The following is a 139,363-nucleotide window of genomic DNA, read 5'->3' as shown; positions in this document are numbered from 1 at the left end:
CACGGGTGTGGCAGCGATGGCAGGAGGCGTGCTGGTTCCTGGGGAGGACAAAACAGCAGAGACAGGGCAGAGAAGCAGATACACACACACAGAGGCAGAAGAACGGTCAGCAAGCCTGGAGGCAGAGGGGAGGAAGCAGGCTACTGTCTGACCCCTGACCCCTCCCAGACCCCACCCTTCCCCGAGCGATGCCCGGAGCCCCCCTCCCCACCTCCACCATGTAGAAGCTCCCGCGACCTGCCTCCTGCACGCCAGCCCAGCCCAGCCCTGCCTGGACCTTACCTGAGGAGGGAGTGATGGGGGTCCCTGTGGCCCCCTGCCCACCTGCCCCCGTCACCCCCACCCCTGCCGTGCCCTGCCTGGACCTTACCTGAGGAAGGGGTGATGGGGGTGGCAATGAGGCCGTTGGCATTGATGGCAGCCATGTGCTGCATCTGCACGGCAGCCATGGTGGCCATGGGGCTGAGGTAGGCACTATGAGCCGCTACCAGGGCCGCCTGCTGCTGCATCAGCTGGGAACAGAGGAAGAGAGGCGAGTGGGGCCCCTGCACCCTGGCCCGGCTCCCCTCTCCACCCTGGGCCTTGGCACTGGGGGGTGGGGGCAGGACCCCGGAGGGAGATGCTCACGGCCTGGGTGTAGGCGCTGTAGGCGCCGAACTGGAGAGCGATGGGGCTGAACATTCCCAGCTGGGTGGCCACCTGCTGCATTCGGCGGAGACCGCGCTCCTTCTCCGTGTCGGCAAACTTCACCACCAGGCTGGATGAGGCACCCTGAGCACCCGCCCCACACATAGTGAGAGGGATGGAGTCAGCATCTCTCCTCCCCAGAGCCTTTAGGACATAGCCTCAGTTCCACCATTCCTGGCTTAGCCTCGTTGGGAGGGCAGCCATCAGAGCGCTGATGTCAAATGGGGAGGCTTCCATCCTGCCCTCCCCCCATGACAGGTTGTACAAGAGACTCGGAAAAATCGAGGAATATGAAGCCACATGCTGGAAAGGGGAAGATGCTCCCAGAATGAAAAGGGCACTCCTGGCCTCTGCATGCAGATCCTGAGCCGGAAATCATCCCCAGGGTGGATCAGCTACAGCAAATGTTTAATCTCAAGCTCATCTTGCCTTGTAGCTACCCCCCAGTGTCCTTGTAGCTGCTCCCCCATGTCCCAGTCCTCACGGTGTGCTCAGGGGACGCAGCTCGACATTGAATACCAGCCTACGCTATTAGTAAATAAAAACTAGCTTGGAACATTTGCAAGGATCCTTGTAGAATCCTGGGCTCTGGAACACATTTCTCTATCTGATGCTGTATCCTCTAGCCCAGGTGCCTGCTAAGTGCCTGCTTGCCCAGCCTCTGCTGGAGAACCTGATGGAGTTTGGGGAAACCAAACTCCAAACTTCCTCAGGAGCTAGCTAGTTCCTTTTGAGGGGTTTGCTCGCTGGGGAGCCCTCTGTGAGAGCAGTCAGCTAGCTAATCCACTGCTAACGTGAGGGGAGGGGCTGGGGCAGCAGGATGAAGGTGCAGAGGGCATGTGGGGCCGCTAAGCAAGTGTCCTGATGCCCGGCCAGTGAGGGAGGGGGATGGGGGGGGGGAAGAAGAGGTGAAAAGTGAAGAGGGCTGAGGGCTGGAGGAGGCTGGAGAGGAGGGCAAGGGCTTTGGGACCGAAGATGGGGGATGGGCACGGGGACAAGGGGCAGGGAGATGGTCTTTCCAAGGGGAAGCTGTCCCCAAGGGGAAGCTGTCCCTAAGAGGTTTGATTCTTCTGCTAGAAAATTCTTTTTAAAGATATTCAAAGATCCTATCCAGAATGGACTGCCCCCTCTGAGCCAGGGTCTGGTGTGGGCCCAGTGAGGCAGCAAGAGGCCTGAGGGCTAGGGCAGTGGTGGGACTTACCGGCAGGGTCCGGCTGCTGTGAAGGGTGTTGATGGCTGCCTGGGCCTCCGCATGGGTCTGGAACTTCACGAAGGCGCAGCCTGAAGAGTCCAAGAGGGAAGAGAAAGGGGTGAGTGCCCACCCTGGAGGGTGCCCCCATAGTCCCCATCGCCCATGGAACCAGTGGGGCAGGGGTGTCGGTGGCCTACCTTTGCTGGTGCCGTCTGGGCCCCGGAGCACAGTGCACTCGTCTATGGTCCCGAAAGGCTCGAACATCTTCCGGACGTCCTCATCTGTCTGCTGCTTCCCTAGCATCCCCACAAAGAGCTTCCGGTCTTCTGGCGGGGAGAGTATAGGAGGAGGGGCAGACTCAGGGCCTTGGGGGCACTCCCTGCCCTGCTCCAGCCTGGGACAGGCAGAGACCCCTTCCCTTCTCCCCTTCACCTGCGCTCTTCCCCGGGACTCCCCTCACCCTGGGATCAATGGCTCTACAGTGTGAAACGGGGATGGTTGGGGGATAGGCTACAGTTACATGGAGAGGACACCCCGGCTCTGAAGGACTGACTTACACTGCCCTGTGGGCCTCAGTTTTGCCATCTCAGCAGTGGGCTGGATCACACCCTCTCTGGCCACCCTGACTCATGCCCACGTTTCCAAAGGTACAGAACCTACCTCCTCGGCTCTCGCTGTCGGCTGGCTTGACCTGGATTGGCCTGTTCATCTAAAGGAAAGAAGAGAAAGGAACTGCTGGGGACCACTTCTGACTGCCCTAGGCGCCCGCCCCAGGCCAGGACCTGCAGAGAGGCTAGAGGGAGTAAGCCCCAGGCCCAGCCCTCTAAACTGCTGGTGGGAAGGAAGGGATGGGGTTCAGTCTTGTTTGGGATCAGGACCCGAGGGGACTAGAGGTCGAGGAAGGAGAGGATGTGGAAGGAGGATGCTCGTGGGGCAGGACTCCAAGCTCAGGTTGGGCCCCAGATAATTTGGCCAAGGAGAGGTGCTGCTCTCCTTAGGGGGAGAGTCGGGCTGCCCACAGGACCCGGGTCCTGAGATAGAGCCCAACCAAAGGCTATTCAGCAAGGCTGCCTCAGTTCTACAAAGTAGGAGCAGCATAGGCCACCCCATCAAGCAAGCCCCAAGGAAGACTCTAGACTGAAGGAGACCCCACAGATGCTCCGACTTCCGTCTGACCCCTGGAGGTGTGTCTGCCTCTTTTTCTGGCCCCTTACACCCCTTGACCCCAGGGGGAAGGCACTCGGGCAGCACAAAGGGAGCAGATGCCCAGTCTCCGTGGCAACGGGAGAATGCGCGCCATGGCAACCGCCCACTCAGCCTGATTTATCCGTCCCCGTCGCCCTGGCGACCGTGGTGACGTCATCACTTCTGCTGCTCCACACACCCGGAGACAGAGTGGGGAGGGGGGGTGGGAACAGAGTATGTTGGGGGTGGAGGATTTGGTGGGGGCTGAAAGGTGGGGGAGGGGCTCAGGAGAGCTTCCTGATTCTGGAGGGAGGCGCTGAGTAGGCTCTACAGGAGCCATACTGTCCAAGCTCCTATCTTCCTCTTCCAGATCAAATTCTTGGTGTCTCACTGTCAAGACAGCTCTAAGGGAGGAATTGCTGTCCCGTGCTCCTTTGAGATTCTCAGGGTACCCAGAAGTCCTCCTGAACTCTACCCTCTCCCTATTCCTGCAGCATCTCCCTTTGTTCATCTTCCAGTGGAGATGCAGACAGTTCCCTTCTCTGTGTTCCTGTCTGGTGAGAGGACTTGGGAATGACTCCTGCAGGTTGATTTCCTTCACCAGGCTGGGGAGCATCTTAGGAACTGGAGAGGTAGGAGAGGACTCAGTATTTCAGGTCTGAATATATTTTGCTGTTGAGAACTTTGACTGTTGGGGCCACACCTGGTCACCCCACTCACCTGCTGGTGGAACAGCCCTTGTTCTAGTGGCCAAAGAAATAAACAGAAGTAACCATTCATCCACATTCCAAGGGTGGGACCAAAGTCACACTCAGGAAAGGCACTAGATAGACTTTGAGGACTGGCCCTGCCACTCACTAGCTAGGTGAACTTGGACATTTCTCTCCTCTAGGCCTCAGCTTCCTCATCTGTGAAATGGGCTGGATCTGGTGGTCTAGAGTCAGGTTCCCCTCAGCCCTAGTATTCTAACCTTGAGACTTCATGTGTCAGCGCATCACCCAGAGAAGTGCAGGAGTGATAGTTGTCCCTGCCCACTCCTCACATGCACCTTGTTCCCAGGTGGCAGATCATGCCAGTCTGTCCAGCTGGACTCTGCAGGTGAGTTATTCTCAGCTCCAGATCCAATCTAGGCCCCACCTCAACCAATGCTTCCTCCCTGTTCACCCCTCCCCCTAGTCTCTGGATCTGAGAGCAGCTGGCGGGGGTGGGTGGTAACAGACACACAAATCCTCTGGCCAATCTGCCCCAGTTTTATCCTTCAGCAATCTGGGATTATCCCATCGGAGGCTCAATCTCCTCAAGGGCGTGTGTGTGTGTGTGTGTGTGTGTGTGTGTGTGTGCATGCAGCCAGGCATAGTAGTCAGCCACTCAGGCCTCTTGTTCTTTCACTCTCCTCCTCTCCTGTTCTCTGGTCTAAGTGACCAGGAAGTCCCCTCATGGGCATCTCAGCAGTCAACCTCTCAACCCCCACTACAGGAGCAGAAGGACCTGAGTCACAGCACTGGAGTCACAGCTTTGGGGAATTCTTAGGCTTGGCACTAACCCGTTCCCAACAGGCCCCTGGGGATTTGCTGTTCTGGTTGGGAATGGGGAACCTGGGATCCAGAGAGAGAATGGTGTTCCTGCCCTGCAAGGCTCCCAGGCACAAAAATAGCATATCAATAAATATCCACAGCTGATATAGATTCGCACAAAAACACACAAGTGCACAGACCACAGCACAGACCACACTGACGGCAGGCTCTCCCCACTCCCCCACAGACAGCCTTCTCCCTTGGTGGCCCCCAGAGCCCCATTCCCAGCCTCTCCTTCTTGGCCTGGCACTTCCTGTGGGAAGCTCGGCCTTTGTTAGCTCAGCTCGGGCACACCTGCCCCTTCCCCTGAGTCCAGCTGGGCCCTGTTTACCTGGCAACCAGGTGCCGGGTGCCTCTCTTCCCTAGCTACTACCCGCCAGGTGATAAACCCTCCCCAGGGCCTCCCAGAGAGGAAGGGGCTATTTATACTCTGACCAAGTATCTATAAGATCCCCACCAACATGGTCACTTGTAAGTAAGTCCTTCTCACCAAGAGCAAAGACCCCACATCCAAGAAGAGTTCCCCATGCCCACAGATCTAAGTCTTCTGAAGGCAGAGGCCTGGTGCCCTACCACTCCCAGCTCCAGACTCAAGCCCCGTGTCTCAGATCACACACAGGGCCTCTCCGTGGAGCCATAATCCTCCTGCCCAACGGCAAGGTGAAGGGGGGACTCATGTCCCCGCCATGGGATTTTGGCCCAAGTAAAGCAGGAAAGGCAGGCCTTCATGCCACCAGCTCCAGGAGGCCACAGGGAGAATGCTCACAGAGAGAATTCAGGGTCCTGTGACAGAACCTCTCCTGGGAACTCTTAGGAAGGAGAGAAGGAAATGGGGTTCCATGGCCATAGGCCCAGCTCCCATTCTTTGTCCCTGCAACATTAAGCATCACCCAAATATGGTGGCACCTTCCAGATTCTGGGGTGATGAAGATGGGGGAAAGGAGTGAGAGTAAACGCCCCCATTGAAGAAAAAACCTGCAGCAGGAGGCTGCAGTAGGGGTAACTGTCTAAGGGTAACTTCCCAACACAATTGTGCCAGAGCTGGAGACTGAACACACACATACACTTATACACACACACACACACACACACACACACACTTGCACACTCATCTGAAGGAAAACACTGCTGCCAGAAAGGCAAGTGGCTGAGAAAAGACCTGGGGGGACACAGGATCAGGCCGAGCTTGACTCCCCTAGGCTGCCCTGGTCTGCTCCCCTAAGACCCCAACATGGGCCCCCCTACATGGGCCCTCCTTGGAGGATCCCTCATTTCCTACTAAAAGCTCTGTCTGGGGCGTCTGGATTCTGTCACCTGGCGCAGGGGCCAGAGTGAGAACTCAGCATCACCTGGGAGCTTGGGGCAGGGCTGGACAATTATTAACTGGGGTGCCCTCCTCACTCACCTCTGAGTCCAGGCCTTACTTCCTCAGGAAGAGGAGGCAGCACCTTTCCATACCCGGGATGGAGCCATGCCCGAGCCACACAGGTGCCTGGAGGGGGACAGGGCCAGGGAGGAGGCCCCCTGCTGGCCTAGATGGCCCTGGGCTCCATCCCTGCCATCTCTCACCCATGACCCCACAGCCCTGCTTTCTACCTCCTCCCTTGTTCCTCCCCACTCCTCTTTTCACAGCAACGCTGAGATGGGAGACAACAGAAAAAGATAGAGAAACAGCAATGGAAGTGAAAACTGTTGATCTGTGTGGGCCCTCCACAGAAGAAAGAGAAAAAAGAGGGTCGTGAAGTCATGTGATGGAAACCAGGCTTCCTGGAGATGCTTGTGCCCAAAGACAGACAGACACACACACACACATGAGCACACACACACACACATGAGCACACACACACACATGAACACACACACAAGCACACACACACATGAATACACATACAAGTACACATGCGCACACACAGATACACATAAATGAGCACACACACACATGAGCACACACACAGACACACACGCACATGAGCACACAGATACACACGAGCACACACAGATACACACAAGTGAGCGCGCACACACACATGTGATTCTTAGAACCCGAGCCTGCTCACACATGCCCAGACCCTTCACTTCATGGGCTGTGGCCGGGATAAGGTAGTGGGTGCAGGCGGGGACCTGGCAGTGGATCTGCTTCCCTAGTGGTACTGAGGGTCGAGGGCCACAGAGGGTCACTGAGCTACGGAGGGTGTGAAGTTGGGAGTGATGGAGACAGTTCTGTTTTCCTGGATTCCCCCCCCACCCTTTCCATCTGTTTTGTCTATTTCCCTCCCTGGAAGAGCTGGAAAAACAGGCTGCATCTCTATTTCCTACACAAGGGAAGGAGAAGGGGATGTGACAGGTGTGTCTCCAGCACTCAGACTGTTCAGCAAATATTGGCTGGAGGGAAGGATGGAGTTAGCTCTCAAGAGGTACTTTCCAGGGGAGGCCACAGAAGCCAAGATACGGAAAGGAAATGGCACATCCTTTCCCCCCAGGATGCATAACTGGGGGGGCAGTCTGAGAGTCTTTATTCTTGTCCTCACCCTCCCCCCACCCAGGCCTGGGACAAGCTGCAAGGATGGCTGAGAGGAAGACAAAGAACTCTGACCTTGCAGGAGGGAGGCCACATTAGAGGCCACCCTGCCTCCCTAGGCACATTCGGTGGGGTCAGGCCAGGTCCTCCATGCCGTCAGGCTGCCTGCCCTGCCTGTTGCCCCTTGCCCCCTCCTCGGGGCTTACTCCCAGCCCAGGCCCACCGGGCCCTGACCCACCCCGATGCCCTGTGGCTCTGTTCCTCTGGTTTCTCCTGGAGACACGAGGTGAGCTTGTTCGACCTCAGAAGTCAGCTCAGAGATGCCCATCCAGCAGGCACCAGCTGCTCATCTCCGGGTGCAAGCACCCGTCCCCCATCTCACAGATTTCCTCCCTGGAGCCAGAAAGAGTGCCTGAGCGCCTCCTGCCCCCCTCTGCCCTGCACTTGCTGCCCACAGTCTTCTCGCGACACCACCCAGCCAGCCAAGTCCTCCCTCTCCATGTGGCCCCAGGGGTGAGTGGGTGGGTGGGGAAGGGGCCGCCTCTGCTGCTGGCAAAGGTTATATTTACTCCACTCATCGCTGTTTTCCTTCTATCTCGGTGAGAAGAAATGCATGCATCTTCAGCAAGGAGGAGGGGAGCTACCAGGAGGAAGTGACCTCCTAGTGACCAGAGGAGGTGGAAGATATGTTCAGGGTCTTGGGACGGTGGTGCCCCTTCTACAGTCCTTCTCAGCCCTCTGGCCCTGGAGTGGGACTCACCCCTGGAAGCGTCTTCTGTTCGTGCAGGGCGCTCTGGGCCTTCAGGGCTGAATCGCGGGCACAGTATGTCAGGAAGGCACATCCTGAGGAGGGGCAGGGGCAGAGAGGCCGGTGGGGGTGAGTCCCCATCTCCCCTCCCTAGAAGGCTCCCCTCCCCCTTGAGCCTGAGGATTGGGGAGCTGGTCCCTTCTTGCTACCTTCTGCCTGCTGGGGCGGGGAGGTGCCTGAGAGGGGGTGCACGTTCTCCCCAGGAGTCTGGGCTGAGGAGCATGGGGCAGAGACCCCGAGACCGGGAGTCTTCCACGGTGGGGTGATGGAAGAGAGAGAAGCCTGGGCTGTCGGAAGCTGGGGCTTTGTGTGGGGGGAGGAGAAGGGGCATGTGATCTCCACACAAGTACGTGTCTGTGGTTTCCTCTCTTCCTTAGCTGGTCTTCTTTCCCCTTCCTCCTTCGCCTCCACCTCCCTCCATCTTGGTCATCACCCCTCCCCTCTCCCATTTTCCCTGTTTCTTCCTTTCTTTCCACCTCCGAGGGTGGGGAGCAGACTAGAGAAGGAAGGGAAGAGCGGGGCACAGGAGCCCCTGAGCTGGTGGAGGGGGAGGCAGTGTGGCCCCTCTGAGCCCTACCGCCAGGGGCTCTCCAAAGCCTGACCCCGGACCTGATTGACCGTGGGCCTGACCCTGCTTAGCTGCCTGAGGCCCCGCAGCCCTGAGGCCTCTCCTCACCCCCAGCTCCCGTAACTTCCCAGTCACTGCACTTCCCATAGCTTCGCCAGCCCGTCATTCTACAGTCACTCCAGGCCCCTCTAGTTCTGGAGCTGCCCTGCCCAGTCCATGAACATCCATCCACTCTCTCCAGGTTGAGCACGTGACCCCGGGTCCATACCCCCGTCCCAGTGGTATCTGAGGCTACTGAGACGCTCATCTTGTGTGCGACACCTCCCTCCCACACACACCTGCCCACCTTCTGTCTCTCAAGCCAACCCTCTCGTCCCTCCATCCTTCCTTGAGTACACATCCACATCATCTGCCTCAACTCGGGGAGCCACACCTCTGCAGCCCCTTGACAACTCTTCCCCCTCCATGAGGCTCTCCTGAGTCCTCCACCTGGAGTCCCCTGGTCACCCGAGCTGAGTTCTCTTCTAGCTCTTCCATCCACACTCCCCATCCCAGGAACTCTTTTTCTTCCAGATCGGCCTTTTCCAGCCACTCCAGCCCTCCAGCCTGGCCTGGCCCCTCCTCCCAGCCCCCCAGCCCACTCCCTGAAGCCTCTCCAGCCTGGCCTGACCCCTCACCCTTGTGCAGCCCGGTGTACTTGTCCTTGATGACAGTCAGCTCGAAGATCCGACCGAACTGTTCAAAGATGGGTTTCAGGTCCTTTTCCTCCAGGTGCCTCGGGATCTGCCCCACAAACAGCTTGATGGCATCCGGTTCCTTCATCGGGGCGGCCCAGGAGAAGGGGCCGAGGGGAGCAGGGAGAGCTCGAAGGCCAGGGGGAGCTGCCCAGCAAGGAGGCAAGTGGCCGGGGCTGGGGCCCAGCCGGGGCTGGCTTTCCCTGTGGCCCCAACCACAGTGCTAGCAGAGGGGCAGCTCTTCACACAAAGGAGGCCCAGGGAGTTGAAGGCTAGGGGTCAGGGGTCTAGGCAGACACTGTCATGCCACCAGGGGGCATAGCCCAAACAAATGATCTCCCTCCCGGAGAGCTGGCAGAGATCCCAGGATGGGGGGCAGTGTGGCCAAGACCTGGAGGGTCGGGGTGGTAGCAGAGGCACTGGGAACCGGGGACTGAGATGGGAGCTGGAGGTGGAGGGCAGGGGGAGCCTGAGGAGGGTGACGGGAAAGGGGGCTGAGGGCTGAGGGTCCTGGTATGGTGGCCAGCGGCGCTGGGAGGGGGGCACTCCTGATGTGGGGCAGGTGGAGTTCTCCTTGGCTTTCCTGGAGGACACCTCCCCTGTGGCTGGTCCTTCTGCTGGGTCCGAAGATCCCTGATGCCAGATGCTTGGTCTCTGATGGCGGCAGGGCTCCGGGGGTCCCTTTGGCCCTGCCGCCCCCCTTCAGGTCCTCCCCTCAGCCCCCCTCCCACCCCCACCCCTGTCCCCGGGCCTGGGCTGCTGCTGGTTGCTCCCGCCGCTGGGGCTGCCTGCTCTCCCGGTCACCTGGGTCCCGGAGCTCTGCTCTCCGGCCGCGCTCTCCTCAACAAAAACCTCCCCCCTCCACACCCCCCTCCCCACTCCCACCTCCTTTCCCCTGACATCAGTGATGTCAGTCTCAGGGGTGGAATACAAATTCTCTACCCTGGAGAGGGACGCACAATCCAGACAAGAGCCACGCCCTCTTTCTATCTCCTTCCTCCCTGACTCCTTTCCCACCCCCAGAAGAGCAGCTGGTCCTGTTGATAATAACCCTTCCCCCATCTTACTCCCCAATCACGAGTTGGGCAAGGCACTAAGATGGAGAATTTATAGAGGAGCCCTAAGGTGGGGTCCATTGTTCCGGGGGCTGGAGCTGTCCCCGGTGCTGGAAGAGAAGACCCAGGAGAGGGGAGCAAGGGGGAGGAAGAGAGGGGAGCCGGCGTCTGGGGAGACTGAGAGTGGGGAGCCAAGGAAAGAAATCAGGGGAAAGTAGAAGGCATAGAGACAGTTGGGCAGGTTAGGGGCGGGTGAAGAGAAGGGTGTAACTGGGGAGGGAAGCAGGTCACGGAGCCTGGGGGAAAGGGCAGAAGGGACCCAGAGAGAAATATGGAAACAGGGTTGTGGAAGAGAGAGCAGGGTGAGAAGAGTGCAGAGAGGGAATTGTGTGTTTTCCAGAAAAGAAAGCAAGGAAAACTCGATCTTGCTGGCATTTGCTGACGCCCCCTTCTTGCCCTCTGGGGGGTTTGTGTGTAATAAGTGCGTGGGCAGAGAGGCAGCGGTGGTGGTGACAGCCGGTGGTGACAGTGTCACGGGTGGTGACAGCTTTCTCACTGGGAGGCTCCTTGAAGACCAGGACACTGTTTAATTCCCCCATTTTACTGTTCACAGTGTCTAGCACAGTGTCTTACTCACACATAGTAGGAACCTAACAAATATTTCTTGAAGAAACAGTCAACGCAAAGAACCTCTGATGAGAGTAGATTCCTGATTGCTTCAGTGGGCAGAATCACAACCGTCAAGCTCCCCTTTAGTGCAGAGGAGACCCAAACACTCCTTCCTTCTCCTCCCTCTGCCCCAGTTAGGTTCCCTGAGTGGGACTCTGAGAGTCGGGTGGCACAGAAGCAGACTTGGGGGCCAGTACTCCCCTAGACAGCCCTCCTGTAGATGATCAGTTTGCCTGATGATGTCGGAGGAGCTTGACCCCTCCATGCACTGGGCTTGCTCACAGTTCCTCCTCAATGCAGAGAGTTACTGTGACCTCAAACCTCCTGATGGGGCAGCCCTTGCCCGCCATCTGGTGCTCACTTACCAGGGCTCACAGCTTTTGCGGGACACCCTGCCTCCTGTCACCCTTTCGTCACCCCAGAATGAGGCTGATGTCTCCACATCTGAAATCTGTCCCATCTGAATCCCAGCACCCCTTTTCCTAGGCTCTCTGGTCAGGCCAGCTTCTATTCTGGAAAGGGAAGTAATAGTAAAACCACTTAGAGGGCTGCTGGTGTTGGTTTATGTCCTAAGCATTGTTCAAGTGCTTTATATTGACTAACTTGTTTAACCCTCAGCACCACCTTATGATGTAGTCTCTATCATTATCTTCCAGTAAAGATGAGGAAACCAAGGCAGAGAGAGATTAAATGAATTGCCTAAGGTCATGCATTAGAAAGAGATATAGCTAGCTGAGAGCGGAGGCCAGACAGTCTGGTTCCAAATCCACAGGTTTAACTCCCCTATCACATCTCCTAGTGAGAATGTGTGGAGTGGTTGAGCCTGACTTTTCTTCCTCTTGTGTCTTCATCTGAGCCCTGGGTGAGACATATCCTTCCTTCTACTGCTCAATCCTTCATTAGCCCCCTTCCACCCTTCCCTCCTGTGGCCTGAAGTCACATTCTGCCAGGTATGTATGTTTGAGAGAGAGAGAAAGTGTTTGTGTGTGTATAGACATGATTATACTTCATTGTATGAATGTCCAGATCCTCCCTGTAGGGTCCTCTAAAGTGCGTGGGTGGTGGGAGATGGTAGAGGACCACCTGACCACCGTTCTGACCAGAGTGGTCAGAATATGAGATGGCAGTACCAGGGAGTCAAGAGTGCAAACACATCTGGAAAGTAACTTTCCACTTACCTCCCCACCCCCACTGCTCCTTCCCCGGCCTCCTAATCTGATCTTGGTATTTATGGAGATGCTGAACAGATCCGCCCTCTGAGGACAGAGCCTAGGAAGACCCCACGGCCCTGTTGATCTCATTACTCTGGGTCTTGTCAGCAGACCTGCCGCCCTGCTGCTCATTCAGGCTTGGGGCTAATCATATTAATTGAAATATTAAACATTCAGAAAAGCGAATTATAATGAACTCCCCTCACTCCTCCTCTCAGTCAGCAATTGAGGAGACAGCTGCAGGCAGCAAAATGTCTTCAATCCTTCGTTTAGTTTGTGGTCCCCAGATGGAAGGTTTCAATCTGAGAGGAGAGGCAGGGTTTAGGGGAGAAGAGGTGGGAGCTCTCTTTAGGCCCTAGTTGCTAGGTGACTTTGGGCACATCTCTGTTTTCCTTCCAACCTTGGGGGAGGGTATCCCTATGAGGTAAATGCTGGGGTGGGGGGTGTGTGTGTGGGGAAATGACCAGAGGCCCATACTGGGGAATTGCTCTCCTGGGGGAAATGAGGCTTCCAACTCCCAGTTCCTCCAAGGTACTTTCTCTTCCCACCACCCCCAAGCTCATCCTCTTTCTTGTACTTTTGCGCTCAACATTAAGATGTCCTACATTAAAAGATTATTGACTTTATAAAGGGAGAGCACACTCCTGGTTTTAGATTCTTAGGAACTGAGAAGTGCTAAATAATTAGGATGCTTTTCAGAAAGGACAAAATGTAGTGATGGCATGTGTGGGCAGAGTGACTGGTCACCAAATACTTGCTGGCCTCACTAGTTGAAAACAAGAGTGAAGACTTCTGCAGCAGAATCTATAAGAATGTACAGACAGCACCAGCTCAGGTTGGATGCATGAGACAAGTACTCAGGGCTGGTGCACTGGCAAGACCCGGAGGGATGGGATGGGGAGGGGGGTGGAAGGGGGGATCAGGATGGGGAACACGTGTGGATCCATGACTGATTCATATCAATGACAGAAACCACTACAATACTGTACAGTGATAGCTTCCAACTAATGAAAATAAATGGAAAAAAAAAAAAAAAAGAATGTACAGAGAGAATTGATGCTATAACCTTCCTTCCCTCAAGTGGAGAGGTAAGACAGGCCAACACAATTTACAATAGTGAGAACTGACCTTCACTTGAGTGCATGCTCAGTCGTGTCTGACTCTGTGTGACTCCATGGCTTCTCTGTCTGTGGGATTCTCCAGGCAAGAATACTGGAGTAGGTTGCCGTTTCCTACTCCAGGAGATCCTCCTGACCCAGGGATCAAACCCAAGTCTTAAGCATCTCCTGCATTGGCAGGTGGATTCTGTACCACTGTGCCACCTGGGAAGCTGTTTGAAAAAATGAAAGTAGCTTCTCTCATTTCCACATATGTGTATTTGGGGTTTAGGCTATGGGATGTGGTCAGTCAAGAAAGGCTTGATTGATTCTCAAAGCACAAGAAGATCATAGCCTAGCAGAAGAAGGACATTAATCATTTTATTCATGAGGGTGGGGGGGCGTGGAGGGAATTCTGCATGTATATGCCTATTATCTCCGTGTGTGTGTGTAGATTTTCCAGTCCAGGCCAGCACTGTTTACTATAATGCAAGCTATATACATATATATATATGTATATATATATAAATAATTAAAAAATTTCTAGTAGCCACATTAAAGAAAATAAAAATGAAAAGGCTTTTCATAATATATTTTCTTTTTTTTTTTTTTTTAATATATTTTCTTTAACTGATATATTCAAACTATTATTCAATGAGTATATGATATAGCCAAAGTATTCAACATGTAATCAACATAAGGATTAATAATGAGATATTTTACATTTTTAAAATACAAAGTCGGACTTCCCTGGTGGTCCAGTGGTTGAGAGTCTGCCTGCCAATGCAGGGGACACAGGTTCAATGCCTGGTCAAGAAAGATTCCACATGCTGTAGGGCAACTGAGTCCTCAAGCCACAACTATGGAAACTCTCGCATCCTAGACCCCATGCTTTGCAACAAGAGAAACCACTGCAATGAGAAGCCTGAAGACAGCAAATAGTATCCCCCACCCTCAGCAACTAGAGAAAGCCCATGCACAGCAACAAAAATGCAGTGCAGCCAAAAATAAATAAACAAAAGATTAAAAAAAAAATAAAGTCTTCAAATCCAGTAGGTATTTGGCACTTACAGCTCATCTAACACAGCAAATTTCAGCCACAGGTGTCTGGCTATGACCACAGTACAAATCTAGAGGGTTTACTACTAACTTCTCTGGGGAGTGGAGGGGTGGGCAGAGACAGGTCTTGGCCGGGAGAAGTATCACCTCTGATTAACCTCTGCTTCGGCCTAAAAAAATCACTTCCGACAGATGGCAGCTTATCTACCTCTCGCTATAATTCACGCTCCTAAAAAATCAACCCAAATGATTACTAACCCAGATGGGGTTTCTGGGAAGAAGCTTTTAGGCCACTATTTAATCTACCTCTGGAGGTTTTCTCCTGGCTTGAGAACTGCCAACATTTTCACTTCTTTTCCTCAGTCTTTTTTTTTTTTTTTTGTCCACACTGCAGCTTGTGATATCTTACTTCCCTAACTGGGGATTGAACCTGGCCCCAGGAGTAAAAGCACCAAGTCCTGACCACTGGACCGCCAGGGATTCCCTCCTCAGTCTGTTCTGAGAAGCAGATGGCAGGAGACCCCTCCCGGGCCATGGCCTGATATTGGGCAAGCTCTTTCCTTGCTCTTGGGTGTATGTGCCACGTGATGCAGTTGTTCATAAATCTGAAAAGACTGCCTCCTTTTGCGCTCTCTTCCCTGCCTCTCAGGCAGTCTGCTGGGCATGATCTCTGCGGGTGTAGAAACTCAGCACTTGTGTGTATTGTCAGACAGCCTCCTGCCCTTTCTAGGTGCTATTTTCAGCTCTCTGACTTTTTGTCTCACTTTCTCTTCTTAATTAGCTAGTAGAAGAACACATCCTGAAGACCAACTGCCTTTCCCCTCCTGTGTATCATTGGGAGTGGGAGATATGATTTAGAATTTATAAGGAGCACAAGGAAGTCAGTCCAAGATGGGAAACTTCTGGCAGGATGTCCCCAGGTCCCGTCCAGCATTTTTAGCCCGAGAATGTTCCTTCCTTTGTAGAACTCAGCTTATTCCTTGCCATGGGGTGCTTTCATGTTTTGTTAAGAACCCGAGACGTCAGTGTCAAGTGTCTACAGGACAGATGGAGGGGTTTGACTTCTGGGCCAGTGGAAAGCGAAGAAGCCTAGATTCTCCATTACTACTACTAAGGCTTTAAGTGAGAGGGTCAGGAACCAAATTCTGGGAGAATCTGCCTTAAGGAATCCTTTTTCCAATTTCACTCTTTTTTTTTGTTCAGTTACTCACTCGTGTCCAACTCTTTGCGACCCCATAGACGGCAGCACACCAGGCTTCCCGGTCCTTCACCATCTCCCAGAGCTTGCTCAAACTCATGTCCACTGAGTTGGTGATGCCATCCAACCATCTCATCCTCTGTCATGCCCTTCTCCTCTGCCTTCAATCTTTCCCAGCATCAGGGTCTTTCTCAATGAGTCAGTTCTTCCAATCAGGTGGCCAGAATATCAGAGCTTCAGCTTCAGCATCAGTCCTTCCAATGAATATTCGGGACCGATTTCTTTTACGAGTGACTGGTTTGATCTCCTTGCAGTTCAAGGGACTCTGAAGAGTCTTCTCCAACACCACAGTTCAAAAGCATCAATTCTTTGGTGCTCAGCCTTCTTTACGGTCCAACTCTCACATCTATACATGACTACTGGAAAAACCATAGCTTTGACTAGATGGACCTTTGTCAGCAAAGTAGCGTCTCTGCTTTTTAAGGTTTGTCATAGCTTTTCTTCCAAGGAACAAGTGTCTTTTAATTTGATGGCTGCAGTCACCATCTGCAGTGATTTTGGAACTCAAGGAAATAAAGTCTGTCACTGTTTCCATTGTTTCCCCATCTATTTGCCATTAAGTGTTGGGACTGGATGCCATGATTTTAGTTTTTTGAATGTTGAGTTTTAAGCCAGCTTTTTCACTCTTCTCTTTCACCTTCATCAAGAGTCTTTAGTTCTTCTTTGCTTTCTGCCATAAGGGTGGTGTCATCTGCATATCTGAGGTTATTGGTATGTCTCCCGTCAGTCTTGATTCCAGCTTGTGCTTCATCCAGTCCAGCATTTCTCATGATGTACTCTGCATATAAGCACGGTGACAATATACAGCCTTGAGGTACTCCTTTCCCAATTTGGAACCCATCCGTTGTTCCATGTCCGGTTCTAACTGTTGCTTCTTGACCTGCATACAAGTTTCACAGGAGGCAGGTAAGGTCGTCTGGTGTTCCCATCTCTTTAAGAATTTTCCACAGTTGTCTTTCCAGTTTTGCTTTCAAGCTAAAGAAAAAGCGATTTGAGGTTGAGTGGGGTCAAGAAGAAGGCCTCATTTTCACACAGAGCCAAGCTGGAAATCCAGTCTCCAAATCTGGGGAAGGGGGTCCTTTAGAGTCCCTCTGGACCTTACTCCCTGACTTCAGAATGGCCCCCTCATTGCTTCTCTCAGCCCCGCCCCCTGCTGGAGAGGGCCGGGTTTGAGGGCGGGGCCAGGCTGGGGGCGGATCCTCACCGGCTGTGCCGCCCGTCGCCTTGACGACCGCGACAAGATGGCGAACGTGCCGGGCGCGATTAAGGGACTGTACCCCGAAACACTAAGCCCAGAGCAGCTGGAGAAGCTGCGCAGCTTCAAGGTGGGTGCGGCCCCAACTCCCGCCTCCACCGGAGTGCAGCTCCTCCCCGGGTGAGGGCCGGGCCCCGGAGAGAAGGGACTCGGGAGCCTGTGCCCAGATAAAGGGGCGGAAGGCTGGGGGATGGGGACACCTCCGGCGGACCCCTGGCTTCTGGGTCCTTGAACAGATCCCGACAGGCGCTTGAAAGTGCAAAAAGAACTACAATAGGAATGGACCAGAGAAATGGACCGAAGTGACTGCCGGATACTTTAACTTAGATACAAACAAGAACTTCCCAACGGTAGAGACCCGACTTTAGTTAAGGCGCCTAAGCCTGAGCCTGAGACAGCAGCACTGGAGATGTTAATAATCTGTAAGAAGAGAGATGGCTTAACTTTTCAAACATCCTGGGAAGAGACCTGGGTTCAGGGAGCCCCTTGTTTCCCCAAGCCCTCTGCACCTCCACCTGGACCCCTGAAATCTTTCTTTTCATGGAGGGTGACCTTTTACTCTTGCCCCCCAGATTCAAACTCGGATTACTAATGAGAAGTACCTTAGGACCCACAAAGAAGTGGCGTTGCTCATAAGTGGGTTCTTCAGGTAGGTGGTTTTCCAGACTGGCCTTGAGTAAATAGTGGAAATTTTTACCAAATCTCGCTGGGGATAGATGAGTGTGAGTCACCTCCTCTTTGTTTAAACACTGCTTGTTGCTTCCTTTAGGGTCTGAAGATTGGAAAATATCCTAAGATCGAATGTTCCTAATGCTGGGGCCTGTGACACCCAGGATTTTCTTGTTATTTCTAGAGGCTTCCTTCAGTTATCTCAAAAATTTTAATATGCATTCATTTTAGCTGTGAGGATAAATATATACCTTCTGACACTTGGAAGAAGGAACTTGGCATTGAGAAACTCAGCAGACAGCTACTGGGTGTAGAACACTATTCTCCACAATGGTATTTAACAAGATCATTAGAACTTAAAAAAAAAAAAATTACAGATGTCTGGCCTTTCAGATGTACCAGAGAACATTGTTGTAGAAAGACTCCAAGGGTTGGAAGCCACTCCGCTGTAAGTCCTGGGGAAAAGAAAACCATTTTCCACCATATCTTGGAGACCTTTTCCCTTCCCCCACACTGCTTTTCAGCGTGGCATTTGCTTGAATGAAAAAATTTCCTAATGGGATGAAAAGCAAGGAACTGAGGGGGAAAAAGAATCATGGCGCATCAATGGATGGAAACAATAGAGCTATCTCAGAAATACTGTTTGGCTACAGACAAATAGACAAGATTTAAATAATAATGGCTTCCATATCCAGGCACTGTGTTGGTTTCCTGCATTAGCAGTTATCACACTGTATTGTAATTGCATTGTCCATCTTTTGTCTGTCTCCCTGGACCAAAGCTCTAAGCTGGTGGAGCCATGTTTTTGTCCCCAGGGCCCACACAGTGTATGGCAAATTGGTACATTTGTGCTGATTCTCCCAGCAGCTCTACAAAGATAGTTTATTATCAGCTCCATTTTACACATGAAGTACTTTCCCCAGGTGCTGAACCAGGATCCAAACCCCTGGTTTTTCCACTGTGTTTTACTATAAGCACACAGGAGCTGGGAGCCAGAAGTAGTGCTTTCCTTTGTCTTTTAAAGTTTTTTTTTTTTGCTCATACTGGAGTGCATGCAGGATCTTAAGTTCCCTGACTAGAGATCGAACTCAAACTTGAGCCCCCTGCTGCAGAAGTGTGGTAACCATTGGACCACCAGGGAAGTCCCTGTCTTTTTAAAAGTAGGCCTACAGGGGTGTCTTTCTTCATGCTTCATTGTTGTTCATATTTTAGCTGTTTCTCCAAATGGCAGTGCAGTCTCAGAGGGCAGAGAGGGGAAGGGGAACGGGAAGATGGAAACCTACCTGTGAAGTTTGGTTTTATTTGGGTTGGGGTAAGGCTTGGCCAAAAGATCGATTAGGGGTCCTCTGACAGTGTCAGCCCTGGGGATCGGGCCATCACTTTCTGTACCTTTTCTTCTAAAGGGAGATAAAGGAAGACATCTATCCTGTCCTGGGGAGCTCACAATGGAGATTGGGAATAGATGGTAAAACCTGAAATATCTCACTATTTCCAATGTTCACAGACAAAAGGATTAAAAGCAGTGGGGGTGGTGAATGAAGAGGGCATTGTTTTAGTCACATGGCAGGAATGGCCCTGCTTCTCTGCCCAGGAACAGTTTCCAGGAGTAGCCTGGTGTCTGCAAGGACAACCCCAGGCAATTTTTGGCTCTCCTTCCTTATCATCCCCCTCTCGGGCCAGGTAGGCCACGAGGCCTCTCCTTTTGCTGTCCCTCAAGCTCCTCTCATGAAATCCTCCTGGCCCTTTTTAGGCCTTTCTCTTTCTGGGATGGAGGTGGGAGGAACGGAGAAGTGTTTGAAGTTTGAGGGTTTGTTTTCGGGCTTATGTGTGTGTGTGTGATTGTTATTTCCTTTGGATGGTACCAGAATGAACCAGAAACAACCTGTCATCATCTCTGGATGCTTCTGATGGTCCTTCCTATGAGAAAAGAGGAAGGGAGAAGAGGGGACAGAGTCTAGGGCAGCATGCCTGTCCTCACCTGTCTGCATGTCTCTGCTGTAGACTCACTGCAAGCTGTGAGAAGCCCCACAGTGTTTTTGTTGGGAAACTGGCTCCCCACTTGGCTCTTCCAGATCCTAATGATTTATGGCCATTCAGCCACAGCTTTCTGGTCTGTACTTATATATACAGTGTACAGAACTCTTCATACCTTGAATTTGGGAAATGAAAAATGGAAGGAGTAGGGATCTAACCTATTTTTAGGCACCCAGAGATCTCCGGTTTTAGGCTGGAGATAGGAAACAAAGTGTGACATTGTAAGAAGGCTTTAGTAGGGGTTTCTGTAAACAGCCAGGCAGATGAATCTTCCCAAACCATAGCACCAATCATATCATTCCTTGGCTGGAAAAAAATCTGCAGTGGATCCACAATACCGCCTTAAAAAATTCAGTTGAAATGTAAAATACAAAAGAAAGTGGCATGAACTTTCACAAACTGAGAATACACATGGTACTAGTGTCCAGATTAAGAACTAGGATCTGACCAGCACCTCAGACCCTTTGTGGCCCTCTCCAGTCACTTCCTCCAAAAAGTTAGTATCCTGACTTCTTTGTGTGTGTGTGTGTGTCCTGACTTCTAATTGCTCAGATTTGTATTGCCTTTCTGTATCCTTTGAAAGTGAAATGAAAGTTGCTCAGTCAATGTCTGATTCTTTGTGACCCCATGGACTATACAAGGATTCTCCAGGCCAGAATACTGGAGTGGGTAGCCTTTCCCTTCTCCAGGGGATCTTCCTGACCCAGGAATTGAACTGGGGTCTCCTGCATTGCAGGTGGATTTTTTACCAACTGAGATCTGAGGGAAAACCCTCTGTGTCCTTTGTATAAATGGAATTCCACAGTATGTGCTCTTTTGTGCCTGGTTCTTTTGCTCAGCAATATCTTGTAGCCCCTCCATTCTCTTTGCTTTATAATATTCCACGGTGGCACTTTACCACACTTTATTTATTCATTCCCATCATCATTTTTGGGCTTCCCTGGTGACTCAGATGGTAAAGAATCTGCCTGCAATACAGGAGACCCAGGTTCAATCCCTGGATCAGGAAAATCCCCTGGAGAAGGAAATGGCAACCAACTCCAGTATTCTTGCCTGGAGAATCCCCATGGGCAAAGGAGCCTGGCAGGCTATGGTCCACAGGGTCGTAAAGAGTTGGACACGAGTGAGTGACAAACAACATCATCTCTTGAACTGAGTAGGAATGTCTCTCCCTGGTCTTTAAGGCCGTCCACACCAGACCCTCCTTCACTTTCCTCTATTTCCTGCATGTGCCCCCACTCTAGCAAGACTGGACCCGTCTGGTTGTTTCACTGAGTGCTCTTCAAGACACTGGGGAAACAAAAGTGGAGATGACCCGGTTCCTACCCTGGAGGAGTTCACTGTCAATAGACTGTGAGCTGTTCCCTTTACTTTCTGGACCTTTGCTCCTATTGCTTCCTTGTCCTGGAAGGCTCTTGTCCCTCAGCCCTTGTCCTGTGTGTAACTCAAGGGTTCTCAAACACCAGATGCTGTGTGAAGACTTGGGGGGTCTTGTTTGAAGAGGCGGCCCTCTCTTCTCTGATCTCTCAGCACGCTATTCCGAACCCTCCTGTAGCACTACCTGAAGGTTAGTTGGTATTTTGGGAGCTTCCCTGTTTCCTTGTGCTTGACTGTCTTTTCTTTGAGGTGGGCCTGTATTTATCTTTTTAAAATCAATCCCTCTTATCTTATATAGTGACTTACACCTAATTTGTGCTCAGCAGTTCTCAAGTTGAAGGAGGAGAAGGGAAGCAAAATTGTTGAAACTTGGAAGGCAGGGGCCTCCTGGGCAGGCAGGGCAGCTGTGGCCACGAGGCTATGTTGCAGAACCCTGGCCTTGGAGCCACACGACCTGGGGCTCCACTCCTTTATTTACTCGCTTTATGAACTTGGGCAAGTGGTCAACCTTTTGAAAGCTTGGTTTCTTCCTGTGTAAAACGGGGCACATCATTGCTGTTTCACAGGGTTGGAGAGTGAGGTAATATTTGTGGACCTGCTTTATGAGCCATAAAACTCCGTGGGATGTGAGGCAGTTTCAGCTTCCCAGTGGACTGGCATTGCGGGTGTCGTCACAGTATCCACGGGCCTGCCGGGCCAACAACTGTCTCACGTCTGTCTTCTCAGCTTTGTTTCCTGCGCTCTCTCTCCCCACCCGTGGCAATTTCTGGTTGCTCTTCCTGGGAAGGTTGTGGGTGGCACACCTGTCCCCCAACATGTGAGACCCTCAGGGACGAGGCAGCGAGCTCTTCAGCCCTGGCCTGGCCTCGGTTTTGTGAAATGACTGTCGAGTGAATGACAAGCTTCACTTGGCTACAGCACTCGCTGTTTCGCGAGCTGAGCGTTTCCTAGGCTCCTTGCTTCTGGCCCTGGATCCTGACTTGAGGGAGAATCACACCGGAAAGGGTCCTTGGCGGGAGGCCTCTGGCTCTCTGCCCGCGAGGACAGGTGTGTCTCAGGTCGTCAGCCGACAGGCAGCTCTGGACCTCCGCCCCGTACCCCTTGTTGTTTTCCAGAGAAATGTTTTTGAAAAGACCAGACGACATTCCAGAATTTGCCGCAGGTGAGTAAGGCAGCATCTGTTTTGGGTGAGTGATCAACACGCACCAGGAGTGTTCCTGTGAATTGCGACTCGGACAAGGCAGAGCCTGGGTTACCACTTCACCTGATGTCTCCCAAGGGAGCTTTTTTCGAAACTCTCTTTCCTGCATGTCATTTCCTCAGAATGAGGACAGATAAGAAATGAGGCAGAACTTCCTCGTGGTAAAGATGGTTATGAATGTTGAGATTCCCAAAGGGACAGACAGGCAGCTCTTTTCCTAGGAATCTTTTTTTTTTTTTTTCTGTCCCGGGAATCTTAAAGCAGGAGTCTCAGCCCAGGCTGTGCATTAAAGTCACCTGGGGAGATTTTAAAAAATACGGATGCCTGCCCCCCGCCCCCGCCCCCCCCAGGGTTTTATTTAATTAGTCTGGGGTGGGGCATGGCATCCACAGTTTTAAAGGCTCCCCAGGTGATTCTAATGGGCTCCGCTGCCCTGAGAGGGCTTGAGGTCAATGGTATTTAAAGGGAAGGGGCTAGGCCGACTGATTTCTCGGGTCCTTTTAGCCCTGGAAATCGGTTACAGCCTCACAAGATTCCTGATTGAATCTAAGTACGTCTTTGCTGCCACAGCAGATGCTGCCTCTGATTCACATTATGCCTGGTGTATAAAAATCCTGCTCTGTCGTCATCCTGCTAGAGCCTGGCCCTCCTTGGAGAGGATATTCTCAGAGAGGGCGTGATGTCTCAGACAGGAGCCGGCAGGCCGAGTAGAGACAAGAATAACACTTGGTATTTATTTGGGCCCCAAGATGGGCCTGGAGCAGAAAGCCAGAGACGGCTAACGGCTTCCTGTGCGTCAGCAAGCTGACAAGCCAGGGGCAGGGTGGTGTGGTGGGGACCGGGGCCACCCCGTGTCCGCCTTCCCGGGAACTCTGGAGCTGGAGGCTCAGAAGTGCTGGGGGTCGGGGCAGTGCAGATGGTGACCCTGGAATTTGCTGTGACATCTCATATTACATCGTAAAACTGAACCGCAGGAACAATCCTGCCAAGACAGAGCTGTCCTAACTTTTTAGCAGAGTGAGCTGTCTCTCCCCTCATCTCTTCCCCTTGGGTTTAGATGATTTCTTCTTTTTGATTCTCATCCCAGACTATTTCACGGATCCAAGACTTCCCAACAAGATTCACATGCAGCTAATTAAGGAGAAGAAAGCGGCTTAATTAGCAAAATCACGATGCTCAGCTGTTGAGAGAGACCAGAAAGAATCCAGCCTCTGGTGGGTGTTAACCTCACTTACAGACAGAGGCTTCTTCACTCCTGTGAAAATAAGCACTGGCTCCTCGGCCTGGGGTGTGAAAGAAACCAAACAGTCTGCAGAGAAGTTTCTGCAAGTGTTGAGTTTTCCTGACACTACCTTGGGGAATTAGGGGCTGTGAAGAGAGGCCTAGGGTTTGTCTGGCATATCTGTGGCAGAGACATCCGTCTTCTTAATCTAGTGATGTGGTTGAGGAGAGTGGAAGTTGGAGCAGTTCTGGAGAAAGAGGGAGGCAGCGAAGCGGGGGTGGGATCTGTTACCACAGGCTTCCTGTGAGCTCCTGTAGTGGCCTTTTCCTTGTGTCCTTGGTGGTGGGAGTGGAAGGGCTTCCCCACTGCTTCTGGAAGGGGTGGAGGCTGCCTCCCTCGCAGCATTTGGATTGGGCATCCTCCCATCCCCATCGTCAAGCCAGGCTACCCTATGAGAGTCAGCACACATTTTCCAGGCAGGCTTTCTGAAATGATTTGGAAGGTTGGGATTTTTAAATGTGAGGTGGGAAGAAGCCACACTCCTGATTTAGCAGCACCATTTCTTTTTTTGCAGGGTCATCTGAAAGCCAGAGAGCTCTGTTACCCTCACTGTGGGTTTCCAGGCTGCCCTGGGCTGCGCCTGCTGTTGCAAAGGCTTTTAAAGATACTCATTAAAAGCAGACCTTCCTGTGCTCTCTGCTTTATTTCAATCAGGAGGAGGAAGACATCCTTCATGGGAGGCTGCTCTACCCCTCCTCTGACCCGGGAGGTAGCAGGGCCTGTTTCTGTGCCCATGCCCAGCCAGTGGGCTGGTTCCTGTGCCATAGCCCCGTGTACTCCTGCCCCTCCAGGTTCTCCCTCCCAGAGCCAAGACAGGGCGAAAGAACAGCGGTGAGCATCTGGAGAGGACCACAGCTGGCCATGGTGGTACTCAAACAAGCAGAGTCCGCGGTTCGGAGGTGGCTTTTGTTTTTTATCTCACCTCCGGGGTTACTATACAGAGTACAGGTGATGATTAACTTTTATTTCCATAGAAGCAATAATAAGAGGAATTGGGTTGGAAGAACAGCAGGAGTGAATGAGATTAGACATAGAAAACCCACTCAGGCTCATGAATAAGAGTGAGGGGCTCAGAGGTGGTGGACTTTGTTTTGGGGGATTTTTAGGAACAAGCTGCCCAGCCATTTCGTTTTCAGCATTAGAGGCAGGAGAGTGGGTCAGCTGGCCTTGTGGAGTCCTTTCTAGGCCTAGAAGTTTTGCATGGATGTGTCTATGTCTCTGGCCTCCACGACGTACTAACTCCACTGTAGGAAGGACCTCTCACTTGCGTGTCACTTGTCAGCTTCACCATGGTTACAGAAACACCAAATATTAATAATACAGACTGAAGCAGGGGCTGTATTTATATTTGCCTTGTCTGCTGTCTTGTCCCCAGCTACTGTCACCTGAAGTAGTAGAAAAGGCAACCAGATGGGGGCGGTTAGAGAATCGTTGGTCTTCCCTGGTGGCTTAGACGGTAAAGAATCTGCCTGCAAGGCCAGAAACCTGGATTTGATGCCTGGTTGGGAAGATCCCCTGGAGAAGGGATTGGCTACCCACTCCAGTATTCTTGTGGGGAGAATTCCGTGGAGGAGCCTGGCCTACAGACCATGGGGTCACAAAGAGTTGGACATGACTGAGTGACTAACACAGAACTATTAAAACTGCAGATATGCTATGCGATAGGAACCTGAGGAGTTATTTTACGTGCTTTCAGAATCACAGTTCAGCAGCCATGGATCTGATAATGAGCTATCCCTGTTTAGAAAATCCAAACGAAGCTATCAGCCAAACACACATCCACTAAGGACCGCTGACGTGAAGTGTTACATCAGACATTCTCGGCGCCTTCTGTGGGAGAAGAGACCTGCAGCAATGTGAAGAGAGAGCAGAGTGTTTCTCAGGGTGCTCAAATGCGTGATTTAATACTGTGACTACAACGGCCCGTGATTGGGGAGTTTCCTGGTAAAAAGAAGAAATGCATTCCACTGAAAATACATTTGAAAGCCTTTCTGAGTAAAGAATGCACTTAACACAGGTTGTAGTGTGAGAGAGACCGTGTGCTAGGTCCTGGGAATAAGGCGGCGATCGTCCCTCCCTGTAACGGTTCAGGGTCTGGGAGACTGGCCGCTTTACTCCCCAAACCTCAGCTGTCTACCTGTCTCACCTTTTAGATCGAAAACTCCACCAGGGCAGGGACCACACCTAAAAGGCGATCCTGTTTACTGTTGAGTTTCTGACTTCCTATCAGTGTCTGAATACAGCAAGTGCTCAGTGTGTGTTTGTGGAGAGAATGAATGCTTGTTTAATTGAGTGACCAATCCCATCGTGTACCTATGATGGTAGCAGGGGCATGATGCCCGAGGCAGCAGAAGAAAGAACACCTGGTCTGCCTGTGGAGTGAGGGAGGCCTCACAGACGCTGGCATATGATGGGTAAGAAGGGGTTTGCCAGGCAGACATGAGGGAAGAGGCCTGGGGCAGTCAGGGTATCTTGGTGCTTCTGTTCTGCTCAGCAGGGTGCTGGTGGCCTGCTGATGCTCATCACCCCTTTCTTCCTTGCTTCCAAAGCAGAAGAGGGCAAAAGAGGAGGGGAGGGGAGCAGCTTTGACTCAGTCCCAGAGCAATGTCTTCTGGCCCCTTCCTCCCTGACTCACTCTCCACACATGGCAGTTAGAATGATCTTTTAAGAAACTTAAATGTTACTTTCCTGCCTAAAACCCTTTGGTGGTTCTCCATGCACTTAAAATCCAGATGCCTTTCCAAGGACTACAAAGCCTCACAAGTCCCTCCACCTTCTAAGACATCCCCCTCTGCTCTCTTCCTCCCGCCTCACTGGGCTCCAGTCACACCAATCGTTCCTCTCCTCCTCAAACATGCCAAGGTTGTTCCCACTGTAAGGCCTTTGAACTCTGCCTGGATTTCTCTTCCCCAGAACCTCGTAGAGCTAGTGATCCAAGCTGGGGTGCTTTGTGCTGGAGGGAAGAGTCTGCTAAACAGACCAGCCATGCTTTTCTCACGGAGGGCAGCTGCCAGAGCTGGTTCAGGGTCCGCCTCTCTGTGGCTCCCACCTTTCCCCCCACGGTCACAGGAAAAGCAGGAGGACCTGGAAGGGACTTGCCAGTGGTACTTGCCTGTCTTTTCAGAAAAGCAGAAGCTTCCTCAGGACACCCCCTTCACCGCCCACCACCCTCGCCCTGCCCCGCCACCTTTTATCACCATCTTGGCCAGAACCGTGTACGTGGCTCCCTCTTGAGTGGTGGCTGGGAAACTGAGGGCTTGGCTAGTGAACAGTGCCCTCCATAGCTTCTTGTCACGTCCTCAGAGAGTCTTCCTGGAGATCCAACTGAAGTAGCCTCCCCCCGACATTTAAAAATCTTTAAAGTACCGCATCACTGTTTGTTTTCTTTTCAGCACCTACCCCTGTCTGATACGATCTTGCCGGCTCGTTTTCTTGCTGCTGTTTGTGGCCCAGAAACGTGAGCCCCGGGGTGCAGGCCTTGTCTGTCGTGCTCGTCACTCCAAGGCCAGCACCCGCAGCACTTGCTTGGATGGGTGGGTGGTGGTTAGAAGCCTGACTGTAGGTACCATGAAGGCTTGATTAAGGCAGTGGCATGAAAAGAAATGAATCCTAGTTTCTTTAGGGGGAGGGATTGCCTGGGCTTGTGATTTGAATGGGGTGGAGTTATAAGGGGGGGTGGTAGATTCTAGACTGACTGCCAGGTTTCTTGTGTGGACAAGGAGAGGGGTGAGAGGATCATTTACGTATGCAGAAGGGTTGCATAAGGGGCAGAGGAAATGGCGAGATGGATTTACTCTTTGGTTGTGCTGCATGGCTTGTGGGATCTCAGTCCCCTTGGCTAGGGATTGAACCCGGGCCACGGCAGAGAAAGCACTGAATCCTAACCATTAGACCACCAGGGAACTCCCCAGGAGATGAATTAAGACCAAAAGGTTTCCACCGATGTGTAACTGGGTCATGGGTAATACTGATGGTTAGCTTCAGTGGGGTTGACAGGAGTTTGAGTGCAGTGGACGTAGTAGTGATTGTGAACTGAGGATGTGGAAGTGGATGCATGCTCCCTGTGGACATGACCTTCTCAGAACATGCCCGGGAGGAGGATGGAGGAAGGGCAGTAGATGGAGAGCAGCATCAAGGGTGGACTTTTGTAATGGGAGATGCTGAGCATCCAGGGATCTGACGGCTTCCATTGCTGCAGGTCTGTTTTAGGCTAAAAAATGTTTGGAGCATCTCGGAAACATCAGATGGGCCCTGACATCCAGAAGTAATGGGGACTAATGGGCAGGCCTGACTTTGCCATCATGTGACCCAGAGCGACCTCTGTGTGAGTTTTCTCATCCTCATAATTGGAGCAGAAGCTCTCATGGGCTTGCTCTCCTCACCGGGTGGAGGGCAGGGCTGGGCTGTTAAGCTCGGGCTCTCGTCTCACTGAATGGGCCTCTGCTGCCCTCTCCTGGGCAAGACGCCACTCGGAGAATGCCCGCTCCAGGCCCAAATAGTGAGCAAGAGGAAGAGGAACAGGGCTGGGAGTTGGGAGCATGTTCACACATTCCCAGATCCCTATATTAGAAAGTTTATTAGAAGTTGCGAAATCAGGGCCTTATCTCTAGCAGAGCTGCTTCTTTGATGTCTCCTTAGAAGTGTCAGAACGAATGGTTGCAAGGTTGATTATTCATTCATTCATTTGTTCACTTATTCACTATCCAACAAATACTAGGGTACATTATATAATCAGGATGCAAAGTTTTGGAAATAAGATACACTCTTTCCCTCAAAGAATCCATAGTCTAGAGAGTACCCTTGGATTTGTGGATAATTATAATCAGTTTCAAAAGTGAAATGATCAAAGGGCAAGCCGTTGCAAGAGCACGGGAGGGGTACCTTGGCCAGAAAACATTTCCCAGCATGTGGAGCTAAATGCTAACAGATGATCAGGTATCAACAGGCACCAAGTTGCTGCCCAATATCATATCTCCCCATGATTAAATCTGAAGGGCAAGTCTTGTTTCTTCCAAGCAGACTTCTTCCTGAATTCTTTTCTCACTGTTATCTCTGTGCTTAACAGTCTTGCAAGCCCTCGGTTTTCCATATCTGTAAAAAGTGGAACATGCTACTAGATCTGACCTTTGAGCATTGTTGTCATCATGAATCTGAGTTCTAGGGATGGTAACATTTGCTTTGTAAAAACAACTTGGGAGCATGCTAGCACATTCATTATAGACATACAAACCCAGAACATTTTCAGCATCCATGGGAGGATTCTGCTTTACCAGAAAGAACCAAATGTGCTTTGTATACAGTAGCCTTTCACTAAATGCTTGTTGAAAAAGAACCAGGCTGTTGGCACTGATAAAGTATTCCTGTTGTCCCTGTGGGTTGCTGAGTTTCTTCATCTATAAGGGGGATAACGTGTCTCTTGTGGACTTGTTGTGTGGGGTGCCGTTACACTTGCAGGCAGCATGCCCATAGTAGGGCTTGGTAGATAGCAGTGCTTATTTCAGTGAGGTGGTAAATTTAACCTGGGACAGGGCATAGTCACTGAGAAGAGTCTCCAGGGGAAGAGGGAGTAAACTAAAATTAAATGCAAGTTGATATGTTGGAGTTTAGGGCTACTTGTGGGAGACAGAAGACTCACAGCTTTCTGGAGAAAGCTTCTTCAAGGCCCAGCACAACATCAGTAGTCATACTTTGGACCCATCTCTCACAGGCCCCAGGTGGCATGGAATCTAAGACAGGTCCTTCAGGAGCAGGACTTAACAAAGTAGCCTATACTTTGGTCATTGAGCTGGAGAAGTGATAGCATAGAGCACTCAAAGAATTACAGCGATAAGTGCATCTTTGGGAAATGGAAGAACAAAATCCCAATAGTTGTCTGGTAGCTGTAGTCAGTTCAATTGCTTAGTTGTATCCAACTCTTTGCGACCTCATGAACTGCAGCACGACAGGGTTCCCTGTCCATCACCAACTCCTGGAGCTTGCTCAAACTCATGTCCATCGAGTCGGTGGCCATGCAACCATCTCATCCTCTGTCGTCCCCTTCTCCTCCTGCCTTCAATCTTTCCCAGCATCAGGCTCTTTTCCAATGAGTCAGTTCTTCACATCAGTTGGCCAAGTATTGCAGTTTCAACTTCAGCATCATTCCTTCCAAAGAATATTTAGGACTTTCCTTTACGACTGCCTGGTTTGATCTCCTTGCAGTCCAAGGGACTCTCAAGAGTCTTCTCCAACACCACAGTTCAAAAGCATTGATTCTTTGGTGCTCAACTTTCTTTTATAATCCAACTCTTCACATCCTTACATGACTACTGGAAAAACCATAGCTTTGACTAGACAGACCTTTGTTGGTAAAGTAATGTCTCTGCTTTTTAATATGCTGTCTAGGTTGGTCATAGCTTTTCTTCCAAGGAGTAAGCATCTTTTAATTTCATGGCTGCAGTCACCATCTGCGGTGATTTTGGAGCTCAAGGAAATAAAGTCTGTTACCATTTCCATTGTTTCCCCATCGATTTGCCATGAAGTGATGGGACCAGATGCCATGATCTTAGTTTTCTGAATGTTGAGTTTTAAGCCAACTTTTTCACTCTCCTCTTTCACTTTCATCAAGAAGCTCTTCAGTTGCTCTTTGCTTTCTGCCATAAGCGTGGTGTCATCTGCATATCTCAGGTTATTGATATTTCTCCCGTCAATCTTGATTTCAGCTTGTACTTCATCCAGCCTGGCATTTCACATTATATACTCTGCATGTAATTTAAATAAGCTTTATTGACTACGTCAAAGTCTTTGACTGTGTGGATCACAACAATCTGTGGAAAATTCTTCAAGATATGGGAATACCAGACCACCTGACCTGCCTTCTGAAAAATCTGTATGCAGGTCAAGAAGCAACAGTTAGAATTGGACATAGAACAATGGACTGGTTCAAAGTTGGGAATGGAGTACGACAGGGCTGTATATTGTCACCCTGCTAATTCAACTTACATGCAGAGTACAATATGTGAAATGCCAGGCTGGATGAAGCACAAGCTGGAATCAAGATTGATGGGAGAAATATCTAACCTCAGATATGCAGATGACACCACCCTTATGGCAGCAAGTGAAGAGGACCTAAAAAGCCTCTTGATGAAAGTGAAAGAGGAGAGTGAAAAAGTTGGCTTAAAGCTCAACATTCAGAAAACTAAGATCATGGCATCTGGTCCCATCACTTCATGGTAAGTAGATGGGGAAACAGTGGAAACAGTGACAAACTTTATTTTGTTGGGCTCCAAATCACTGCAGATGGTGACTGCAGCCATGACATTAAATAATGCTTGCTCCTTGGATGAAAAGTTATGACCAATCTAGATGGCATATTAAAAAGCAGAGACATCATTTTACCAACAAAGGTCTGTCTAGTCAAAGCTATGGTTTTTCCAGTAGTCACATATGGATTTGAGAGTTGGACTGTAAAGAAAACTGAGTGCCGAAAGAATTGATGCTTTCAACTCTGGTGTTGGAGAAGACTCTTGAGAATTCCTTGGACTGCAAGGAGATCCAACCAGTCCATCCTAAAGGAAAGCAGTCCTGAATATTCATTGGAAGGACTGATGCTAAAGCTGAAACTCCAATACTTTGGCCACCTGATGCGAAGAACTGACTCATTGGAAAAGAGTCTGATGCTAGGAAAGATTGAAGGCAGGGGGAGAAGGGGACAACAGAGGATGAGATGGTTGAATGGCATCACCAATTCAATGGAGATGAGTTTGAGTAAATTCTGGGAGTTGGTGATGAACAGGGAGGCCTGGCGTGCTGTAGTCCATGGTCGCAATGAGTCAGACACGACTGAGTGACTGAACTGAACTGGTGTACTCTTTTCCCAATTTGGAACCAGTCTGTTGTTCCATGTCCAGTTCTAATGGTTGCTTCTTGACCTGCATACGGATTTCTCAGGAGGCAGGTCAGGTGGTCTGGTATTCCCATCTCTTTCAGAATTTTCCACAGTTTGTTGTGATCCACACAGTCAAAGGCTTTGGCATAGTCAATAAAGCAGTAGTAGATGTTTTTCTGGAACTCTCTTGCTTTTTTGATGATCCAGTGGATGTTGGCAATTTGATCTCTGCTTCCTCTGCCTTTTCTAAATCCAGCTTGGACATCTGGAATTTCATGATTCATGTACTGTTCTTGGAGCCTGGCTTGGAGAATTTTGAGCATTACTTTGCTAGCGTGTGAGATGAGTGCAATTGTGTAATAGTTTGAGCATTCTGTGGCACTGCCTTTCTTTGGAATTGAAATGAAATTGGGATTGGAATTGCCTTTCTTTGGGATTGGAATGAAAACTGACCTTTCCCAGTCCTGTGGCCACTGCTGAGTTTTCCAAATTTGCTGGCATATTGAGTGTAGCACTTTCACAGCATCATCTTTCAGGATTTGAAATAGCTCAACTGGAATTCTATCACCTCCACTAGCTTTGTTCGTAGTGATGCTTCCTAAGGCCCACTTGACTTCACATTCCAGGATGTCTGGCTCTAGGTGAGTGATCACACCATCGTGATTATCTGGGTCATGAAGATCTTTTTGGTACAGTTCTGTGTATTGTTGCCACCTCTTTCTTAATATCTTCTGCTTCTGTTAGGTCCATACCATTTCTGTCCTTTATTGTGCCCGTCTTTGCATGAAATGTTCCCTTGGTATCTCTAATTTTCTTGAAGAGATCTCTAGTCTTTCCCATTCTGTTGTTTTTCTCTATTTCTTTGCACTGATCACTGAGGAAGGTTTTCTTATCTCTCGTTGCTCTTCTTTGAAACTCTGCATTCAGATGGGTATGTTTCCTTTCAATAGTGTGAAAAGGTACCTGTAGGGTGTACATCAATTAAGCTGTAGGGTACATCAGTTAAGATGTACCTGAGAACGAAATCTGATGGAAAGAGGCTAAGTGGGTTACTGTGTTTTATTTCCACACTTTAGAGAAATCTAGAAGCCAAAGGGAAGGGCTGAATCATAGAATTTCTTCAAGTAGAAATTGCTTTGGAGATCAGCCAGTCTAGTCTTATTTCACAGATGGAAAAACTTATCCACAGATGACAGTGTGGCACAGGGGGCTGGCACTCTCCTGATGTCAAATCTGATGTGATTCCAGTATTTCACACTGGAAAAAAACTACCTAGACTCATTTAGCTTGAAGAACGATGGCTAGATGACAGTTCGGGAACAAGGACGTACTGTGTGTCCAGGGATAATTAACTTACTCTAACTGTAGGTGAGGTCAAAATTCGTTCATTTATCAGCAAACATTTTGAGTGTGTGTCAGCTCTCTGTCTTTTAAGGTCACTTCCGTCTCCATGCTTTTCATTTTTCAGTTCTGTATATCATCTTGCACTAGATGTTATGGGAGGACATATCAGGTGTAAAGAAGGGAAGCTCACCCCTTAGACAGAAGGTAAGATTCACAGTGTATTCTTTTTTTTTTTTTTTTTGGCTGAGGCATGTGGAATCTTAGTTCTCTAACTAGGGATCAAACCTACTCCCCATGCAGTAGAAGCATGGAGGCTTAACCATTGAATCACCAGGGGAGTCCCCAGCTTATTTTACTGGAGAAGGAAATGGCACCCCACTCCAGTACTCTTGCCTGGAAAATCCCATGGATGGAGGAGCCAGGTAGGCTGCAGCCCATGGGGTGGCTACGAGTCGGACACGACTGAGCGACTTCACTTCACTTTATTTCAGGTAAGCTTATATTTAAATCTATCTGTATTCATTAGCTTGTTCCTTTATCTGCTGGATAGAAGTCCCTTCTTTGTGTACCAGTTGATGGCCATTTGGGAAAATAAAGCTTTGATGAACATTAAATTAATAATATTAGTAACTTTTCATTTCTCCTTAGTAAATATCTAGGAATGGGACTGCTGAGTTAAATGATAAGTGTATATTTAACATAGTAAAGAATTGCCAAGTTCTTTTTTACAGTGGCTGCCCCATTCTGCGTATATATTGTGGCTCAGCAGGTAAAGAATCTTCCTGCAGTGCAAGAGACCTGGATTTGATCCCTGGGTTGGGAAGATCTGCTGGAGAAGGGAAAGGCTACCCACTCCAGTATTCTGGCCTGGAGAATTCCATGGACTGTATAGTCCATGAGGTTACAAAGAGTCGGACACGACTGAGTGACTTCACTCAACCCATTTTACATTCCTACCAGCATTGTATGACCAGTTTCTCTGTATCCTCACCAGCATTTGGTATTGTCACAACTTTTTTTTTCCCATTTATTTTTATTAGTTGGAGGCTAATTACTTTACAATATTGTAGTGGTTTTTGCCATACATTGACATGAATCAGCCATGGATTTACATGTATTCCCCATCCCGACCCCCCCTCCCACCTCCCTCTCCACCCGATCCCTCTGGGTCTTCCCAGTGCACCAGCCCCGAGCACTTGTCTCATGCACTCAACCTGGGCTGGCGATCTGTTTCACCCTAGATAATATGCATGTAACTTTTTACTTTAACCATTCTGATAGGTGCATAGTAATATTTCCTTGTGGTTTTAATTTGCACTTCTGGCTAATTGTGTTGAACATCTTTTCATGTGCTTCCTGTCCCTCATTATTTTCTTTTTAGTTTAGTGAAATATATATTCGTGTCTTTTGCCCATTTTCTGACTGGATTGCCTGTGTCCTTTTTTTTTTTTTTTTTTTTTTTAATTGAGAGTTAGTTTATTTAGATATGTAGATATATGGTTTGCAAACATTGTTTCCCAATAGTCTGTCTTTTCATTCTCTTCACATGAGCTTTCAAAGGAGCACACATTTTTAACATTGATGAGATCCAAATTCTTGATTTTTCCTGTTATAGAGCATGTTTTTGTTGTCAAATTTAAGAACTCTTTATCTAATTCTAGATCTTAAAGATTTTCTCCTTTAAAAGAAGTTCTATAATTTTACCATTTACATTTAAGTCTGTGGCCATTTTGAGTTGATGTTTGAATAAGGTGTTATACTTAGGTTGAATTTCGTTTTGGGCCTATGCCTATCTAATTGCTCCAGCATCATTTGTTGAAAAAGCTATCTTTCCTCCATTGAGTTGCTTTGGTATCTTTGTCAAAAAAAGGAGTAGAACATATTTGTGTGGGTCTGTTTCTGAGATCTCTATATTTTTCCTCTTATTGATGTGTCTGCCCCTCCACCTATAGTACACAACATTGATTATTGTCACTATATATTAATAAAGTTGGGTAGATGGATTTATTACACTTCATTGTTTTTTTTCTAAAATTATTTTAGTTGTTTAGTTCCTTTGCCTTCCATATAAATTTTGGAACAATACTATATTTGTCAACAAAAAATGTTAGGATTTTGATAGTAAATTTCATTAAACCCGCATATCAATTTGGGGGGAAGAATTGACACCTTTATTAAGTTGAGTCTTCTGATCCATGAACATAGAATGTCTCCATTTGTTCAGATCTTTATTTCAGTAACATTGTATAGTTTGTATTTATTTTGTTATTTATACCTAAGCATGTTTTGAGCAATGATAAATAGTATTTTTAATTTTGGTGTCCACGGGGTGGGGGGTGTGTGTATTAATGCACTGTTGACCAGAGACATATTAATACATCTTTTGTTAACCAAATGTTATTGACTAGAGACATCTCCCTATTCATTTACATGATAATTCGCTGGCCACAGGCATTAGTTTCTGCAGAGATCTCCCAGTCAATAATGTGTTAATTTGCCTCTAGGAGGTTTTTTGTAGGTTCACTAAGATTTTCTATGTAGAAAATTTGGCATCTGTGAATGGGGACAGTTTTACTTTTTCTTTTCAAATCTGTATGCCTTTTTATTGCCTTTTCTTGCTTTATTGCACTGTCTAGAACTCCTAGCACTATTTTGAATAAGAACGATGAGAGCAGGTATACTTGCTTTGTTCCTGATTTTAGGAGAAGAGCACTCACTGAGACTTTCAGCATTGAATGTAGTGTTAGCTGTAGGCTTTATAGGTGTTCTTGTCAAGTTTTAGAGATTTCCTTGAATTCCTATTTTCCTGAGAGTCTTTTTTTTTTTTTTAACCACGAGTGGGTGTTGGATTTTGTAAAATGATTCTTTGAATCAATTGATATAATCATGTGATTTTCTTCTTCAGAGTCTTAATATGGTGGATTACATGGGTTGATTTTTTAATATTGAATCATACTTGCCTCCCAGGAATAAACTCCACTTGGGCATGGTATATAAATCTTTCCATACACTGCTAAACTCTATTTGCTGATATTTTGTTAAGGATTTTTCATTTATATTCATGAGAGGTATTTGTCTGTATGTATCTTTTTTTTGTAATGTTGTAGTCTGTCCCCTCTCCCCACCCCTGGGTATTATATAGCTTCATAAAATGAATTGGGAAGTATTCTCTCCTCTTCTACTTTGTGGAAGTGATTATGTAGAATTGGTGTTAATTCTTCTTTAAACATTTGGTAGAATTCTCCAGAGAAACTATATGGGCCTCAGGTTTTTGGTTTTTTGGTGGTAGGGGAGAAAGGGACACTTTAAAACTACTCAGTTTTCTTAATTGTTATCAGTTCAGTTCAGTTCAGTCACAGAGTCATGTCCGACTTTTTGCAACCCCATAGACTGTAGCACGCCAGGCCTCCCTGTCCAACACCAACTCCCGGAGTTTACTCAAACTCATGTCCATTGAGTCAGCGATGCCATCTAACCATCTCATCCTCTGTTGTCCCCTTCTCCTCCTGCCTTCAATCTTTCCCAGGTTCAGGGTTTTTTCAAATGAGTCAGCTCTTCACATCAGGTGGCCAAAATATTGGAGTTTCAGCTTCAACATCAGTCCTTCCAATGAACATTCAGGACTGATTTCCTTTAGGATGGACTGGTTGGATCTCCTAGCAGTCCAAGGGACTCTCAAGAGTCTTCTCCAACACCACAGTTGAAAAGCATCAATTCTTCAGCACTCAGCTTTCTTTATAGTCCAACTCTCATATCCATACATGACTACTGGAAAAACCACAGCCTTGACTAGATGGATCTTTGTTGGCAAAGCAGTGTCTCTGGCTTTTAATATGCTGTCTAGGTTGTTCGTAACTTTTCTTCCAAGGAGTAAGTGTCTTTTTATTTCATGGCTGCAGTCACCATCTGCAGTGATTTGGAGCCCCCCAAAATAAAGTCTGCCACTGTTTCTCCATCTATTTCCCATGAAGTGATGGGACCGGTTGCCATGATCTTTGTTTTCTGAATGTTGAGGTTTAAGCCAACTTTTTCACTCTCCTGTTTCACTTTCTTTTTTTTTTTTTTTTTCATAGCTTTTTCTTTTTTTTTTTTTTTTAATTTTATTAGTTGGAGGCCAATCACTTTACAACATTTCAGTGGGTTTTGTCATACATTGACATGAATCAGCCATATAGTTACACGTATTCCCCATCCCGATCCCCCCTCCCACCTTCCTGTTTCACTTTCATCAAGAGGCTCTTTAGTTCTTCACTTTCTGCCATAAGGGTGGTGTCATCTGCATATCTGAGGTTATTGATATTTCTCCCAGCAATCTTGATTCCAGCTTGTGCTTCCTCCAGCCCAGCATTTCTCATGATGTACTCTGCATATAAGTTAAATAAGTAGGGTGACAATATAGAACCTTGACGTACTCCTTTTCCTATTTGGAACCAGTCTGTTGTTCCATGTCCAGTTCTAACTGTTGCTTCCTGACCTGCAAACAGGTTTCTCAAGAGGCAGGTCAAGTGGTCTGGTATTCCCATCTCTCAGAATTTTCCACAGTTTATTGTGATCCACACAGTCAAAGGCTTTGGCATAGTCAATAAAGCAGAAGTAGATGTTTTTCTGGAACTCTCTTGCCTTTTCGATGATCCAGTGGATGTTGGCAATTTGATCTCTGCTTCCTCTGCCTTTTCTAAAACCAGCTTGGACATCTGGAAGTTCATTATTCACCTATTGTTGAAGCCTGGCTTGGAAAATTTTGAGCATTGCTTTGCTAGCGTGTGAGATGAGTGCAATTGTGCAGTACTTTGAGCATTCTGTGGCATTGTCCTTCTTTGGGATTGGAATGAAAACTGACCTTTTCCAGTCCTGTGACCACTGCTGAGTTTTCCAAATTTTCTGGCATATTCAGTGTAGCACTTTCACAGCATCATCTTTTAGGATTTGAAATAGCTCAACTGGAATTCCGTCACCCCCACTTTGTTCGTAGTGATGCTTTCTAAGGCCCACTTGACTTCACATTCCAGGATGTCTGGCTCTAAGTGAATGATCACACCATCGTGATTATCTGGGTTGTGAAGATGTTTTTTGTACAGTTTTTCTGTGTATTGTTGCCACCTCTTCTTAATATCTTCTGCTTCTGTTAGGTCCATACCATTTCTGTCCTTTATTGAGCCCATCTTTGCATGAAATGTTCCCTTGGTATCTCTAATTTTCTTGAAGAGATCTCTAGTCTTTCCCATTCTGTTGTTTTCCTCTATTTCTTTGCACTGATCACTGAGGAAGGCTTTCTTATCTTTCCTTGCTGTTCTTTGGAACTCTGCATTCAAAGTGTATATCTTTCCTTTTCTCCTTAATTGTTATAGGTTTGTTCAAATGATATATTCCATATTGCGTTGTTTGTAATGTTTCTTTCCCAAGGATTTAATCTGTTTTGTCCAAGTTCTCAATTTTATGTGTGTAGAGTTCATAGTATTCCCTTATCTTTTTAGTATTTGCGGGGTTTTTAGTGATATGCCATGTTTCATTCCTGTGTTTGTAATTTTGTCTTTTTCTTGTCACTCTTCCTAGGGGTTTGTCAATTTTATTGATTTTTTTCCTTTCAAAGAATCAGCTCTTTGTTTCATTAATATTCTCTATTGTCTTTCTTTTATAAGTTTCATTGATTTCTGTTCAGTTTCCTTATCTTTTTTTATTTTCTTGCTCATCCTTGTTATGGGTTTAGTTTGATCTTTTTCTAGGTTCTTGAGGTGAGAGTTTAGATGATTGATTTTAGACCTTTCTTTTCTAATGTATGCACTTAGTGCTATAATTTCCCCTCAGTACTGCTTTAGCTATGTGCCCAAATTTTAATATGTTGCATTTTCATTTTTATTTAGTTCGATGTATTAGAAAATTTTTTTTCCTTGAAACTTCATTGAGCCATAAGTCAGTTTCCAAGTGTTTGGAGATTTTCCTCTTATCCTTCTATTATTGATTTCTAGTTTGATTTCAGTTCTTTTAAACTGGTTGAGACTGGTTTTATAGTCCAGGATATGGCCTATGTTGGGAGAATAAAAAAATATGTATTCTGCTCTTGTTGGGTAGAGTGTTCTATAAATGTTGATAAAGTCCTGTTGGTTGATGGTGGTGTTGAATTTTTCTGTATCTTTGCTCATTTTCTGGTTGTTCTATCAGTTAACTGAGTTACTGAAGTCTCCAAGTATAATTCTGGATTTGTCTGCTTTTTAGTTCAGTTCATTTTTGCTTCAGTTGTTTTTCACCTCTTTGTTTGGGGCATATACATTTAGGATTGTCATGTTTTTCTTAGTGAACTGATCTTTGTATTATTATATAGTGATCTTCTTGATCTCTGGTAATTCTTTGTTCTGAAGTTTACTCTAATATTAATACAATCACTCCCACTTCCCATTGTTTAATATTTGCATGGTGTAACTTTTCCCATCCTTTTAACTTGACTATATCATTATATATATATTATAAAATATATATATAGGGCTTCCCTGGTGGCTCAGACAGTAAAGAATCTGCCTGCAATACAGGAGACCCAGGTTTGATCCCTGGATCGGGAAGATCCCCTGGAGAAGGGAATGACAACCCATTTCAGTATTCTTGCCTAGAGAATCCCATGGACAGAGGAGCCTGGCAGGCTGTAGCCATGGGCATAGAATTGGATACAACTGAGAAATTAACCAATTAACTCTTTTACTTTCATATATATATACACATCCGTATATATATATATCTTCTGGTTTTATTGAGATATAACTGACATACAGCACTGTATAAGTGTAAGGTGTACAGCACAGAGATTTGACTTACATACATCATGAAGTGATTATAACAATAAATTTAGTGACAATCCATTATCTCATATACAAAATTAAAGTAATAGATACATTTTTCCTTGTGATAAGAACTCTTAGAATTTGCCCTTAACTTTTATTTATAACATATAGCAGTGTTAATTATGTTTATCATGTGCATTATATCCCTAGTACTTACTTATAACTGGAAGTTTGTACCTTTTGACTATTTTCATCCAGTTCCTCTTCTGCTCATTGTATCATTATATTTCAAGTGAGTTTTCAGTAGACAGTATCTATTTGGGTCATTTTTTTTTTTCACCAATACTGTTGATTTCTGTCTTTAATTGATGTATTTGGACTATTGCATTTAATATATTTATTGGTATGTTAGAGCTTAAGGCTGCCATTTTATTTTTTGTTTTTATTCTGTTTCTGTATTCTTTTTCCTACCCTCCTGAGGATTACTTGGAAATTTTTTAGAATTCCATTTTGGTTTTGAGTGTATCTCTTTGTATAGCTTTTTAAAAAAGTGACTGCTGTAGGTATTACATAATTTATCATAGCCTACTGATGTTATCCTTTACCAGTTTGAGTGAAGTATGGAAACCCTACATCTATATAATACCCTATTCTCTCTCATTTATAGTTCTTTAAAACATTTCCTCTATGTATCATTAGGAGCTTCCCTGGTGGCTCAGATGGTAAAGAATCTGCCTGCTAATGCAGGAGACCTGGTTCGATCCGTGGTCAGAAAGATTTCCTTGGAGAAGTGCATGGCAACCCACTCCAATATTCTTTCTTGGAAAATTCCATGGACAGAGTAGCCTGGTGGGCTACAGTCCATGGGGTTGCAAAGAGTCAAACACGACTGAGTGACTAACATACACACACACATATTGTTAGAACCGGATCAGACGCTGTTAATATTTTTTCATCAGTTGTCAGACATAATTTATAAAACTCAAGAGGCGATCTATTGACTTTACCCATATTTTCACTAACTCTGCTGTTTCTTTCTTCCTGATATTCCAAGTTGTTTTTTTCTTTATTGTTTCCTTTCTGTTTAGAGAATTTCCTTTAGCCATTCTTTTTTGTTGTTGTTTTGATTCCCCATGAGAACCCCCATGGACAAAGGAACCTGGCAGGCTACAGTCCATAGGGTCGCAAAGAGTTGGACATGACTGAAGTGACTTAGCACACATGCCTGATTTTCTTTTTTAATTCATTTATCTATTTTAATTGGAGGCTAATTACTTTACAGTATTGTAGTGGTTTTTGCCATACATTGACATGAATCATCTATGGGTGTACATGCGTTCCCCATCCTGAACCCCCTCCCACCTCCCTCCCCATCCCATCCCTCAGGGTCACCCCAGTGCACCAGCCCTGAGCACCCTGCCTCATGCATCGAACCTGAACTGGCGATCTGTTTCACATATGATAATATACATGTTTCAATGTTATTCTCTCAAATCATCCCACCCTCGCCTTCTCCAAAAGTCTGTTCTTTACATCTGTGTCTCTTTTGCTGTCTCACATATAGGGTCATCATTACCATCTTTCTAAATTCCATATATATGTGTTAATATACTGTATTGGTGTTTTTCTTTCTGACTTACTTCACTCTGTATAATAGGCTCCAGTTTCATCCACCTCATTCAAACTGATTCAGCATTCTTTTTAATAGCTGAGTAATATTCCATTGTATATAAGTACCACAGCTTTCTTATCCATTCATCTGCCAGTGAACATCTAGGTTGCTTCCATGTCCTAGCTGTTGTAAATAGTGCTGTGATGAACATTGGGGTACACGTGTCTCTTTCACTTCTGATTTCCTTGATGTGTATGCCCAGCAGTGGGATTGCTGGGTCATATGGGAGTTCTATTTCCAGTTTTTTAAGAAATTTCTACATTGTTCTCCACAGTTAGCCATTCTTTTAGAGTCAGTCTACTGGTGACAAACTTTTAGTTTTCCTTTGTCTTAGAGTGTCTTAATTTCCCTGTCATTCCTGAAGGATTTTTTTTTTCTAGGTATAGAATTCTGGGTCAACAGTCCAACATTTGAAAAATATGGTATCAACTCCTTCCTGCTTCCATGGTTTCTGATGAGAAGGCTGCCGTCATTTGAATTGGGTTGTTTTTCCCTTGGCAGCAGTGTCATTTTTCTCTAGCTGTTTTCAAGACTTTTTGTCTTTAGATTTCAGAAGTTTGGTCCTGATGTCTTGGCATGGGTTTCTTTGAGTTTATCTTGTTTGGGGTTTGTTTAGTTTCTTGAATCAATAGGTTTATGTCTCTTAACAAATTTGGGAGGTTTTCAGACATTATTCTGTTGTGTGTGTGTGTATATATATATATATATATATATATATATATATAGCCCTGCCTTCTTTCTCCTCTCCTTCTGGGACTCCAGTGACAGAAATATTAGATCTTTTGTTATAGTCTCACAAGCCTCTGAGGCTCCGTTCTTCTCTCCCCCCCCCCCAGTTCTATTTTCTCTGTGTTGTTCATAGTGGGTAGTTTCTGTTCTCTTTTTCAGCCCTTTCCTCTGTCCTCTGAGCTTTTCATTTCCATTATTACATTTTATAGTTTCAATATTCCCACTTAATTGTTCTTTGTATCGTTTATTTCTCTCTAAGCTGTTTTATCCTGTATGTTTAAAGCATATTCATAATTGTTTGTTGAAGCATTTTTCTCATGGCTGCTTTAAAATATGCCAGGTAATTCTAATATCTCTATCATCTCAGTACTGGCATCGATTTCCTTTTTTCATTGATTGAAATCATCTTGGTTCATGGTAAGAGGACAGATTTTTAAAAATTGGAATCTGGACATTTTTGTATTGTGAGGCTCTGAATCTTAATTTAAAACTTACTTCTGTTTTAACTGACTTTCTCTTACACTGCTTTGGCACAGAAAGGGGAAATAGGTCATTACTGCCAAGTATAATTTCAGATTTTACCCCTTACCTCCATTGACACCAAGGCACGTGGAGCTTCTCTTCCCTGTTAGGTGGGGATGTGAGTCCAGCTTCCTACATGGTCTCCACTGGTACTGTGGTGAATGTGGCCTCATTACTGCTGAGTAGCGGTGAAATTGCAAACTCCCCACTAGGCCTCCTCTGACTCAACCCTGTAGGAAGGCAGAAGCATGCCTCTTTCCTGCCAGCTGGGAGTGAATTCCAGGTTCCCTGCTGACACCAGGGAGGGATAGGACTCATTACTGGCTGGTGGAGGGGAAGGTTGTAGTTTCTTATTTGCCCTTCTGTGGCACCGCCCTGGCAGGAGTGCTGGCCCAGGTGTTAGAACCTTTGTAGAGGATGGAGGTCTAGAGCTCCCTCAGCCTTGGCATGGTGGCGGTAGGGCCAGTGTTGTCTGTGGTGTTTGGCTAGAGCAGAGCAGTTAATTGTCTAAAAGGTTTTTTGCTAAGGTTGCTCCTTTGCTTTGACTCGGAGCAGGCTTTTACTGAGGCTTATTATTTGTACTTTTATTTGTACCCCAATTTGGCCTTTCCAGGTTGCTGGTTCTTTAAATCTGGGATAAATGAGGCAAAAAGAAAATCCAAGGGATTCACTGCAGTGTTGTCCTTGGGTCCCACCATTCCTAAGCAGTATGCTTTCTTCTTTCCACTTCTCAGCTGTCTTTGTTTCATGTGTAATTTCTAGGATTTGTAGTTGTACTAGGAATGGTGAAAGTATATTTACTCCACCTTCCCCTGAAGTAGAAGTTCCATCAGCGTATTTTTCACGTTAGGTATGGGTGTTCTTCATCTCTGAAAGTGAAAGTCACTCAGCTGTGTCCGACTCTTTGCGACCTCATGGACTGGTCCATGGACTTCTCCAGGCCACAATACTGGAGTAGGTAGCCGTTCCCTTCTCCAGGGGACCTTCCCAAACCAGGAATCGAGCCGGGGTCTCCTGCATTGCAGACGGTTTCTTTACGGCTATCAGGGAAGCCCCACTAGAAGGAAGTTCCATCAATGTATTTTCCACGTCAGGTATTGTATTCTTCATCTTTAGAAGTTCCATTTGGGTCTTACATTCTCTCATTATAGTTTTGTTTGCCTTTACAGCTGTAAATGTCTGAAGCATATTTATAGTTGTTTTAATTCCACCATCACTGTCATTTCTAGGAAAATTTCTCTTGGTTAGGATGACATTTTCCTGACTCTCTTTATGTCTTTTTTTATGGTAATATTTGATTGGCTGGCTCTGTGGTAAAGACTCCACCTGCCAGTCCAGGAGGTGCAAGAGATGTGTTTGATCTCTGTGTTGGGAAGATCCCCTGGAGTAGAAAATGGCAACCCACTCCAGTATTCTTGCCTGGAAAATCCATGGACAGAGAAGAGAAGCCTAGTGGGCTACAGTCCATGGGGTCGCAGAGAGTCACATATGACTGAGCATGCATACATACTGATTGGGCATCAGACATTGGGAATCTTGTTTAGAGTCATATATATATATATATTTTTTTTTTTCAGTGGGTTTTGTCATACATTGATGTGAATCAGCCATAGAGTTACACGAATTCCCCATCCCGGTCTCCCATCCCACCTCCCTCTCCACCCGATTCCTCTGGATCTTCCCAGCCCAACAGGTCCGAGCACTTGACTCATGCCTCCCACCTGGGCTGGTGGTCTGTTTCACCACAGATAATATACATGCTGTTCTTTCGAAACATCCCACCCTCCCCTTCTCCCACAGAGTTCAAAAGTCTGTTCTGTACTTCTGCGTCTCTTCTTCTGCCCTGCATATAGGGCCATTGTTACCATCTTTCTAAATTCCGTATATATGTGTTAGTATACTGTAATTTTCTTTATCTTTCTGGCTCACCTCACTCTGTATAATGGGCTCCAGTTTCATCCATCTCATTAGAACTGATTCAAATGAATTCTTTTTAATGGCTCAGTAATATTCCATGGTGTATATGTACCACAGCTTCCTTATCCATTCATCTGCTGATGGGCATCTAGGTTGCTTCCATGTCCTGGCTATTATAAACAGTGCTGCGATGAACATTGGGGTGCACGTGTCTCTTTCAGATCTGGATTCCTCAGTGTGTATGCCCAGAAGTGGTATTGCTGGGTCATATGGTAGTTCTATTTCCAGTTTTTTAAGAAATCTCCACACTGTTTTCCATAGTGGCTGTACTAGTTTGCATTCCCACGAACAATGTAAGAGGGTTCCCTTTTCTCCACACCCTCTCCAGCATTTATTGCTTGTAGACTTTTGGATAGCAGCCATCCTGACTGGCGTGTAATGGTACCTCATTGTGGTTTTGATTTGCATTTCTCTGATAATGAGTGATGTGGAGCATCTTTTCATGTGTTTGTTAGCCATCTGTATGTCTTCTTTGGAGAAATGTCTGTTTAGTTCTTTTGGCCCATTTTTTGATTGGGTCATTTATTTTTCTGGAATTGAGCTTCAGGAGTTGCTTGTATATTTTTGAGATTAATCCTTTGTCTGTTTCCTCATTTGCTATTATTTTCTCCCAATCTGAGGGCTGTCTTTTCACCTTACTTATAGTTTCCTTTGTTGTGCAAAAGCTTTTAAGTTTCATTAGGTCCCATTTGTTTATTTTTGCTTTTATTTCCAATATCCTGGGAGGTGGGTCATAGAAGATCTTGCTGTGATTTATGTCAGAGAGTGTTTTGCCTATGTTCTCCTCTAGGAGTTTTATAGTTTCTGGTCTTACATTTAGATCTTTAATCCATTTTGAGTTTATTTTTGTGTATGGTGTTAGAAAGTGTCCTAGTTTCATTCTTTTACAAGTGGTTGACCAGTTTTCCCAGCACCACTTGTTAAAGAGATTGTCTTTTTTCCATTGTATATCCTTGCCTCCTTTGTCAAAGATAAGGTGTCCATAGGTTCGTGGATTTATCTCTGGGCTTTCTATTCTGTTCCATTGATCTATATTTCTGTCTTTGTGCCAGTACCATACTGTCTTGATGACTGTGGCTTTGTAGTAGAGTCTGAAGTCAGGCAGGTTGATTCCTCCAGTTCCATTCTTCTTTCTCAAGATTACTTTGGCTATTCGAGGTTTTTTGTATTTCCATACAAATTGTGAAATTATTTGTTCTAGTTCTGTGAAAAATACCGTTGGTAGCTTGATAGGGATTGCATTGAATCTATAGATTGCTTTGGGTAGAATAGCCATTTTGACAATATTGATTCTTCCAATCCATGAACACGGTATGTTTCTCCATCTGTTTGTGTCCTCCTTGATTTCTTTCATCACTGTTTTATAGTTTTCTGTGTATAGGTCTTTTGTTTCTTTAGGTAGATATACTCCTAAGTATTTTATTCTTTTTGTTGCAATGGTGAATGGTATTGTTTCCATAATTTCTCTTTCTGTTTTTTCATTGTTAGTATATAGGAATGCAAGGGATTTCTGTGTGTTAATTTTATATCCTGCAACTTTACTATATTCATTGATTAGCTCTAGTAATTTTCTGGAAGAGTCTTTAGGGTTTTCTATGTAGAGGATCATGTCATCTGCAAACAGTGAGAGTTTCACTTCTTCTTTTCCTATCTGGATTCCTTTTATGTCTTTTTCTGCTCTGATTGCTGTGGCCAAAACTTCCAACACTATGTTGAATAGTAGTGGTGAGAGTGGGCATCCTTGTCTTGTTCCTGATTTCAGAGGAAATGCTTTCAATTTATCACCATTGAGGGTAATGCTTGCTGTGGGTTTGTCATATATAGCTTTTATTATGTTGAGATATGTTCCTTCTATTCCTGCTTTCTGGAGAGTTTTAATCATAAATGAGTGTTGAATTTTGTCAAAGGCTTTCTCTGCATCTATTGAGATAATCATATGGTTTTTATCTTCCAATTTGTTAATGTGGTGTATTACGTTGATCGATTTGCGGATATTAAAGAATCCTTGCATTCCTGGGATAAAGCCCACTTGGTCATGGTGTATGATTTTTTTAATATGTTGTTGGATTCTGTTTGCTAGAATTTTGTTAAGGATTTTTGCATCTATGTTCATCAGTGATATTGGCCTGTAGTTTTCTTTTTTTGTGGCATCTTTGTCTGGTTTTGGAATTAGGGTGATGGTGGCCTCATAGAATGAGTTTGGAAGTTTACCTTCTTCTGCAATTTTCTGGAAGAGTTTGAGTAAGATAGGTGTTAGCTCTTCTCTAAATTTTTGGTAGAATTCAGCTGTGAAGCCATCTGGTCCTGGGCTTTTATTTGCTGGAAGATTTTTGATTACAGTTTCGATTTCCTTGCTTGTGATGGTTCTGTTAAGATCTTCTGTTTCTTCCTGGTTCAGTTTTGGAAAGTTATACTTTTCTAAGAATTTGTCCATTTCATCCAAGTTGTCCATTTTATTGGCATAGAGCTGCTGGTAGTAGTCTCTTATGATCCTTTGGATTTCAGTGTTGTCTGTTGTGATCTCACCCTTTTCATTTCTTATTTTGTTAATTTGGTTCTTCTCTCTTTGTTTCTTAATGAGTCTTGCTAATGGTTTGTCAATTTTGTTTATTTTTTCAAAAAACCAACTTTTAGCTTTGTTGATTTTTGCTATGGTCTCTTTAGTTTCTTTTGCATTTATTTCTGCCCTAATTTTTAAGATTTCTTTCCTTCTGCTGACCCTGGGGTTCTTCATTTCTTCCTTCTCTAATTGCTTTAGGTGTAGAGTTAGGTTATTTATTTGGCTTTTTTCTTGTTTCTTGATGTAAGCCTGTAATGTTATGAACCTTCCCCTTAGCACTGCTTTTACAGTGTCCCATAGGTTTTGGGTTGTTGTGTTTTCGTTTTCATTCGTTTCTATACATATTTTGATTTCTTTTTTGATTTCTTCTATGATTTGTTGGTTATTCAGAAGAGTGTTATTTAGCCTCCATATGTTTGAATTTTTAACAATTTTTTTCCTGTAATTGAGATCTAATCTTACTGCACTGTGGTCAGAAAAGATGACTGAAATGATTTCAATTTTTTTGAATTTTCCAAGACCAGATTTATGGCCCAGGATGTGATCTATTCTGGAGAAGGTTCCGTGTGCGCTTGAGAAAAAGGTGAAGTTGATTGTTTTGGGGTGAAATGTCCTATAGATATCAACTAGGTCTAGCTGGTCCATTGTATCATTTAAGGTTTGTGTTTCCTTATTGATTTTCTGTTTAGTTGATCTATCCATAGTTGTGAGTGGGGTATTAAAGTCTCCCACTATTATTGTGTTACTATTAATTTCCTCTTTCATACTTGTTAGCGTTTGCCGTACATATTGCAGTGCTCCTATGTTGGGCGCATATATATTTATAATTGTTATATCTTCTTCTTGGATTGATCCTTTGAACATTATGTAGTGTCCTTCTTTGTCTCTTTTCACATCCTTTATTTGAAAGTCTATTTTATCTGATATGAGTATTGCGACTCCTGCTTTCTTTTGGTCTCCGTTTGCGTGAAATATTTTTTTCCAGCCCTTCACTTTTAGTCTGTATGTGTCTCTGGTTTTGAGGTGGGTCTCTTGTAGACAGCATATATAGGGGTCTTGTTTTTGTATCCATTCAGCCAATCTTTGTCTTTTGGTTGGGGCATTCAACCCATTTACATTTAAGGTAATTATTGATAGGTGTGGACCCGTTGCCATTTACTTTGTTGTTTTGGGTTCACGTTTATTCAGCCTTTCTGCATTTCCTGTCTAGAGAAGATCCTTTAGCATTTGTTGAAGAGCTGGTTTGGTGGTGCTGAATTCTCTCAGCTTTTGCTTGTCTGTAAAGCTTTTGAATTCTCCTTCGTATCTGAATGAGATCCTTGCTGGGTACAGTAATCTAGGTTGTAGGTTATTCTCTTTCATTACTTTCAGTATGTCCTGCCATTCCCTTCTGGCCTGGAGGGTTTCTATTGATAGATCAGCTGTTATCCTTATGGGAATCCCTTTGTGTGTTATTTGTTGCTTCTCCCTTGCTGCTTTTAGTATTTGTTCTTTGTGTTTGATCTTTGTTAATTTGGTTAATATGTGTCTTGGGGTGTTTCGCCTTGGGTTTATCCTGTTTGGGACTCTCTGGGTTTCTTGGACTTGGGTGGCTATTTCCTTCCCCATTTTAGGGAAGTTTTCAGCTATTATCTTCTCGAGTATTTTCTCATGGCCTTTCTTTTTGTCTTCTTCTTCTGGGACTCCTGTGATTCGAATATTGGGGCGTTTCACATTGTCCCAGAGGTCCCTGAGGTTGTCCTCATTTCTTTTGATTCTTTTTTCTTTTTTCCTCTCTGTTTCATTTATTTCCACCATTCTATCTTCTACCTCACTTCCTATCTTCTGTCTCCGTTATTCTACTCTTGGTTCCCTCCAGAGTGTTTTTTATCTCATTCATTGCATTATTCATTTTTAATTGACTCTTTTTTATTTCTTCTAGGTCTTTATTAAACATTTCTTGCATCTTTTCAATCTTTGTCTCCAGGCTATTTATCTGTAACTCCATTTTGCTTTCAAGATTTTGGATCATTTTTATTATCATTATTCTAAATTCTTTTTCAGGTAGATTCCCTATCTCCTCCTCTTTTTTTTGACTTGGTGGACTTTTTTCATGTTCCTTTACCTGTTGGGTATTTCTTTGCCTTTTCATCTTGTTTAGATTGCTGTGTCTGGAGTGGGCTTACTGTATTCTGGAGGTCTGTGGTTCCTTTTTATTGTGGAGGTTTTACCAGGTGGTTGGGGTTAGACGATTGGCTTGTCAAGGTTTCCTGATTAGTGAAGCTTGTGTCAGTGTTCTGGTGCGTGAATCTTGATTTCTTCTCTTTGGAGAGCAATGGAGTGCCCAGTAATGAGTTTTGAGATGGGTCTATGTGTTAGGTGTGACCTTGAGCAGTCTGTATGTTGACGTTCAGGGCTATGTTCCTGCGTTGCTGGAGAATTTGCGTGGTATGTCTTGCTCTAAAATTTATTGGCTCTTGGGTGGTGGTTGGTTTCAGTGTAGGTTTGGAGGCTTTTGGACGGTCACTTATTACTTAAAGATCCATGTAGTCAGGAGTTTTCTGGTGTTCTCAGGTTTTGGGCTTAAGTCTCCTGCCTCTGGATTTCAGTTTTATTCTTCCTGTAGTCTCAGGACTTCTCCAACCATACAGCACTGATAATAAAACTTCTAGGTTAATGGTGAAAAGTTTCTCCTCCGTTAGGGACACCCAGAGAGGTTCACAGAGTTACATGAGGAAGGGGAGAGGGAGGAGGGAGATAGAGATGAGCAGGAGGAGAAAAAGGGGGACTCAAGAAGAGAGAGACAGATCTACGAAGTTGTCTGATCCCAGAGTGTTCTCCGTAGCCCAGACACCCACAAAGATTCACAGAATTGGATTGGGAAGAGAAGGGGGAAGGAGGAAATAGAGGTGTTCTGAGGTAGAAAACAGAGAGTCAAGATTGGGAGAGAATAATCAACACACTCCTGAATAAAAATGGGAGCTGAATATTGGATTCTTAAATATTCACAATTTATATCATATACTGAAAAACAAAAATTAAAAATCTAGAGTAGAGGTTAGACTCTTAAAAATACTATATTAAAAACAAAAACCAAAACATTAAAAAAAAATTTTAGAAATATATATGAAGTTTGGTTTAAAAATAGGGCTTCTCTTCTTCTTTTTTTTTTTTTTCCCCCTGTAAGGTTATAGTGTATTGAAAACAAAAATTAAGGGGTAGTAAGAGGAGTACTAGATGACTTTAAAAGAAATGAGAAAGAGAAAAATAGAAAATAGAAGAAGAAAAAAGAAAAGGAAAAAGAAGAAGAAAAAGAAAAAAAAAGAGAAAAAAAAATTGTTTTACCTAATTAAAAAAATCGGAAAAATCTTATGAAAATGAAAGTTAAGGAGTAATGGGAGAGTAATAGGGAATTTTAAAGGAAAATAAAAGAGAAAAAAAAATTTTTTTTTTTTTCTTACTTAAAAAAAAAGAAAAAAGAAAAAAATATATCTAGGAATTTCTCTGGAGCTGTTTCGGTCAGTGTGGGTTCGGCTCAGTTTCAGATATCTCCTCGTTCCAGCTTATACTTCTCGATATCTATAGGTCCTTCCGGTGAAGTCGGTGTTTTCTTCAGGGATTTTAATCTGTTGCACCGGTCCCTTCTGAAGCGGTTCCCTTTGTTTATTTGGCTTCTGTTGCCGGTTTCTTCTGCGCCTAATTTCCGCCCTGACACAGGTGGGCGGAGGTGGGTTCTTATTCAGGTAGCTAGTTCCGTCGCGCTCCGGGGTGGAGCTGGCGCTCCGGGGTGGAGCTGGCGCTGCAGGGAGGGGCTGGGGCTATTTTCTCCGTCTGGGCTGCTCAGGCTCCAGGCGGTTCCAGCCCTCGGGTGATTCACAAAAGCGCGGAACACAAAGATGCGCCTGCGGTTTGTCCCTACGCTGGCTCAGGCAGCCAGGCGCTTGTCGGGCGCTCTCTCCCCGGGTGCGGCGCGCCTTCTGTCCTCCGCTATCCCAGCCTCAGTTTCCGCCGCGCCAGTCGGGTGCGTGCGCCTTCTGCCCTCTGCGTCCCCAGCCCCAATCCCGCCCGCACTGGCCGGGTGTGTGTACCGTGTCTAGCCACGACCCTCCCGGCGGATGTCGACCATCGAATCTCCGGAGGTCTTTGATTAGAAGGCGGAGGCCCGTTTGCAGTGTGGCAGGGGATGCGGTCCTTGGGGCTGAGCCTGCCCCTTTCCCCTCCCCCCTGCCTCCTGCCTCTGGCGGGGCTGGGCCGGTCCGCAGCCTGCGAGCTCTTCTCAGGACTTTCTCGGTCCCTTTGTTCTGAGAACGGCCGGCAGTGTGTTCGGGCCGGTTAATTTTCTCTCTCTTTTGCTCTCCCACAGTTCAAGTTGGCAACTCACAAAAGCTCCCTCCGATTGTCCTCAGGGCACTCAGGCCCCAGACCCTACCCCAAGCAATGCCGCCCACTCCTCTCCGATCTGCCCCCACTTGCTGGTTGCGGATGCGGGCGTCTGGGGTACTTTTCTGCTGGGAGTTGCTTTTAGGCTCGTAATCTGTGGGTTTTATGTATTCTATCCCTCCCAGCCAAATTCAAACTCCGAGATTCAAACACTTCCCCCAGGCCCGCCAGTGCGAGGGTTTCCCGGTGTCTGGAAACGTCCTCTATTAAGACCCTTCCCGGGACGGATCTCCGTCCTTAGCTCTTTTGTCTCACTATTTATCGTTTATATTTTGTCCTACCTCCTTTTGAAGACCATGGGCTGCTTTTCTGGGCGCCTGGTGACCTCAGCTAGCGATCGGTTGTTTTGTGAAGTTTGCTCTGTGTTCAGTTATTCTTTTGATGAATTTCTAGGAAAGTGGTCTCCCCGTCCTACTCCTCCGCCATCTTGGCTCCTCCCCCTAGAGTCATATTTTATGTTTGCTGCATCTTTCATGAGTGTTGGTCTTGGTTCTGGCATGCATGGTTAACAGTATGATCCTTTCAGGGCTTGCTTTCAAGCTTTGCATGGTGGGTCCAGAGTAGCCTTTATCCTAATGCCCTTTTGAAGACTCCACCTGGTGCTCTTTAAGATCTACCCACAGTCAGGAATACAAACAGAACATTCCCAGTATTGTGTGTGGGAGCTCTGAGAACTGTTTGGCTTACTGTCTTTTGGTTTTCCCCACTCCTCAGCCTCATGGTTTCACCCCACACATCCAGAGATCAGTATTCAGATCAAGGTTTGAGGGGACCCCTCTGCAGATCTTCAAAAGTCTGGTCACTCCCTCATCTAGTGTTCTGTTTCTCAATTTCTAGTCAGTTTATCTTCATCAACCCTAAGAGACCCCTATTATAGCAAGGAGGTACAACACTGGGTACCTGACCATAGGATCCGTGGTCTGATCACATACCATACTATCTAGAAGCAACAATGGAACACCTTGGAGACACCAGCTTGGAGACGACATCCTGTAAAGATGAGATACCATCCTCCAGGATACAGTTTATACCCTGGATCAACAGACAACCTGGAGTGCTGTCCCTAACTAAAACATATGGGTCTGGGAAACGGGGTTGGGTGTAGGAGCAGCCCCCCTTTACCATCACTCTCAGTGACCCACCTGGAGGAAATCGTGGTTCCAACTCGGGGCTCTGAATATTTAGAAGTCCTGCTTCACAGAAGTTTTACTAGTGGACACACTAAAAATATCATTACATTTTAAGTTAGGGCTGTCACCAGATTTACTTCCGATCACTACCAAAAGATAATGAGGTTAAGGGAAGGAATCATTAACCTGGCAGGAGTAACTGACTCTTAACCATCAGGAGGCAGGGCTGCTATTACACAGTGGGGACAAGGGAGTGTATACTTGGCACCTAAGTCATCCACTCTTGCCTAATTTTTATTATAAACGGACAAGTGTAGTCATGGCCTGAGAAGGTAACCCATTTGGGCCAACAGAAGTATAAACTGGGGGGATGTGGGAAAGAATCTAGAATGGGTAGTTGAAGAGGAAATAGGTATCAGTTGTAGACTTAAGCTCCAGCAGCAGGGTCTATTGTCTGTCCCAGATCTTCCTTTTGTTTTCCCAGAACCTGAAGGATCACTTTAGGACTGATGAAGCAAATGGGTCTGAAGAGCACAGTAAGTGGGCTGTAGTGGACACTACGGTGTGCTGCCCTGACGCCTGCCTTCAGCACTGAGGCACTTATTTCCCAGGCTGCTGAGAATGCATACAGCTCTCATCTGTGTTCCCCCTGGGAACTGCCTGTGCCTGAAATCAGTCACCTCACCCAAGACCCTCTCCTGGTCAGTGTCAGGTTCCATAGATCTGGCCACTTGCCTAAGTGGTACATATCTCTGTAGAGCCATTCCTAGCTTCAGCCTCCTGTGGGACTAAGACCTTTGCTGAAACTGCATCAGCTCAACCTCTGTGTCTACCTAATCTTGCTTCCTTCATTCCCCAACAGGTGTTAATCTAGAGGACTCCCCCCAGTAAACCTCACCCACATCATGGTTTTGCCAAGAACTCATCTTATGACAAGTATTTAAACACTTTTTGAGATTAGCTGTGTGGAATGTTGTCTGTTGCTCAATTTCAGAGAGCTTCAACGTGGTGATGATGGTGGTATGGAATGATGCAGTGTTAAATGACCTTTCCATTTCAAGGACAGCAGGGATTGATGCAAATTTGACAGTAGAACAGCAAATTTCAAAGAATACTAGTGCTCGACCTGAGTTATGGAATTCTGGAAAGTATGAGGTTGGATACAGATAAAAGTGCTGCAACCACTAATGAAAGAACTCTTATTAGCAAGGATGGCTACATGCGGATGAAAGTAGTTAATTGGCTTGGCAAAGCGGGTGAGCTCAAACAGGATAAATCAATTTCTCTGAGCTTCTGGTAAGGGTAGCAAAGAGTCAATGGTCTCATCTTTATCCTTCCTAAAAATCTCACATTTGAGTGACTCCAGCACAATCCACTTAACAAGAGTTGGTCTTTCTTCCAGGAATGAACCTTGAACTTATGCAGAACTATCTACTTGCCTCATCTGCCAATCCATAATTACTTATGAACTAGCCCCACATCTTAACCTTTGTCTAGAAACCAAGGTATTTTCTTTTTCAAAATTTTAGGAGTTCCCTTTTTAAACTTCTTTCATTCCAGTTTTATTTTCTCCAACAACTGTTCTTAGGCTTTATTCAGATCTCCTTAGACAAGTAGAATCCATTGTGCTTATTTGCATTGAGGACTTTATTAATATACTTAATAAGTTTTAAGACCATAAGGCATATCAGCTTGTTGGGTAATTTGTCCATAGCAACTGTGGGCTGTAGCCCCCAAAATATTCTTTTTCCCCTTTGACCAGCAAACCCCAGGGGCTTTCTAAGAGGACATTCCACTTGGAAGTCCTGTCCCCAGTCTACTCAAGTCAGTAAACACCACCTAAAAAGAACACAAGCTTTTTATTTTTTCTTAGATACAGTGTTCAGTTTGGATGATGAGAATAAGCTAGCTAGCTCTACCATTTATTGCAATGAATTCCAATGAAGGAAGAGGCTAAGTAGGATCTAGACTCTTTTGGTCTATTAACATTTAGCTTATCAAATCCACAGCCTGTACTTCTGGAGCAGGCATCCCCAATAAGGCCAAACGTGATAACTGTTGAAGATGGCAAATATGGACGATTAAACACATACATACAGTCCGATCTGCTGTTGCTGCCTCCGTACGCTCTCTAAAACCCCGTGTTTGGTCAGAGCTAGGAGCAGCATCACAGTGCTGGTTCATCTTTGCTCCACCGTTCCTCTGTTTCTGCTTCACTGCTTTCGAGGGAGAACAGGTTCAGATCTCCTGGGAGCTGGTGGAGTCCATTCCCTTGGCAGCTTGCTGGGCTAACCAGTACTTATATCTTTTGGTTTTGGGCCTCTCAAAGTTCACCACAGACATAGGTACCCTCACAGTGTCAAGTCCATTTACCTGCACACAGAACAACAGGAATGCTTCAATCAGCTGGGCAAATAGGGCTACCACCACCCAACCCCAGCTTTCTACCCAATCAGAGAAAGGAGACCGTATGTGGAACACTCACCGTCACCTCGCACCAGTACTCACCCCTCTGGGTGATGGGCTCTTCGGGCAACTTTAGTGCATGTGGGGCAACCACAACGCCAAGCTGCAAACAAATCAATAGCCAAAAGGAGCTCTGCTTACGTGGCTGCCACTCCGGGCAGTCTCAAGAGGATTCTAGACTTCCCTGTAGAGGGGTAAGTAAAACTGGGGAGTCTACCCTGGCTGACCCCACGGAAAGGCACAAACCTCCACGAAAAGCGGCAGGGAAACCCAGTCCTGATTTCTCAGGGAGGTGGTTTCACAAAGAGAAACAGGGTTTGAGATCAAAATCTCTTCATCCACATAAGTAAAAATTCTCCAGTGTCACAATTCCCCAGCTTTTCCTATCTAGAGAAAATAAATGTTCCCATCTTCTCCTATCAGTTTTCAATTTCTTTGTGACCATCCTTAGTCATTTCCCTCCCACATTCCTGCAAACCAATCAAGAACACTTTCCCTAAGATGGACAGCCACATGTAAATTAGTGAAGTTAGAAGACATCCTCACACCATACACAAAATTAAACTCAAAATGGCGTACCAATGATTTCCTAGGTTAGTCACCCAAGGCAACAGAAGTAAAAGCAAAAGTAAACAGTGATACCTAACCAAACTTACAAGCTTTTGCACAGCAAAGGAAACCATAAACAAAACAAAAAGACAACCTACAGATTGGGAGAAAATATTTGCAAATGATGCCACTGACAAGGGCTTAATTTCCAAAATATACTAACAACTCATATACAACTCCACAACAAAAAAGCCAACCCAACTGGACTTCCCTGGTGGTCCAGTGGTTAAGAATCTTGTCTGCCAATGCAGGGGCCATGAGTTGAATCCCTGAGGATTTCACATGCTGTGGGGCAACTAAGCCCATGCACACTAGAGGCCGTGCTCTGAAACGAGAGGCCCCCACAGTGAGAAGACTGTGCACTGCAACTAGAGAGTAGCTCCTGTTCACTGTAACTAGAAAAGGCCTGGGCGCAGCAATGAAGATCAAGTCAGCTAAAAATAATAAAAATTGAAAGAAAAAAAAAAAGCCAACCCCATCAAAAAATGGGCAGATGACCTAAACAGACACTTCTCCAGAGAAGACATACAATGGCCAACAAACACATGAAAAGATGCTCATCATTGCTAATGATTAGAGAAATGCAAATCAAAAGTAAATGAGGTACCATCTCACACCGGTCAGGACAGCCATCATTAAAAAGTCTACATGGACCTCCCGGGTAGTCCAGTGGTAAAGAATTCACCTGCCAATGCGGGGGACATGGGTTCAGTGCCCTAGTCTGAGAAGATCTCACATGTCGAGAGGCAACTGGAGCTTGCAACCTGCAACTACAGAGTCCACACGCCACAACCACTGAAGCCCATGATCCTCAATAAAAGTCACTGCAATGAGAAGCCCATGTACTGCAAGTACAGAGTAGCCCCAACTCACCACAACTAGAAAAAGCCCCCATGAAGCAACGAAGGCTAGTGTATCCAAAAGTGAACAAAAGTCTACAGATAACAAGTGCTGGAGAGGGTGTGGAGAAAAGGGAATCCTCTTACACTCCTGCTGAGAATGTAAACTGGTGCAGCCAGTATGGAAAACAATATGGAGCTTCCTCAAAAAAATAAAACTAGAGTTGCCATATGATCCAGCAACACCATTGCTAGGTATGCACTTAGTCACTCAGTTGTGCTGGACTCTTTGTGACACCAGGAACTGCATGCAGCCCACCAGGCTCCTCTGTCCGTGGGGATTCTCCAGTCAAGAATACTGGAGTGGGTTGCCATGCCCTCCTCCAGGGGATCTTTGCAACTCAGGGTTCAAACCTAGGTCTCCTGCATCACAGGCCAATTCTTTACCATCTGAGACACCAGGGAAGCCCATTCCTGGGTTTATATCTGGACAAAACTGTAATTCAAAAAGATATACGTGGGACTTCCCTGGTGGTCCAATGGTTAAGAATCTGCCTGCCAATGCAGCGGGCATGGGTTGGATCCCTGGTCCGGGAAGATCCCCCATGTTGCAGAGCAACTAAGCCCCTGTGCCACAGCTACTGAAGCCCCCACACCTAGAGTCCATGCTCTGCAACAAGAGAAGCCACCACAGTGAGAAGCCTGCACACCACAACAGAGAGTAGCCCATGCTCGCTGCAACCAGAGGAAGCCTGCGTGAAGTGACAAAAGACCCATCGCAGTCAAGACATGCAAACAACCTAAATGTCCATCAACACATGAGTGGATAAAGAAACTGTCGTACATATATACAATGGAATACTACTCACCCATAAAAAAAGAATGAAATCATGTCATCTGCAGTAACAGGGGTGGACCTAGATTACCATACTAAGTGAACTAAGTCAGAAAGATAAATACCATATGCTGTCACTTATATGTGGAATCTAAAATGTGACACAAATGATCTATGAAACAGAAACAGATTCACAAACATAGAGAACAGACTTCTGACTGCCAAGGAGGAGGGTGCATTGATTTACATATAGCTGTCCAACTTAGGGAAAGCATTCCTGACTGGCTTGCACAGCTGTGGGAGGGAAATGACTTGTGGCTGCCAGATTGGGGAGGGATGGATTGAAAGTCTGGGATTAGCAGACTATATATTACGACTATACAGGATGGATAAGCAGCAAGTTCCTACTGTATACAACAGGGAACTATATTCAATATCCCGCGACAAACCATAACAGAATACGAAAAAGGATACATATATATAAAACAATCATTTTGCTGTATAGTAGAAATTAACATGTTTTAAATCAACTATAATTAAAAAAAAAAAAGTTTTCCCTAACTTCAACTGGATGATCACACCCTTTCCTAACAGAGGGATCAATCCTGGAGTAGCTGCTTCTTCCCAGGGGTAGCTTCCATCTTAGGGGTATAGTGGTGTTTGGGAGTACTCACATTTCTGAGAAAGTGGCGGGCAACTATTTCAGGGTTTAGCTCCCATTTGACATTGTTCTTCATTCCTACCTCCAGGTGACAACTCCTCAGAAATTTCACTGTCTGAGAGGAATTATAAACAGAGGATAGGTTAGAGTTGGAATCAAGGAGAGGAAACATGTTAGCAAGAGGCCAAGAGGCATAAAGTCTGAGAGTTCAGGCAAAGCACGATTCCTGCCTCATAGCCAACAGAGGTGAGATGATGAATACGAAAGATAAAAATTCCTATTGTCTCAAGACTGACATTATGGAAAGATGTTTTAACAATGCTCTGGAGGGGAATGCTGCCTATACTTGGCTATTTCTAAGCAAGGAGACACAGGCCATGTCAAAGTTAGGCTCATCGACTGTTCGTCTCAGGATGGAAACTTTTATAGACTGTTTTAACCCAATATTCTGGCCCTTTAATCCTACCACTACACCATTAATGATTCCTCCTTGCTTACAGAATGAAGTATAAATTCATTAGCTGAGGATTAAAGATGTTTTATAAATCATGCCCACCCCACTTTCCGGTCATGTATTTCCTAATATACTATTGTCCTCTGCTTTAACTAGTCTGGTCTACTTTCTATTTTAAAACATGCTTTAACTGAGCTTTCACTTCACACCTGACATAATGGCGATCATCAAAAGAAAACAAATAACAAATGCTGGCAAGGATGTGGAGAAGAGGGAATCCTTGTACACTGTTGGTGGGAATTTAAATTTGTGCACCCACTGTGGAAAACAGTAGAGCAGTTTCTCAAAAAACTAAAAATATTAAAACTACCATATTATCCAGAAATTAAACTCCTGGGTACATTATGTCCAACCCCCCCTCCCAAACACTAATTCAAGAAGATACACGCACCCCAATGTTTATAGCCATGTTATGGACGCAACCTAAGTGTCTATTATGAATGGATAAAGATATGGTATATGCAAACACACACACTCAAACACAGACACAATGGAATACTATGCAGCCATTTAAAAGAACAAAATTTTGCCATTTGCGGCAATAAGGATGGGCTTGGAGGGCATTATGCTAGGTGAAATAAGTCAGAAAAATATGGTATGATATCACTTATATATCTGGAATCTAAAAAATACAAATCAGTGAATATAATGAGGAAAAAACATGCACACAGATATAGAGTGTAGATAGGTTATAAGGATGTACTGTACAGCATGGGGAATATACCCAATATTTTGTAATAAGTATAAATGAAGTGTAACCTTAAAACATGCCTTAATTATCTATTGAGACTTTGTCTCCCTTAATACCTTTCCTACCTTCCTGGTCTATCCAAAGTCTCTTAATCCCACAAGGCCTAATTCAATCCCATCTGAAAAAAATCCCTCCTCAATCACCCTGTTTCAGTCCACGTCACTCATAATTTGTTGTCTTGAGTTTATGTATCACTTTCTCTTGTGTCTGTGTTCTCTCCAGCCTGTGTGTAAACATCCCTGAAGGCAGAGTCCTCATCTCACATTTTTCCATGGGTCCCCTGGTGCCCAGGTTGGGGCCTCCCAATAAGCTCTCAATAAGCTAGAGCACTTAACTCAACGTGTGAGGATCTCCTAGGAGGTCTTAAAATTAATATCAGTTACAGTAGCCACAATACTTCCCCTTGCCCCTACCTTGTGCCCGAAATCAAGAGACCTCAAGGAAATCAACAAGCCTTTTAAGGGAGAGGTTGGTGACTTCTGTAGGTGACCAATAAAGATTTTCTATGTTTCTACTCACCGCCTCACCTGCCTTGGTCTGGATCTTGTCTAGTTTTCCTTCTTGTCTCAGCTAGAAAAGAAAGTTACAGATTGAAAAAGAGAAAAGAGTCCATGGTAACTGACAACAAAGTCTTACTATGCTGGGCATCGTATAGGCTTCTGAATTCCTCTTCTTCTAGTCCCTACCTCATTTTCAAAATAAATATCAAAGGGAAAGAAGTTGTCAGAAGCAATGTTCAGGTTTTAATATCTTTTGAGTCCCTCTGCTTTCTTTTTGGGCTCACCAGTTTCTCCTCTTCAAACAGCTTCTTGTTTTCAGGAGATGCATACACAGCCAGTCCTTCAGGAAGTAGTCGATTACGGCCCACAGATTTTTTCACCGAGACCAGGTCACCTCGGACTCCAAGTTCTGCCAACAGAGAACAGAGGCACAGGATCAGAATTATCTAGCAGTGCCTAAACAGGAGATGATCAAAGAAAAAGAGACCTCTTATTCTCTCTCAGTGCTTATTCCTCCCAGAAGAAATATTAGTACTCACTATGAACACCACGATTTCTAATTCATTTCTTTAGGGCCTGATTGAGAAACTCAATATTCCATGTAGAAAGTGAAGCACTGTCCCATTACGGAGATTTCAGTATGTGGTGCCTACTGTCAGGCCTTTCTCCCCACACACTGTAAAAGATGCTGTGCTAAGCGGCTTCAGTCTTGTCCAACTCTTGGCGACCATGTGGACCGTAGCCCGCCAGGCTCCTCTCTCCATGGGGAGAATAGTAGAGCGGGTTGCCATGTCCTTCACCAGGGGATCTTCCCGATCCAGGGATCAAACCAGTGTCTCTTAAGTCTCCTGCATTGGCAGGCGGGTTCCTTACCACTAGCGCCACCTGGGAAGCCCAGGCATAGGGAAAGTCAAAATGAGGCCTTCCAAGGCTCTGGAACATAAACTTAGATGATGCTGCATTCATATTCTAATTTTCTATGTAGGAAATCAATGTCACAATCACTTTTCACCGCTGATGCTTTTCAGACAGCTGATCATTCCCCCAACGGAGTGAAAGGGCAGAAAAAAGTTGATGCCGAACAGAACCAGGCTGAGTGAAGTACCTCTCCCCGGGCCTTACCGTCCACCGACTGGGTGAGGATGAGCTCCAGGCTATCTTTGGGCCGGTGTTTCGTATCTTCCACGAGCTTGTAGACGCGGTGTCGCCGGTGCAGGCGCGGTTTCCGGCCTTCTCCCGCTAGCGGCACCTTCCACCAGCGCTCTACGATGACCGTGCCCTGGCGGCCGGGGGAGCGAGGGTGAGAGATTATTCGAGAAGCCTCCTCCACTGGCCGCCGGCACCTCAAGGAGAGCCCACCACCCTCAATTTGGGGCCCACCCGGTCTCAGCGCGCTTCTCAAAACAAGCCTCGGCCATAACTAGCTCCACCAGAGGCAAGGAGCCCCAGAACTCAGACCCGGCCCTCACCCGACTGAGAGACAGGCTGAAGTCGCGCTCCGAGCCGGGGGTGCTCCCTGAAGGTGTTGGTCGGAGGAGCTCCCGGACCCCTCCTCGCAGCAGCCGCTCAGCGAACACCCGCAGCCGAATTCCCCGCGGGACCGCGAAAGCGGCTGCCGCCATGTTCTCGGGCGCAGAGGAAGGACCGCAAGGCGCAGGCGGCAGGAAAGGCCCCACGGGCTGCCCGCGGCGCGCCTGAGCCGGCGCGGCTCTGCGCGCTGAGCTTCAAGGAAAGCCTGGCGCGGATTGAGCTGCGATTTGGATGTCTGGACCAGAGATCTGGCTGGGATGAGTGCTCCACGATTCAGCATTTCCGTCACTCCCCTTTCCCAATTTCTTCTCGGGGAAGGATACCCATAGCTATTGACAGATAGTGGAATGACTGTTAGGTGTACTGACACCGGGAAAGACACGCTGTCTCTCCCTTGGCTTCACTCGTCTTTGTTAGTGTCTTTATTATTGAGGGCTTTTTATTTAGCTCCAGTCGCTCTCTGAGATCGCTTCCAGTTCTGACGTTCTGTGATAGCTAGATGCTGAGAGGAGAGGGTACTGCTCTCCCTTTCCTTCCTTCAAATCTATCTAAAAGTGGTGGAAGGATGGAATCCTCTGGAAAACTGCCCACCTCAGGATCTCCTCTTAATCGTTACACTACAGTATTTAGTCCTCCTATCCTGGAATAAGATACTATCTTCCTTCAGGATTACTGCAATAGTCTTTTAACAAGTATTTAAAGAAGTGTAAATCACGATGGAGACAGTTCCCTCTGTGGAGGGTCTCAGTATTGGGGAGTAAACCACATAAGTGGAATGAATAGGGCCTGTTTGGCATAAGAGGTTTATGGAAATATGCCCTAAGCATCATGTTATACGACCTATAAACAGCCTTTGCCCAGTAGTCCCTCGTAATCACACTTTCTTTAGGTAGCTTCCAGGACACCGATTTACTTTTCTCCTTCCGGTCTCAACATGCTCCCAGAAACAAGCGGGGAGCTTCACTCATTTTCTTCAGTCTCCTTTGCTGATTTCTTCTTTATTCTTCATCTCTTAGAGTGCCTCCAGGACTCAGTCTTGGGATCTTTACTCTTCTCATATGCCAATGATTTCAAATTTCTGTCTTTACCCTAGACTTCTAAACTCCACACATGACTATCCAGCTGCTTACTTCATCTTCCCCTTACACATCTGTGGACAATTCAGTTAAGCTCCAAACTAAACCCATCTCTATCCTCTGCCCCATACTGCCTCACCTGCAGCCTTTCTCCTCTCAGTCGATGGTAACTCCATTCTTTCAGTTCTTGGACTCACCTTCTCTCCTACTTCAGGAAATCCTGTGGGTGCTACCTTTATACTATTTCCAGAATCCAACCACATCCCATCACCTCCAGCTCTCCACCATGGTATAAGATACTGTCTTTCTCCAGGATTACAGCGATAGTCTCCTAACAAATATCCTTTAGAGCTCTACAGTTTATTTGCAATATACCCATCAGAATCTTTTGAAAGACATGTTAGATCATGTCTCATCTGTCCAAAACCTGCAAAGACTTCCCCCTTTAGTCAAAGAAAAGGCCATACAATGGTCTACAAGGCCCTGTATGACCCAGTCCCATTAGCTCTCTTCTTCTTCTACCCCCCTATAGTTTACAGGGCTTCCCAGGTAGTAAAATTTCTCAGATTAAAAAAAAATCTTTTTGAGAAACTTACCACAAAAATCTCTTTCCAGTTTCTGTTGAAAATCATATGATCTGGTCTGCATTCCTGCATGGAAACTTGGAGCTGAGCTGTGTCACCACCGCACCCCGCCCCCCCTCTTTTTTTAAAGAGTGTGTGAGCTTTTCCTTTTGCTATAGTCCCACCCAGCAGCTCCACTAATTTCCCCTAGCTGTCCAGGCCCCTGGAGGCATTGAGTTTGCAGTTCCTACCCCATAAGGCACTGAGAAAGTTCAACAACATGTAGAACCATTGGGTTATTAAAGGTAGGGATAATAAAAATATTGAACTGATAGGAACAGGGAACTAACCAATCAAGTCAGATACTGGATCAGGGCCTTAGAAGCCTCCTGCAGTGTCAGACCCCAATCTGTTACTGAAGTGTGTTTTTGCCACATGCACATGCCAGAGGGAAGCCCACGTTTTGTGAGCACAAGTGGTCAGCCAGGGGTGTTTACCAACCATACAGAAACAAACAGTATTTTAATTTCTGGTACAGCCGTGAAGTCCATACTAGTTGAACAAGAGCTATGGGGGCTACCTAAGCGGGTAGGGTGGGGTAGGGAGCAGCAGAGAGGAGTCCTGAAGTGACTGAAGGGCTGAGCCTTTGTCCACGTCACAGTGCTCACCGTGTCACAATGGTCCCAGTGGCCTGAACCCCTGCCGCCAGCCCCTGAACCTCACTTTGCCGCGGGGAGGCACTGAACTAAGAAACTGCCTTGTTACAGGTCACGCCCCTCTTTCTACTCCCTTTCTTATATCAAGAGGGGAAAAACACGGAACTACCTCTACCCGTTCTGGTCACCATACGCCTATTACCTTTACTGTTACAAGTACCGGATCACCCTCCGGGAGAAGATGCTGCCTTGCTGTAGAAGGTACTTGTTTTAATCTCTACCTGTAGTTGTTTATATAAACTGTAAAGAAAAATAAAAGAATTTGAAAGGACTCCCTAAGTGGCAAAAGATAATACCAAAATAGGGTGAAAGGCTGGCATGAAACTTTGTAAACCTTTCTATCTGGCTGGCCTGGGGAAATGGAAATAGATAGGCTGGTTCATGTAAGATACAGAAGACAGTGCCAGAGCTTGGCTCAGTGTACCTGGAAGGTAAGTCTCTCCTCATCTCAGACTCAGAGATCAACTAATGTGGGCCTCTATTTCCTCATCAGCATCACCACTTATAAGGAAGAGGAGGACTTGACACTCCGGCCCCGTTGCTGTCTTCAGTGCTCCTGAGTCCCTGGTAGGTCTTCAGGGGGGCAGACGCACCCAGCAGGGTGATCAGGACCAGCTCAAGGAATTATATTCGGTAAGTGGACTGGGAGCTGCTGCTGGGACATGGCAGCCCACTGCTTGCTGTAATATGATATCTTGCAAAGGGACATGAACTAGTTGGAAAATAAATCATAGAAAGCTGTGAGCTCCTGTGTAAAAGTGACTTGCTTTTATAGACAAGGATTCTGGTCCAGAGAACTTAAGGCAGGGTCCTAGAGCTGGTGTTGAAAAGCAGGGTGGGAAAAGAGGAATTGAAAACAAAGATAAGACTATGTTAAGACATAAAGCTGTAGTCTGGGACATAAAGCTGTTTAGATGCTAAGTGTTGGGTCTAGAATCCAGAACTCCTGCACTTGCCTTTGTGTCATCATGCCTAGGTATGAGCTATGCATTTTTAGATAAGAAGTGGCAGAATTTAGAGAAAACATATATGATGGGAAAAAGTAGAAGAGTATTATTAGTGAGACAGTAAACAGCACAGCTTTGTTTAAAGAATAAGCTGTTTGATGTAAATAAAAGTTTCTGAACCATTAGTGCACCCCTGAGTGAAGTCAGCAGGTAGTATTGACTCCAGATTCCAAATATTTACCAAGGAAAACTCCATGGTAGGGACAGTTAGGTCCTAGGACTAAGAGATATTGAGTAAGGCCTGGCTCCACTTTACTGAGGCTCTCCATCAGCCCCATTCTTGCTTCCACAGACACACCCAAACAGGTCTGAGATCTGATTTGAGGGTTAGGTGAGCACAGAAACAGTAGGCTGTTATTCTCACTTTTACTCCTTTTCTAGGCTGGGAACCTGACGGTGCTGTCTACTGACCCCCTGCTTCACAAGGACCCGGTGCAGTTAGACTTCCACTTCCGCCTCACCCCCCAGACCTCTGCCCACTGGCACGGCCTTCTATGTGACCATAGGCTCTTCCTGGACATCCCGTATCGGGCCTTGGATCAAGGCAGCCGGGAAAGGTGACTGAGCCTGGATGGGGGGAGGGAGAGGTGAGGGAAGAGGTAAGGTTTTCACTCTGATGTCACAATCAGGTTAACGGGCATGCTAGCCAGTGAGGGCTTATTCAGGAGCTGGATACATTCAAAACACTGAACCAGCTGGTGAGCTGAGCCAGGATCTGGATTCAAGGGATAACAGCCCATAGGAGGTTGCTAAACTGATTCAGAATCACAAGGTGGAATCCATAAATAGTTGAAAGGAAGTGATCTCCAGCTGTTTGTGGCCCCTCTTCCCCAAGCCCCTTCCACAGCAGGGGTATCAGGCCATAGTGTATAAACCCTTAGCTTCAGAGAAAAACCCATCAAAACTAGTTTGGAACTTTCACTTCCTTGGGTCAGGAAACTGAGCAATAAAATATCTTCTGCTGCAAATTGGCACCTTTCTCGATTTTGAGTTTGCGAAACATGCCATTAACCATTTTCCTTCTGATCCCTAGTTTGACCGCAGCACTGGAGTATGTAGAGGAGAAGACCAATGTGGATTCCGTGTTTGTAAACTTCCAAAACAACCGGAATGACAGAGGTGGGGAATCTGCTCTATCCCTCTTGGCCCTTCGTGTTGAAGCAACTGACAGTGATTTCCCCTTTATAGGAGAACCTTCCTCACCTCACTCGAAAGGGCATGTTCAGGCAGTTCAGGGATTCAACATCCATCCCCTTCTCCCTACCAAGGAAATTAAGGCATCTAGCATTCTGTTCATTCAAGTCATAACTCTCAGGAAGGCCCTGCACACAGATTTCAGAAGCTAGACTGAAGGAGTACTGGTGAAATTACACAGAAGCCATTCAAGGGGTGTGGCTGGTAGGACAGAAAGTCTCAAATGTATTAAGCACCCATAGTGTGAAAGGGTCAGGCGAAAGGCCAGGAATATATTTAACCAGATGCAAAGTGCACATTACAGAAACCCTTGCTCCCTCAGGGAGCTTATACTCTGTTGGATATGAGAGACAGGCAAGAGTTTATTATACCATCATTTGTGTTAGGCACTTTGTAAACATCTCATTTAAATTCTGTGATCCTCATTTTACAAACATGTAAAACACTGAAGCCAGGTTAGAGTCCAGCTCTGTTTGACTCCAAAGCACATCATCCCTGCGCCTGCACCACACTGCTCCCTGCCCGGTCATTCCCCAGTGGAAGAAGCCAAATCTAGGGGAATGAGAGTATTCTAATTTTGTTCTCTTTTCACAGGTGCTCTGCTACGCGCCTTCAGCTACATGGGCTTTGAGGTGGTCAGACCAGGCCACCCAGCCCTTCCTCCCTGGGACAATGTCATCTTTATGGTGTATCCCCTTGAAAGGGATGTTGGCCACTTGCCCAGTGAACCTCCCTGAACATGCATATTCCTACTCTGTGAGGGGCTGGGAGCCTTGTTAAGTGAGAACCAAGGTTCCAGGATGTGACAAAAACACCTTCCATCTAGGAGTAAAGGGTAGTGCAATCCTCAGGTGTTTACTATTTCTTTGCAGGGGGGCGGGGGGGAGAGGGTTTGGCTGGAGTGAAAAATGAGCCTTACAGAGCTGAATTCACTGTAGGATAGACAGACATTTGATGACTGAAAAGCTCAAAGGGGTCTGAGCAAGACAGGGGAAGGACCTGAGGATTTTAAGCTTTTGCCTTTCCCCTGTCCCCAAACCATTCCCTCATTTGTTTTAACCATCTGAGCACCTGCCAGAAGCAGGAACCAGGGAATTCAGAAAGACTTAAGCTTTACTGGGATATTTTTATCCATATTTTCGGTTCAAACTGGAGACAAGTGAAGGAAATCAGAGAAGGTACATGGTTCCTGTGGCACTAGTTTAAGGGCAGGAACATTCCAGGAGGCTGCAAAAGTAGTGTTGTTAAGAATAGGGAACCCATCAGGATGGGTTAAGAGGTCTTAAAAGCAATATTAAAGGAAAAGGCTTTCATACACAGTAACAAACTGTAGCTAAGAATGAGACACCACTCATTTTTCAGAGAAGTCCTATGAACAATTTATATCAGGAGACCTCTTTTTAGAGTAAAGGCTGATAAACAGTAAGGTCCTACTGTATGGCACAGGGAATTGTACTCAATATCCTGGGATAAACCATAATGAAAAAGAATACAGAAATAAAAGAATGTATGTGTATAACTGAGTTACTCTGCAGTACAGCAGAGATTGTCACAACACTGTAAATCAACTATACTTCGATGAAATAAAATAAAAAAAAAAAGAGTAAAGGCTGAGGAAACTGGGGACTGACTAGCCCCATGATCCTGTCGTACAGTAGCTCCAATTCCAGGGCCGAGCCCGCTTCAGTGAGCAAGTGCAGCCAAGGTCTGAAATATCAAATCAACGGCACGCTTTCATTAATTCCTGTGGGACTACCCAAGCTACCCAGAGATGCTCCTTCACTGAAGTCTTTCTGCTAATTGGTACCGAGGTTTTTCTAAGACAGTAAAATTTGAAAATTGTGTTTCTGGGAAAATATAGTTGCCATGTAGTATATGGGTAGACTTCATTAACTCCTAGATTAAAAAGTCCCACATATCAGTGTCTTATATACTAGTTTTAAGTTTTCTACTTTGCCTAGCTGATCTTAAAAAAAAAAAAGTTAATTTACCGTTATTCTCCCGCCCACTTTCAAACACCTTCACAGTTCTCACTGGATCCTTACAATACTGTCAGAAATGGAGAGATGCTATGTAAGGAAACAGGCTCTGTAAGTTCACAGCAAAGATCTATTCCTAGAACCCAGGTTTCTATAATTCTAATCTACCTTTTAGGTGAGGTGTTAGTGAATGATTAATCCTGAAGTTGCTTTAAGGAAAGAATATGATCTGCACATGAGAGGGACAGCTGTTTCATAGGTGGTGTGAGGTGTTTGGCAATTTTACCAGATCTCAGTACAGAAGATACCCATAGGCTTGTTTCCACCTTGTGATTCAACCAGCATTTAGTTTTAGATAACTTTCTTAAGAACTTTATTTAGCAAAGAACACCCCAAGTGATCTAAACAGCTCTACAAGTTCTCTATGGCTCTGTGTATACATATATTGATATAGATACTATACCAGCAATATAGCAATATTTCCTGAGTTACCTTTCTCCTTGTCTACTTGTATTTTAACCAAAGTTTACTGGGAAATAGCTAGAGCACTGTTACAAAAATCTTGTCTCCAATAACACATCAGCAGTTGAGGCTGGGAAGCAGTATTCTCTTCTTACTTCCTGAGGCTTTTAATATAATTATGCTGACTTTTGCCTTTGCTGTCTGACTTAACTGTAATCTTTGAGTTTACCACTCAAAAGATTTCCCCTTAACCAGAGTCAACCTGATGCGGTGAGTCAGTCTGCAGAATCATCACTTCCAATAACCAAACCCTGGCTGTTTCCCAGCCTCAAGGAGGACATTGCTTAGCATACTGTGCATTATGACTGGCAGAGGGGAACAAGCTGGATACTGAGCAGCCTGAACACCGTGCGGCAGACTCACACTGCACAGGGCACACGGGGTGGTGGTGGAGTTAGGGGCGTGTGTCTGTCTCCCTCCACCCCACATGCCCTCTGGTAGTCCAGTGGAAGAAGAAAATGCATTTGGTTCACAGCAAGCCAGGTCATGTATATAACGAAGGAAGAACTGCATAGATCTCTATTACGGGCTCTTCTCTCCAGGCACCAAGGCTTATGCCAAACCTGCCAAAGACACACACACAGAGACACAAAAAGCTTGAAAGGGCTCAAACAAAGTAAAACTGCAGTAAGGCAGCTGCAGAGAAGTAGTAATATGATGGGCTACAGGGAAGAGGCAAGGCCCCGTGGTCACCCTCATTACTCTCTGCTTGCTACAGATAGAGGACAGTTCTACTCACAGCAAAGCAGATGGCCGAGGCAACTGAAGGTTACTTCAGAGCAAGTAGTCATCTTCAAGATTATCATCACCAGACATAGAAGCAGCTTCTATTCAGACATGAGGATAAAGTTAGATACTGCCCTACTGTGGCAGGCACTGCCATTGAGGATCAGAGAAAAAAATAGGCTTTTTGGTGTTCAATGACCACTCTGGTTAGGAGATAAATCCTGACACAACTTCCCTAGTTCGGAGAGGCTGACTAAGAATTGGTAACTTCCAGAGATGCTCGAGGGAGCAAATGCTGTTGTACCTGATAAACTGAGGCAGGACAGGGTGTTTGCTATCTCTCCAGGGCTCTTCTTGGTCTCAGTGAGCATGCTCAGTGAGACATCTGTTTCTGTGGCCTGAGGGCATAAACAGGAGAGAAAGGAAGAATGTGTTTGGCTGGTGGGAAAGGAGAAGCCACCTCATCATTTTGCTCAGAGTCTGGTGTGGCTGCTGAGGGACACAGTGCTTCCCTTGATTAACTAGTGGAGCAACTCAGAGTCCTTAAGAGTGCTCTACAAATTGCATGCCTGACTAGAAGCCCCCCGTCTTGAGGCACAAGGTTGGTCCCAGAGCAGCACCCCATGCTCACTTACGAGGTCGTCCAACATCACTGGGGCAGCTTGGCTTTTTTCCACATCTTCTGCAAGCTCGATTGCATATCCTTTACGAACTAATTCTAGCCCAATATCAAGTTTCTGAGAAAAGAAATGAAAAGGCTTCTTGGTGTTCAAAGAAGGGCAAATCAAAGGAAGGGCAGAAGAGCTGGGATTGATACTTTAAAAAATTCCTTTGGTGGTTCAGGTAAGCAGGATCTTATGAGGCAGGACTATCATCAAATGAGGATTTCTGGGAAAGGAAAAGAAGATGAGCCTATAAATATACCGAAGAGACAGTGAGCAACGAGTGAACCTCAGTCTTACCTTTCCGTCACTGGTATCATATAAATAGATCTTGGGCCAAGTTGAGATCCCAGACTGGACATAGCTAGAGATCTTGGCCACCAGGGGTTTCCAGTCAGCACAGTGAGTGAGTCTGTCAAACTCATCCAAAGCTTCCTCTTCCCATTGTTCACCTGGTTAAAAAATATTGTAGACAGAGCCTAAGAAGGGGTCAGTGCTGACAGGGGTGGGATTATGTCCTGGAGGGAAGCTGGAACTACCTCTGTCTACTTCAGAAGGTACCTATGTCTGACTGCCAGGCAGGTTTCTGGCTGTTGCTGTCTGGCACTGGTGATGAAAAGGCGCCTGAGCCCCCAGAACTCAAAAAGCCTGGGAATGTGAGAATCCCAACCACATGCCCTATGAAAGTTATTCTATTTGGACGCAGAGTCAATAGTTAATAGGACCAATTTACCTGAGGGGGCAATCCGTGCCAGACTACACTCTATTGCTTGAAACGGAAGGCTTAGAAAGTCACTCCTAAAGTGAAAGAAACTGAAATTAGAATCCTAGTGCTAGGAGGGCCTTCTTATATTCCTTGCTTCTAGACAGCACCAGTTAACCCAGTAGCAGAAGATAATTAACTGATCTCTGTAAAGAGGTATCTTCCAACCCTACCTCCAGCCCCTCCCCAGTGAGAAGTGCCAACAGCTCACCACGCTATGGCCAGGACTGAGTCAATGGATGAAGACTCCAGCCTGACGCCACACTGACCTGAGCACCCTGAGATCCCTCAGTGGGCAATCTCCATTATCTCCAAAGTCAACAAAGTAAAGGTCCAGGTTCCCGTTCTCCAAGGTGCCAAGGACCCGGGCGCGATACCAGGAACCATTTGTCGGTAAAGGCGCAGCGACGATGTCTCCTGTGTGTACAGTCAAGTCTTCAGGCTACACAAGGAAGTGAGGAGTCAGGAGACGGCAGAGTTAGGAAGGGAGGGGCTGAGAGATTGGACACCAGAAGGAAGAACAAGCCACTGCTCCACAGTAACGGGAAGAGAACACCTCAGAGTGAAAAGGACATGTCCCACTTCATCGGACCCCAGCCCTGTCCCCGCAGCGACTCACCAGACTATTTTCGTAGTGCTGGGTCATCTCACTGACAAGCTTATCCAGTTGCAGGCTGCGGGAGCCAATGATTTGGATCCAGAAGTGGTTAGGATGTTCAGAAGCAGAGACATAGACTTCTAGGAATTCATCAGCATGGAAACTGAAGTCCGGACTGGGAACTAACCACAGGCATAAGCAAGTTAAGCTACAGAATCATTGTTATCTAATATGATGACCATTATCAGAATCACCTCCGATTGAAATGGGAAGACTGCATCGGTGGGGTGAGAGGTACAAATACCAAGTGGCTAATACCATTTAAAAATGGCTGGAGGGACAAGTGGATGAATCATACAAGAAAATCCTGAAGGAAAGGTACTATAAGCTATGTTCTCTCCCTTTCTATGTAATTGAGTAGAGTTCATTCACATTCTTTGTCATCTGCCATGTATTCAAATCAGCACCAATTATAATGAAGGGAAATCCTCATATGCTAGCTACAGCAGGACCAGGGAGAAGATATATGGACAGATGTGGGCCTGCTCCAGACTGTATTCCACCACCGACTCATTACAGACCCTGGACACGTCTATGAACCTCTTAAGGACTCTGGTCTTCCCTGCCCATCCCAGTACCTATGCATAGAAGAAAAAGCCTACAGCCTTTTCATTCTTCTTGAATGGTGAAGATTTTTAAGAACAGTAATGAGACAGGAAAAAATATTGGACTCAAAAGTATTTTACTTATTTGTATATGTTTGAAGAAAGAATATCATGTAATTCAATTATTTGATGTATTACTTACAGACCAGTTTCCTGTGAACGAGCATATTTCTATATTGTTCTCTAATTAGCTGGTTTGTATTCAGAAAAAAAATTGGTGTTCAGTATTAACCCAAGGAAAATATTACCAGAAAGTCCCATCTGTAATTAAAGAACTGTAAATGTAGTCAAGAAAACAAATTATTTTTTTATTGTTTCCTTATTCTGGGATATCTAAGCCAATATTTCTGGCTTCCCAGGTAGCAGTGATAAAGAACCCACCTGCTGCCAATGCAGGATTGGCAGAGGGTTTGATCCCTGGGTTGGGAAGATACCCTGGAGAAGGAAATGGCAACCTGTTAAAGTATTCTTCTGGGGAAATCCCATTAACAGACGAGACTGGCAGGCAACAGTCCATGGGGTTGCAAACAGTCGTGGACACAACTGAGCATACACACATAGCCAGTATTTCTATCTTCCATATGGCTAAGGGGATCCCCCTTTGTTACATACTTTCAAACATGGACATCTCTGGACTGGTCTGGACACCAGACCTCTGAAAGCTGTCATCATTAGGTTTCTCCCAGGAACCCTCTTCTGGTCCTACAACAGCCACGTCGCCATCTCCTTTGTGGGGAGGAACTGCCAGAGGTGCAGCCTGTTTTAAGCTAGTGCCAGTGTTTTTCCATAAAGCTGGCTCTCTGGCTCCACCTGGCTCTGTCACTTCCTCTCTTCTTACGCTGATTGGCTGCTTCCGTGGAACTCTGGTTTCTGCAGAATGAGCAATTCTCTTCCTAAGTTCTTCATCTTCTGAAACTTTCTCCAGTATCAAATGCTGTGGAAAATAAGAGAAGGGATGGTATCTACATGGTCAGATACTGACCCAGGATGGAGTGAAGGGTTCTTCTCACTCTCAGATACAATTCAGGTTAGCGACTTGCCTTAGCTGCTGCCACTTCCTTCTGCGTTCCTGAGATTTTTATAAGTCTTGATAGTAGCAATGTTCCTTCTGATTCTTTGTCACAGGTGATTTTGGCTCCTGAGGCCTTACAGATAGCACGAATTGTCTCGCCGCCTCGCCCTGTATTGAATAATACATAAAACATTGTCCTTTCCTCTACTACTACTAGTGATGCCACTATCTTGTATACACTACGAGGGGAGAGTCAGGGCTCGTTTTCAAACTAAACAGAATATAGGATAGTGAATGGAAAACAGAAGCTACTGAAATCCTTACTATAATAAGGGGGGGTACTAGATTATTTGCTCTATCCATTTTATTTAAATTCTACACACTGGCTAAGTTAATGTGGTCATGTCACTTTCATCTTCTGGCCACTGAGCAGACTTCACAGCCTCACTTCATTAGAAGATGTCCTACATGAAACCACTGGACCAAGGACAGGACACTTCTCTGCCTCTCACAGCAGCATGAGGAATGCTCTAGGGGAAGGCATAAAAGGTGCTTTCTAGAGCATGGTCTTGAGAGATTTAGGATAAAATCAGCATCCTTAGCTTCCCTTTAAAAGTCTAATATGAGGTAAATACATTTACCTGAACCCTTGTGGAACCTATTTGTAAGGTTCAGATCATACTTTAAAAAATTTTTATTATTTATTTTTGGCTGTGTTGGGTCTTAGCTGTAGCATGTAGGCATCTCTCCAGTTGTGGCACACAGGCTTAGCTTCCCTGAGGCTTGTGGGATCTTAGTTCCCCGATCAGGGATCGAACCCATGTTCCCTGCATTGGAAGGCAAATTCTCAACCACTGAACCACCAGGCAAGTTCTCTTACAACTTCTTGAGGTACTGAGTTTTGCTTTACCACTAGCTCTATAAAAAAGTAAAGTTCTGGTCTCAATTTCCCTGTCTTTTTTTCCTCAGCAAGGTGAAGGGGAAGTAGGCCAGGAAAAACCCTCCAGAAGGTGTGAAAGAAAGGCAAAGGGAAACAAAAAGGAGACAGCAGAGAAAGCTGTCCAGGGGTACCTATGATCCTGCCCACAGATCTCTGGGGAACTGAGAGCTGCTCAGACACTGGGGTATTCTCTGTCAGGATCTGATGAATCGCTGCTTTGGCCTTGCACACCTGAACAGGAAAACCACTGATAAGCAGCACCCGCTCATCTCCTATATCCTCCGTGTCCACATCGATCCGAGCACCTGTCTTCTTTCTTAGCTGCAGAGAAAAGGATACGTGGCAGTATGTTCTGGAAGAGCTCTCACCTGGGTCAGCTAAGGGTACTCTAAACCCAACCCTGGAGGTGATGAACTGGACACAGCAATCAGTGAAATCGGGTGCCATAAGCAGACTTCAACTATATGTACTTATGGGAGGAGAGACAAAGGTAACCCTAAACAGCAGTTAATCCAAAACAGCTTCTCTGTGTTTAGACTGGTCTTTCCCCAAATTTGGATTAAAGAATAAATTATTTTGCTTCCTTGACATTCCAACTTAATAATGGAAGATGGTAAAAACAACCAGGGAGCAATTAATTTATTACTACCAATTAATGAGTTCATAATTCCATTGCAGAAAGGAATGATTCAAACTATACCAGGATGAGAACCATCCAATTAAAAATCCCCATTTCAAGCTAAGTCACCCATTCTTTTTTTTTTTTTTTTAATTTTATTAGTTGGAGGCCAATTACTTCACAACATTTCAGTGGGTTTTGTCATACATTGACACGAATCAGCCATTGAGTTACTAAGTCACCCATTCTATAAGAAGTCGAAGTACTCATCTCTGGAAGGAAAACAGCAGCTAGAAACTTCCTATTTTTGTTGTTGATGTTGTTTGTTTAAAATATACATAGTGTAAGTGGGTTTTACAGAATGGGGACAGAGTATGGACAGCAGAAATCAGTCCCTGGGAAAGCTGTTGCCTGCTCACACACTCACTTGTTTAATATTGGCTCCTTGCCGGCCAATGATGAGCTTTACAGCCTCCTGGGGGACTCGCATCTCTATCTCGATGTCATCTTCCCCAACAAATGTCAGCCGCTCTTCTGCACAGATCATCAGATCAGACTTAGACAATACCCAAAGCTATTACTTCCCCTCCCCTGAATCAAAGCTGTCAAAGAGACACTGATGTAAAAGATAAATTGAGTATTTCAATCATAAAGAGAAGGAGAAGCAGTATCTGAGTGGGAACTAAAAGGTCCTGAAAGACCAGACGATGGGCATTCTCTCTGGGATACTGTTTTCAAATGCTAAAACGGGAAAAGCCATTGGATTCTGGGCAAACTACTTCTCCCAAGACATGACTCCTGGAGAAGAATGAAGGCCAGAAGTTGCCTGAGGAGTCTACTAGGCTCAGAACTTCCCTTGTTTATACACAAATCATTTTGCAAGTCCTACTCTCTAGGTCCAGCCTGTGGGGAAACTGGACCCAACAGTTAGCAGAATCCCTTACAGTGCTGATGTTGCTGAAGGGAACATATCAACAGAATTATAAAATGATTCTTTATTTCACAGACTAGCTTCACGTTAACATAGAACAGAAAAACTTTGTCTCAAAGGTCCCTCACAGAGAGTTAATTACATCCCAACAAATGATAACTTGAAAGAAGTTTCAAGTTAACAATGCCAGAACATAGTCTAACCATTTCGGTATGTACAGCCATGGATTCACATACCTCTGCTTTCCCTATATCTGCGGTATAGGATATAGGCAATTGTTGCACTGGCAGGGATCCCAAGGCCCAGTGCTATTTTTTGAATAGTGGACAAACTTGTCCAAGAAGTCCGTTCAGTGGACATTTTGGGCCGCCTCCTGAAATAAGCAAATGAAGAGAAAGGAGCTTTCATACAACTTTTATGTCAGAGAGAATGGAACACATTACAATATTACAACGAATACTACAGCCTAGTTTCCCATTTAAAGAGCTTGAACAGTCTCAAGGTGTACTTCATGTGAAAGGCCACAGGGTATTTTTTCAGAAAGCTAGCTGAGGGACACATACACATATGACTAAATAGAGGAGTACTACTCCCTTCTCAACCCCTGCAAAGAGAACGATCTATTGATCAGCTTTAAAAGACAAAGGAACAAGAAATTAACTGAATCAAATATTTTAAAAAATTTACATTTCATATCAAACTATTTAAAATTCCTTACATGTGCACTTCTATGCCTCCTGGCCTTTCCAGATGCTGTTGTCTCTGAAAGGAATGGCATTCCAGGCCCAGGTTTAGGTTTTGCTCCTTCTACTTCTCTTTCTTGGAAGTGTGATCTATTTATTCTCTGTACTCCTTATTTCTATTTACTCCTCAACTAACAGTGAAAGGGGATTCTCTCCTGCTCCTTCATCAAAACTAAAACTTTCCAGGTAATCAACCTAGATGGCATATATAAGCCTTATCTAATCTCACTTCTGTTCCCTCTTTCCCATGGTTTCTATTAATCTAGAGGAGTTTTCTGAGTTTTGAGCTTGTCTTCCAGTGGCCTCTATCCATTGCTATTGTCACTCTGCTCTCTTTGGGCAATTTTATCCATACTTGAAGCATGAACTACTATCTATATGCTAATGACCCTGACACTGTACCTGAACTGATTGCTCATCAAATCTCATTTAGACCACTGTAACGGTCTTCTTGCTATTAGTCTCTCTCTGATTGTATCTTCATTTTCTTACCAAGCATATCTTAATATATCCCTCACTCTATTTCTTTATTTCATGTATCAATACTTTCTTACCCTCCCAATTATTTTATACCATCTCTTCTCCAACCTCTAGTGCTTCCTTCCTCATTCTCCCTCTCAACTGATGTCTGCTTCCTATCTCACTGAGAAAGTAAAGCATTTGGAGAAAATATTCACTAACTTCCAAACTGATCCATCCACTTCCACCTCCTAAATATTTTGTCTTCCTTCCTGTGGTCATGGATGAACTATCTTGGCTCTAGCACTGAGTCTTTCATATAAGTGTTGCTCTCCTTCCTTATCTTGCATCATCAATCTTTTCCTCTCTACCGAATCTTTCCAGGAGCAGACAAACACGCTATTATTTCTTTCTTAAAATTCTTTCTCAATTCCACTTATTCCTCCAAATACTACTCATTTCTTTTATTCCTTTTACAAGAAAACTCAGTGTCAATGCTTCTGTGCTAGATTTCTCTTCTTGAGTTCACTCTTGCTGCTCTAGTGAAGGTCACCAGGGATTTGGATTTGTTAAATCCAGTGATCAAGTCTCAGTCCTCCCTCTACCTCCCCAACCACCAGAGTCTGGCACAGCTGGTGACTCCCTCTTCTCTGACACTTTCTTCACTTGGCTTCACAGTACTGTTTCCTGGTTTTCCTTCTCCCTCTCTGCTGCTCCATCAGCCTCCTTTGTTGGTTCTTGCTCCATTTCTTAACCTCTAAACACTGGAGTGACCCAGGGCTCTGTCCTTTGCCCTCTTTATTCAAGAATCATTCCGTCTTGGCTTTAAGCCCCATCTATTTGCTGATGGTTAACTCCCAAATTCACAGATCAAGTGAGGACTGTTCTCCTGAACTCCAGGTTTGTACATCCAACTCCTTACGAAATATCACCATTTGATGTTTAATAGGTATCTCAAACTCAGCAAATGCAAGTTTGCTAAGCACTCCGGATCTCACTCCTTTCTTCTTTGCCCTATCAGTTAGTGGCAACTCCATTCTTTCCAGTTCCTCAGGCTAAAAATCTTACTCTTCTTCCCCTCAAATAGCACATCTATCCTGGAAGCAAATCCTATTTGTTTTACATTGATTATCCAGAACCTGACTACTTTTTAACGTCTCTATTGCTATGACCAACATCTGCTCAAAACCACCATTATCTCTTGTCTAGATTATTAAAAAGCTTAATTACCTCCCTGCTTTTTATCATCGTACAATTTATTCCCAATACAACAGCTGGAGTAAGTGAAAAGTGTTATTCATCTGCTCAAATCCTTCTACGGTTTTCCATTTCACTATGATTAAAACCCAGTCATTATAATGACCTGCAAGGTGTTCATTTTGATTGTTTCCCCATTGGAAAGTTAACTCCCCAGAGGTAGGAATTTAAAAAATTTTTTTCCTCAGTACTTAGCACATGAAAGTGAAAGTGAAGTTGCTCAGTCATGTCCGACTCTTTGCGACCCTGTGGAAGGTAGCCTGCCAGGCTCCGCTGTCCATGTGATTTTCCAGGCAAGAATACTGGAGTGGGCTGCCATTTCCTTTTCCAGGGGATCTTCCCAACCCAGGGATTGAACCCGGGTCTCCTGCATGGCAGACAGACGCTTTACTGTCTAAGCCACCAGGGAGGCCTCTTAGCACATAGCAGCCACTTAATAAGCATTTGGTCAATAATAATCTTTGAATGAACACACTTCCTCTTATTCTTCAGCAACTCTCTTGCCTACATGTAAGCTCAGTGGTATGAAAGGTTCTTTATAACCTAATCTCCGAGTATCATCTCCACAGCCTTATATTCTAACACTACTTCTACTAGGGGAACAGGATGTGCTTTCTCAAGTATCTTTGCTCTGTCACATGTCACTTCTGTCTTCACAGTCTTACTCCTTAGCCTATCAATACACTTACAACCATTCTGCTTTTAACTTTAACAAATTAGGTGTGATGAAATAAAAATTCATATTCTAAGGCAAGTCGAGGATAATTTAAACATTAAAAAAATTTCCTCTACCCTTTGGCCTTCTCTCTCCTCTCCAGTGTGCACTGTGTCTCTGCACCACACATCGACCAAACCATCCTACTGGCAGAAAATACCTGCCTGAACCATAAAGCATGACATTCTTGGGGAGCTAGACTCAGAAGCAGCACATATTCGATTGACTATACTGCCCTTATAATGTTCCTCAGACTGTATCTCATATCTGAATTAGGCTGCCAAGTTAATAATGGGAAATTGTGCCTCGAAGGCCAAACTCCCGTGCAGACAGCCAGCCACCTACAGGAATGCCAGCTGGGTTTATGTATGCTCGCAAATATTTAACTAAAAATTAGAGGAAACCCCACCCTGGAATGGCCAAGACTGGGTTCTCTTTTTGGCATTCCAAAACTGATTTTCTGAATGCAGTTAAAAGCTGGCAGTCTCCTGAAACTCTGCCTGCAGGGTATACTAGAAATAGTGGAAAGAATTTTTCTCTTTTAAAAAATTAGGTTAGCAGGGAGAAATATTTGTACAGGGCTAGCTTTTTAAAGCTTTGGATCCTGTGAATTGAAAAACTTCCAAGTTAAAATTTTAGACAGCTCTCATCTTAAACTATTGTACCTATTTTAACTGATATATAGAAGCCTCAAAAGACTTCAAAATTTCAAAATAACCTCATTTAAAGATTTGTAGTAGAAGGCTAATGAAAGATTAATGATAGGTACCTAAAAACTGCTCCTCTCTATCTTTGAATACTCATTCTAATAATCTTCTGACTTGCCTTTCCACTCCGGAGACACTATAAAATGGTTACCTTTAGAAATGGGACCACCTGAGGAATGCAAGTTGGTATAGCCACTATGGAAAACAGTATGGAGGTTCCTCAGAAAACCAGAGTTATCATATGATCCAGCAATCCCACTTCTGGGCACACACCCAGACAAAACTATAATTCAAAAAGATACATGCACCCCTATGTTCACAGCAGCATTATTCACAGAAGCCAAGACATGGAAATAACCTAGATGTCCACTGACAGATGAATGGATAAAGATGAGACATACATATACACAATGGAATACTACTTAGCCATAAAGAACCATAAAATAATGTCACTTGCAGCAACATGGAGGCAACTAGAGATTATCATACCAAGAGAAGTAGAAAGAGAAAGACAAATATCATGCTTATATGTAGAAACTAAAATACAGCACAAATGAACCTATACAAACAGAAACAGACTCACAGACACAGAGATCAGACTTGTGGTTGCCAACGGGGAGGGAGAGGAGGGACCAGCTGGGAATCTTCTGTTGGTAGATGCAAACATTTAGAATGGACAAACAAAGGTCCTACTATATACAGCGCAGGAAACCATAATGGAAAAGAGTATTTTAAAAAAGAAATATATGTGTAAAACTGAGTCTCTCTGCTGTATAGCAGAGACTGGCACAGCACCGTAAATCAACTGTACTTCAATTAAAAGAAAAAGAAACGGGACACCTGAGGCTGTAGACCATAGCTAAATACTTTCTTAAACCCAGGAAGAATCCTTAAAAGTGTTTGTAAATGGATTGCCAAGATGGGTGACCACTGGCCTGACTAAACTGATCATAGCTGATATTTAGAACTTGACAGAAATTTTACTGGGGAGAGGTGAGGTCTCTGTCCCCCAAGCTAAATGAGGGAACATAAAATTCCAGCATTGGTCAATGCATATGTCAGTCCTTGCACTGACATGGCTACTCAGTTTTATGAGGAATTAAAAACCACTGTCCTTGTGTTGCAGGAAGGGGAACCCCTTCCAGGGCCCAAAAATGGGTTCCTGTCTGACACTTGGAAATTAACTGTCCAAGTAGACACATGTGCTAACCAAGCAAGAAATATTACTGGAAAGGGCTCCTGGGCAGAGAGCTGAAGGGTAAGGGAATCCAGGAAAACAGCTCTGCCACATGGCTCATAGTCTCAGGTTTTATGGTAATGGGATTAGTTTCCAGGTTGTCTTTGGCCAATCATCCTGACTCAAGAGTCCTTCCTGGTGGCACACGCATTGCTCAGCCAAGATGGATGCCAACGAGAAGGATTATGGAAGGTGGTTGGACATATGGTGTCTCCTTTTGTTCTTTCCTGAACTCTTCCGGTTAGTGGTGGCTTATGAGTTCCATGTTCCTTACCAGGAACTCCTGTCATAAAATAACTCAGGCAAATAGTTACTATGGTGCCTGGCCAGGGTGGACAGTTTTCAGTCAGTGTGCTTCCCCTATCACTTGTTTTTAAAAATCTAGTCTTTATAGGACCAGAGGTGTGGCCTCCAGAAATAATACAAAACTCATAGGTGGTGCCAGTGGTAAAGAACCTGCCTGCCAATGCCAGAGACTAAAGAGATAAGAGTTCTCTTCCAGGGGTTGGGAAGATCCCCTGGAGAAGGAAATGGTAACCACTCCAGTATTCTTGCCTGGGAAATCCCATGGACAGAGGAGCCTGGCAGGCTACAGTCCACAGGCTCACAAGGAGTCAGACATGACTTAGTGGCTAAACAACAACAAAACCTCACTTATTAAGAGGCTTGCAAGTACTGAAGAACAAAAATCTAGCCCTTAAGGAACAAAGTACTCCAAGGAGGAACTTGTGTTTTTCTTCCCGTGCCTTTGGGATGCAAATCTCCTAGAGCTCTTATCTGGACCTTTTTTTTTTCTCCTGCACTGTGTGGCTTGTGTAATTGAACCAGGGATTGAACCTTGCACTGGGAGTGCAGACCACCAGGAAATTCCCCGGACTATTTTTTAAAAACACAAATTTCATGCAAATCAAAACTACAATGATGTACTACCTCACACTGTGCAAAATGGCCATCATTAAAAAGTCTACCGGATATTGAAGAGATAAGATGGTGGAGTAAAAAGACTTAAGCTTACCTCCTCTCATGAAAACACCAAAATCACAACTGCTGAACAATCATTGACAAAAAAGACTTAAACCAATAAAAAAGATATTCTACATCCAAAGACAAAGAAGAAACCACAATAAGACACAGGGGCATTTCCACAATTTAACCAAATCCCATACCCATTGGGTAGGCAACTGACAAACTGGAAAATAGTTATATTGCAGAGGTTCTCCCACAGGAGTGAGAGTTCTGAGTCCCACGTCAGGCTCCTCATCCTGGGGATCTGGCATCAGAAGCAGGAGTCCCCAAAGCATTTGGTTTTGAGGCCAGTGGGGCTTGAGTGCAGAAGCGCCACAGGACTGGGGGGAAACAGACTCTACTCTTGGAGAGCACATAAAAGGTTTTACATGTATTGGGACCCAGGGCAGTGACTCCATGGAGGCCTGGGCCAGACCTACTTGGAGGTCTTGAAGGTTCTCCTGGGGAGATAGAGGTTGGCTGTGGCTCAGAGTGGGGGCAAGAACAGGTGGCAGAGGCCCCAGTGAATATTCAATGTGAGCTCTCCAGGAGGTCCCCATTTGGGCATTGAGACCTGGCCCCACTCAAAAGCTTACAGGTTCTAGTGCTGAGATGCCTCAGGTCAACCAACCAACAGGGACTCCCTGGTGGTACAGCGGATAGGAATCCACCGCTAATGCTGGGGACACGGGCAGATCCTTGGTCCAGGATCCATGGATCCCTGGTCCGAGAAGATTCCATTTGCCATGGAGCAACAAAAGCCCATGGGCAACAACTATTGAGCTCACATGCCGCAACTACTGAAGCCTATACTCTGCAACAAGAAAAGCCACTGCAATGAGAAGCTCATGTGCTGCAACGAAGAGTAGCCTGTGTGCAGCAACAAAAGACCCAGCAATGAAGACCCAGCACAACAACAAAAACAACAAAACTAAGGAGGTGGGAACAAAGCCCCACCCATCAGGAGACAGGCTGATTAAAGTTGTCCTGATCCCACAGCCACCTCTAAACACACTCCAGCTTACCAGAGGGACAAGACCCAGCTCCACCCACCAGTGGGCAGGCACCAGTCTCTCCTTCTAGGAGGCCTGCAGAAGCCCCTGGACCAACCTCACCTACAAGGGGACAGAGAACAGAAGCAAGAAGCTACAATCCTGCAGGCTGAGGAACAGAGGCTACAAACATATAAAGTTAGACAAAAGAGAGTAATGACAGTAAACAAATTATATCAAGCATCTTTTCCAATCACAATAATCACAACACTATGAGATCAGAAGTCAACTACAAGGGAAAAAAAGGTAAGAAACAACATGGAAGCTAAACAATATGTTACTAAACAACGAATGGTTTACTGAAGAAATCAAAGACGAAATAAATAAATACCTAGAGAAAAATGAAAATGAAAACAGTGATCCAAAACCCGTGGGACACAGCAGCAGTTCTGAGAGAAGTTTACAGCAATACAATCTTACTTCAAGAGACAAGAAAAAATCTAACAACCTAACCTTACAACTAAAGCAACTAGAGAGAGAAAAAATCCAAAGTTAGTAGAAGAAATCATAATGGTCAGAGCAGAAATAAATGAAATAGAGATGAAGAAAACAAAAAAGATCAATGAAACTAAAAGCTGGTTCTTTGAAAATATAAAATTGATAAATCTTTAGCCAGACTCATCAAGGAAAAAAGAGGGTGCAAATCAATAAAATTAGAAATGAAAAACTGATACCACAGAAATACAAAGGATCATAAGAGACTACTACAAGCAACTATACACCAATAAAATGGACAACCTAGAAGAAATGGACAAATTCTTAGAAAGGTATAGTCTCCTTTCTTGGAAGAAAGGAAAGAAAACCAGGAAGAAAATAGAAAATATGAACAGACCAATCACAAGTACTGAAACTGAAACTGTGATTTAAAAACTTTTAACAAACAAAAGTCCAGGACCAGATGACTTCACAAGTAAATTCTATCAAACATTTATTTAGAGTAAACACCTATCCTTTTGAAACTATTCCAAAACACTGCAGAGGAAGAACACTCCAAACTCATTCTATGACACCACCATCAACCTAATGCCAAAGCCAGACAAAGATACCACCAAAAAATTACAGGTGAATATCACTAATGAACATAGATGTAAAAATTCTCATATACTAACCACGTGAATCCTACAATACATTAAAAAAAATACACCATGATCAAGTGGGATTTATTCCAGAGATGCAAGGATGTTTCAATATCTGCAAATTGATCAGTGTGATACACCACATTAACAAACAGAAGAATAAAAATCATATGATCATCTCAACAGATGCAGAAAAAGCTTTTGATCAAAATTCAATACCAATTTATGATTTAAAAAATGTCACCCTGCTTATTTAACTTATATGCAGAGTACATCATGAGAAACGCTGGGCTGGAAGAAGCACAAGCTGGAATCAAGATTGCTGGGAGAAATATCAATAACCACAGATATGCAGATGACACTACCCTTACTGCAGAAAGTGAAGAGGAACTAAAAAGCCTCTTGATGAAAGTGAAAGAGGAGAGTGAAAAAGTTGGCTTAAAGCTCAATATTCAGAAAACTAAGATCATGGCATCTGGTTCCATCACTTCATGGGAAATAGATGGGGAGACAGTGTCAGACTTTATTTTTTGGGCTCCAAAAATCACTGCAGATGGTGATGGCAGTCATGAAATTAAAAGACACTTACTCCTTGGAAGGAAAGTTATGACCAACCTAGATAGCATATTAAAAAGCAGAGACATTACTTTGCCAACAAAGGTCTGTCTAGTCAAGGCTATGGTTTTTCCAGTGGTCATGAATGGATGTGAGTTGGACTATGAAAAAAGCTGAGTGCTGAAGAATTGATGCTTTTGAACTGTGGGATTGAGGAAGACTCTTGAGAATCCCTTGGACTGCAAGGAGATCCAACCAGCCCATCCTAAAGGAGATCAGTCCTGGGTGTTCACTGGAAGAACTGATGCTGAAGCTGAAACTCCAATACTTTGGCCACCTCATGCGGAGTTGACTCATTGGAAAAGACCCTGATGCTGGGAGGGATTGGGGGCAGGAAGAGAAGGGGATGACAGAGGATGAGATGGCTGGATGGCATCACCGACTCGATAAGACATGAGTTTGAGTAAACTCCGGGAGTTGGTGATGGACAGGGAGGCCTGGCGTGCTGCGACTCATGGGGTCACAAAGAGTCGGACACGACTGAGCGACTGAACTGAACTGAATGACAAACTCACAGCTAACATCATACTCAGTGGTGAAAAGCTGAAAGCGTTTCCTCTGAGATCAGGAGCAAGACAAGGGATGTCTGCTCTTGCCAATTTTATTCAACATAGTTCTGGAAGTCCTAGCCATGATAATCAGAGAATAAATAAAAGGAATCCAAATTGGAAAAGAAAAGAACTCACTGTTTGCAGATGACATGATATTATACACAGAAAATCCTAAAAATACTACCAGAAAACTACTAGAGCTCAATGAACCTGGTAAAGTTGCAAGATACAAAATTAAGACACTCTTGCATTTCAATGGGGCTTCCCAGGTGGCGCTAGTGGTAAAGAACCCGCCTGCCAATGCAGGAGATGTAAGAGATCTTCCTTGGGTCAGGAAGATCCCCTGGAAGAGGGCACGGCAACCCACTCAAGTACTCTTGCCTGGAGAATTTCTATCTTTTTTTGTGTGTGTAATAAAGTTTTATTAAAGTATAAAGGAGATAGAGAAAGCTTCTGACATAGGCATCAGAAGGGGGCAAAAGAGTACTCCCTTTACTAGTGTTAGCAATGGAGTTATATACTCTCCAATGAATCCAAAGAATGTCTGGAGGTTGCAAAGACCTCACCAGACCCCCTCCCATAATTTACATTTTAAGATAACAGAGTTGGCTAGAAGGTTTAATCCAAAGACTGTCCTCAGGCAGGATACATCCTTGTAAAGACCAGACCTACTCCCATAATTTACATTTTAAGATAACAGAATTAGCCAGAGGGTTTAACCCAAAGACTGTTCTCAGGCAGGATACATTATTGTTATATAATCCTAAGGAATGTAAAGGAAAAAAAAGTTAAAAAGTTTGTCCTTTCTTCCTCCTTGAATATCCCAGACCTCTCTCTCCTTGGGGACCCCTAGACTTCTTATCAACCTGCCTAGGAAATGACTCTCTCATTCCCCCCTTTTCTTTTAGGAGAATTATGTTGCCTAGGGAAAAGGGGTGTCGTTCTCATTCCATAACAGCTTCCGAGCTGACAAGGCGCGTTGTCCCTAAATTGGTGATTGCCTGGAGAATTTCAAGGACAGAGAAGACTCGTGGGCTACAGTCCATGGGATCGCAAAGAGTCGGACATGACTGAGGCATGAAAGGTTAGAAAGAGAAATTAAAGAGACAATCCCATGTATCATCAAAAAGAATAAAATATCATTACTTAGAAATAAACCTATACATGGAGGCAAAAGACCTGTATTCTGAAAACTATAAAACGCTGATGAAAGAAATCAAAGATGACAAACAGATGAAAAGCTATACCATGTTCTTGGATTGGAAAAATCAATATCGTCAAAATGAGTATACTACCCCCAAAAATCTACAGATTCAATACAATCCCTATCAAATTACCAATGACATTTTTCACAGAATTAACAGCAAAAAAATTTTTATGAAAACAAAAAAGACCCTGAATAGGCAAAGCAATTCTAAGAAAGAAAAGAGCTGGAGGAATCAGGCTCCCTGACTTCAGATTATACCACAAACAGCTCATGCAGCTCAATTAAAGAAACAAAACAACCCTATCAAAAACTGGGCAAAAGATCTAAATAGACATTTCTCCAAAGAAGACAGATGGTCAAAAAACACATGAAAAGATGCTCAACACACTGTTAATTATTAGAGAAATGCAAATCAAAACTACTAGGAGGTATCATCTCACACTGGTTAGAATGGCCATTACCAAAAAGTCTACAAACAATAAATGCTAGAGAAGGTGTAGAGAAAACAGAACCTGCCTACACTGTTGGTGGGAACGTAAATTGATATGGAGAACAGAATGGGAGTTCCTTAAAAAACTAAAAGTAGAACTACCATATGATCCAGCAATCCCATTCTCGGGCATATATTTGAGAAAACCATATTCAAAAAGATACATGCACCTCTATGTTCATGGCAGCTATGCACAGTAGCCACGACATGGAAACAGCCTACTCGTCCACTGACAGAGGAGCAGTGAAAGAAGATGTGGCACAAGTATTACTCTACCACAAACATTACTCAGCCAGAAAAAAGAATGTAATTTGCAGGAACACATATGGATTTAGAGATCATCATACTAAATAAGTCAGAAAGACAAATACCATATTATATCACTTACAAGTAGAATCTAAAATAAGACACAAATGAACTTATTTACAAAACAGAAACAGACTCACAGACATGGAAAACAAACCTATGGTTACCTAAGGGAAAAAGGAATGGACAAGGGATAAATTAGGAGTTTGGGATTAGCAGATACAAATTACTATATATAAAGTAGATAAACAACATCCTACTGTATAGCACAGGGAACTATATTCAATATCCTGTAATAAACCAGGATGGAAAATACGAAAACTAACATGTGTATATACGTATAGCAGAATCACTTTGCTGTATACCAGCAACTAACTTAACATTGTAAATCAATTACACTTCAATTTAAAAAATAAAATGCAAATTTCAGGAAGGGTGTAGGTAATTTGGAACTTGTCAATGACAAAGTCTTAACTATCTTCTCCATTAAGTATTAGTAAAAAGGGTTTAGCCATCTAAAAAGGTGACTGATTTGTTCCATCTGCCAGAAACCCAATTTGAATCCAATTTGAATTTGCTTGTAACTGATGGGTTTAACATTATTGTCCCTGATTCATGACTGAAATTTTGGAATGAAAACTATAGGGTGTCTGTTATGTATCTGTGTTATAGCTGTGCTACTGCTGCTGCTAAGTCACTTCAGTCGTGTCCGACTCTGTGAGACCCCATAGACAGCAGCCTACCAGGCTTCTCCGTCCCTGGGATTCTCCAGGCAAGAGTACTGGAGTGGGTTGCCATTGCCTTCTCCGGTAGATGTGCTGTATTGCCAAAATTAATCTGTAAAAGAACTCTACATAATTGGCTTAAAGAAAATTAAAACACCTATATAAATACTCAGAAATTTCACATGATCTTGTAAGCAGATAGATAAGAGGTCCCTGGACACGTTTTCTTGACAGTAGAGAAGCCATTTTTAGCCTAAGTCATTTTGTGATCTAAGCCTGGCCACAATGCTTGTCCTTGAACAGGTCTCATGACAGTAACTAATGATTTTAGAAGAACAAAGAATCCAGAAAACAATGGCTTATCAGGCAAGAGAAGTAATAACAGCCAAGATAATATTATCAGTTGTTAACAGAACTCCAGGTTCTGTTTCAGTCTTAAAGATTAGCCTGAAGCACTGAACCACCAGATCAACTGACACCTAAGGGATGATGTTGTCTTTTCCTGACTCTCCTGACTTCAATCAACTAAAGCTAGGACTCTCAATCACCCAAGTCCCTTCATGAATATGCATGTGCCCTTACACAGCCCCACCAGTTTTGCTATTTGAGGAGACACTGTTTTGGGACAGATTCGCAGTGTTCTCCTTACTTGCTGCAAGTAATAAATCCTTTTCTCTCCCAGTCTTTGACTTGGTTTTATGGCTTGACACCCACCAAGAGGTGAAGCCAATTTGCTGGTAACAGCCGGGAAGTACTCAATATTGAATCAATAGCTGGTATTAAAGTTAGCTTAAGTTTGCTGAATTAATAATATATCTCTTTAGAATCATTAACATAATGGATAATATTTTTATTGTACCTTAGATTTACTAGAAATCAAAAAAGACCTTAAATCTGTTGTGAAATTTGCTGGCAAGAAAATAACTTTGAAACTTTTAAGTAAATAGAGGTAAATGAAATAAGTCTTTAGGTAAACTCTTTCGGACTAATTATGTTTTGGGAATGTCTATCCAAAATGCTCTCCACATTTTGGTAATTTGAAATTTTAGCATTTTGCTAAATTACGTTAAATGCTGAAAGTCTACCGAATAGATAATTACCAAATAAAATGAACTACTGTAGCATTAGTGAATATAGATTTCCTTTCACAAAGAAACTAAAGATATCTGAACTATTTAATAGGTTTGGTGTCATGCTAAGACATTTTCTATTAAAAAGCACATGTTTTCTAGAAACCACAATTAGTATTTATGTACTATTTATGAGCATAAATAGTATATAAATATTTACATACTATATATAAACTTGCCAATCTACAGAATGCTAACATAAAAAAGTTAATTGCTTGCTAGTTTTCATTAAAAATTAGAGCTTTAAGAGCTGGGAATTCTAATTAATACATGCAATTAAAGCTACTAGAATAAGGGAAACATTGCAGTATCCAAGGAAAGAAAAATGTTTTCAGGAAAAAGAAGATATGAGGAACAGAAATACATTTCTATATTTGCCTTTGAGATCTTTTACTGTCACTTTGGTTACGTGACTAAGAATCGTTCCACGTACAATCCTATTTGACCAAGTGTTTTAAAGCTTTTTGATATATTACATTTCTTTTTTTTAAATTTTTGGCCACATGGAGTGGCATGTGAGATCCTAGTTCCCAGACCAGGGATGGAACTGGCACTCCCTGCATTGGAAGCTCAGTTTTAGCCACTGACAGAGAAGTCTCAAAACTTTTTGATATTTTTGACAAACTTCCCAAAGTTCAAATTCTAAATAAAGTTCATCTGACCTCTAATTAACTTTGAGGTTTTCCAAAGGGTCTCGAGAACACCTCAAAATGTTCTTCTCTGTCTCAGAGGACAGAATGACCCTAGTATGACCCTGTACTAAGCTGGGTTTTATTGCTATGGGTTTCCACAGTACTCCAAACATCCCTCCATAGCACTTGCTTGCTTATAATAATTGATTAAGGGCTATGTCTGTCTTGAGAATGAACTGAAGGCAGCAACAGCCGGTGTAGGGAGACCAATTCAGAGGCTAGTCCAGGTGTCAATGATGGAGATGGAGAGAAGCAGACAGTCGGTTCAGAAAGCTTTCAAAGGAAGAATACACAAGACCCAGCAATTGATTTATGGAAAAGTTAGAGGGTGAGCCAAGGACCCGGCTATCATGTTTCTCATTTGAGCACCTGGTAGATGGTAGTGTCTGAGATAGAATACTGATGATCTGTGGGGGGGGGGGATGAACATCTGTGACATGGATGAATTTACTGGGTGACTTCCATTTGAAACAAAACCTAAATTTTACTAACATCTCTTCAGATACTACAAATGAGGTTTGTGCTATAATATCAGCTGGTATCTCAAAGAATATCTCCTTGATTAATATTAATCAAGTATAGTTGTTTACATGTCCTTTCACATTGCTAAATTTCTCTTAAAAATTAAAAGTGGAAAATATGATGGAAAAGAGAATAATTCTACAGTGAAAAAAAGAAAGTGCAGGTGAAGTCGCTCAGTCGTATCTGACTCTTTACAACCCCATGGACTGTAAGCCTACCAGGCTCCTCAGTCCATAAGATCTTCCAGGCAAGAATACTTGAGTGGGTTGCCATTTCCTTCTCCACGGGATCCTCCTGACTCAGGGATCGAACCCTGGCCTCCGGCACTGTAGGCAGACGCTTTACCGTCTGAGCTACCAGGCATTGCGCCAATTCTACATAACTAAATGCTAACTTGTGTTTGATTTTATTACTTCAAGTTGAACATGAGGAGGAGACTAGAACTTAAGATCATAGCTCCTAGATAAAGAATAGACATGTGGGTCATTTCAAGGTTGAGAAATGTAGTTAGGCAACGGTTTTCAGTAAAAGCTAACTTTGACATTTCCTGATATTTGTATTAAAACAGTTGCTAACAATTATCTGATATACATTTCAAAACACAAAGTGAACTCCATGGGAGCCAGGATCTGATATGTCACTCCAATATCTCCTAACAACCAGAACCTACAAGGTACCTAAAACATGGTGATCGGTTTGTTGAACTGAACCAGCTCATTCAATTTTCTCATTTTTTTTTTAAGTTTTCTCCTTCTTGCTACATTTATTTTTAAACCAGTGAGTGAAAAAAGCCTTCACCCATTTCTCTCAGCTGAGGAAAGAGTACCTGTGACACAGGAGTCTTGAGCCAAAACCCACGATTCTATCTTCATTAAAAACTAAAGAGGGAAACTGGAAAAACAAATACTGAAGACCATTAAAGAAAAAGCTTTGGGAAATAAGAGGCAAACTGATAATCAGTGGCTTGGGGCAAACCCTCTCTTACGGTGCAAGGGTCCGCTGTGACTACCTTGGGACGAGCGCACTTTTATGGAAACAGTTACTAGCCCCGGGGTGGGAGAAAGCTGCCCCCACATAGCGCCTCACCAAGCCAGGCTCAGAAGCTAGCTCCCCGGCCCCACACCCTCGTCTCGCCCGGGGGCATCTTTCTTCTCTCAGTCCCACATTCCCCGCCTTCTTGTTGCCGGTGGTGTCCCTGGCTCAGCCTCCCCCACTCCCCAAACTTCCGCTCCTGGTCCCTGCCTTTACCGCTCCTGGAGTCAGCCGTCGCGCACTTTACCTCGCACCTCACCCCTGGGGCGGTAGCCGCCTCTCACCAGCAGTACCACTCCAAGGCGCGCCAGCCTCGCTTCAGCCGCTGCTTCCCCGCCCCCGCAGCCGGCCCGCACCAATCAATGCCCGGCTGGCAAGCCCGGCCAATCAACCTCCTCCTCGAAACCAATCCTCGCGGGAACTGCCCCTGAGCGACGGCGTGCTGGTACCCAATTACCCGGATGGAAAGCAAAGCCCCGGCCCACCAGGTCAGCCAATAGACTCCAGGGAAAGCCGACGACGTTGAGATTGCACCTGCTGAGTATTAAACAGCCAATTAGAGGCTCAAGGAGTACTCCCAGCCCATCTCCAGGCCAATTACCTAGGAGGCTTCCACTGAGGTGGGCGTGGGGGGTGTAAATCAACGCTCCGGAGGTGCAAAGGCGGGGAGGGGGGGTGTGGAATCACGCAACCGCATCACCGCACAAAATTAGTGCTTTTGTACAAAGCCAGTGCCACTCTACAACCCAGTGACCATTGGGGAAGCCGCCTCCTGACGGGCGATCCTTTGCCTCGATCGGTCCGCATACCATGACAGAGTCTCATGAGACACGAAAAACGTCCCCCCGCCTCATCCCGCGGGAAAACATTAAAAAGCCTTTGTAGAGATGAAGAAAAAGCCAAGCGGAAGGAATTGCGCCGCAGAGCGTGGGGATCTCTATTTCTCTGTCGAGGAGTGAACACACGACGACTGACACCACACAGCAAGAGAGATGAAGGACCCAAGTTCGGGGCAACGCGTGGTAAGGGAGCTGGGGGTAGTTCGGGCCCAACCCTTCCCTGGGGTTTAAAGGGAGACCGGTCAAGGCTACTGGCGCGAAGGCACAAGCTGCGGGTAGGGGAGCCGTTTCTGTGGGGGCGAGGGAGGGGATGCAGACGGCGGTTTGCTTTGGAAGAGTGTATTCCAGTCGCCGCCTGGGTACTTGGACCGTTATGGACGGTTGGGCCCTGCTACCCACTCAGAGCGGCGGAGAGCCTCGCGAGGCGGCCCCGACCCTTCCCCGCCGCCAGTCCCCGCCCCGCATTAGGGGCTCACCCTGCGGGCAGGGGTTGGGCGTTCCATGTAATGTGGGAATCTTCTCACCAGCTTCTGTCACAATGCCTGGCACATGATAAGCACGCAGTAAATGTTTGTAAAATAAATGCAAGATTATATGTATAGTTAACTAAGGAGATGCCATTGAGCCTCAGTTTTCAGTTTTGTATTAATCTAAAAAATATATGTGTTTTGAATAAGTAATACATGTACATTCTACCAAGGAATGAGCAGGTTTCTCATCATTAAAAGAAGCAACCCGGTTTTTACCAGATTCTTGTGGATTTTCCACAAGATTTCTATAATATGCATACATTAAATTTATATATATTATCCAGTTGATAACATGTTAAAAATGACTATTTTGCAATTTCTTCTTGCATGGTCCAGATATTTTTCTGTAGCAGCACATAGGTATCTGCCTAATAGTTAAGTTTCACAGCAAGCTTGAGGCATGTATTAAGGTTTATTCAATCAGTCCTTTAACATATTGATACCCAAGTATATTTTGTTTGTCTCTTGTATATCTGTACAGTAAATATTTAGGGCTGCAAACATTTAAATCTGACAAGTGTGTGTATTGTTTTTTTTTTAACTTAGCTATATACGATTTCACAAATTCTCTTTTCTTCCACAAAGATTTTTCTCAATTACATTCCACCAACAGCATTTGAAAAGGATTTGGTAAGTATGAAATTGACAAATTGCCTTCTACAGAAGTTTTACAGTTTTCTGTGCCATCAGCAAGCTTATACAGCCTGTTATAAAACTTTTGGATTTTTGACAATCTGGTAGTGTAAATGGCATCTCACTGCTATTTTCATTTTCATTTCTCTTATAAGGTTGAGCATCTCTTAGTATGTTTAAGTGGCAATTATATTTTTCTGTAAATTGTCTGTTCATATACTTTGGATATCTGATAAGGGTTGGATAAAAGCTTCCCAGGTGGCACTAGTGGTAAAGAACCCCTCTGCCAGTGTAGGACAGGTAAGAGGTGTGAGTTTGATCCTGGGTTCGGGAAGATCTTGATTCCCCAGAGAACAGAATGGCTACCCACTCCAGTATTCTTGCCTGGAGAGTTCCATGGACAGAGGAGCCTGGGTGGGCTACAGTCCATAGGGCTGTAACAAGTTGGACACAACTGAGGTGACTTAGCACACAATACAAAATTGGATCTCTATTTCACACCTTAACACCCAAATAAATTCCAGTTGAACTAAATACTTACATATACCAAAAGGACATTATAAGAGTAAAGAAAACATAGGGTAATTTTTAAATAATCTTAGATAGTAGGAGGCTTTTCTAAATATGATATGAAACCTAGAAGTTATCAAAGAAAATGCTAACAAATTCAGCTACATAAAAATAAAAAATACTTGCATAACAAAAAAAGTCACAGTAAAAAGAAGAAGACATAGGACAAATTGGGACTGGGTGAATTGTGATATCTTTATTCTCATCTCCAGTCCTAAAGAGACCATTTTATTTCCTTGAAGAGTATTCTGAACAAGGTGTAGGTGGCAGCAGGTGAAACTAGTTAAAGTGTGGGTGGCCCAGAATTCAGTGGGCAGCTGTTTCCACTCCACAAGGCAAAGCAGGGAAGTAGACTTTAGCTAGAGGGCTGGACAGGGAGGGATTCTCAATACAATAGTTCCAGAGCCTGCTACTTACAGAGTTCCCTTCTTGGACAACATGCAAACCATTCAAATGCTTCTCTATCTGAGGTTTTGGAAAACCTCATTGTAGGATTCACCCCATCACTCAAGGGTCTTCACCGGAAACCAGCAACTGGGAGCGTGGGTCTTAGTATCAGAAATTATGCTGGTGCTACTCTTCTGTCTTTAGGTCAGATTAATGAGTTGTGGCAGGTGTCCTAGGAGAGAGACACTCTCCTTAGCCTCCTTGGCCACCACCATCCAGCTCGAAGTCTTCCTCCTTAATTCCCCCTTACAAAGCAGTTTGGAGGAAGAGGATTCAGGAGTTCTTTATCTCACACACTCTTCAGCCTGCATCACCACCACACTGACTTCTTAGAGCAAAAGTCCTACCCAAAGCTTCCTGCATCTCTCTGAGAGATAGATGCTGCAGGGAAAATGGTGGTGGGGAGGGGAGCAGAGCAGCTGGAGGCAACAGTACGTTTTCTTGTAGGATCTGTCCTATCACTTGCTCTTACTTAAGCAATTAGCTACTTCACACCATAGCCCTTCCTAGCCTTTTCTCTTTGCCGATAATGGACCTGGAGAGCACAGGCAGCCTAAGCCTTCACCTTTCTCCCTGCCACCTGAGGCTTCTCCCAGCAGAGGTTCTAGAAGCATTTTTGTCCGTTGAATGCACCAGGTATTCTCACAGGGGTCTGTAACTCTCAAAGTTAAGGATCATTGCCTTGCAGCATGCTCTGCCTTTGAATCAGGAAAACAGCCCAGCAAAGGCCATAGGGAAATTAGAGTATCTCAGGAACCAAAATAGGGAGTGTGGAAGTGCTGCCAGAATGTCTTTGGGTCCAAACTTCTCTCAGCTTAGATGAGATTGTGTCTGAAATGAAAGAGAGGAGGGGTAGAGAGAGGATTGGGCAGGATGACCTCAGGAAGGTTCTCTCAAGCAGGAGTAGGCAGGTGAATAGAGCTGAATTCTTCTCGAGAGTAAAGCAGTTCACCAATCGTCCCACTATACTGGAAATTCCTGAGCTGGCACTCTATAACCTAAGAGGTTGTTGAGCTTAGGACTCTGATAAGCACCTATGAAATCTGAAGCCTCCATTTTTAATCACAAGAGGCTGTATTGCTGGCATCCAGGCATTTCATCTGATTTCTGGAATTTCTGCTCCTTTCTGCTGGTCCCTGGGGCAGAGGTAAGGACATTGGGAGAGGAGATTGAAAAAAAAAGATTAAAAACCAACAACTGATCCTCTGCTTCCCAAATCAGGTGCATTAGAGTTACTGCAAGAAGGTGAGGATCAACAACTGACCCCAGTTTTCCTTAAGAGTTGGTCAGAGTAGGTGGGGCGGAGGATGTCCCCTGGATTTTACCTTTCTCACAGGTCAGTTCCTGCAGCCGAGAGACCCTGGGGAAGCGGGTAATGAGAGCAGTGACTGGAGCTGTACGACAATGTCGTGGAAAGCATTTGGCTTTTGAGTCAGACAGCCCTAATTCAGAAACAGCTCCCTTACTAATTAGCTCTGTGTACTCGAGCGTGTTACTTAGTCTACCTGACCTATAGTTCCATCAGCCAAGATTCCCTATCTTATAGGGCTGATGTGAGGGTTAAATTAGAAATCCTACATATAACCACTGACATAAAATAAGTGTTATTTCTTTTGTATCTCCACGGCTGTCACCCCAGGGGAGAGCTGGCATTGGGGTGCCTGTGATGTGGACCATAACATTCCTGCACATACACACATACCACTTGCCCATGTCTTCGGTTGTCATCACACACTTGTCCACACACAGACACATACCACCACCACCACCACCCACCCCAGCTAAAGCAGCCTTTCCAGACAGGTGAGGTAAGCAGTTGGCTTACTGATGATGATACAAGCTGTGGTACAAGTGCTCATCCCAGTAGCCTTTTTACAGTAATTAGTGTCACTCCTTGAAGCTGTTCTGGAAAGGCTGTATCAGGAGAGCAAGGGGTGGTAGTGGGGGCGGGGGAGCCCCACAGGCATTTCCTCTAGGTTGAATGTGTTTTGGGGGAGGGATACTTTTCCTACCTGTGCTGAGGAGGCCCTAGTCTACACCTAGAGTTATAACATCTGGAGCTGTGTTGTCTAATATAGTAGCCACTGGCTACATGTAGCTATTGAACACTTGAAAGATAGCTGGTGTGACTGAGGAGTGGAATTTAAAACTTATTTCATTTCAGTTAATTTAAGTGTTAAAACCAGTATTTATTTATGGAAAAATTTTTTTGGCTACACCGAGCTACACATGGGATCTTAGTTCCCTAACAAGGGATTGGAACCATGCCCCCTACAGTGGAAGCACAGAATCTTAACCACTGGACTACCAGGGAAGTCCCTAGAAAACTTTTAATATGGTTGGAACAACTTGGATATATGAGTTGATTTTTTCAACAGTGAATTTTATGAAACCTAAATACAGATCAGATATTTCTGGTGAAAATTTAGTTACCAAATTGGAATGTGCCGTAAGTGTAAAGGATATACTGTTTCAAAGGCCTAGTATGAAAAAATAATGTGGAATATTTCATCACTCATTTTTATATTGATAACATGTTGAAAATGATCATAGTTTGGGTACATTGGGTTAAATAAACTATAGTCTTAAAATTAATTGTATCTGTTGCTTTTTTTTTTTTCAATATGATACCAGAAAATTTGAAATCACCTAAGTGACTCGCGGGACTTCCCTGGTAGCTCGACCGGTAAAGAATCCAGCTGCAATGCAGGAGACTTGGGTTTGATCCCTGGGTTGGGAAGATCCCCTGGAGGAGGGCATGGCAACCCATTCCAGTATTCTTGTCTGGAGAATCCCCATGGACAGAGGAGCCTGGCAGGCTACAGTCCTTGGGATCGAAAAGAGTTGGACACGATGGAGTGACTCGGCACAGCACAGCACAAGTGACTTGCATTCTGTTTCTCCTGGGCTGCTCTGGAGGCTGTGGGGCTCAGGCAACAGCAGCTCCTGATCTAGACACATGTCATCTGTTCCCCACTGCCTCAGGGTGGGGGTGCTTCCCAGAGAAGATTTCTCTGAACCACAATGCTGCTCCTGCCCTTTTCTGCATTGCAGTGTGCACAATTGAAATGAGAACTTCTAGCACCTGTCCTCCAAGTCCCAATCTAATAAGCAGCTGGTGGAAGATTTTGGAGATGGGGGAAGAGGGGCGTGCCCCAGGGGAACTTTTCTGGTGTCTTATAACCTGGAGGGGAGAGGTTGCTGCAAGGCTAAGAGAACTGTCTGTGCAGTGGGGGGCAGGGTTGGAGGCTCCAGTGTACTCAAGATTGCCTGATTCCCCAGCCTCATTCTCCAAACTGCTGGGTTTCACATTCACCTCTGCGTCCTCCCCTCCCCACCCCCACATTCCCACCTCTGCCCCTTGAAGAGTTTGCCTACTGGTGAAGTCTGGCTGCCTCCACATGGCACCAGCTTCTCTCACCTGTCAGGGATAGTTTGGGCTGGGAGTAGAGTCTCCCCAGAGCAAGGACTATGACAGCAGGAATGGCTCGGAAGCTGATGATGCTTGCAGATTGTTGGGTGAGGGATAGGTGGGGGCCCAGAAGATGGAGGGGAACTGAGGATGCTGTGCAGATGCTGCTGCAGAGAGAGAGGGAGGGAGAAAGAGAGGCTCCCCGGGACCTCGTGACTCTCCACTTCTCGGTCCCTCCTTCCAGCTCCTTTCCTCTCCTTTCGCTCCTCCCCTTCCTATGATGCTGAGACTCCTTCTACCTCTCTTGAGCTCGCAGCATCTCCACTTTTTCTGGCACTGCTTTGCCCTCTCTTTGAAGCACATTCAGAGGCAGTCAGCATCTTCTCCTCCCACTCCACCTCAGCATCTGGGGTCTCTATAAGGACAGCGGAAAGGCGTGTAGCTCCTGCTGCTCCTCCTTCCCTCCACTTTTCACTAGAGCTTGCAGTGCCCCTCCCACCTTACTCCTCCAAACCTAGTCCTCTTGTGTTCTGGGTCTCTCTCCTTTAAGAACTGCAGATTCTCATTTTTGTTAGCATTTTGTGGAGGTTCTCTTGCTTTCCACCAAGGGCACTGCTGCTGCTGCTGCTGCTGCTAAGTCACTTCAGTTGTGTCCGACTCTGTGTGACCCCATAGACGTCAGCCCACCACGCTACCCCGTCCCTGGGATTCTCCAGGCAAGAACACTGGAGTGGGTTGCCATTTCCTTCTCCAATGCATGAAAGTGAAAAGTGAAAGCGAACTCGCTCAGTCGTGTCCGATTCTTAGTGACCCCATGGACTGCAGCCTACCAGTCTCTTCCATCCGTGGGATTTTCCAGGAAAGAGTCCTAGAGTGGGGTGCTATTGCCTTCTCCGACCAAGGGCACTAGGGATCTGCAAAACAGGAATGGTAGGGAGAGTCCAACCAGAATGAGAAAGAAAGGGGAGGAGCTGGGTGTCCTGGGTTGGAATTTCTGCAGAAGGATCCTTTGGAAGGCAGAGACTCTCTGCTCCATCTCTGGATGGCTGACATGGAACTGGGCTGGGGGTGCTGATCTTTTCAGGCATGGCAGGCAACCTTTTGCATAAACCTTTGGCTGTCAGGCTCGTTAGATTCAGGCAAGGTCACTGGGTTATAGGTTTAATAGGCAGGCAGAAGGGTAGGAAGCAGGATTTTGACAGAAAGAAGGGGTGGGAAAGACTGAAGTAAAGAACACTCGAGCGATCACATTTAGTTGTGGCTGCCACTGTCATGGCCTTTTGATAGCAGGTTTAATGATATGACAGCAGCTTTAATGATATGGCGGGGGTGGGGGCTCATGCAGACCCAGTGCCAGCATGTAGTCTGCCCTCCCCCCCCATTCCCCGCTCCCCGGTCACATCCTCTTCCCTTTAGCTTGCGGTCATTGGCCCTAGTTCCTTGTGCCTAGAGAGGGGACAGAGCAGCAAGAGGGAGAGGGAGACACCACCTGGATACAGAGCAGACTCCAAGAAGCAGTTGCACTTTCCAGCCCCAACCCTGAAGTAGCCTTATCGCTGCAGTTGGCAATTGGTATTGGTTATTAAGGGTATGTATAAGTGTGTGTGAAGGAAGTCTGGAGTTTAGCAGACTGGAGGGTTATAGTTCCTGCTTTGTATGTGGTGTGTAGGCAGGGCTGGGCTGACTACAGGATCTACACCTTCCGTTTCCTGGGATCCTCAGGGAAGAGATGACAATGCTACCCTTAAACTGCAAAAGCCTGAAGAGGCAGGCTATGAGGAGGCAGCATCTGCTGCTGGAGTGGTGTGGGCAGGAGGTGGGGAAGATCTGGGCTGTTTGGGATGAACGTCCAGTCTGAGCAGCCTTGGTTCTCTCCCATTGTGGTATCTGAAGCTGGCCTAGATGAGGCCCCACTGTGGAAAGAAAGGTCAGAAGAGCTTGGCAGTGACCCGGTTACCCCCAGAGTTCTTATCCCCAGAGGTCCGAGGTGCCACAAAGTCAAAGGTCATGTGATGTTTGACCCGGCCTTTGCCTTTGCTCCAGAGGGCGATGAGGCCAAAACAGAGGGTCACCGAAGTGAGGAAGGGGAGGAAGCCAACTGCCAGCACCATAGCTATGCCTCTGCTGTCCAAAAAGAAAGGCCCTGGGATCCCTGGTGAGGTGATGTTGGGGTCAGAGAGAGTGCCATTCGGTGGTTCAACTTGGATCACTTCCAGCCAGGTCCTCAGGGAGTCATTCCCCGCCACGTTGCTGACCACACAGACATAGGCCCCTCTATCCCGGAGCTGCACAGAGCGGATCTCCAGCGTCCCATCCCGTAGGACCCTCACTCTCCCAGCCCTCCCCAACCGAGCCCCCTGAGGCCTCATCCAGGAGACGGTGGGGGCTGGGTCCCCATCTCCAGAGCAGGAGAAAACAGCATGCCCCCCCTCCTCAGCCATGACCCAGCGCGGCCCGGATTTTTGGATCAGGGCTGGTCGGCAGGTGAAGTGCCCTGGAGGTAGGATGTCTGAAAACTCCCTCAGGCTTTTCCCCTGGACATGCTGGGGGCCAGCACAGGCAGGTGGGGTAGAGCCAAAGTCCAGGCGGCGGCGGAGCCGGAGCAGCCAGAGGAGGCGGCAGTCACAGGTCAGGGGGTTGCCTGACAGCCTCAGGGTGACCAGTTTGTTTGGAGAAGGGAAGGCTGCTTCCTCCAGTGTCTGAAGGGCGTTGTCTGCCACATCCAGGAGGTGGAAGGCTGTCAAGCCGTGGAAGGCGTGGGCCGCGATGGAGGTGAGGCAGGCACCCGACAGCCGGAGCTCCTGGAGCCGCACCAGGGAACTGAGCCTCCGTGCTGGGATGGCTGAGATGGGGTTCCGAGAAAGATCCAAGACCCTGAGGTAGCTCAGGTGGTGCAGTGCTTGGAAGGGCACCGAGCTCAGATTGCAGTGGGTGATGGCCAGGCTGCTGAGATTGAGCCCGCCCAGGCTCCCTGGCTCCAGAGCCTCCAGAGATGGCCAGTGGTGGATCTCCAGCTCCCTTAGCTGCCCCAGCCCCCGCAGTGCCCCTGCTGGCAGCCTCCCGATGTCCAGTTCTCGGAGCCTCAGGGCCCCCAGTGCCGGGAGACGGGCCAGGGCTGGGCCAGGCACGGTGCTGAGGTTGCAGCGCTCCAGGGTGAGGGTGCTCAGTTTGGCCAACCCGGTAAATGCTCCCGGAGCCACAAACACCAGGTGGTTGTCCCCAACCTCCAGCTGCTGGAGACTGCCTAGCTCCCTGAAAGCGCCGTCAAGGAAGAGGACAATCTGGTTGAGGCGAAGGTCCAGCAGTGTGAGGGCAGACAGGCCCGAGAAGACCCCGGGCCCCATGATTCGCAGCCGGTTGCCCTGCAGCCTCAGGGTGAGTAGGCTGTGCAGGCCATGGAAGGCCCCCGGCTCCAGGGTGGAGAGCTGGTTGTAGCTCAGGTCCAGTTCCCGGAGCTGGCCCAGGCGGGAGAGCATTCCCTGCTGAAGGCCCCACAGGCGGTTCCCACTCAGGTCCAGGAACTCGGTGTCTCGTGGGAGTCCCCCCGGGACAGCCTCTAGTCGCCGGTGGGCACACAGCACGGCCTGGGGGTGGGAGGTGCAGTCACACACCGCGGGGCAGGTGCCGCTGCTCCCCACCGCCGGCAGGAGGAGCAGGAAAAAGACAGGGGGCCATGGGGGCCAGGCTTGCTTTGGAGCTGTGGCCACAGCCATGCCCTCTTTGCTCCTGGAACAGAGGATGACATGGCCCTTTTTGGAAAGTGGCTCAGATGATGGGTTTCCCTGAGCCTCCTTAGAGGAGAGAGATTGAGCTACCTGTCTCAGCGTGGCCAGGTAGTGTGCAGACGCAGGAGAGATTCTGGCATATATCCCCTGGAGCCTCATCTCTGGGGACTCTCTACTCCCCTCCACCACCCCTGGGTAACAGGCCAAGTGCTTACTAGCTCATGGAACCCTAGTCCAGTGGGGAAGGTTTTATGGGAACATGACAGGAAGCAGCAGGGAAGTAACTTTTGAGTTTCCCTCTATCTCAGAGATCCAGAAATACCCAGGTCCCTTCTCCGGACAGCTGCTCTCCTAGTCTCTGCCCTGTCCCTCTCTGCCCACCCTTCTCTCATTTTTCTGCCCACAGCTTTGTCTAAGGCTTAAGGGGGTCATATCCCCGGATCCTGATCAGAGAGAGGCCTCACCTTGACTAAGTCATCCACGCCTGGGAAGCAAGTGGGCCTCAATTCGGCCCCCCAGGCTCCACTCACTGCCTCTCTGCCCTCCTCCAGCCTGGCCCAGGGCCCGAGGCCCCAGACTAACACGAGGCAATCTCCCCAGAAGCCTTGTGGATGACAGCCAAGCTGCACATTAAATGTGGCAGAGGATACAGGGCACACATGAATCCCTCACCAGAGCCCCAAGGGCAGCCCACCTCCTCTGTGGATGACGTTGCGGTGTAAGGGACCCAAGAGAGGCCTGAGCATTATTTGCTTGGCCCTCAGACTTAGGCTTCTCTCATGCCCCTCCATGGTGTTTGATTCAAACCCCGTGTGGGAGTCTGAGAGAGATCTCTTGTTGCCTTTGGCCTCTGTTGCCTAAGAAATGCACAAGAGACACATTGGGAGCCAGGAAGGCATAGACGAGTGAGGAGGGACAGTGTCTGACCAGATACCGTGGTGGAAGTAGGCAGGCCCTTGGCTGGCATGGGAGATCTCTGCACAGGCTGTGTGCCCAGCCTGTCAACTTAAAGTAAGTTTCTGGGTGCCAGGTTCCTGGGCAAAATTAGGAAGATGGTGGCTATGATGACCACTGGAGGCTGAATGAGGTGACAGACGAGAAAAGATCCCATGGACCCACCCTGTTCAATGACCACTGGGACCCCAAGAGAGGGGAGGTACTGAAATTGGCAAGGGATGGCTGCAGAGATAGGACAAGAGCAAACTAATGCTCCCTGGGAGGCAGGATGCCTGGGTTTCTTTCTAGCTGCATATCCCAGTCACCTTTGACCTTTCAGACTTCTGTCTTTCTGGGCCCTATGATGTCAACTTTCTACCACATGGGCCATTTTCTCCCAGGTGGAACTTAGGAAAGACAGTTTAAGAGAGAGTGTGATTTTTTTCCCCCTTTATTTCCCACACTATACCCCCTCCCACAAGGATCATTCAGGTGGCTACCCTACAGCTATTTCAGAGGACCATAGTAGTTCAGGAACTGCAGAAAGAGACCAAAAGAGCAAGGGGTGTGGGACACTGTTCTGGGGCTTGGGCATGAGAAAGAATGGCCCAGCTGAGGCTACTGAGCAGGCTCCTCTGTTCCCAACCTAACAGGTATGGATAGCATGCTAAGAGTTCTCCAGGGAGCAATGTCCCAGCTTCCCTCATCCCTGCCCCCCTCCCCCAGTGCCTGTCCTGGGAAGTCCACCTGACAGCTAGCTCTTTATCACTACTGCTGCAGTTCCTGCTCTTCCTTCTTTCCTGCATTGAGCAAAAGTGCAGTGAAGCGTGTAACCCAGCTTCCCTCCTTCCCACTCTTGTGAGCATCCTCTTAGTCTCCAGAGCCCGCCAGACCAGGGGCTGGCAGCTCCAGCCCCCTTCTCTTTAAAGGTGGCTAATGTAATCACAAACTTCCTTTGCCAAGCTCCGTGGCTATGGGACTGGCTCCCGGCCACTGTGCAGGAAGAGATAGGTGTCAGAACCACTTCTTTCCCCCCTCATGTGGGCTGGGGTCCAGGGGCATCACCCTCAAGAAGCAGGGTGCTTTCTTCTTCTTGTCTCTGTGTGCCAGTCCAGGGACACATTTGATCCTGGATGGCCTCTTTAAAGCAGACCTGAGTGAAGCATGGGAAACTACATGTGGAGGGGGCTCCTGGAGGAAAGATCTCTGGAATATCCACACTGATTGCAAAATAATCCTTCCCAGAAGTAGAGAGAGCACCTGGGAAATGGAGGGAGATCTCCTTGGAGTCCTTCTGCCCAGGGGCACCTGGGACATCTTACTTTTCCCATCAGAGTCCTAAGGGGCCAAGATCCATGGTGGGCTGGGGGTAGAGTGGGCACAAACCCTCTAGCCCTCATGGGTCTAGCCTTGTCTCTGAGCATGTTATGGAGAAGGGCAGCTGCAGCTCCAGGACAGGAGGTGGGGGCACTTACCGGAGAAGCCAGAGGGTGGCATCAAGTTGGGCACCGCATCTGTCCAGGGCCGGGGGCCCGTCCCATTCAAGCTGCCCCTCGGCCCACACCTCCCCGTGTACCTCACTCCCCGCCTGCCCGCCTGCCGGGCCGCTGCTGCTATTGCTGCTGCGGCTGCCTGCTGCCAAGACCGAGGTAGACAGAAGAGCCAGAAAGCATTTCTCCTTTTTTTTTTTCCTCTCTCTCTTTTTAAACCGGGCGAGAATGAGTCTGCAGCAACCCTGTTGGTGCAAAATAAATAAATAAAGCAACCAGGGAGGGCTGCAGCAGTCACCACTACAGGCTGGCCGTGGAGGGGAGGGAGCGCAGGGGGAGGCTTGGAGCCCCAGGGGTGGGAGGGTTGGCAGCTCCACAGAGTCTCTTGGACATCCTGACTCCCCCTGGGGAGCTCTGGGGCTGGCCAGGCACTCTGCATAGGGTTGTCTTTCAGTCTCCCAAATGCCGGGCGATTCTATGCCACTTCTCATTCTCAATGTCCCCTGTGGTTATCATTTGTGGGGGAAGTTCTCAGTCCAGAGCACCGCTGTGGTGCTTAGTCTGAGATTGCTTCAGTGGTGGTGGTGGGGGGGCCTTCCTGATAGTCAGCTCCCTCACCTCTGTGGGGGATGGCTCAGGGTTGGGGGCTAGCATCTTTACAGTGTTGATGGCTGCCTGGGCTAGGAACCTGGGTCCTCATGCAGAAATGAGGTTTCAGAGAAGTACTAGGATAACCTTCATTAAGGCTCCTCCCACCTGACACACACAACTCTTGCCTTTGAAATCATTTTATAAAGAATGGCACAGGTTGGGGTTTATGTTTACACTCCCCTGAGAGGAGAAAAAAAGAAAAAAAAAACCAAACCTCCTGACCACCTGCTGTTTCCCTCCAAGGAGGGCACACAGCTATTTATAAAACCTAGAGAAGTTCTTGGGCAAGATCACGGTCTTCTCCACCTTGCTGGACCCGGCGGTATCCACATAGAGAGTACTGGAATTGCATCTGCCTCCTTTTTCATAATAAGAGCAGGGCTGCAGGATGGGGACCAAACAACTAGTACTCCAAGGGTCTGTCCTTGGCCCTGTGACTGATCAGGGTCCAGCCTTTTAGGATTTCTTGCAACCGAAGACAGCTAGGGCTGGCATAGAGTATGGGCCACCCTGGCCTAAGACTGGTGAAGTTGAGCACCAGGTGAAATGTTTTGGGGTTCCTCAGGATTGGGACTCTTCCCTGAGACTGCTAAGTTCCTCTGAGCTGTGACCTCAAGGAAGACAGAGATTGTGTCAGATTAAATGTGTCTGTAGAGGCCGCATGACTGCAGGTTGAGTGTGTGAGTATGTTTCACCTGTCTGCAGATGTGTGTCTCTGACAGGTTTGGGTAACTCCTAAAGTCTATTTTTAAAGTGCACATAAGAAGTCTGAGTTCTAACTGTCTGTGATGTTCTTGGTCTTCATCATACCCTATCCCTATATGCAAATCCCATAAAATTATCATCCCCAGCCCCTCCCTTACTCCCATCCCATCCTTACCCTTCACATATCCAGTTTTTTGTTTTTTTTTAAGACCCCAGAGTGCCTAACCATTTCCTTGTTGAGCTGGGAGGAAGGGGGAAGGCAGAAAACCTAGTGATGCAGATTCATGTTATATACAGGTCCTTCTGGGCTCCGGCCGCCAGTCTCCAAGCTTGTTGCACCACCCCAGCCAAAGCCCCCAGGGAAATGCAATGAGGTATTTCAAAGTCCTATTCTTAGCTTCTGAGTCCACAGTTGAGTTCCATTCATCCAGGGTGTCCTGGAACCCCCTATTGTCCTGAGGATACCTAGGTCCTCCAAGAGGTCCTTGTATCCCACCCCAGGCCTCCCAGAAGCTGGGGGTGACAGGGCATGGGAAAGGAGTCTGGACAAAGCTGAAGCTGGGGATGGAGCCCCTCCATCCCGACCCTCTGGTTCTTGGCCTGCTGCCAGGCAGGCCGGTGGGCTGAAACCCAGTCTCAGCGTTTGTTCACCCATCCCCCCAAACAGTCAGAGACCACCCTCCAGGGGCCACAGGAAAGGAAAAGGCCAAGGGAAAGGTGAGCCAGCAGGCTCTAGGAAAGGGAACGGAGTCCCTCCTCCAGGTCACTTGGACAGTCCCTCGGGTGACTCGATTTCAGTGCTGAAGAGTTCCTTGTAGAGTGGAGGGAAAGCAGCTTGGACCACAATAGGGTGGAGATGCTGGAAGGTTTGCAGCTTTTCCACATGCTGGCTACACAGGCTCCGCAGCTTCCCCTTGGGTGGCAGCTGGAGGTGGGTTCATGGGGAAGGAGGGTGAGTACTGCAGCTCTGTCCCCAGGTCAGAGAAGTCCTCCCATCCTTCCTGGGCTGGGATAACCCTCTGTACTCTGTCCCTGCACACTCAGCACTTGTGGGTCAGTCAGATCCCATTGGTAGGGGTAGGTCTGTATTCAAGGAACTGGAGGCACGTGAGAACTACAGTGGGATAGGAACATGTTTTCTGACAGAACCCCCAAATGGTATTCCTGACACTCCTTAAATGAGCCCTGTTCAGGGCTCTCTAACTCACTCTCTTATGCTTTTTTAAAAAGTCTTTTTGCCGTGCCATGTGGCATGTAGGATCTTAATTCCCTGACCAGGGATTGAACCCATGCCCTCTGCACTGGAAGCATGAAGTCTTAATCGCTGGACCACCAGGGAAGTCCCCATGCTTTTATAATAGTGAACGTCTGTGACTCTCTGGTACATCCTGTTAGGTGCCTGTTTGCCTTTGTTGATGCTGTTCCCCTTACCTGGAATGCCTTTTTGATTCTTCTATGCTTGGCTAATTCTTACCTTCAGTATTACCTCCTCTAGGGCTATTTCCCTGGATTAAAGGTCCCGTTCTTTGGGCTTCCCTCTGTGTAGCACTTAAATCCCATTTTAGGAAAATGATCCAATTTGTCTATCTCTCCAGCCTAGATTTAAACTCCTTGAGTCTCTCTTCCTCCCTCTCCTCCCCCACTCACTCTGTATCCTCTGTACCTATCGTACTGCTTGCGCACGGCAAATGCTCAATAACTGTTTCTTTGGACTAAGCAATTTCCAAACAGATATCCAACACTGAAAATAGTAAACCAACATTGCCAGCACTCAGCCAGGGGACGGGAATGAAAAAGGCCCAGAGATCCATGAGGAGACAGAGGCAGAGAGACCTCACCGGAGAAGGACTGAGAAAACCATTTATCTTTTGCAGTTTCATATATCACCAAGTGAGGCTTAAAAACACCTCTCACCAGCCACCATCCCTTTCTCCGCAGGTTAATTATCTAGGAAAGGGACAGTCAGGGAAGCGCAGGCAGCATGGGGTCCCTCAACACCTCTTGAATTCATCCTCTCTTCGTTCCTCATGCTTTATCTTGCACAGCTTCACTCATTCATTCTTTCACTCATTCTCATTATATGTGTTGAGAACCTTTTGGCTAGGCATTGTGGTGGGCTGTGGTGGTGCATCGGTGAATAAAATAAAATCTCTACCTTTATTAAATGTGTATTCTAGTGAGGGAGCCAGAAAATAAATATTAGAAAACTTCTTCAAAAAAACAATAAAGCGGACTGATGGGTAGAAAGCGTTTTGGATGGGGTGGCCTGGGAAAACCCCTCCAGAATAAAGGGGTGGAGCAGGTTGTTTGGAAAACTAGGGGAAGAAGCATCCAGGCACCTGGAACAGCGGGTGTAAAAGCTCTGAGAAGCAACTTGATGTGTTCAAGGAATAGCAAGGAGGCCAGTGCTGCTGGAATGAGAGGGCAGTGGAAGGGGAGGAGGTGAGCAAAGAAGTCGGGGGTCATGTCACGAGGCCAGTTGGCCACGGCACAGACTGGATTTGATTCCCAGCACGATGGCAGCTATAGGAGCAATGAGGAGTGCCGTGTGGCTGCAGTAGGACGGACATGGTGGAGCAGGGGTCCAGTCGGAGGCCTCGCTAATGGTCCAAGTGAGCACCGACAGCAAGAGGGTGATGGTGGGGAGGTGATGTATGCCGAAGGTGGATTCCACCAGATTTGCTTTCCAGCTGCTCTCCCAGGTTCTCCTCCTCCTGAACTATTCGACCAGACTTGAGGTTTATGTAGGGCAGACTGTCATTTAAGTCATCTCTGTATTCTCAGCACCCAGCACAGTGCCTGGCACCCAGCAAGGGTCCATTGCTTGAACCATTCCATAAATGGTCCCCTTACATTGGTTCCAAATTGAATTGCCTAAAAAATAGCTCTGATGATATCATCCCTCTAGCCTTTGGTGCTCTCCATTGCCTGGAAATAAAGTCTTAATTCTTTAATATGGCATTGAAAGTCCTCTCTGATTTGCTCCCTGACCTAATTTTTAAGCTTGTCTTCAGCAACTTTCTTGCCCCCATCAATCTATCCCAGCTTCTGATCTTACACGTAGTCAAAATGTTCCATGAACTCTTCTCCATATACACATTATTTTGCCTCCTTATATTTGCTCTCATATTGTTCCCTAAGCCTAGAATGCCTACCCCACCCCTCAATGCCTGTTAAAATAAATATTTAATGGCCTAGTTTAAATGCCCCCTTCACTAGGAAGCATTTATGATCCTCTCCTTTTGCCCTCAAGTTATTTTTAATCCCTATTCCATGCTGTCACATTTCCCCCAATATTTCTTACTGTAGTAATATATCAGGGGCATAGAGATGTGGTAGAAAGAGCCCTGGGACTTGCATTTATCACCCACGATTGTGTAAACTTGGAACAAGTCGTTTAGGTTTCCTTATCACTACAGGGAGACTTTAACATCTCTCTTACTGACTGAGTTGTCACAAAGATGAGTGTATCAGGGAAAGCATGTTGTTAATCACGTTATTATTTTATCCCATATCACATCCTATTCTGCGTTAGAGTCATTGGTATACAAATCTCTTCTTCACAGCAGGTTAAAAACTCTTGGTGGGGTAAGGACAGCATCTCTGTATCTTTCCACTCACAGTACAAGCAGATGCTGGTAAGTGGTGGCTCTATTAAGCTGAATCGTTCCCTGGAGGTCCCTCCCAATTTCAGGCTCCCTAACTTTTCGTCTGTACCCACACAGAAGTGACTGCTCAGTCCCTGTGTCCTGTGCAAACTCTCTCATATGGTTTAGCTCTCAGGCACTTCCTCCTCTGGACCCTCAGACCCCGGTCCTCGCAAACCCTGAGGTCACAGATCTGGCGCCGGGCCTGACCTCCTCTCTCCCAGGGACTGCTCCTACCTTTGCCAGGATGCCTTGGCGATGAGTCTTGCAGAGATGATGATGAAAGGCCAGCTCCAGATTGCACTGCAGCTGTTCTACTTTCCTTTTCTCTTGGAGCCCTGGCCGGTCTGAAGGAGGGGATGGGGCCATAGCAAAAACAAGAAAGAACATGGACGTTAACTTCCCCCAAAGGGTGTGTCATTCTGGACATCTGTGCTGAACAGAGATCTTCTTAGCTGAGTGAGAGACAGTGTGGGGGGTGTGGGTGTGTGTTGTTTTGGAGTTGGTAAGATGTGGGGCCTTGAGTAGCTCTCTATAAGGAAAACTGGGGAGAGATGAAAGAGATGAGACATTCTGATCTCCCAGCTCCAGGCTGCCTTCTCCCTGGTACCTGATATTTCACATAGCTAATTCAGTGCTCTCCATTAAAACTCTGCTGTGGGGAAGAAAAGATCTCCCCCTTCACCCCGACATGGCAAGGATGGCCCCAGAGAGGAGATGGGGCTTGTGTAGCCAGCCACCTAGGTCAGCACTGGGGCTTCTGCAGCAGTCTGTGGCTAACTTCAAGAGACAAACCACCTTTTGTCCTGACTCCATAAAATAACCAGAAGTCATCTTTTCAGTCTTTATTTCCAGTTCAAGGGGCATGTTTCAGTCTCTACTCATTGGCAGAGCCAGTGGACTGATAACGTGGTCTACAAACTCAGGTTAGTAGCACAACCCACTTCCCCAGGTTCTCGGAATCCTTAGCATTCAGCTGGCTCACCCAGCCCACTCCATTTTGTGGAGTGGACAACCAGAGTCCTGCCCTGATGGCAGGTAGCCTTTTGTTTTTATTTTTGGCTCTCTCCTAGGACTTGTGGGATCTTAGTTTGCACACCAGTGGCTGAACCCGCACCCTCAGCAATGAAAGCGTGGAGTCCTAACCACTGGGCCGCCAGGGAATTCCCGATGGTGTGTTGTCTTAAAATGAGTTCACACAGAGCAGCGATTCTCAAGCTTGGTGGCACATTACAATACCCTACGAGAGGCTGTGAAACATTCTGGTGTTCCGGCTGCACCTGAGATCCATGACGTCAGAGTCACAGCACTCATTTTTTAAAGCTCCGCAGGTGATTCCAGTGTGGGGCCACAATGGAATCCCTGGCAGGGACTCACATGCAGCCTAATTGCTCTCAGGGAGGCGGCTCACTTCCTCTCTTCCTCATGTCTCCCCACTTCTCCAGCCCCACCTGTGCTTCTCTCTTCCCTCTCTCAGACTCCTCTGGATCTTTATTTTGACTGATCTTATTTTACAGCAACATTGGGTGGGCTTATTCTGCTCTATAAAGCGCCTTCCCAGATTTAACCACAGCGAAGGTCCACACCCTTCAGTATCTGTCAGGCCCCCACCGCCCGCCTGTGGGTTGCTATTTCCTCCTCCAGGGGATCTTGCCAACCCAGGGATGGAAACCCACATGTCTTATGTCTCCTGCACTGGCGGGCGGGTTCTTTTCCACTAGCGCCACCTGCGAAGACTGTTTGCACACAGCACACAAGGTCCAGACTCTTCAGTACCTTTCGTGCCCCCACCGCCTGACTGTCCTTTGCCCAAGCCCAGTGAACTCACTGGCATTGATGAGGACGAGGGCTGTGTAGAGGGCGATCTCGTCCTCTGAAAAGCGCAAGGCACTCAGGGAGCGGGCGAAGTCGAAGATGGAGCTGATGAGTTCACTGCAGCCTGGGAGGGTGGAAACGAAACAGTGAGCAAGGTGGGTGAGGCCACGGTGCCCAAGGACACCCGCCCCCTTGGTGTCTGGAGCAGGGCGGGCAATCTGTCCTGAAGAGAGGGCGCCCTGGGTCTGGAAGCCTTGGATGGGGTTGGCATCGGACTCTCTCTCGCTCATTTCCCCCTGCCCCTCACCCAAGGCACGGAACAGCTCCACGCCACCGTATTTGCCTTCAAAAAAGACTGTGTCGTTGTCAGCGTTGTAGGCCCGGCACATCCTGACCAGCACCACTTCCATGGCTCCTGGGGAGTGGGGAGACATGCAGGCGCATCGTCAGGCAGAGCCAGGAATCTGCCCCTGTCCCCCTTCAGTGTATTGGTTCCCTGAAGGCACCTCCCTCCACGCAGCCCCACCCATTCCACACTGGCCCCCACTACCCCACGGCCCGCCTGTTCTCCCTGGGCACCTGCTTTGAGTAGCACGATCTGGTCGTTCTGGCAGAGCTCCATAAAGCCCGGGAGCCTCTTAGCGAACTCCACCACATACTGAATGGCCTCGGTGAGTCGGTGGGCACAGCGTCCCCACATCTCCCACATCGACTGCAGAGGAGGAGGAAGGTCCCACTGGAGCTTTTAGGACCCCCGGGACCCCGCTGAGGCCCTGGGAACCCAGACAAAACTGCAAGTACCCCCCACATTCTCAGCACCTGTGTTTTTAGCCTAGTCTTAGCACAGTGCACTTTGGGGCCCAGCGGATCTAACTTTGCCTTTGGCTCCACCATCTTGTGACGTGGAGTATGTCTATGAACTCCTCTGTGTGCAGTTTCTCAGTCCATTAAAAACAGGAATGGCAACCTCATAGGGTGGTTGTTGTAAGGGTCAAGGATAATTTATGTAAAGTGCTCAGCACAGTGCCTGGCAGAGAAAGAGTGTTGAAACAGATGCTAATGAGGAGTCTGACTATTGTTGATAGAGGAGGAGGAAGGAGAGTATGCTAAGGCCTGTACTTCTAGGTCTGGGTGGTGAAGGACATAGGGTGTGTGTGTGTGTGTGTGAGTCACTCAGTGGTGTTCGACTCTTTGCGACCCCATGGACTACAGCCCTCTAGGCTCTTCTGTCCACGGGATCAAAAATACTGGAGTAGGTTGCCATTGCCTTCTCCAGGGGATCTTTCTGACCCAGGGATCGAACCCAGGTCTCCCACATTGCAGGCAAATTCTTTACGGATGAAGACCAGGTAAAACAACCACAGGCAGGAGCTAAGGAGACGCTCTCACCCATCTGCTAGGGTGCATACTTAAAAGCAGTGTCTCTGTGATACCCTGCCTGGCCCCAGCCCACTCATGTGTGCAGGTTGCCGTCTCTGGACTCCCTGGGTAGTGGCGGGGCTTCTTCCTCCCCGGTGCGGTGTCCTGGTCTCACCTTCCTCTGGTAGCCAGCCACCTCCTCTCGCGAGAAGACGTTGGAGCGCTGACGGAGCAGGTCCTCCACCCGCAGCTGACACGTCTCCCGGTAGGACTTGCAAACATTCTGCGCCAGGTGCTCTGGGGCCAGGGGAGGAAGGCAGAGGTTCCATCTCAGCCAGCTACTACCTTTCGCATACCAAGGGCGCTCCTCTGCCTGGCCTAACCCTGCTCTGCCTCCCCCCAGACCCTTGTGTATGCTTGGTTTACATGGGATGCTGACTAGGGACCCCCCCACCCCATTTTTTTGCTGCACTGCACAGTATGTGGGATCTTAGTTCCCTGACCAGGGATAGAACCCATGTCCCTGCACTGGAAACGTGGACTCTTAACCACTGGACCACCAAGGAAGTCCCAGAGGGCCCCTTTCTTGGAAGCTCCTCCCTCATCTTTCTATGCTCTCTGCCTCCCCAGCTGCTTACCAATCTCCGTCAGGGAAGCATAAGGCACCTCTGGGGTGCTGCGGAAACTGGGGGTGAAGTAGCTGTCCAGGCCCCGTCCTGGCTCCCCAAGCCCAGGACGCCTGGGGTCCTCAAAGTGAAGTCCACACCTGTCCGGGGCCAGTTGGCTGCCTGTGCCATAGAAGTTCTCTCTGCCCTCAGCCTTGCCCCGCTCAGGGCTGTATTCCAGGTGGTATGAGGCCCCGTTGAGCCCGGCCTTGGCCAGGCTGTTGGAGTAAGAGGGCCCGCAGCCTGGAGCTCTCAGGAGACTGGGCGGACAGGCTGACGCCTCTGGTAGGTCAGGCGAGGAGCCCAGGGGTAGTTGCCCATCCGGGAGCCCCAAGGTGCAGGCGAGGGGGTCTGCTCCTTGGGCTCCCCTGGGAGGGGTCTTGGCCGCTTGTTCCCGTTGCTGCTGTTGCCGCTGCTGCAGCTGTTTCTGCACCTCTGCATGCAGGCTGTCCCTTTGCTTCTTGGACATGCGGCCAAACTTGACAGCTGAAAGAGGTCGGGGGATCAGGAGTTTTGGAGGCGGGAGGAACGTGGTACAGGGCAGAGTCAATAGGCATTGTGATCATTACAGGATTAACTTGCTGCTCCATGAAGAGCTCACTCCGAGCAGAGCTTCTCCAGTCTGGCCCGAGATCCTGCCTTCCAGGCATTTCTGTTCAGGACCCACTGCCCCCCACTCCTCTCTGCTTCTGGGCTCTGTCCAGCCCAGGTGTATCAGCAGACATATCAGTCTTCTGAGCAAACTCTCCCTGTTTGAAACCAGCTTCAACTAAGTGGCAGAACTTGAGCAATGAGTCTGGGCTGAGGAGCCTGGCCTCCTGCTATGGGGCTGGGGATGGCTGAGGAGGGAGCCTCAAGCTGTATCGGGGTCACCTCGCCCATCTAGGAGGGTCGGAGGAAGAGGAGAGCCGAGAACACAGGTCTCCCTGTGGTCAGGCCTGCAGGCTCCCTTGTGACCTAGATACTCACCACAGCCCAACCCAGGCTCCGCGGCTTGCTTCTGAACATCCTCTTCTGCCCTCTTTCCTGCCTTTTCACTCACCCCGCCACCCCTCCCAGGTGTGGGGGCACAGCCCCTCACCCCGCCTGCCCCTTTGCAACCCTGCGTGTTTCCTTTCACTTTGTTATTTTGGGCGCTGAAAAGTGCTGACAGGCTCCTTCTGACTCCCCATCACCTCATGCCTCCCCCAGCCCCACCCTGGGCTCCTTCTGTGGTGTTGGAGGGGGGAGCTGTTTGGGGGCTGCAAGGGGGCCGTGGCTGAGAAAGATGGAGAAAGGCACCAGGAACAGCCGCCCTTGTCAACGTCAGCCTTTCGGGCTGTTCTCAGGGTGACTCTGGCCCTATTCATAGTCACAGCCCTTTGTCCCAAGCTGGGGATGGGAGTTCGGGGAGCCAGGTAGAGTTGGAGCAGTGGGGCAGCTGGGGAAAGATGTGGACTGTGGATGGGGATGGGATCTGGGCTGGAGGGGAGTCGGATGAGGGGAGTCCCCCCCTGAGGAAGGGGAGAAGGGCTAGGAGTTTGAGAAAACAACGGTTGTTGTTGCAGAGCCTGAAGCTGGGGACTGTGAAGGCCTTTGATGAAGGCAGCCTGCCCACCCTCACGTTGGACAGTGGAAGAGACCAGGGCCTGCCAGTGGGAAGGATGGATGGCGGAGACCCGGAAGGCTGTTTAACCCCTGTCTGGTGCAGTAGGTCAGGCCGCCACTCTGGCAACTGAAGCCCTGGGGGGCTGCCCACTTGGCCTCACCATCTCGGGACATGCCCAGGGCCAGGCATTTCTGCAGGCGGCAGTGCTGGCATCGGTTGCGGCTCGTGCGGTCAATGGGGCAGTTCTGCTGACGGGTGCAGGAGTAGGCCACGTTGCACTGCTGGCTCCGGCGGAAGAAGCCCTGGGGAAGGCAGGGGAAGACCATGGCTGCTGATCCTGGCCAGGCCCAGGTCAGTCTGAGGGCCTCCAGATCATAGGACCCCTCAGTTTTCTCTCCTCCATTACAGTCTGTCCTGCAGTCACTTCCCTAGTTGAAGACAAGGCCCTCCAGTGCACAAGGCTCTCCAAGCAGGGAGCCACCGGGCAGCTCCCTAGCTGTCTCAGGAGACCAGCCCTGCAGGCAGTACGAAGGCCGCTGAGCCCCCTCTCCTATCCTCTGAAGACTGTGTATGAGCGAGCACTCACCTTGCACCCCTCACAGGTGATAACCCCGTAGTGGATACCAGATGACTTATCCCCACAGATTTTGCAAGGAATCACTTCAATTTGTGCTGGAAGAAAGAAAGAGCAGAGGTCAGCCCGGGAACCTTCAGTGCATCCTACCCCAGCACCTGGGAGGTAGATACAGGGACGTGGTGTGTCCTCTGCTGCCCTATCCCATTCCATCTTGCTTTTTCTCTCTTGTAAGATGGAAGACCGGGCTTCCCTGGTGGCTCAGTGGTAAAGAACCCACCTTCCAAGCAGGAGACGTGGGTTCAGTCCCTGGGTCAGGAAGATCCTCTGGAGATGAAAATGGCAACCCACTCTGGTATTCTTACCTGGAGAATCCCATGGACAGAGGAGCCTGGCGGGCTACATACAGTCCATGGGGTCGCAAAGAGTGGGACAGGACTTAGCGACTGAACAACAACAATAAGATGGAAGGAGGAGTGAATGCCAAATGCCACTCAGCAAAGGATCTGTGGGGGCTGTTTTAGTTTTGTGGAGCGGCTGGGGTTGTATCAGTTCTATGGGGGAAGAGAGAGCAGCTGCAGAGAGGCCACCTGCTCAGCCCTCCAAGATGAAAAGCTCTAGTTGCCTCCCTCCCGCCTGGGGACCGTGGAGTCCTCACTACTTCACAACACCTGCTTCCCGCCCAGGGGGCTTCCTCTAAGCTGCCCTCCCCCCGCTGGGGCTTGGCCCCTAGGGCAGAGTGTGGGGCTTGGCGGGAAGATGTGGTGCACCAGCCGGGAGGCACCTGGGGGCCAGGTAGAGCTGCCTGCCATCCTCAGCTGGGCTGTGCAGAAACTGGGGGGATGGGAGGACAGGGTCACAGGGTGGGGCCCAGAGAGGGTAGAGAGAAGCCAGATGGAGCCCAGGAAAGTGGGGTCAGCAAGCCAGCTCTTCTGGATGTCTGAGAGCCAGGGAGTGGATCAAACAGAGCTCCAGGTTCCTGGCCCAGAGCAGAGGGTGGCTCTGTGTGTGGATGCTTACGTGTGTGTACGTGGGCCTCTGCCTCCTGTTGTGTGAGCCCAAATCATGAATGTTAACGCTGGCTGGGACTAGAGACCATCAGATCATTCAGACGTCTTTTTCTTCCCCTTTACAGAGGAAGGAATAGGCCAGATGAGATCAGATGGTTGGCCCAGGTTCACACAGCTAGTTTACTCAGGACCTGGGTCTACATCCCAGTTCCTCATAGCTTTCCATTCTGCTGATCCATGTCTGTGATTTCAGGGGCACACACATCAGTGGGCACGTTGCCTGTGTGAAGGGGTGTGTGTCTGTGTACATGAAAGGTATATGTGATTCATGAGCCAACAGGCATAGCTGCTTGGGCCAGTATGTGCATGTGCACATTTGTGTGTTAGTGTTTGTTCACTGGCTGCCAGGACCCTCCCCCTCTCCCACTAAGCTCATTGTAACCTACCTCCCTGGTGCCATGGCTGTGGTTGGTTACTGGCCCCAGGTTCATTTCTACTTTGCCCCATCCTTGTCAATGCCCACAGCTCCCTGCTAAGTTTCAGGGATGAGCCGCTGGCCTCCCCACCAACCAATCTTTGGAGGGACTGGGCAGGGATGGGTTCCCTTTCAGGTGTTTTCATCACTCCTAAGGGCATGCGCGTCTCTCCTCTGCCGTTGCTGACCTGCTGCCTTCCCTCTGAGGGAGAATGCCTGGGATGGAGCAGGACGTAAAAGTGGTCTAGGACCACAGACCTTCCTCATCTCTGATTCCAAGGGTCAGAGGAAGCAGCAGCCCGTCTACAGGGCAAATCCACAGTCCTGTGAACTCTCTTCTGGCCTAGGCCTGGACTCTGGTTGTGGTGTAGGGCCTGCTGATGTGAGGTGGGGAGGGTGACCATGGCTTGCCCACCATTCCCCCAAATATTGTTTTTGTCACCCTTAAACCATCATCCCCTCAGGCCAGCCTAGACCTGAGTCAGAGTACAGCTGCCTCTCATGGGGGACAGTGTGTCTGAAATCCCTCCATTAGAACTCGAGTCTCTCCTAACTTGAGTTCTCAGGCAGGCCCTCTAGCCTGCCCAGCACCCACCCAATAGGCTGTCCTGATCATCTAGGACAGATGGCAAGAGAGCTTTCAGATTCTTTCCAGTAAATTAAGAGCAGATGGGAATGAATGGAGGGAAGAGAGAACAAGGGAGGACTGGATACCTAGAAAAGGGGCAGAGAATGCAGGGACGCCTGCCCATCTTAGCCACTGGATTCTCTAGGTCTCAGGGCCCTTGTCAGTGAAATCAGGGTAAGCACAGCCTTCATTGCTGGTGCAGGGGGTGACGGGCGTTAGCATAGGGGGGTACATGGAATCACCCGAGGTGAGTGCCTTGCGGCTGTAAACACTGTGTGTTGTGCCCTTGAGCACAGTGGTGGGAATAGAACCCCAAAGGCATTTGAGGCCCAAGAGAAGTACTTGTCTCCTGCGGAGTCAGCTCTTGCCTCTCCCCCACACAGTTCCCCTCCAGCATTGTGGGATCTCACTCCCCAGTGGCCCTCAGTCCAGAGAGGGCAGAAACCATCGTGGGTCACCCAAAAAGTAAGTGGGAGGGAGACTAGGCCAAGCCACAGCGGGAACTTGGGCTCTAGCCCAGCGCTCAACCACAGGCCTCCCTGCCTCTTCCCTTCTCCAAGGGCCACATCCGTGTGCGTGTATGCGCTGACCACACGGCTGACCCAGACACGTCTCTCGGCCCCACTGCCTGACCCACTGCTGGTCCCAGCCCCAGGAACCTCACAACAGTGTCACCGGGACCTTGCCGTTTTCATAGGACGATGTGGCCAGCCACAGACCACCTTCACAAATACCCGTGTTTGGGGGAGACCAGCGTTTGGACCCCAGCCACCAGGCCAGCCAAACATAGCCCCACACTCCCCAGCCACAGTCCAAGACAGAGGTACAGAGTGAGACAGGCACACAGGGTCAGGGGTTTGGGGCTAGACCCTCCAGCCTCTCAGCTAGAGAGACCAAGAGGTCCGGGACTGGGAGATGACAGAGACAGACGCAGAGAAGGAGAGAGAGCCCCGGAAACACAGAAAAAACCCACACTCGTGTCCTGGCCCAATGCCCAAGCCCTGGCCCTGTCAGTGCCATCAGGCCCTCTTATCCTACTCCTCCCTCCTGGCCCTGCCACCTGTACCCCAGCCATGCCATCCACCCAAAACCTCAAAGAGAAAGTACCGGTGCACACGAGTGTGACTTGTGGAGGAGGGGCGGGGAGAGGACGGGAAGGGGACTGGCAGAGGTGGCGGTCGGGTGAGCTGGAGCTGAAAAACACCTTGAATACCTCACCTTTGCAACCTCCCCCCATGAGCCCTGTCCCTGAAGCAGCAGTTGGTGGGAACCCAGATTGGGGAGGGGAGCTGAGTAATCACAGGATTACTCAAGTTGTTTCCCAGGAGCCTGGCCTGCCAGGAACTTACCATCTCAGGGCCTGACAGTGCCAGGAACTAGAACTAATCAGAGGTCAGGAGCCTCGAGGTCAACCCGTGCAGCATGGCTCCCGCAGCAGCCCTCTATGTCCAACCTCGCCTGCTGCTTCAGGAAGATCCGTGTAGCTCGCTGTGGTTCTCTCCCAGGGTCCATTAAAGGAGACCCTTCAATTCCAAGGAGGGAGACGACGTGCCCACATACACACGATACCTCCTGAAACCACCTAGTGACTGCATGACCCTAGACCTCTGAGTCGCCAACAAGGTCCCCTAGGGAGCTAGTCAAGATGCAGGTCCCTACTCAGGAAGTCGGAGGGCCCCAGGTTCTGCATTTGAACAAGCTCTTGGTTGGTGCCCAAGCTTGCTGGTCCTCACCCTACATTTCAGAGTACCAAGAATGTAGTCCCTCTTCCTGCTTCTGCCTCTTCCTGGGGCATAAGGGTGGGGCTGGTGGTCTCCTCCCCAGCTCATTCTTTTATCTGCCAACCGGTGTGACTTCTAAAACTTCATTCCAATAAGGTGCTAGGAAAAGAAAATGAATCTCTTGCGGACTGCTTTGGGGACTGAAGGACCCCCAGGGAGCCTCCTCTGAGCACATCCTATGCGGGGAAATGCGGTAGAGACCAAATAGGCTGGCCCCTCCCTCCAGCCTCCTCTGATCTCACCCTTCTTGCAGCTGCAAGATTCATTGATAGCGCTCTTTGAATGCATCCCAAGCTTGGCCCCGTGCCACCTTAGAAAGCCAGCCCTGGGCCCTGTCCAGGTGCCCTCTGCCACAGAGAGGAAGTGGTAGGAGCAAAGGAGGGGCTGCAACCCATGGGGATCTTTCCCCTCAAACCCCAGAACCACCCCAGCTCTGGCAGAGAAAGATGCAGGCAGAGGCACCCTGAGGTCCTCATCTTCCCCTGGTGCTCTATCCACCCAAGGCTAGGCTTTTCCTCTCTCATCTTTCTCTTTTTCTCCAGAGGACATTGATGAAGGATGATGATGACAGGTGGCATCTTCCCAGGTGGCAGAGTGGTCAAGAGTCCACCTGCCAATGCAGGAGACACGGGAGACATGAGCTCGATCTCTGGGTCAGAAAGATCCCCTGGAGAAGGAAATGGCAACTTACTCCAGAATTTTTGATCCCATGGACAGAAAAGCCTGGAGTCTACCCACCCCGGTATTCTTGCCTGGGAAATTCCACGGACAGTAGAGCCTGGCAGGCAACAGTTGATGGGGTCGCAAAGAGTCAGACATGACTGAGCAGCTGAGCACACACAAGGATGATAGACATAAGCATTGGCGGAATTCTTCCTCTGTGCCAGGTTTTACGTACATTTTTTGTTCAGTGACCGCAATAATCCCATGAAGTAGATACTCTTTGTATCATCCCCATTTTAAGAATGAGAAAACTGAGTCCGGGGAGAGTAAGTGGCTTGACTAAGTTTGCACAGGCTTGCTGGTCCTCACCAGAAGTGGGAGATCTGGTATGTAAGCCTAGGTCTCCGTAACCTGAGAGGCAGTCCCCAACCATTGAGCCTCTCACTCTAGAAGGATGAGACACCCAAATGCACTAGGCAGATTGTGGGTAGGGGCATGTTTACCGGCTGCAGCGGAAGTGTAAAGTGAGGGGGGTGGGTTAGGACCAGAATTCAGGGAGGACACCCATGGAACTAAAGCTGGGCCTCATGTCTAGTTTAAAGATCCAGAGAGTCATTATTCCCTCTGCCCCATACCTTATCCTGTGGTGTTAGCCCCCTCCTGCCTTTAACCATGGTTCGCCCACCCCAGCCGAGCTCCTGACTTAGGACTCCTCGCAGGACCACAGCTCCTCTGGCGTGTGGTCTGGCTTTCAGGTCAGGCATGCTGGCAGGCCTCTTTGCAGAAACCAATGAGTGACTGAGTGAGAAAGAGGACTATATCTCTTTTCTTAGCTCAGGGGCCCTCACCCCACAGCTCCAACTCAGTCCCTCTCCCCACAGAGACCACACCTCCAGCCAGGGGATCCCTGTGTACCCCAGCCAGTCACCAGCCTCCCTCCTTTCTCAGCTCTCAGTTCCCGCAGCTTCTGCAAAGCTGGAAACCACGGAGGTGGGCTCCCCGCCGCAAAGAGCAGAAGGGGGAGGGCAGGGTGGGAGACAGAACAGAAGCCGCTGTACCTGGGGAACGCTCCTGCCTGCCCTTCGTGAAAATTTTCTGCTGATACACCCAGGTCCCAGGGCTGAGAAAGTAGCGAAGCTAAAACTCAGGTGGGCGAGGGAGAGTCTGGGGTTTTGAAAAGCTACGAAAGACAGCCAGCCAGCCACCTGAAACCCCCTCCTGGTGCCCCCGCCACCCCCGCAGTCTGGGACAGGAGAAAGGAGGGGAAACAAAAGAATTGAGTGAAAACAACCAGGGGATGGGGGGAGGGGATGAATCACCAGGAGGAAGCAGTAAGGAGCAGGAGCCCAGACACACCGCCAGTGACCTTCCCGAGGCTCGAGTCTCCTTTCCAGAGGGTCTCTGCTGCTGTGGGAAGGCCAGGGCACCCAGAAAAACCCAGGCTCTGGCCCCGAGCCCCTGCCCTGTTGCCTGCCGTCCCTCCTCCCAGATGGATGTCTCCATCCTTTCTGAGCCTGGAGCCCCAGGGAGGGGGCAGCTGGAGGAGTGGAGATGAGATCTCAGAAAGGTCTAGTCATTGGAGGGGACCCCAGGGCTGCCTCTCTAGGAGAGCTCTCAGCATGGGAAAGTCCCAGTTCCCCGTCTGAATCAGGGGACAGAGGCAGGGGAGGGGCAGCCACACCAATACCCATGTTTCCTGGTGATGGGGCAGGCTGGGGTGCTCCCGACCTCTAGAGCCCTGAGCTGGAGGTGTTTGGGATTCCTGTTAGGAATGGGCAGAGAAAAAGAGCCAAAGGTACAACAGTGATTCGAGGAAGGAGGGGGCCCTTTGTATGGCCCTGAGCTCTCTGGGTGAGGTCTGTGGCACCCTGGGACTTGGACTTCTTTCTGGGTCACAGGTCCTCCTCATCATGACCAGACTTGAGAAAGATCAGGGCACGACAAAGACGAGAACGCAACCTCATAGCCCTTGCCCTCCCACCTCCCCATCCAGGCCTAATGCCGGGGCCTTATGTCCATTGGCTCCACTCCAGCCATGCCCTGGAGTGAGCTGGCGGGGCCACCCTCCCTCTGGCTGGCTGGGGAGTTCTTCTGGCTAATGGATGTTCCCTGTCTACTCGGCAGCGGGTCATGATGGAGTCCCTATCATTCTTTTGGAACTTCTATAAATTCCATCCCTCCCACTTCTGCCTACCTACACCTGATCAATACTCAGCGTCTCCCCTCTCCTGACCACCTTCTTTTCTCTCTGTCACCCCGTGTCTGTGTGCCTTTTCATCTTCTGCACTTCAGTCCTGTCTCAGGCTACACGTTGTAATGTTTTGGCTCTCCTGGCATTTCTCCAGTTGTAGTTCTATCTAGACATCCCTCTCTCCCCATGTATTTCATAGATCTTCTGTCATTTGAGTTTGGCCTCTGCATCTCTTTATTTCTTGGTCTGGTTTCTCTCTTCTTCTTCTTAATTTATTTGGCTGCACTGGGTCTTAGTTGCAGCATGCAGAATCTTTTATTTTCAACATGTGGGATATAGTTCCCCTACCAGGGATTGAACCTGGGCCCCCTGCATTGGGAGCACGGAGTCCTAGCCACTGGACCACCAGGGAAGCCCCACTGGTCTGTTTTCTGCTCCTTGTGTGTCTGGACCTTGGCCTTTGTGTGGGTCGCAGTTCCAAGCCCCCAGTGCTGTGCCCGCCCCAGAGAAGGTCAGAGGACATGGTGGTAGCTGGTACTCACGAGGGACGATGAGGTACCCAGAGATGTCCACGTGAGAAGGACCGGTGGCACCAATCCCGGAGGGGAGGAGACCCCTCTCCAGCCTAGTAGCTTGGTGGGGGGGTGGGTTTGTCATGGAGAGCTGCTCTGTTCAGTGTCTCCCCTGTTCAGTCCCGGGCTCTCCTGCCCTCCTGCCAGGCTGTGAAGCACATCCGACCATTGCTTCCCAAGGCGGGTTGGCTGATTTGAGACCATTTCTGGGAAGACTAACCTTTGCTAACCTTTCCTGCTAACCTTTGCTGCTACTGGGAAGAAGCTAGAAGGGAGACTGAAGTTTGGGTCTCCTCACCCCTCCTGCCTGCCCCAGCTTGTACACCTGCACTGGAGTCTCCACCCCAAGTGTGGAAGTGAAGCCCCTTCCTTTCCTTGGCCACCTCTCTGTGTCCCCCGAGTTTTCCCCACTACCCTGGGGGACGTTTTACTTGGAGACCACCGCTCTCTTCTTGGTCAGAACGGGAGTTTCTCTAAAGTTAGTTTTGTTTTTAAATTCAGCTTACTTTCTTTTTTTTAAACAAGAGACGGGGTCCAATGACTTGCCTAAGGACAAAGCTAGTCAGGGACAGAGGTGGCTCAGAACCTGGTATTTAGACTCAGCCCATGGGTTTTTCCAGTACACAATATGGACTCTTTTTTGTGGGTTGTGGGAAGACCCCCAGTTGAGGCTGGGGGTGCCTCATGCCTCAGGCCACAGGGGTCCAGGGCTTCCCTTTTCGTCCTTCACCCTGTGCTCTGGGAGGTTCTCTGGCTCTTCACATGAGGGCGATTTGCCCACCCCTGCTCTGCTTGAAGGCACAGGGACCCCAGACATCTGCCCACCAGCTGTTGGCCCATGGATTTGGGCCAGGAAGCCGGTAAAGTTGAAGGCTTTTTGGTCTCTACTGCCTGAATTCTACTCATCAAACAGGCATCTGAACCTGGGATGAGGGGTCTCTCTCTCATACACACACACACACACACACACACACACACACACAGAGGCACCACCACTCTGGCTGGATTCCACTTGGTCCTCATGATCCTGCAGTGGGCAGGGAGTATGATGGCCCAGAGGCCTGGATGCTGGGGTTCTGACCCACGCTGCCAGCTCTTTACCCTCGCTGACCCTCTGCTTCAGGGCACAGTGGCTCCTCCAGCCTCCTTTCTCACCCTGCCCACAGGTAGTTTGGAGGCGTGGAGGGAAACGCTGCAGTGGGTGCCGGGACAACGAGTTCAGGCTGCCTGTTAATTACCAGCCTCCACCTACCACAGCTGTGTGATCTAGGGGTGAAGCACTGGGCCCCTCTGGGTCTCAGTCTCTTTTTGTAAAACAAGGCGTGGGGCACCTCACCTACCCTGGGAGATCCTTGCCAGAGCCCATGACAGAGGAGCTCCTCAATAGTCCTTTTACAGCGACTGCTCTACGAGAACCACTTGAGGAACGAGACTCCACGACTACGCCACCCAACAGATCCTAGCCTTGACCAGGACACGCCCTGCCAGGGAAGAGCACTTGGCTTTTGCCCACACTGCTCCCTCCTTTTCAGAAGGCCCAGGAATGATGATGGGCCCCAGGCTTCCCCGCTCCCAGGAGGCCCATTCACTTACTTCTCATGACTGAGTCCTGGGCTTTGCCGCCTGGGCTCCCTGTCCTTCTCAGTCGGGGTGATCCAGGGATGGGGTGCAGTTGACAGCAGGGTTGGGGGCCAGGCCCTCTTGGCAGAGCCTCAGTCCGCAGCTCTGCACCTAGCTCTCCCCCAATGCTTCTGGGCCGGGGGGTTTAAGATCTGCACCACACAGGTGGCCGAGTGACAACCCCCCCCAACTCCACCCCCCCACCCCCCCTGGGGTGCAGCGGGTAGGATGACAGGCGCCCCGTGTGGCCAATCTGGGCCTGGGGCAGAGTGTGAGGGGCGGGGCAGCCAATCGCAGGGGGGCGTTGGAAAATTCCAAAACCACAGGCGACAGCCACACGCGTAAAAGCTGTTTCCACCCGCCAGGGTAGTTCTGGCTGGGGAGCCGGAATGGAGCTCACACGAGCCTGGGGCCAGGTCCTTACTCCCCCTCCCCCTGAGGATCCCCGAGAGCCTGACCCTCTTTGCCAGGTGACTCCAGGGACGGGGCTATTTCTAGAGGTAAGTCACAGAATGTCTGCCTGGTGCCACCTGCGACCCTATGGACTGCCAACAGTCATGCTCAGTGAGATGCAGTCTGGGAGGCTGCCCACCACCCACCACGGTCATGCCCTCCCTGCAGACACCGTGCGTGCCCTGGGCCAGGGCATAAGTGATTCTAGTAGCAGTAATAACCATCAGACAAATGCCACTATCTGTAGGAGGGATTAGTCGGTCAGAAATTTCCTCAGGAGCAAAACTGCTGAACTTGGAATGAAGATGGTGTTAATAATAATGTGTAACCATGTGCCAGAAATGGTTCTTAAGGCTTTATGTGGATGATCTAATCCTCATAGAAAACGTTGTGTTGTAGGTACCATTATCCCTACTTCAAAGATGAGGACAGTGAGACACAGAGAGGTTAAGTAACTTGTCTGAGGTCACACAGCTAGCAAAGTGGTGGAGTCAGGATTCAAAATCAGGGTGTTTGACCCCAGATTACATTTGAGAGATGGGAAGCTTTCTCTGGTTCAGGTCTGCCTAGGAGGGTCTCCTGCTGTGAGAGTCTCCGTAGCGTTTCTTGGTCCTGGAGTCCTTCTCGGGGTCCATCAACCTCAGAGGCCCTCTCAGCCTCAAATCTGCTCTGTGGGCGCCTCAGCCTCGGGGCTCCCTCTTCAGGACCCCTTAGTAACCAGGTGCCCCTCTCAGTCTGGGAGTCCCTCTTGGCCTTCTCCCTTCCTGGGTTTGTCTTGGAGCCCCCTTTTATGACTGTCTCCACTCTAGAGCCCACTTTTCAGAGTCTCTGGGCCTGGGGGAGGCATTAATCTTTCCTGGATTCTCTGGGCCAAACCTCCTAAGAGGTCTCTGATCTTGCCGGGGCTCTAGTGGCGCCTGGCACAGGCCTTTCCCTGCTGGCCTTCCTTGGGCATGCAGAAGCTGGCAGTGGGTTGCGGGAGGGGCTGTCAGCCCATGTTCTCCTGAGGACCCTCACGGGTGGGGGTGGGGTGGAGGTATGGTTGCACAGGGCCAGCGGGTTGGAAGGGGATGAGGAGGTGTGGTCCTGGCCGAGGTTTCTGTGGTAAGGGGTTGAGGGTAGGAATGGCGTTTAGCCTCTTCCAGTTCCAGATGCTCCGAAAGTCCCCCTTCTCCTCCCCACCCACATATGGTCCCTGGCCCCCACCTCCCCCAGCTCACCCGCGTCACTCCTTGACCCGCTTTCCTCCCAGGGCCCTGCTCAGCATTTCCGTGGGGCCCTGTGGCTAGGGGCAGGCGAGGCACTGATCAGGATTGTGCTGAGCAAAGCAACCCCTCACTCAGAAGGATGTAGCCTCCTGGTGGCCCCCCAGCCCCTATCTGACCAGCTCAGGGAGGAGGGTGATGCTTGGGCGCTCTGAGATCTCTCTGTTTGGAACAGGGAGCTCCAGGTGATGATGGCAGCAGAAAGAGCTGCAGTGAGCTCTCAGGAGGAACTGGTAGGCAGTCCAAGGGAGGGCCATGGAGAAAGGCAGGTGACCTCTCATGCCCTGGTGTGGTCCTCCTCAGTTCAAGGATTCTGAGAAGGCATCCTGGGGCTGGAAGGGCATGTTAATGGGACATGAGCTTTGAGACCAAGGTGCAATGGGTGTATTTTCTGGGGGTGTATCCTCTTTTATGAACTAGGAGGATAGATCTGATGAGTTGAGAGTTCCCTAGAGAAGGTGTTCCTTGCTAGTATCCATTGGTGAGTCCTTCCTGAGCTCTAATCCCTTCCTCACATGTTGCAGCCTCAGTCTTTCAACATCCCCAGGACCCAGAGTGTTTCTCTCCATGTGTTTCCTACCAAGATGAAGGCTTCCCTGTTCTCCTGCTCTGCACAGGCTGGCCCCAGGCTTGTTCATGCCTTGGGATGTGTTAACCACAGAGATGCACAGCAAACCTGACTCTGCCACCACAAAGCCTGGTGCAGGCTCCCTGAGTCCCTGAGGCCACCCTGCCTGACCTAGCGATCTCTGCCACCGCCCACACCCCCCCACCCCCAGCCCCACCTGGCATCTCCTGTGCCTCTGTCCAGCAACTCCTTCTCCTTCCTGTGGCTCCCCTTTCATTGTCCTCTTCTTACTTCTTTGCGACGTTCCCTCGCACTTTTAAGGCTTCTCCCTTATCTCCTCCCTTTGTCCCCCAATCTTGAGGTTTCCTCACTCCTCCTCCTCATCTCCCCATCTCCCTGGCGTTTCAGCTCCACCTCCACCTTCTTTCAGGACTGGCCACCTCCGCGCGGATGCCCCAGCTCTGTGCATGCAGGGCATGTGCCTTGCTTCTACATGAACCTCCTAGCGCCCTTGCTGAATTCTTTGCCATCTCTCCACACCCCAGCACCAGTTCCTGCCCCAATCCTCTACTCACAGGTGTGGGTCTTCTTTGCAGCCAGCAGCTCTGTAAGGAGAAGAGAGGGGGTCAGGGCCAAAAGTTGAGGACCATGGAGGATCAAGAGATCCTCCCCAATGCTCAGGCCCTCATCCCTACCCCAATCCTTCCTGGAAGAACCTGGCATCTGAGGAGAAGGTGAGACCACCTTCACTGCACTGCTCTCTTCACTCTGCCCTACAGTCATGCAAAGCCTCTTCAAATCCTGAAATGCACCACTCTGGGACTTCCCCACATTCTTCTTTCTGCCTGGAAGGCCCTTCCCTGGCCCCTCCTCAATCTAGACAACTTTTCATCCCCCAAGTTCCCAATCAGGTCTTTTCCTCAGAGAAGCCCTCCTGCCCTTGTGCTGACACACTCAGCACCAGCAGTTGATTTCCTGGCGCTCATCACATCATCTCACTGCTATAATTGTTCATGATCTAAGAAGAGGGCGCTTTCCTGATAGACAGTAAGCCCTATGGAGGCAGGGACTGTGTCCCTCTTGTTCATATTGTTATTTTGTAGGGGCTGCCCCTTAGAGATACACAGTAAATATTCTGCTGGCTGCACAAGCATGCTCAGTCCTGTTCAACTCTGCAACCCTACTACTGTAGCCTGCCAGGCTCCTCTGTCCATGGGATTTTCCTGGCAAAAATATTGGAGTGCGTTGTCATTTCTTCCTCCAGGGGAATCTTCCTGACTCAGGGATCGAACCTGCGTCTCCTGCATTGTCAGGAGAATTCTTTACCACTGAGCCAAGTGGCAGAGTTAAAACTCTTGACTGCTGGTCTGTGCCCACAAGCACCTGGGAATTTCGAGGTATAGAGGTTGAGGGTAGGGTAGTGAGGATGTTAGGAGGAAGAAGAAGGGAGAGCTGCAAGCACAGACACCCCCACCATACACACTGCCTCCTGCAGGCTCTGGCTCCACTGGCCCCCCAGCCTGCAGAGGAAGGAATGCCTCGTGCTGTGTGTGGCTGGTCCAGGTGAAGAGAAGGCTGTAGGGAGCACAGGTGGGTTGATGTGGGAGGGAGGCAGGGAGGCACAGACCTTCAGAGGGGCAGCTGCTGAGGGGGAAGCCTTAGCTAGAGCCTGGTTGGAGCAGGGAAGAGCATGTCATTCATTCATATGGTTAACTTTTATTAAACAACCAAAGGAGTCCCTGCGAAGAAGCTTCCCTTGCCAGACCTTACTGCATTTTGTACATCCACACAGCAGCTCCTCACAGACCACAAGGCCAGTCTCTCATTTCAGTAAAGGCTGCAGGCCTGCCTGAAGCCCCCTGTATGTTCCCTGACCTCTGACCCTGCTCTCCTGTTACTTTTTCCTTCTACTTGCCCAATGGGCTTACCTGGTGACTCAGATGGTAAAGAATCCCGGAGACCTGCAATGCAAGAGACCTGGGTTGGATCCCTGGGTTGGGAAGATCCCCTGGAGGAGGGAACGGCTACCCACTCTAGTATTCTTGCCTGGAGAATCCCCATGGAAGAGGAGCTTGGCAGGCTACAGTTTATGGGGTCGCAAAGGGTCAGACACCACCGAGCGACTCAGCACAGCAGTTGTCCAATGCTCAGCATCTTTCCCTTCTGCCCACCCTCCCGGCTCACACACTATCCTTCAGTCCAGAAGATGCCCCCTACAAGCCAGTTCCTCCACTGGACTGGGTGGCAGTGAGGCACTTGAAGGTCTGGGCTCAGCTGGGGTGGGGTAGGATGGGGGGAGGACTGCGCAGAGAGGGAGTGGCTCCATCCGGCCCCTCCCGCCTGCCGCCAATCCTGCCTGGCCCCACCCAGCTTCCTCCCTGACGTGGCACCCTCTCTCTAGCCTCTAGCCTTGAACCTCACAGCAGGCCTGGGGTGGGGAAGCTCCCCTTGCTTGCCCGGGCAGTGGAGTTCTTCCTCCACCAGGTGGCCCCACCACTTTTTACCTCAGGGCTCACACCTCACCTAGCATGTGGCCATGGGATCCTGCTGAGCAGTCTCTGAGTTAGACCCTCCGTGGGGCCAAGGACTGCCTGACTCTCCACACCCCTCCCCGCCCCACGCTACCCCTGGCCGAGTGTCCCACATTTTCTGCAGAAATGAAACCGCATCCTCCACCCCCCACCCTGAGCCAGTGGGGAGCAAAGTGCTGGGGGTGGGCGTGGGCAGCAGACAGGGTTCTACTGCTTGCTCCCCTGACCTTTGTCATCTTTAGAGGCAGGACGGCTTCCTCCGTCGCTGAATGAACAGAAGGTGGAGTGGTCGGCCTCTTACTGCTGCCTGGGGTCCCAGCCAGATGAGCAGTGCCCGCCCCTCCTCCCAGGGGGCGCTCTCACTTGAAAGCAGACCCGGCCCACACGCGGGCCCTTCCTCCCTCCAGCTTCCCTGACTCTCCTCTCCTCTCCTCCCCCAGCCCACCTGTCTCTTCCTTCTTCACGTCTCCCTTTCTTTCCCTTCCATGTGCTGCCTGCTTCTCCCTCCTCTTTCTCTCCTCTGTCTGGTCCCCGGCCCTTCCTCCCGTGTCTCCTTCAGTCTCTATGAAGACCTGTCCTGTCTCAGCGGCCTACCCTCCCCTGCCATCCCATCTTTCTCTCCTTCTTTCTTCTCTTGCCCCACCCCGCTCACGTCCGGACCAGCGCCTTCCCATCTCTCCTCTGCACCTCCTGGGAGCCCCTTCCACCTGCCTGTAAGGCTGCAGGGCCCCTTACCCTGCGAGGCTCGCTGGTGTCTCTGTGGGGCCCTGTCCATGGGGCAACTCCCTTGGTGCCGTCCTTGCTGCCCTGGCTGCCCAGGAGGGCAGGGAGCAGGGCCCAGGGGAGGGAAACGGAGGAGGGAGGGAGCACCTGGCCCGAGAGTTGGCAGGGGAAAGGAGTGGCTGGCAGAGCGTCCCGGCATCAGGAGGGGACACAGGGAGAGATGGGAGGAACAGAGTCTGGGGCCTTGAGGAGAGACAGGATAGGTGACGGGAAGGGCACTGGCCTTTCTGCATCACCTACTGTGTGGTGGGCCCTTTGCCAGTCACTTGCTGTAAAGCCATGATTTTCTCCAGTCTTCCCAATGTCCATCATGGAGCAGGCATAGTTGCTGCAGATAACTATGTGATGCTTATAGGCTAGATGATGCTCGAAGATAGTCACAACTTGCCCAAGGATTGTACAAGGACAATAAGTGGTTGAGCTGTGATTTGAACTCAGGTCTTTGTGACTCGAGAATCATGTGCTTTCTATCTGACCAGGACATGTGTGCTCAGTCACTCAGTTATGTCTGACTATTTGCAACCCCACGGACTGTGGCCTGGCCAGGCTCCACTGTCGCTGGGATTTTCTTGGGAAGAATACTGGAGTGGATTGCCATTTCCTCCTCCAGGGGATCTTCCTAACCCAGGGATCCAACCTGAGTCTCCTGCACTGGCAGGTGGATTCTTTACCACTGAGACACCAAGACAGATGCCTGGTGAAGGGGAGGAGGGGAGGGGAGAGATGAAGATGGGATGGCTTATTTGGGGGATGGTGCCTCTTCTACAGGGTGAGGTCGCCTTCATCCCAGCAGTCCTTAGTTTCCTTGATTCCTCTGCCTGCTTAGCCTCTGCACTTTGCTGACCTTCCCAAGAACTCCCCGGCTCCCTGATGCCTTCACAGCCTCCTGGTCTGCTGGGTGCTGGGGGCAGGCCTGGAGGCGTGTGCTGAGGCAGAGGAGCAATGGGAGAGAAGTGTAGAGGAGACACGCCACATGCAGTAGTTGCAGGAAGGAGACCTCCCCTCCCCCAGTCTGGCAGCCCCCATGGAGGAAGGGCTCTGGGGAGGCCGCAGGTTTCAGGTTCTGAGGGTCCTGGGTGCCACTGATCCCCTGCACAGCCTCGGCCCAGAGTTTGATTAGCTGGGCCTGGCTCTCCTGGTTACCCAACAGGCAGGCTGGCCAGGGGCCAGGCTGCAGTGGGGAGGCTCCCTGGCACCTCCTCCTGCTCTCACTCCCAGCTGGTAAACAGCAGAGCAGGAGCCAGACACGCCTCAGCCTCGTGACTGCAGCCCACTCCCCCCCGACGTGGTGCACGTGGCACCTGGCGTGGAGAGGGCGGGTGGCTGTCCCCTCCTGGGCCTGCCCTCCCATCTCGCCATCCTCCACTCGTGCCCCACCCTGGAGCTTCACGCTCGGCTGCCAGCAGCACCTCCATTCCCAGGTGGCTCCCAGAGTCTCTGAGGACTGCAGCTTACAGGACAGAGGTTAGAAGTAGAGGAGGACTTTCTAGCTCCCAGGATGGTTGACACGGGGGTAGGGAGTGAGGAAGAGTGAAGTGGAAACTTTCGGGGACCTTCTCGTACTGAGAGTCTGAGGGCGTGTGTCTGTGCCTCTGAGGCTCTGATTATCCACGTGTCCTTTTGGTAAATGCATGGCCCACGCATCTGTGTACACTTCTCTGCACAGAACAGGATGTTGGTCTGTTTTGGGGTGCAGCCCCTTGGACAGGCTTCAGTAAGCGAAGCTCTCTGAAGAACCCCCAGGCAGATCAATAGAGTAGAGCCAGTGAGAGGCAGGGGGGCAGGGGCACCGGGAGTGCTGCTCTGCTGGCCCCTCCCCACCCACAGTTGGCTTTGCTTCCACTCAGGACCCTCTCTCTGTGTTTCCCCCTGCCAACCCCCCACGCCTGTGGCTCTTCTGTTTTCTGTGCCTCATCTCTCTCTTTTCTTCTCTTTAAGCCTCCCTTCCTCTGAGACTCTGGGTCTCTCCGGATCCTTCCTGACCTCCCAAGCATGGGCACAGAGCAGAGGCCATGCAGAGCACCTGGCAATGGGCACTTGGCCCCGGCATGGTGCCAGGCAGCCCTGCCTGCCCCAGATACCACAGGTCTGGTTGCCTGTCTCAGCCCCGCTGCTTTGGGTCACAGTGTAAGGTGGGGAGGAAGTGACTGGTGGATGGGAAGACAGGGTCCTCCTAGACCTAAGCTAATTACATCCCTCCTGGACATTTCTACCCCTTCTTTGCCCTAAGCATGGGTGGCTGGTATTCTTTCTCCCTGGGGCAAGAAGATAACTCATCCTTTTGGGAAGTCCCCTCGTGCCTACCCTTCCTCTCTTCTGCTCCAATCACAGCCCCCTTTCTGGAGGAATCAGTCCTTTAAGAGCAGGGCATTGGTTATTTCCTCCTCACATTTTTATGCAAGGAAGAGGCTGATAGGGATCAGAGAACCATTTCACCCCCCACGTGCCCAAGTTCCCTTATCAGGGGAATCTGAAAGTGAGGGGCAAGCAGCCTAGAGGGGGTGGAGGGTGGTGGTGGCGGCTTGGAACTGGGGAACAGTCACCAACTTCTCTTTCCCTTCTTCCCCACCCCTAAACCACAGAAACCACTTAAAGCTCAGGGCAGGTCTGCCCTCCTGGGGTGGCCTGGGGTGGAAAGGTGGAAAGTACGGGGGACCTGGGCAGCCTGCATGCCACATACTACCTCAGCTCCATCCTTCGAGGCCCACCCCCTCTGGGAAGCCCGACCCTGTGATTAGGAACACTTTCCTTTAGGTTCTCCCTAAGAGATCCATGCCTGGGGAGACCTCAACCCACTGGAGTGACTCGGGAAGGGGACTCAGGCCCCTCAACCATGAAAGAAAAGACATCCCACTTCTATAAACACCTCACAGTCACCAGCTCTCCCCTTTCCTGTCACAAAGGCCACTGTGGGTGGAGGGACAGTAGAAATTTGACCCTAGTTCCTGGCCCTGAACGTTCCACATGCCCCTGCCTGTCAGTTAACATTTGTGATCATTTAGGCTTGGATGCAGCAAGGAGGGTTGAAAAGCAGGAGCTCTGATTTTTGGAGCCAAAAGACAGATAAGAATGCAGCCTACTATTATCAGGCCTCAATTACCACATCATTAAAAGGGGGACAATAGGTTCAGGATGGGGGACACATGGACACCCATGGCTGATTCATGTCAATGTATGGCAAAAATCACTACAATATTATAAAGTAATTAGCCTCCAATTAAAATACATTAATTAATTGAAAAAAAAAAATAAAAGGGGGAAAATAATATCAGTCCAGACTTGTGTCTGAACATACTTTGAGGCCAGAGCAGTCTGCACATTGGAGGGGATCTTCTGACCTTATTGGCCCCAGGGCACGCTTTTGTGGCTTTAGCTTGCCAGGAGGTTCCTCCTGAGACATTGTGGCCCCCAAGGTGTGGGGAGGGGAAGGTCACAGCTATGGACACTGAGTGAACTGCTCCTGACTGGAATGGACTTGAATTCTCACCTCTCAGCCACCTCTGAGCAGCAGTGGGAGGTTTGGAGGAAGCCACAGTCCTGAAATTTTCCTGCAGCCAGGGCTGATCCTCAGGCAAGTTTACTTAACCTCTCTAATCTATCAGCTAGGTCAAATGGTAACAGAACCCACCTTGCTGAGTAGTTGCAATGATTAACTGGCATAATGAGTAAAATACAGGACCTACGGGTACAAAGTACTGTGGTTAAAAAGAAATGTTTCAGTCTCTCTCTCTCTCTCTTTCCATTCCTCCCTTCTTCTCTCTGTCTGACTTTCTTCCTTTGCCCCCTTTTCTGCTTCAATTTTCTCTAAAACATCACCAAGTAACATTTTTACATTTTACTTATTCATTTTGTAACTTGTCTGATTCCCATTTCTGTTTTTTTCACTGTTTATTTATTAATTGAAGTGTAATTGCTTTCAATATTGTGTTGGTTTCTGCCATCCATCAACATGAATCAGCCACAGGTATACATATGTGCCCTCCCTCTTGGACCTCCCTCCCACCCCTCTAGGTTGTCACAGAGCACCAGGTTGAGCTCTCTGTGTCCTATAGCAACTGCCCATTAGCTAGCTCTTTTACATATGGTCATGTATATGTTTCAATGCCACCCTCTCAATTCATCCCACCCTCTCCTTTCCTTCCCTGTGTCCACAAGCTTGTCCTTTATGTCTGTGTCTCTGTTGTGCTTGCATGCTAAGTCGCTTCAATTGTGTTAGACTCTTTGCGCCGCTGTGGACTGTAGCCCCCAAGGCTCCTCTGTCCAAGGTATTCTCTAGGGTTCTTTACCACTAGCTCCACCTGGGAAGCCCTGAGTCTCTATTGCTGCCCTGCAAATAAGTCCATCACTACCATTTTTCTAGATTCCATATATAAGTGTTAATATCGATATTTCTCTTTCTCTTTTTGACTTGCTTCATTCTGTGTAACAGGCTCCCGTTTCTGTTTTGATCACTGCCGTATCCAAAGTCCAGCACCTGCCGTGTGTGTGTGCTCAGTTGCTCAGCTGTATCCCACTCTTTGCGACCCCATGGACTGTAGCCCCCCAGGCTCCTCTGTCCATGGAATTCTCCAGGCAAGAATACTGGAGTGGGTCGCCATTCCTTTCACCAGGGGGTCTTCCTGACTCAGGTCTCCTGTGTTGCAGTCAGATTCTTTACTGACTGAGCCACCAGGGAAGCCTCTGCTGGCCCTCCCTAAGTATTTGTTGAAGGACTGCAGGAATGAAGGGTGAATGGCCTCTTCTTTCTTTTCTCCTTTGAAATAGGCATCAAATACAGCTGTTCACCAAATATTGTTAGGGGAGGATTTGGGGTTGAAGTAGGACAGTAATAGGGATAGAACTGGACCTATCGTGGACTTCACATGCTGAAAAGATTGGAGAGCTATCATCCTAGGGAAGGAAGTGACCTGATTGGCAGGTCACTGATTGGCAGGCACCTGATTGGCAGCTGGCACTTAGGATATTATGTTGTTGTTGTTCAGTTACTTAGCTGTGTCTGACTCTTTGTGACCCCATGGACTGCAGCACTCCACGATTCCCTGTCCATTACCAACTCCTGGAGCTTGCTCAAACTCATGTCCATTGAGTCGGTGATGCCATCCAACTATCTCATCCTCTGTGGTCCCCTTCTCCTGCCTTCTATCTTTCCCAGCATCAGGGTGTTTTCTAATGAGTCAGTCCTTCATGTCAGGTGGCTAAAGTGTTGAAACTTCAGCATCAGTCATTCCAATGAATATTCAGGACTGATTTCCTTTAGGATTAACTGGTTTGATCTCCTTGCAGTCCAAGGGACTCTCAAGAGTCTTCTCCAACACCACAGTTCAAAAGCATCAGTTCTTTGGCACTCAGCCTTCTTTATGGTCCAGCTCTCATGTCCATAGGTGACTACTGGAAAACCCAAAGTTTAATTTGGACTAGACCTTTGTTGGCAAAGTAATGTCTCTGTTCTTTAATATGGTGTCTATGTTTGTCACGACTTTTCTTCCAAGGAGCAAGCATCTTTTAATTTCATGACTGCAGTCATCATCTACAGTGATTTTGGAGCCCAAGAAAATAAAGTCTATCACTGTTTCCATTGTTTCCCCATCTATTTGCCATGAGGTGATGGGACTGGTCAAAAAACTAAAATCATGGTATCTGGTCCCATCAGTCAGTCAGTTCAGTCACTTAGTCATGTCCGACTCTTTGCGACCCCATGGACTGCAGCATGCCAGGCTTTCCTGTCCATCACCAACTCCTGGAGCCTACTCAAACTCATGTCCATCGCATCGGTGATGCCATCCAACCATCTCATCCTCTGTTGTCCTCTTCTCCTCCCATCACTTCATGGCAAATAGATGGGGAAACAATGGAAACAGTGACAGACTTTATTTTTGGGGGCTCCAAAATCACTGCAGATGGTGACTGCAACCATGAAATTAAAAGACATTTGCTCCTTGGAAGAAAAGCTGTGACCAACCTAGACAGCATATTAAAAAGCAGAGACATTACTTTGCCAACAAAGGTCTAGTCCAAACTAAACTCTGGACTTTCCAGTAGCCACATATGAATGTGAGAGTTGGACCATAAAGAAGGCTGAACACTGAAGAACTGATGCTTTTGAACTGTGGTGTTGGAGAAGACTCTTGAGAGTCCCTTGGACTGCAAGGAGATTAAATCAGTCAATCCTAAAAGAAATCCTGAATAGTCCTGAATATTCATTGGAAGGACTGATGCTGAGGCTGAAGTTCCAATAATTTGGCCACATGGTGGGAAGAAATGACTCATTGGAAAAGACCCTGATGCTGGGAAAGATTGAAGGCAGGAGGAGAAGGGGATGACAGAGGATGAGATGGTTGGATGGCATCACCAGCTCGATGGACACGAGTTTGAGCAGGCTTCGGGAGTTGGTGATGGACAGGGAAAACTGGCGTGCTGCAGTCCTTGGGATCTAAGAGATGGACTTAACTGAGTGACTGAACTCAATGGACCAGATGCCATGATCTTCTTTTTTTGAATGTTGAGTTTTAAGCCAGCTTTATCACTCTCCTCTTTCACTTGCACCAAGAGGCTATTTCCTCTTTGTTTTCTGCCATGAGATGGTGTCATCTGCAATGAATATTAAGGGTTGATTTCCTGTAGGATTGACTGGTTTGATCTTGCTGTCCAAGGGACTCTCAAAAGAGTCTTCTCCAGCACCACTATAGTGAAGTGACTGAGAGCTCAGACTCTAAGGCCAGACTGTGGTTTAAATCCTAGTTCTTTCCCTCATTGGATTAGTAAAACTTGAGGTCACACTGGGTAACAATATTAATGATAGTGCTTAACTCTCATGGGAGTTGCTGATAAGTTGTTGGATAAGATTTCTTGCATGCTGCTGCTGCTGCTGCTAAGTCACTTCAGTCGTGTCCAACTCTGTGCAAGCCCATAGGCGGCAGCCCACCAGGCTCCTCTGTCCACAGAATTCTCCAGGCAAGAGTACTGGAGTGGGTTGCCATTTCATGGCGGTCATTTTTTTTCTTTGTAACTGTTAGCGCTTAATATTAGTTGATCAATGCTACCACCTGGTGGACATCTGGAGCAAGATTTTCCCTGGCCTGGTGGGTTGGGGAGGGACCTAATCAGGGGAGGGAGAAGGAATGGAGCAGCCTGGGGGGGTGTGTTTGTGTGTGTGTGTGTGTGTGTGTGTGTGTGTGTGTGTGTGTAAATGCCTGGGGTGTGTGTGTGTGTGTGTGTGAATGCGTGTGTGTGTGTATGTGTAAATGCCTGGGGTGTGTGTGTGTGTGTGTGTGTAATGCTAGCATTGTATATGCTGAGGTTTATCTAGGCAATGAAGGCTTGGCCCTGGTTAGGGGCACTTGGCAAAATGAGAAGTGGCCCAAGGGGGTGGGAAAAAGAAGCTGGGTTGGCACCGTGTCTCCCTTCCTCCCTCCCTCCCTCCCTCTCCTCCTCCCTTTTTTCCTCTTCCAAGCCTGGCCTGAGCCAAAAGGAACCAGCTTCAGAGAAGGAGGGGTGAGAGAGAAGGTCACTGCTGACGTCAGGGACATTCAGGTAGGAGGTAAATACAATGTGACCTACATGCATCCATCTTCCTCACTCTGCTCCTGCTTACCTGGGTAGCCTTTTCTGGGCATCCATGAGAATAGCTCTCACAGTCCAGTGGGACCCCTCTGCCCCTAGGACCTCCATCCCTGTGACTCCCCAGGGAGGCCCAGGTGTGGAAGGAACAAGCAGGAGAGAGGATCCCTAAAGGCATAGTGTGCTAGTCTGACATGCTCTGACTCACTCCCTAGACCCAGAAATTTCATCTCTCTCTTCAGATCAGATGTGGGTGTGAGTGGGGTGCTAGATGGGTGGGGAGTGTTGATTTCCCCTGTGCGGCCCCCAGGAACCCCCAGGGCTTCAGTCACAGAGCTTTTCAGTGATTGGAGGGCCCCCTGAAGGGGTAGGGGCCTTGTTGACCAGGAAACCTCTGAGCCACTCAGCTCAGACCTAGTGAACTGGTGTCAGAGTCTCTCAGGAACAGAACTCACGATTCTTTCCCTTGTTTAACAAGCTCATCCAGGATTTCTGATGTCTGGTAACTGATACTCACATTCAAGTTTGAGAACCACTTCTTAAGGTCTGCTCCAAATCAGAAAACCTGAATGAGCTTTCTCCATCCCTTGTAGGGCCAGGGCAGAGGGGGAGGGCAGGCTGCAGATCTGAGAGCGCAGTGTGCAAACAAGGGGAGACAGATATTTTATTTGCAAAAATAAACACATGCTGGGCAGATGGAAAGAATGAAGACTGCAGACCCGGTGGAGCCCTCCTGAGGAAGAGACAGTCTCTTAGGCTACAGGCTGAGATGGGCAGGCACCAGGGAGGCCCCGGGACCTAGCCCACCACCCAAGGGCGGCAGCAGGGCAGTCAGGGGCGTCTCACACTCCCCCAACAGCACGTCCCTGCGGAATCCTGCGCCCCTGTCCAGCACCTTGGCCCTCAGACTGTGGGCGGCCAGGTCCGGCGGGCCGAGCCCATCGAAGAAAAAGTCCTCGTTGAAGATGGGGTTGGTGCTGCATTTGACCACTCGGCTCCGCTGGCCCCGCGGCCGGACGTGCGGCCGCAGCCTCAACACCACGCAGCAGCCGCCGCCGCCGCTCCCGGGGCCGGCCCGAGACCGCGGCAGGCCCTCGGCGCTCACCAGGCGCAGCCGCAGCCGCCCGGGCCCGGCCGGGTACTCGGCGGAGAGCCGCAGCTGCCCTCCCCGGGGCTCGAGGTGCAGCACGCTCTCCTGGGTCGGCCGCAGTTGGCAGCACAAGAAGTCGAGGTGGAAGAGGGGCGGCGTGGGCGGTCCCGCGCGGCGCGAGGTGTACGGGCTGGTGTCGGCCGAGCCCGCCAGCACCCGGGACAGCGAGCGTGGCCGGGGCGGCCGGGGCCGATCGGGACCTGGTCGCGGCGAGCCGAAGGGCGACGAATCCGGCGACGAGGCCGTGTCACTGTCGGGGGCCCGGCAGAGGCGCAGGTCCGGGGCGGAGACGTGCAGCCGGGACGGCGCGGGGGGCAGCCCGCCGGCGGGGGTGGGCGGTGGCCGGTGGAACAGGGACTCGCGCCGGCGCGTGTGCGGGCTCTCGGGCAGGAAGGCCCAGCCTTCGCGGCCCGCCAGGTGTGGCAGCGAACAGGTCGCGGGGAGGCCGCGCCCGCCGCTGTGTGGCTGCCCGCCGCCTGGGTCCCGGAGCCGAGGCGGGATGCAGAACTGCGGGATGCGATCCGGGGTGAGGACGTTGGGGCAGGGGCGAGCCAGCGAGCACGGGGTGCGGCGCTTAGGAAACAAACTGGAGGGCGCCCACCCGGCCCTCGGCTCCGCGGACCCTACCCTGTAGCCAGCTTTCTCCAAGAGCCACATGAGGCGGCGGCGGTGGTGGGGGGTGGGGTGGGTGCCGAAAGTCCGAGTTCCACGAGGCCCAGAGGATCCAAGTCCAGCGTGGAGGCCTGGGCAAGGAAAGAAGGGGAGCCCAAGGTGAATGATGCTGCAAACGTACACCATGCCGGGTGATCTGCCGCCGCTCCCTTCTTTGGGGGCCCAACCGGCGCCCTAGACCCTTTTTGAGCGGTAAAAACAAAGGGCGACAAAGTCTGGGGGTGCGGAGAGAAACAGAGGGGGCCCAGGGCTAGACAGTCAGGCCTCGGACATACAGACTCTCCCACTGCTTTCACTGGTACTAAAGATGTACACCCACTTCTGAGTGAGAAGGCCTAACACAACCACTGGAACCCTAGACTCCTATTACAAGAATCGAGTAACACCACATTATCAACAGGTCTGTAGTCACAAACTGACCCAGAGCCGAATTATCAAAAGTTCTGAAGTCACAAACACTGACCCAGAGCTGGAACTCCCTCATATTCACTCTCCTCCTCAAGAGACACCGTGGCCCTAGGGAAGGCAGGGGGGGGGGGGGTGTCACCCCCTTCTCCCATGCCCATTCCGGAACACTGGGGCTCTCCTCCAGGGTCTGATCTGGCGCCGCTTGGGACTTCCCCCACCCCCCTCCCCACCCCCACCCCTTGGCTCCCGTCCCCTGCGGCTGCGCAAGTTTCTCCAGGCTGAGCCTTCCTTCGTCCCTGCCCCACTTGTATCCTCTTGCTCCTCCCTCGCCTTCCGGGGTCGTTCCAGGCCAGAAACAAACTGCCAGCACATTTGACTGCTGCCCTGAGAGCACCCACGGCCTGCTCAAGAAGAGCACCCCTCGGGGGCACAGAATGCCACCCCCACTTAAGCCCTGACTGTTAGGCTCCCTACCTCCCAGTCCTACCGCATCCCGAGTCTGCAGCGGACCGAGTTGTTGGGCCGCCTCTCCCACTCTCCCCTCCTTTTCTCCCTAGGAAACCGCTGAGCACAAAGACAGCATTGATTCTCTGTCACCCTCTGACCTGATTCCCGGAGGCCCTCCGCAGCGCGCTTACCGCACCCGCTCGCCGCACTCCCAGGGAGCGCGATGTTCCGACTTTCTCTCTGGGAGTCTGAGCTCCAAGGCAATGCGCTCGGCCCGACATCCAGAGTTCAGGCCTCACCTGTGGGCCGCCTCTGGGTCCTGGCCTCGGGCCAGGAGCCGTTCGGAGCCCGGAGGGGAACAACTTCCTCTCCAGCTTGTTCCCC

At 48.1% G+C, this 139,363-nt stretch overlaps 8 protein-coding genes across 32 annotated transcripts in view; 2 read left to right on the top strand and 6 right to left on the bottom strand.

The window, feature by feature from the left end:
• Positions 1 to 9,354, bottom strand: part of CELF3 (CUGBP Elav-like family member 3) — an 11,792-nt gene extending 2,438 nt beyond the window's left edge. For 10 of the 20 annotated variants that reach the window (XM_065927013.1, XM_065927031.1, XM_065927024.1 and 7 more), the window contains exons 1-8: positions 9,210 to 9,354; positions 7,917 to 7,999; positions 2,540 to 2,588; positions 2,077 to 2,205; positions 1,889 to 1,968; positions 628 to 771; positions 371 to 512; positions 1 to 38 (exon numbers count right to left, since the gene is read on the bottom strand). The exon at positions 1 to 38 is cut by the window's left edge and continues 112 nt beyond it. In XM_065927013.1, coding sequence (XP_065783085.1) covers positions 1 to 38; positions 371 to 512; positions 628 to 771; positions 1,889 to 1,968; positions 2,077 to 2,205; positions 2,540 to 2,588; positions 7,917 to 7,999; positions 9,210 to 9,354 — 810 coding nt within the window. Of the gene's footprint in view, positions 39 to 370; positions 513 to 627; positions 772 to 1,888; positions 1,969 to 2,076; positions 2,245 to 2,530; positions 2,589 to 7,916; positions 8,000 to 9,209 lie in introns of all 20 variants that reach the window. The other 10 variants (XM_065927025.1, XM_065927032.1, XM_065927026.1 and 7 more) reach the window with 5 other exon arrangements.
• A 7,480-nt stretch (positions 9,355 to 16,834) lies between these two features.
• On the top strand, positions 16,835 to 24,065 carry RIIAD1 (regulatory subunit of type II PKA R-subunit domain containing 1). The gene is made up of 5 exons (XM_065926981.1): positions 16,835 to 16,940; positions 17,443 to 17,519; positions 22,066 to 22,112; positions 23,239 to 23,365; positions 23,948 to 24,065. The coding sequence occupies exons 1-4, from the start codon at positions 16,857 to 16,859 to the stop codon at positions 23,307 to 23,309; spliced, it is 279 nt and encodes a 92-aa protein (XP_065783053.1). The 5' UTR covers positions 16,835 to 16,856; the 3' UTR covers positions 23,310 to 23,365; positions 23,948 to 24,065.
• A 30,195-nt stretch (positions 24,066 to 54,260) lies between these two features.
• On the bottom strand, positions 54,261 to 61,254 carry MRPL9 (mitochondrial ribosomal protein L9). 2 transcript variants are annotated; one of them, XM_065904073.1, is made up of 7 exons: positions 61,065 to 61,254; positions 60,718 to 60,874; positions 59,880 to 60,004; positions 59,615 to 59,665; positions 57,844 to 57,945; positions 54,906 to 54,989; positions 54,261 to 54,793 (listed from the first exon to the last, which is right to left on the bottom strand). In XM_065904073.1, the coding sequence occupies exons 1-7, from the start codon at positions 61,215 to 61,217 to the stop codon at positions 54,659 to 54,661; spliced, it is 807 nt and encodes a 268-aa protein (XP_065760145.1). In that variant the 5' UTR covers positions 61,218 to 61,254; the 3' UTR covers positions 54,261 to 54,658. The 2 variants fall into 2 exon arrangements, with proteins under 2 accessions (XP_065760145.1, XP_065760152.1); XM_065904080.1 differs by having other exon boundaries at positions 54,929 to 54,989.
• Positions 60,864 to 66,418, top strand: OAZ3 (ornithine decarboxylase antizyme 3). The gene is given in 6 exon segments (XM_065904094.1): positions 60,864 to 60,895; positions 63,974 to 64,037; positions 64,039 to 64,113; positions 64,869 to 65,044; positions 65,521 to 65,606; positions 66,276 to 66,418. Coding segments are annotated over 6 exon segments (576 nt in total).
• A 409-nt stretch (positions 66,419 to 66,827) lies between these two features.
• TDRKH (tudor and KH domain containing) lies at positions 66,828 to 90,932 on the bottom strand. 2 transcript variants are annotated; one of them, XM_065926962.1, is made up of 14 exons: positions 90,836 to 90,932; positions 75,335 to 75,471; positions 74,595 to 74,701; positions 73,680 to 73,869; positions 72,637 to 72,776; positions 72,209 to 72,530; positions 70,953 to 71,113; positions 70,603 to 70,775; positions 70,304 to 70,368; positions 69,871 to 70,022; positions 69,544 to 69,645; positions 69,213 to 69,306; positions 68,922 to 69,009; positions 66,828 to 68,745 (listed from the first exon to the last, which is right to left on the bottom strand). In XM_065926962.1, the coding sequence occupies exons 2-13, from the start codon at positions 75,456 to 75,458 to the stop codon at positions 68,957 to 68,959; spliced, it is 1,683 nt and encodes a 560-aa protein (XP_065783034.1). In that variant the 5' UTR covers positions 75,459 to 75,471; positions 90,836 to 90,932; the 3' UTR covers positions 66,828 to 68,745; positions 68,922 to 68,956. The 2 variants fall into 2 exon arrangements, with proteins under 2 accessions (XP_065783034.1, XP_065783042.1); XM_065926970.1 differs by lacking the exon at positions 75,335 to 75,471 and having other exon boundaries at positions 90,836 to 90,923.
• Positions 90,933 to 98,525: 7,593 nt separating this feature from the next.
• LINGO4 (leucine rich repeat and Ig domain containing 4) lies at positions 98,526 to 100,773 on the bottom strand. The gene has a single exon (XM_065904016.1). The coding sequence runs from the start codon at positions 100,761 to 100,763 to the stop codon at positions 98,979 to 98,981; it is 1,785 nt and encodes a 594-aa protein (XP_065760088.1). The 5' UTR covers positions 100,764 to 100,773; the 3' UTR covers positions 98,526 to 98,978.
• Positions 100,774 to 103,692: 2,919 nt separating this feature from the next.
• On the bottom strand, positions 103,693 to 128,774 carry RORC (RAR related orphan receptor C). Of its 4 annotated transcripts, XM_065904060.1 has the most exons (12): positions 128,698 to 128,734; positions 126,007 to 126,036; positions 123,119 to 123,297; positions 114,218 to 114,303; positions 113,792 to 113,933; positions 112,017 to 112,529; positions 111,554 to 111,675; positions 110,599 to 110,731; positions 110,327 to 110,434; positions 110,033 to 110,143; positions 108,442 to 108,551; positions 103,693 to 105,482 (listed from the first exon to the last, which is right to left on the bottom strand). In XM_065904060.1, the coding sequence occupies exons 3-12, from the start codon at positions 123,123 to 123,125 to the stop codon at positions 105,321 to 105,323; spliced, it is 1,494 nt and encodes a 497-aa protein (XP_065760132.1). In that variant the 5' UTR covers positions 123,126 to 123,297; positions 126,007 to 126,036; positions 128,698 to 128,734; the 3' UTR covers positions 103,693 to 105,320. The 4 variants fall into 4 exon arrangements, with proteins under 4 accessions (XP_065760132.1, XP_065760111.1, XP_065760102.1 ...); XM_065904039.1 differs by lacking the exon at positions 123,119 to 123,297 and having other exon boundaries at positions 128,698 to 128,774; XM_065904030.1 differs by lacking the exon at positions 123,119 to 123,297 and having other exon boundaries at positions 128,674 to 128,767.
• An 8,221-nt stretch (positions 128,775 to 136,995) lies between these two features.
• On the bottom strand, positions 136,996 to 138,134 carry C2CD4D (C2 calcium dependent domain containing 4D). Its single transcript, XM_065926952.1, has one exon. It carries the CDS (start codon positions 138,107 to 138,109, stop codon positions 137,060 to 137,062), a length of 1,050 nt encoding a protein of 349 aa, XP_065783024.1. The 5' UTR covers positions 138,110 to 138,134; the 3' UTR covers positions 136,996 to 137,059.
• Between the last annotated feature and the right edge of the window lie 1,229 nt (positions 138,135 to 139,363).

This window comes from Muntiacus reevesi, chromosome 1 (genome assembly GCF_963930625.1).
Source record: "Muntiacus reevesi chromosome 1, mMunRee1.1, whole genome shotgun sequence".
Lineage (NCBI taxonomy): Eukaryota > Metazoa > Chordata > Mammalia > Artiodactyla > Cervidae > Muntiacus > Muntiacus reevesi.
This window is presented reverse-complemented; position numbering and strand designations above follow the sequence as displayed.

Coding starts and splice junctions, on each gene's coding strand:
- RIIAD1 (XM_065926981.1), top strand. CDS start 16,857: ATGGCGAACGTGCCGGGCGCGATTAAGGGACTGTACCCCGAAACACTA. Junction 16,941..17,442: donor AGAAGCTGCGCAGCTTCAAG/GTGGGTGCGGCC, acceptor CTTGCCCCCCAG/ATTCAAACTCGGATTACTAA. Junction 22,113..23,238: donor CATTCCAGAATTTGCCGCAG/GTGAGTAAGGCA, acceptor TTCTCATCCCAG/ACTATTTCACGGATCCAAGA.
- RORC (XM_065904030.1), bottom strand. CDS start 128,737: ATGGACAGGGCCCCACAGAGACACCAGCGAGCCTCGCAGGGTAAGGGG. Junction 112,530..113,791: donor CCTGGGCATGTCCCGAGATG/GTGAGGCCAAGT, acceptor GACCTCTTTCAG/CTGTCAAGTTTGGCCGCATG. Junction 105,483..108,441: donor GCCAAGGCATCCTGGCAAAG/GTAGGAGCAGTC, acceptor ACCCACCTCCAG/CTGCCACCCAAGGGGAAGCT.
- MRPL9 (XM_065904073.1), bottom strand. CDS start 61,217: ATGGCGGCAGCCGCTTTCGCGGTCCCGCGGGGAATTCGGCTGCGGGTG. Junction 60,875..61,064: donor TCAGCCTGTCTCTCAGTCGG/GTGAGGGCCGGG, acceptor CCCGGCCGCCAG/GGCACGGTCATCGTAGAGCG. Junction 57,946..59,614: donor AGACCAAGGCAGGTGAGGCG/GTGAGTAGAAAC, acceptor AATTCCTCTCAG/ACAGTGAAATTTCTGAGGAG.
- C2CD4D (XM_065926952.1), bottom strand. CDS start 138,109: ATGTGGCTCTTGGAGAAAGCTGGCTACAGGGTAGGGTCCGCGGAGCCG.
- LINGO4 (XM_065904016.1), bottom strand. CDS start 100,763: ATGGCTGTGGCCACAGCTCCAAAGCAAGCCTGGCCCCCATGGCCCCCT.
- TDRKH (XM_065926962.1), bottom strand. CDS start 75,458: ATGTCCACTGAACGGACTTCTTGGACAAGTTTGTCCACTATTCAAAAA. Junction 73,870..74,594: donor AAGGAGCCAATATTAAACAA/GTGAGTGTGTGA, acceptor TTTTCTCTGCAG/CTAAGAAAGAAGACAGGTGC. Junction 70,023..70,303: donor GGCACGGATTGCCCCCTCAG/GTAAATTGGTCC, acceptor TTTTTTAACCAG/GTGAACAATGGGAAGAGGAA.